The sequence below is a fragment of the Schistocerca gregaria genome, chromosome 1 (assembly GCF_023897955.1).
Source record: "Schistocerca gregaria isolate iqSchGreg1 chromosome 1, iqSchGreg1.2, whole genome shotgun sequence".
NCBI classification, from domain to species: Eukaryota; Metazoa; Arthropoda; class Insecta; order Orthoptera; family Acrididae; genus Schistocerca; species Schistocerca gregaria.
The window spans coordinates 840,142,885-840,287,063 of NC_064920.1; the positions used below are offsets into that span (position 1 = coordinate 840,142,885).

At 39.3% G+C, this 144,179-nt stretch overlaps 1 protein-coding gene across 1 annotated transcript; it reads right to left on the reverse strand.

The window, feature by feature from the left end:
* Positions 1-11,487: 11,487 nt before the first annotated feature.
* Positions 11,488-101,790, reverse strand: LOC126272370 (GATOR complex protein NPRL2-like). Its single transcript, XM_049975182.1, has 9 exons — positions 101,629-101,790; positions 73,286-73,377; positions 70,301-70,457; positions 63,628-63,757; positions 53,445-53,581; positions 37,694-37,791; positions 32,891-33,021; positions 32,601-32,770; positions 11,488-15,596 (listed from the first exon to the last, which is right to left on the reverse strand). Exons 1-9 carry the CDS (start codon positions 101,734-101,736, stop codon positions 15,360-15,362), a joined length of 1,260 nt encoding a protein of 419 aa, XP_049831139.1. The 5' UTR covers positions 101,737-101,790; the 3' UTR covers positions 11,488-15,359.
* Positions 101,791-144,179: the final 42,389 nt, after the last annotated feature.

A 144,179-nucleotide genomic window follows, 5' to 3' on the forward strand; every position in this document is an offset into this window, starting at 1 on the left:
GAGGACAAAGTTTAAATAGCTAGTGTGGTCATATTCCACACTACCAAGAGAATATAACAGAATGAATTCAGAAAAGGGATGAAGTATAAAATCTTGGGGACTTGCACTGATATTAATGCCAGGTGCCTAAGTCCTGCTAAAATTAATGCCAAGAGCATATGTCACATCCGAATGAACACCAGAAGGGAATGTACAGGAAATGAAGAATAAATAATTATTATTTGGGCAATGAAAAGATAGAAGGAAACGTGTATGAAATGTAAAAGAGATGAAATTACTTTAGGTACGACTACAAAAGTGGTCATAGCAGTAGATAATACAACTATGTGTACATAAATATATGTGCCTCCCGTACAAGGCAGCATTGCCACTCCTTCCAATCTTGTAGGTGACACATAAATAACGTAGACGTAGCTGCATTGGTCAGGAAGTTAATTAGCACAGAAGGTAGGGGAGAGCATTGCATGGTAAGCATAGTTAGTGATTAAGTTTTAACAGAGAAAAATGAACTTAGTCAAAATAGTGTTAATCCAAGTATCATAAAACTGAGGAAACTAAATATACAAATAAGTTATCTAACAGATGCAGCAACTTGGAAAAGGGTAAACTGCGACACAATAAGATTAAGAAGAAACACAAATAAAGAGAAGGTGTAGTCAAGCTATATGCAAGGAAAAGAAAAAGAAAAAAATCACTAAAATAAGGTGAACAGAAGTACAAAGAAATTAATGACATCTGAAAGAATGGGATCAGCCAATGGTAAAAATTGGACTCAGAAAGTTGGAAAACATGTGTAAGGTTCTAAACATATAAAAATGGTAATGACATCCAATACTGCTACATTTACAATGAACGCCCCATAAAGATAAATACACAGCTCCCTGTGCTTATAACATTAACTGCCTCGACTGTCAAACTGCATACATAGGACAGAACCTTTAAAATTAGATTTCATGAACAGTTGCTGACAAAAAAGAACAGGTAAAAAATGGATCTACTTCTGCTGAACATCTTAAAGTTATCATTCCCCACTCACACTTGCTAACCTTGAGGTCCTACACCACATTCCATAGGGGAAGGGCTTAACATCCCAGTAGAGATTGAAATTGCCAAACATGCCTTCTTGAAAAAAAGATAATTTACTCAATGTTCAACTGGCCACCAAAAATCAAGTACATTATGATCAGATGATGCCTGTTTTTGAAAAAAAATTTGTTCTTCCTCTTTCACTTTTTATGTTGTATCTTCATGGTTATGAAGGTCACTTTTAAATGCCTACACTTCAAGATGTAAAGATCACAGACTCATAGATGCTTTATACTCCATTTAATATTTTTAAATAGATTTTATATATTTAGAACCTTACACCTGTTATCCACTTTTCTAGCTTTAGTTCTTATCATCAGTTGATCCCATTGTTTCAGAAGCCCTTACATTCTTTGTACTTCTGTTCACCCTATTTTAGTGTTTTTTTTAACTTTTCCTTGAATGTAATTTGACTATACCTTTTCTTGTATTTTTTCTATACCCCAGTATTAATCATATTGGCCCAGCATTTACCATTCTCCAATTTACTGTATCTGTTGCACAACTTATTTGTTTTATTTAGATTTAATGCATTTATTCATTTTATATATTGAGTTTCCCCAGTTTTATGATATTTGGATTTACACTAGTTTGAGTATGTTCTTTTTTTTCTGTTCAACATTAATCACTAACTATGCTTACCATGAAATGCTGTGCAGTGCCCTCTGCTTCCTTCTGTGCTAAATAACTTCCTAAACAACACTGCTACATCTATGTTATTTACATGTTATCTACCAGATTGGAAGGAGTGGCAACACTGCCTCATATGGGGGCCACATTGTTGTATTTTCCACTGCTGTAACTGATTTTATTGTCATACATAAGGTAATTTTATTTCTCTTATTTTCCATATACACATTTCATTCTGTCTTTTTGTTGCCCAAATGACATTTATTTATTCTTCATTTCTAGTATACTCCATTCTGGTGTTCGTTTGGATGTGACATATGCTTTTGCCATGATTTTAACAGGACTTATATGCCTGTCATTAACACCAGTGCAAGTCACCTACATTTTATGCTACAGCTCTTTTCTGAATTCTTGCTGTCATTTAGTCTTGGTTGTGTGGAACATTACCATGCCAGCCGTTTATAGCTTTGTTCTCTCTGTGCACTTTCAGTTGATCTCATGATGCCATACCCTGGAAAATTTATAATAAATAAATTACAAATCCGCAACCTACAACTGTTTTTACAATCAACTGGTCATTGTTGAACAGTGAATTAATGCACTATTGATGTTGTAACACTGCAAAAAGTCTACCAGTGGTTCATGCTCATTCAAGGTCACTGCTAGTTGTAGCAGAGAAGGTAATTTTACAGTACACAGTGACCATGAGGTGTGGTTCCATATGAGTGCTGTGTGTATTAGATGTTGGAGATGCCTACAAGTCTGAGAAGGCGTTTTGGTGTCCAAATATTTGTCGTAGATATCTTGATGTAGTTGTTGTTCCAGTGTTTAGTTGTAGTGATGATTGAGTGCAGTCTTTGCTGCATCGTCTCTGCTGACAATATAACATCCCATATGAGATCGGCTTACTTACCTAGGTCGGACACTAAGGTGACAAACTTGAAGCAATCATCAAAAGAGCCATGATTTTGGAGAATACACTCATTCTGAGAGCAAACCACACGTCTGGTTGTTCTGGACAGAAGGCTGGTGGCTTGGATTGTGAATTAATGCACAGAGGACTGTTGTTAAAATTCTGGAGTTCATATAGCACTGCATTTGTCAGAAAAGCTCTTGCGTGAAGCCTTGGCGGTTTGTTGAGAGGTGTATTGTCTGCTTGTGGCAGAGTTGCATTCGTTGCTAAAAACACACAGAAGTTGCTAACTGGTACACATTGTTCAGGCACATAGGTGTCATTGTCAGCACAATGGGCAGTGCACAAGAAAATGTCACTTTCACATTTAACAAAAAGGCAAGAGTTGTATATGCTGTTGTGAAGTGCTGAACACAACTCTGTATAAATTACTGCCTTGCTTGTCTCTGGCACTAAGGTGGCTCCATTATTGTTCCAAGCAAGATGAGTCAAAGAACATAGAATAAACCATAGCTGATAATGTCGTTTGAGGTGGTGTCATCAATGTAGAGTAGACAGGTGAGGATGTTCTAGGCTAAATAATGGGGTGCACAAATACCAAGAATCGGTGCTTTATTACTAGGCATAGATACACCGGATAACATGTGTACTACAGAAGCTCAGGATGGAATAGTGCAAAGATTGTGCTGCAACAGAGCCATAGCACTGCCCAAAGAGTTTCCTTATCCTACATCATGTGACCGCTACTAGATCACAACAAATTTATACACTATGCTACAGGGGAGCTTCAAAAATAGTCATTGCTATTGTGGCTCTGATAACATAATGAACCACAGAATCTTACTTTTTGTTGGTTACTTGTAAACAAGGGCCCTCCAGGGTAAATGATTGCAGGATGTAAGAGTACCTTGCACCCTTACCTACACAACCATGTATGTGGTTTCAAAAAGTCAGCTTGTAAGGAAAACAGAACTAGGAATTCCTAATATCAGTAACAGCATTATTACACACAAACAAAATTACCATTTTAAAGTAAATCAAACAAAAGGGAAAATAGTTTCAAGCTACTGTCAAACTGAAAGATTTGAATTGAGATTCACCTCTTGTGGCGGGGCGGTTCTTTCCATCCCTTTACGATGGACCCGCACCTACCTGTGAACATTGTCTTAGCAGATCATCAGTAGGAAAGCCGAGTGAAACCTACTGTACTCTGTCATGAACCAGGCTGCAATTAAAGTCACTAATCTACATTTTGGGAGAAACACGAAAAGAAAGATTGGAAATTTTGTCCTCACTTAATACACTCCTGGAAATGGAAAAAAGAACACATTGACGCCGGTGTGTCAGACCCACCATACTTGCTCCGGACACTGCGAGAGGGCTGTACAAGCAATGATCACACGCACGGCACAGCGGACACACCAGGAACCGCGGTGTTGTCCGTCGAATGGCGCTAGCTGCGCAGCACTTGTGCACCGCCGCCGTCAGTGTCAGCCAGTTTGCCGTGGCATACGGAGCTCCATCGCAGTCTTTAACACTGGTAGCATGCCGCGACAGCGTGGACGTGAACTGTATGTGCAGTTGACGGACTTTGAGCGAGGGCGTATACTGGGCATGCGGGAGGCCGGGTGGATGTAAAGCCGAATTGCTCAACACGTGGGGCGTGAGGTCTCCACAGTAGATCGATGTTGTCGCCAGTGGTCGGCGGAAGGTGCACGTGCCCGTCGACCTGGGACTGGACCGAAGCGACGCACGGATGCACGCCAAGACTGTAGGATCCTACGCAGTGCCGTAGGGGACCGCACCGCCACTTCCCAGCAAATTAGGGACACTGTTGCTCCTGGGGTATCGGTGAGGACCATTCGCAACTGTCTCCATAAAGCTGGGCTACGGTCCCGCACACCGTTAGGCCGTCTTCCACTCATGCCCCAACACCGTGCAGCCCGCCTCCAGTGGGGTCGCGACAGGCGTGAATGGAGGGACGAATGGAGACGTGTCGTCTTCAGCGATGAGAGTCGCTTCTGCCTTGGTGCCAATGATGGTCGTATGCGTGTTTGACACCGTGCAGGTGAGCACCACAATCAGGACTGCATACGACCGAGGCACACAGGGCCAACACCCGGCATCATGGTGTGGGGAGAGATCTCCTACACTGGCCGTACACCTCTGGTGATCGTCGAGGGGATACTGAATAGTGCACGGTACATCCCAACCGTCATCGAACCCATCATTCTACCATTCCTAGACCGGCAAGGGAACTTGCTGTTCCAACAGGACAATGCACGTCCGCATGTATCCTGTGCCACCCAACGTGTTCTAGAAGGTGTAAGTCAACTACCCTGGCCAGCAAGATCTCCGTATCTGTCCCCCATTGAGCATGTTTGGGACTGGATGAAGCGTCGTCTCACGCGGTCTGCACATCCAGCACAAACACTGGTCCAACTGAGGCGCCAGGTGGAAATGGCATGGCAAGCCGTTCCACAGGACTACATCCAGCATCTCTACGATCGTCTCCATGGGAGAATAGCAGCCTGCATTGCTGCGAAAGGTGGATATACACTGTACTAGTGCCGACATTGTGCATGCTCTGTTGCCTGTGTCTATGTGCCTGTGGTTCTGTCAGTGTGATCATGTGATGTATCTGACCCCAGGAATGTGTCAATAAAGTTTCCCCTTCCTGGGACAATGAATTCACTGTGTTCTTATTTCAATTTCCAGGAGTGTATATTCTGAAACTTAAGTGAACAAGTATCACTGCCAAGCCCGTGCTAGTCTTAACTCAGTCACTCATAATCCCTTTCACTCACATTAGCAAGTTTATGGTGTTCCACTTCCTGAAAACGTAATAGCTACAAAAATACTGATTGTTTTTTTTATTGAGAATGCTCGCCAAATATTAAGTCTGTCAGTACCAAATGCAGTCACAGTTTTTAGCCACCGACCTGCTCAATACGCCACGTGGAATTTATACCATTTCTCATCACAAAATTCACTTAAAAATTCCGAAATTTCTACACACACACACACACACACACCAGAATACTTATACCGTCACTTTCCAACACCTTTGATGTATGAAAGCCTGCTAGATCCGGCAACTTATCATTTCCATCGGAACTACTACTGCACACATCCGATCTCTTTTATGGCTAGGCTTTGACTCCTCTCTAGAATATCCTCCGTCTTCTCTACCAGCAGAGAAAGGCGCGCAAAGAATATTGCTTCACCATTGGTCAATTTACCCAACAGCCAATAGCAAAACAACACTTTCCTGCATCAATCCACAATTTCCATCAATAAACAATCACAAAATAGTAAATCTAACGACTGCACCTTTTACCGACATAATTATCTAATATGCTGAAGTTTTGTTTATGCATAAAATTATTTATTATTGTTATTTATACCTGAATTGACTTTCCCTTTACCATAAACTTACTGTACAAATCTATTCTACAAAAATCCCCTTTTCTTCATATCCATACTTCTTCAAAATGTTCCCACACTAAATCCCACTACATAATTCGTTAAACAATTATCTTCATATTAACCTTAAACCACACTCACGCATCTTTCATACTGCTAAAACATATTTATAACATTTCACACACACAAAAAGAAATGATAACACTTTATGAAAATACTAGAACAGTTTATGAAAAACATTCTATTTCTTTAGTGCACTCTAGTGGGCACAATCTAAACTAAATCAGTCCCCTATCCAATATTGTCCTGTATTGGCTGATACATAAACTACATGCGCATCCAGTCTCACATCACCATCTGTCACTATCCAGCTCTGAGACACATCTCCCACTTAACAGCCTCCAAGGCAGGATTGTTATACGGCGCTATGCCTCATTCTTTTTGCAACGAGTATTTGGTGATTTTCCCAAGATTATCTGTACAAAATTTCCAAATTTATCTCACAATGCTGAAGCTTGCACCTGTGCACACGACCATTAGTCTCATTGACAGAGAGAGGGTGGAGCAACTCTCTATTTTTGTTCTCCAGCCCACAACATTCAGTGACGTTACTAATGATTTTTCCTGCTGCACTCTGTAAAGAACTACCACTTGCCCTTCTCCGAGGAGTGGAGAGCAGTAGAAAGTGTATCTAACACAGCCAGGACATTGGACAAAAACTACTTCATCACTCATCAATATAAGTATTAATATGCGACACAACATAGTACAACAATTTCTTCACAGTGGCTATATATGCAATGTTCCATATTAGATCACCGAGGTTGGCAGCAGCCACACACAAAACAATAACAGACCAAAGATAACTGACTTCTGCTGATTCAAAGTAGGAAGCCCTCGTTCTTGTTTTTGTGAAAAGACCTTTGCTGAAGCACTTCCCAACTACTTCAGTTAACATGTGAAACTTATCTAACATTATATATATCAAATGTGACTGCAAAACTGTTCCTTTTTTTACATATTGTTCAATACATTTACGCAGCTCCCAGAAGGATTATACGGCAGTGGACATATTGCAAGGACATCCCCCATCTACATATTATACAAAAGACGGTGTTGAGAAGAAGGATCTAGATGGCAAGGGTCGTGAAGCAGTGGGGGATCTACTTTGCACATCATGTATGTTGGGGCTGTCAGACACCAAGGTTCACACCAGAGCACTTACCCTCACTTTTGATGGGGATTCAGTTCCCACAAAATTCAAAATTATAGTATACTGTTGTGAAGTGAAGCGATATTCCCTACCACTGATGCAGCGCTGTAAGTAACAACTCTTTGGGCACATGTCTTTCCATTATATGAATAACACAGTTTTTGAAGACTGGTTGACCGCTTCATATAAATTCACCTTATGAGCAACCTTATTTCTATCTCAATTGTGAAAGAAACATGTTCCCATATTCCCAAAATGTGCTACCCATATTGAGGGACATAAAATACAGGGAGTTAAAGTCTCCGATCGCCTCTGACATTTTGAGGCTCAGAAAAAATATGAGGTCTGTTCAAAAAATACAGGAACTTTGTCCACAAAATTTTTCTGCACTTACCTTTTAGTTATTGTGCATGGCCTTCTTTGAAATACTCTCCTCCACAATTGATATACCAATGCCAATACCAATACCATTTCCACTTCCAGAAGCAGTCTTTGTATACCTCTTTCTGTATTACGTGAAGCACCATCTGTTAATTTTCTTTCATCTTGTCTATCATTGCAAATCTTTGCCCTTTCAACAGGATTTTCAACTTTGGAAATGAAAAAAAAAAAAAAAAGTCCATAAGAGTCAAGTCTGGAGAGTCCGCAGGGTGAGGCAGAACAGTGATTTTGTTTTTTGTGCAGTAGTCATGCACCAATAGGGATGAATGTGCAGGTACATTGTCATGAGGCAAGAGCCATGAATTGTCTAACCACATTTCAGGCAGTATCCTTCTCACATTTCCTCACAGGAATCACAACACATCCTGATAGTACCATCGATTAACAGTTTGTTCCTGTGGCATGAATTCAAGTTAAACTAATCCTTCAAACTCAAAGAAAACTGTCAACATGGTTTTGGAATTGAACCTGACATGATGAGCTTTTTCTGGTTGTGGTGAACATTTCCTGACCCTTTGTGAAGATTGAATCTTGATCGAAACATCATAACCATAGACCCACATCTCGTCACCAGTTACAATTCTCTTAAGGAACATCTCACTCTCATTTGCACAATCCAAAAGCTCTTCACATATTGTGAGGTGAAGGTCTTTCTGCTTGACTCAGCAGCTGTGGAAGGAACTTGGTGGCAAAACAATGCATTCCAAGGTGCTGTGTCAGGACTTTAGGACATGATCCAACTGAAATGTTGAATTCTTTTGCACTTTCTTGGGCAGTCAGTTTTTGATTGTCACTCACAATTTCATTGATGTTCATGACACGAGCATCTTCGATGGACAACGAAGGGCATCCTGAATGAAGGTCATCTTTAACTTCCGTTCAGCCATTTTTAAACTGTGTGAACCATTAATAACACTAAGTACTGCTTAAGCATTGTTACCGTATGCTTCCTGGATCATTTGGCACGTTTCTGTAAAGGTTTTCTTGAGTTTCGCACAAAATTTAATGCAGGTGCATAGCTCCTTTATCTTTGCCATCTTGTAATTTGCAAACTGTGTGCCAAAATGTTCTGCTCAACAGTAACTAACAGACATACAACAATGAAACTTCTGGCAACTGTAACACAGTTGTGTTCAGGGATGCCAACTGTATTTTGCTCCAACACATCGTTGTTGCAAAATTACATATGTTGCAGAATTTTTTTAACACACCTCATATAACTGCTCCTAATATCATCCCAGTAGTACTGACTTTTGCCACTATTGTGGCCAGGTCATCAGCAGTACCTCAAGTATTTACTCCCTCCATGCTCTCAACATTGACCTCCAGTAGTAATGTCAGTAAACTCATCTATGGGATGAACCCTTTTGTAGCTGCTGCAGCACCATCTATGGGACTTTCACTCCTCGCACCTAGCTGGAGAAGCAACATCATCCTATGGTATCTACTAGTGTTAGATGTCTCTTTAGGGTACCCTCTCTGTGAAAATTTGTAGATCAGTAATCTCACACCATCCAGTGGCTGAAGGAGCCATGTACTGCAGGTCCCAGGACTGCTTGCTGCTCTTCAATTTCTACACTTGTAGCAGAAAAATCCCCACAAGAGTCTTGACTCTAAAGTAGTTAAGGAGAAAAAGAATAAATCTTGGGAGAAGGCTACTTGCTGACTATGGAGTTGCCAGATCCCACCACACCCCTGGACTCTGAGCTTATGGTCATTAATGTTGTTCCACACGTACTATTGACAGTGATCCTAGGGTGTGAAGAGTCCCCTTGGCCCCTTCACAACTAACTGGGATGCCATTAATGTGGTAATTCAATGAAACTGTAATGGATGTTTCTATTACCTACAAGAACTAATAATAACTAGTGTCTTATTCTGCAGTCTGCGTTGCTCTCCACGAAACACATTTCACTACTCATCCTTCTACAATCCTTCATGGTTACAGTGCCTTCTGTTTGAACCATAATAGCCCCGAGAGCATTTCATGGGATCTATACATTGGTTCACATAGATGTCGTCAGTGAGTGGAACAATAGCATCGTTAGTGTGATCACCATTTACAACATTTATTTACCCCTGGGCAAGGCATTTCCATACGCTGAGATAGTCATCTTAATCCAACAAATGTCCTCCCCACTCTGGGACTTTTAGTGCAGACTACCCACCATCAGGGAGAGCTACATCCTCAGGCGAACCATCTTTCATTGCTTTGAGGAGCGATGATTTACAGCATTAAAAGTTTTTGAAAAATAATGGTTACACACAGCTGTATTAAGTGATTTATTACACAAAAACCATTAAGGAATAAATATATTGAGCAGTGAGTGTAAGAATTCAAAGATCCTTAAAAAGGAAGCAAATTGATTGACACAGCTGTGATTTTTCAAGTCTTTCATTGTCTTGACCAAAAGGAAAGAGTGTTGGCTATTTTAAGTGTTTTCACTCACTGTTAAGGAATTATCTTTTGTGGCAAAGCATCTACAACAAATAAAGTGTTCATTCAAAAGAAACAATCAGTAAGAATATTGTTTAACAGTACATCTTGTGGAAATCTTTTTAAGCAACTTTGAATTATTACACACACCTCCCAGTACATTTAGTTCTTAATGGTTTTTGTTGCTGATGATGAAAATCGCCTTTGGAGTAACTGTTTTTTTACACAGTCCAATAAAGAGACACAAAAATAATTTTCATGTAGACTTTGCCTCCTTGTTTAGGGTTCAGAATGGAAGTCTGGTGGGAAGATATTCAACAAGCTCCTGTCTAACATAAAAAAAAATGAGAATCCTTATCATTTCAAAAGAAAATCAAGGATACATCTCATTAACCTGCTCTTTCTGTAATTTATCTGAATATCTAAATTCACAGATTTAAAAAGTTCTGTTAGCTACAAGGCCAGTAGCAATGTTTGCTATAAAGCAACAGACAAGCTGTAGTATACTGTAAATAGGACTCAGTAAATTAAAATTTGGGAAAATATTTACTTTGAAAAATAGCATATTAAAAAACATTTATTAAGCTACTAATAGCAGCTAAACTAAATAGTAAAACTGAGCATGTAGTAGCTTTTTCAAAGTAGCAACTTACTAATTTGCTCCATTAAATTCAGGTAGTATATGTGAATAGCATTAAGCAGTTTATTGATACATTATTGTTCATATAGTATGAGGCTTAACTTTGTATGCTTTCTATACCTTCTTTAACATACAACTTGACACATCACATTCCTGAAGATGATTCTTCTTGATAGGATCTACAGAATGCAATGAATGAATAAATGACTGAATTAATATAACTCGGAAACATCCAGCAGTCTGAGTAGTCGATATATCATTTGCCCAGGAAAGGCAATGACTCTGAAGACGTGTTGATTCAACAGACAGTTTTAATCAGCCAGGAAGTTTCAGCACCATGCACATTACTAAATTGCCACATTCACAAGACAAACAAAGATCACATGAATTCACAGTATATTAACTGTCAATATATACCACCTCGACCATAGCAAGAATATATTTGTTGACTGCCGATATGTTAGCACCTAAAAATAGTAAAAAGTCAGTTGTTCTCTGCCACTAATCCAGGATGAGAATTCTATTGCATAACAGACCTAAATGTATAAGGCATGGGTACTATCTGAAAAAATGAATCTAGAAATACATAAAACGTGAATATGTAGTCAAATGGTATTCATTTAAAACAGGCAAAGCATTTAGTTGCACTTGACAAGCAAGATTAAATTTTAATTTTTGCATAGGGTTTATGATAGAACATATACAAGTGTAAGATAGTTTATTTTCTCTTATAATTCATCATTGTTCAGATTTGACATTGTTTTAAATGCAAATTTTGGAGTATGAAGCTCTAATTGCAACAGCAGCAAACAAAACACATTCACATATGGCCAACGACTGATTTAGAATACAAACCATATGGCACACAAAAATTGAGCAAACATGATAAAAATATTCCAAAATAGATGATATTGCTAACATAACTGGTAACAACACAATATTATTGTAATAACATGAAAATATTAACTATGATTAGTAAACACAAATATTATTTCAACAATAATTAAAGCTCATCCCCTGCGTAGATTAAAAAATCTCAAAACGTACTGTACATTTAAAAGCCATTCAGAAAAATTTCTTTTCAGCTATGATTGTAAATTATTTTTAACACTCTTAAGTCTTTCTCAGCTAAGACAGTTGTAAATGAAATATGAAATTTTGACATTAGAACTATATCTAGATATGTAATGAACAAGCTGCCCAGTAAAAAAGTTTTGCCAATACTGCACACACTGCATTATCCGTTATGTAATTTAATAAGGTAACTGGACACATCGATGAATTATGGAAATGGCAAAATATGCACATTTTTGAGTAAAATGTTTTGTAACTACTAGTAGATACCACGATTTTTGTTACCTACTAGTTTACAAGAAAGTGTAACTTTAAAGGTTTACAAACTTGATCTATTTTGTAAAATTTAAAGGTTGACTATTTGATATTCAAAACATATATTTCACAATACATCTTGTTGTTGTGACAATACCCACGAAAATTAAGAAGTTTTATGGCAAATTGGGATATAATCATTAACAAATGATGAAATTTCTCATGTGGGAGGTTTGTTGGTAGCTGTAGCAGTTCTTTTTTGGTCTGTGTTTTCAGTTTCTGCTAATAGTTCATTGTGCAATCTTTATGTTTCAGTTTTAAATCTTTTTCTCTCTTTATTTTAGATTTAGTCCATCTATGTTTTTAAAACACAACAACCTTGAAAAATATATGCACTGTAAGCTGTTCTGTACCAAATGTTTTCATTTACTGACAAAAATAAAATACTTTCTTGTCAGTCACCAATAGGGCAGAAATAACTGCAACTAGCTTCTAAAGCTGAAGATCTATTTTCATCTGCAGCTCCTGCTTTAGTGCCTGTAGAAGATGTACATAAATCAACACAAACTGCACTGGACTGGAAATGGAATAATGTGGAAGCAGAAACCAGGCACTATAACTGCTATGGTAGTCATGGGAGAACACTCGTGGAGATAGTTGTTAATATGAAATGTAAAAGAGAGTAACTACCTCGTTTCTGCAATCTCTTTATTGGGTGCAGACTCCATCTTGAGATGTTGATGGTTAGCCATATATTCTTATTATCCTCATTCTGCAATAAAACTGTTTAGATGAAAATACCTCTGTCCAACTTTTAAAATCTTTCAAAACAACTATGAAAAACCAGTTAAATGAGTATGAAAGTATACAAGTCAAAGCTTAATGAATAGTTATCCAGGAACAAAATTGCTGAAGGTAAGACATTCAGCAGATTCCATTTTCTTTCATAAAACATTTGATGAATTTATGGGTCTAGCAGAATTTATTTATTTACATGGTAATTGTATTTTAAAGTCACTAATATTTAAAGCCATCCTCCTCTCACAATAATTCAATGTTGTTTATTTGGTAGGTAAAGAACATATTGTTTAACATATAACATGAATACAATATGCAACAAAAATATGTATATATAGTAAAGAATTTGTATCATATAAAATATAGTTTATGAAAATATTCACTGAGATTGATTATATCTATTTGTAAAATATATATTACATTGACTCAAAATTACTTTCTTCTCATACTAACTTTCACTCAAAGATTTCTTAGCTTGTGAGGCATATGCGAACAGCCACAGCAAAGTATCTAGACAAGCATTACCAACATCAGTTTTCTTGTGATGCCTGTCTAAATACACCTTCAACAGAAATAAGAACATGACTAGCTCAATATATAATTATTTGTACTCTAATGGAATATTATTTGTACAATGCAAGATAGCATTTTTCAGTAACAGTTTTTCCAAGATGCTTCTATTTAAAGCACATAGAAGTATTTATAATTCCACCTAAATGTGAAATACAATTCATTTAACTTATAATGTTGGTTTTTTAATATCACCTACTGTATCATTAGACAGAGTAGAAACAATAAAAACAGTGCTGTGTGGCATCAGTAAGGACTAAATAAACCAGTCACAAATGATGATGAAAGCATACACATAATCTAAGCCATAAAACTATGCTCAGAGATACATCATTTATTAAATTGCTACTCAAGAAAATATTGCACATGTGTTTAAAAATCTGGAACCTCCTCCAGATAACACCCCATAAAACCATCATCATATCGTGAAAATGATCTGGTCTTCGAATATTGTAGCCAAATGTCATTATTTAGAACCTATCACACATCTAGTTATAACTTTGTCATTAACTGCATTTAAAACTTTTTTCCATCTCAAATTTATGCTCCACCATTCCATTCACATATTTACAAGTAATTAAAAATACAACTGAAAATGCCTCACACTATTAGAGAACAACAATATTCAAGGCTTTTTGATTTGATAAAATTGCTTATTACTTACACCTGTAACATCCATCCTGGGATGGCAAACAAGCAAATGTTACGATAAAGACATGTTTTGTCACAGATGGGCAATTCAAAATTACACAAGTTTGAAATATGAGCTCATTTCCAATTATGTCTACTGAATTGACTGATTATTGTTAACTTAAAATTAAATTAAAATTCTTGGTCAAGGTCTTGTCAATTATTTATGTAAATAGCTGTTGTGTTGCACTCCCAAATGTAACTTCATCAGCGAGTTATGAAATTGTCACCTTCTGTTGCAAGCTAATCATTGATCCGTAAAGTAACTGCAATGTGATACAGAGGTGACCCTCCCTTGTCAAAGGAGGCTATATGAATTCTCTGTAAACATAAACAGTTACATAATACAATGCTGCACACACAGCTGCAAGGTAACAAGTCAGATGACAGTCATAACAGCTCTGATATTACTACACGCCCCTCCACTAACAGGTAAAGCAGCTATTCCTTATCTAATATGGCTTTCAATAGTGATCAAAGACAACAGCAAAATAAGTTGTGATCCTTCACTGAATCTGATCTTGCTATTTTATTATAATATATTGTAAATCATTATTTTTTCCAGATTTCTCATCTTTTGAATAATTTGTCATTTTTAATGCTACTATGTCATATGAACAATAAGTGTCACTCATGTCTTGTAATATTCCCTCTGTCTTAATGAAAATAAAACCCTTGGTAACTGCCATAAAAATCAGTCCATTCAGTTTCTGAAATTTGCTTGCTGCCATACATAACAACTGACTCAAGACAGCTCTCATTTGTGCCACACACATTAGTAATATTAATTTCATCCAATAAACAGTTAATAATCTTCATAGAAGCATCTAACTCAACAACTGAATGTGCCAAATTTTTTGGAGTTAGTGTACTGACATGAGCTGGCCAACCAAGTTTATGCCTCAATAATTAATGTCCTCAGTTCTCCAACATTTACATTCTAATTATTGCAATCATTGTTCCCATGTACAAATTTGATGTCAGTATGATCTTTCTGTGGTAACAGTACTACCACAGAAGCAAGCAACAAAGAGGAAATAATTCTCAACAAAAACTGGATTTCACAATAGCTTGAAGAACTTAAGACTGTGGCTCAACATCTGTGTAAGCTGTTTAACAACTGTTGGCACAGACTCAAAATAAATTCTTAAACACTAAAGTTTCTTAGCTTCTTAGGATTCCAAGTTTACTTCCAAATGACTGCAATCCCTGGATCCTGATCAAGTTCTTCTTCCAGCTGTAGGGTGCTAATGCCTAGAGAACAACAGATCTCATCTTCACACGAGACACCAGTGAATACCATTGGAATGTGCTGAGGTCGCTCCTCTTGCCGCTGTTGATATGGCTGGTATTGCTGGGATCGAGTCTGTGATAAACTGGAGGCAGAACTTGAACACTCTGATGCCAAAATGTGCACTGGAAACTGTAACATGTAAAAAATGCATCAGTTAGGAATTGCAGAAATATTGCATTACAAACATATAATGATAGATCATTAGTCAATTAATCAAAGAAATGCTTGAAAAAGGTATGGAATCTTGTGGATTCAAGTAAATATTCTGAAGCTCAGTGACATTTTTAATTTCCAGTTTTCAAACTTTTTACTTATCTTCTCAGTTAATCAGTCTGCCATTGTGAAAATTTGGGAAAGGTGTTTTATTGTCAGACTGTTCTCAATTTTTTCCTCTGTTCTATCTAGCTCTTGCGTTTCCTCTGAAGTTTCTTCTTTTTTGAGTGTTGTCGGTCACTTTATTTCATACAATACTGTACTGCTGACTTGAAGTTGTGGATTTCCCAAAAGGCACAACTGTTAAACCACTCTAGACTCCATCTCTACTCCTGCTTCCTTGCGGAGAATGTTTTCTTCCAGTCATCAATAGTCATTTATGCACAGATACCAAATATCCATTGGTAAAGTTTGTCTTCTGTATAATTGTACATGCAAATAGTGAGACCCCAAATAATGGAAAAGAAATCTGCACTTACAGTTTCACACACTATGAAGTTGTAGCCCCTTCAAGTCACAAGTACGCAGCAGGGATAGCAAATTTATTTCATGTTTCTATTCTTATAGTAGAGATAATGAGAATCTTTCTAACAACAAGCATATTACAGTGTGTAATAAAACTCAAAATTGCAACCAAGTTAAAGCAGATAGTAGCGAGATTTGCCAAAGTAAATATGCAATTATTATTTGGCATATTAAAGTAACAGGGAGATTAGAAAGGAGACTGAGGGTATTTGTCACAACATACAGTGTGTTGGTGTGGAGCATGAAGAAAGGAAATAATTTTTAAAAATCCGTTATTGTAAATAAGGAAAAATGGTACATTAGTAACCAAATTAGGGAACCTACAAAAGAAAATATATGTGACAAATTTTGGGCACTGGCACATGGGGAAGCATGATAATAGAATTTACACCTTATATTGTTCGTTTTATACACTACCATGCATCATACAATATTCAATTTTGATAGCTGTCCATACCTATACAGCAAAAATGTTTTAGGCCTGTCTACCAAAATTAAACTTTGGATAGAACAAGCAGTAATGGAGAAAGTTCACACTATGTTGGGGAGGACAGTGTTGACTCAACAATGATATATCTTTCCATGCCTGCAGTACACCACCTGATTGAGAGAACCCCCGATACCCTTATGTAATGTGGAATTGACCATTAGACATCACAAGAGGCACACCTGCCAGTGTAAAAGGAGATGGGGAGCAATATGTTGTCAGCAGAGAAACAGTAACAGCAGAATGTATTGGTCATGAGAGCTCAGTGACTTTGAACATGGACTAGACATCGCCTAAATAACAAATATATAAGGGACATTTCAACCATTCTGCCCACATCAAATTTTGGAGAGATGACTGAACTGGAAATGCAAATCACAGTTCAACCAAGACCAGGCAAATCTCATGTAGTGATAAGCAGCGACTCTCAAGCACTGCATTGGATAGTTGTAAAAAATCACATGAAATTAGTAAAATAAATCACTGGTGAGGTCTGAACTGCTACCAGCAGTCAGCTAGGGAAATGAAATGGAAATGAGCGTTTGGCGTCATTGGCCGGTACGCCCTTACAGGTCTTATTACATTCGACGCCACATTGGGTTACCTGCACACCAGATGGGGATGAAATGATGATGAAGACAACACAGCACCCAGTCCCTGAGCAGAGAAAATCCCCGACCCAGCTGGGAATCAAACCCAGGCCCCTTAAGATGTCAGTCTGTCATGCGGACCATTCGACTATCGGGGCGGAGTAGCTATCACAATGACTGTGTGTTAGAGAGCTAAAAAGAAAAGGATACAACAGTCAAATAGCATTGACTACAGAAATTTGTGGCTTATTATGAGCTAAGTGACACTTGAGGTGATCTATTTTTCCACAGATCTCAGTGTTCAACATCACCACCATCTCTGATTTTGGATCTTGAGGAAGAATGGGCTGCCATTCCTCCACAAACATACAGACACTGCACTAAAAGTGTTCCCTGCAGCATTCAAGCCATCATAAGATGGATGATAGACACACCACATATCAACGTCGGCTAATATGTGACTGGATAATTTTGATCAAATAGTGTACACATACTAGCTTAGCTATAAGCAATTTTCCAGAAGGGAAAATTCTGCTGCTCGCAAGTGCTAATCCTGTTCCACTGAACAAAAATTTAGAGTCTGTGCAAAATCTGTATTTAACCAGGCTGTTGCTAGGCAATCCTAAAACATCTTGAAATTAGAAAATAGTGCATGCCGTAAGTGATAATCTCTCCCCCATCTTCACTATTTCCTATTTCATTCCAAGAGAAAATTATGGGAACATATCAAAACCATCACAATATTCACTAAAACAAAATTCTGAACCTTACTTTTAAAAAATATTTTACTAAAAGTCGTGAGAAATGTTAAAAATTTATGAAAATATGTTTTTGTTAATAATGCAAACAACTTCTATAGGAGATAATAACTTCTATAAGAGAAATAAGGTTTTTCTAACAAGTTTTTTTCTGTTAAATCATAATGGGAATCCTTTGAAAGCTCCCATGACTGGGACAGAAGTTGAACTATCAGCGAGTTGAAACAGCTCCTCAGGACTAAACTAAAATTGTGATCATGGCAAGGGAGGTCACAGTTAAACAACTTCTCTAGATTTCTACAGCCTCTGTTTAGTGAACCTTTGTTACTAGTTAGCACTCATAACCAAGTGCCTGAATTTTACAGGTTATACCCCATTTATCCAAAGTTTAGTAAGTATCTTTGGTTTGATCTTCTACTTTGTTGTTAACCACCCCAGGCATAGGATATGCTTTGTTGGAGCTCCACATTTTACTATTTTGAGTGCTTTAGTGTTATTCTTAGGTTAACATGGGGAGTTTGTCCATTACTATGCAGAGTGCAGTATCTTGCCAGTACACAACCAGCTACCAAAGAGTTACCAGTACACAGTGTGTCTACTTGAGTGATGGGCTCTGCCATCTATTTTTGCACACCAAAACAACTATCCATTGGTGATATCTATTGGGAGTTAACCTCTGCCTCTGCGGAAGGCCATTCAAATGGTTTGACACTGTTGTTGTGGTCTTCAGTCCTGAGACTGGTTTGATGCAGCTCTCCATGCTACTCTTTCCTGTGCAAGCTTCTTCATCTCCCAGTACCTACTGCAACCTACATCCTTCTGAATCTGCTTGGTGTATTCATCTCTTGGTCTCCCTCTACAATTTTTACCCTCTACGGTGCCCTCCAATACTAAATTGGTGATCCCTCGATGCCTCAGAACATGTCCTACCAACTGATCCGACTTCCAGTCAAGTTGTGCGACAAGCTCCTCTTCTCCCCAACTCTATTCAATACCTCCTCATTAGCTATGTGATCTACCCATCTAATCTTCAGCATTCTTCTGTAGCACCACATTTCAAACGCTTCTATTCTCTTCTTGTCTAAACTATTTATCATCCATGTTTCACTTCCATACATGGCTACACTCCATACAAATACTTTCAGAAATGTCTTCCAGACACTTAAATCTATACTCCATGTTAACAAATTTCTCTTCTTCAGAAACGCTTTCCTTCCCATTGCCAGTCTACATTTTATATCCTCTCTACTTCGACCATCATCAGTTATTTTGCTCCCCAAAAAGCAAAACTCCTTTACTACTTTAAGTGTCTCATTTCCTAATCTAATTCCCTTAGCATCACCCGACTTGCTTCGACTACATTCTATTTTCCTTGTTTTGCTTTTGTTGATGTTCATCTTATATCCTCCTTTCAAGACACTATCCATTCCGTTCAACTGCTCTTCCACTTCACTGCTTGCTCAATATACAGATTGAATAACATCGGAGAGAGGCTACAACCCTGTCTCACTCCCTTCCCAACCACTACTTCCCTTTCATGCCCCTCAACTCTAATAACTGCCATTTGGTTTCTATACAAATTGTAAATAGCATTTCGTCCCCTGTATTTTACCCCTGCCATCTTCAGAATTTGAAAGAGAGTATACCAGTCAACAATGTCAAAAGCATTCTCGAAGTCTACAAATGCTAGAAACGTAGGATTTCCTTTCCTTAATCTAGCTTCTAAGATAAGTCATAGGGTCAGTATTGCCTCACGTGTTCCAATATTTCTACGGAATCCAAACTGATCTTCCCCTAGGTCGGCTTCTACTAGTTTTTCCATTCGTCTGTAAAGAATTCTCATTAGTATTTTGCAGCTGTGACTTATTAAACTGACAGTTTGGCAATTTTCACATCTGTCAACACCTGCTTTCTTTGGGATTGGAATTATTATATTCTTCTGAGGGTATTTTGCCTGTCTCGTACAACTTGCTCACCAGATGGTAGAGTTTTGTCAGGACTGGCTCTCCCAAGGCCGTCAGTAGTTCTAATGGAATGTTGTCTACTCCCAGGGCCTTGTTTCGACTCAGGTCTTTCAGTGCTCTGTCAAACTCTTCACGCAGTATCATATCTCCCATTTCATCTTCATCTACATCCTCCTCCCTTTCCATAATATTGTCCTCAAGTACATCGCCCTTGTATAGACCCTCTATATACTCCTTCCACCTTTCTGCTTTCCCTTCTTTGGTTACAACTAGTTTTCCATCTGAGCTCTTGATATTTACACAAGTGGTTCTCTTTTCTCCAAAGGTCTCTTTAATTTTCCTGTAGGCAGTATCTATCTTACCCCTAGTGAGATAAGCCTCCACATCCTTACATTTATCCTCTAGCCATCCCTGCTTAGCCATTTTGCACTTCCTGTCGATCTCATTTTTGAAACGTTTGTATTCGTTTTTGCCTGCTTCATTTACTGTATTTTTATATTTTCTCCTTTCATCAATTAATTTCAATATTTCTTCTGTTACCGAAGAATTTCTACTAGCCCTCGTCTTTTTACCTACTTGATCCTCTGCTGCCTTCACTACTTCATCCCTCAAAGCTACCCATTCTTCTTCTACTGTATTTCTTTCCCACATTCCTGCCATTCGTTCCCTTACGCTCTCCCTGAAACTCTGTACAACTTCCGGTTTAGTCAGTGTGTCTAGGTCCCATCTCCTTAAATTTCCACCTCTTCGCAGTTTCTTCAGTTTTAATCTAGTGTTCATAACCAATAGATTGTGGTCAGAGTCCACATCTGCCCCTGGAAATGTCTTACAATTTAAAACCTGGTTCCTAAATCTCTGTCTTGCCATTATATAATGTATCTGAAATCTGTCAGTATCTCCAGGCTTCTTCCATGTATACAACCTTCTTTTATGATCTTGAACCAAGTGTTAGCTATGATTAAGTTGTGCTCTGTGCAAAATTCTACCAGGCGGCTTCCTCTTTCATTTCTTAGCCCCAATCCATATTCACCTACTACGTTTCCTTCTCTCCATTTTCCTACTACTGAATTCCAGTCACCCATGACTATTAAATTTTTGGCTCCCTTCACCATCTGAATAATTTCTTTTATTTCATCATACATTTCTTCAATTTCTTCGTCATCTGCAGAGCTGGTTGGCATATAAACTTGTACTACTGTAGCAGGCGTGGGCTTCGTGTCTATCTTGTCCACAATAGTGCGTTCACTATGCTGTCTGTAGTAGCTTACCCGCATTCCTATTTTCTATTCATTATTAAACCAGCTCCTGCATTTCCCCTATTTGACTTTGTATTTAGAACCCTGTATTCGCCTGACCAAAAGTCTTGTTCCTCCTGCCACCAAACTTCACTAATTCCCGCTATATCTAACTTTAGCCTATCTATTTCCCTTTTTAAATTTTCTAACCTACCTGCCCGATTAAGGGATCTGACATTCCACGCTCCGATCCGTAGAACGCCAGCTTTCTCCTGATGACGACCTCTTGACTAGTCCCCGCCCGGAGATCTGAATGGGGGACTATTTTACCTCCGGAATATTTTACCCAAGAGGACGCCATCATCATTTAATCATACAGTAAAGCTTCATGCCCTCGCGAGAAATTACAGCTGTAGTTTCCTCTTGCTTTCAGCCGTTCGCAGTACCAGCACAGCGCGGCCGTTTTGGTTAGTCTTAGGAGGCCAGATCAGTCAATCATCCAGACTGTTGCCCTTGCAACTACTGAAGAGGCTGCTGCCCCTCTTCAGGAACCACACGTTTGTCTGGCCTCTCAAGAGATGCCCCTCCGTTGTGGTTGCACCTACGGTACGGCTATTTGTATCGCTGAGGCATGCAAGCCTCCCCACCAACGGCAAGGTCCATGGTTCATGGAGGGGAGAGGGGGTGGGGGGTGACACTGGCATGTACAATTTGTGGCATGGCACGGAGATGTGCATTATGAACAGTGCACATGGAGGTCCACTACAGCAACATGTGATGATGACATTACTGCAATTGGCAATGCTGTGGGGGAAGATCATCACATTACCATTGACACCAACCTAATGTAGCTACCTCCCCAGGCTGCTACAGGATGTTCATGGATCACAAAAATCCTAACAAACCATAATCGCTATTGCAAAATCTGTGCAAGATGTGTGCCACATCTGTTGAGTGATGTCCAGAAGCAGCAATCGATAGATTCAGCCAGAATGCATCAGAGAGAGGGAGCTCTGCTCTTCAAGTGGGCTGTCACCGGGGATGAGACATAGGTCCATCACTCAACCTCTGAGACATAATGTCAGGGCATGGTGTGGAAGAAACCTGGAAAAAGCTTTAAAAAAGTCATACATTCAGTGGGAAAAATTATGACAACCATCTTTTGGAACTGTCAGGGGATTTTCATTCACTACCTGCCTCACAACACCACAATTAAAGGAGAGAGGTACTACAATGTCTTGAGAAATCTGTGAGCTGCCATCAAAAGAAAATGTTTTGGACTTTTGTCTCCTAAAGTTCTCTTCCTTTGTGAGAATACTGTGCCTCATAAAGCTCAAATTACCCGAGTAGAGCTCAAAAGATTCAACTGGGAAGTGTCCGCATGTCTCCATATTCACCAGGTCTCATCCCAAGTGATTTTCAAATGTTCCCCAATCTCAAAGGGCATCTTCAGTACAAATGATGAAGTCACAATACAGGTGAACAGCTGGTTACAAGCACAAGACTAAAGTTTTGTCATGTTACCAGTAATTCTTGAAACAACATGGCAACTATGTAGAAAAGTAACACAATCACTGTAAGCATCGATAAAATTATGAAGGTGAATCAAATAGAAATGTAATTTATGTTACTGGGCGTCAACAGTTGGTAGGACCGGACCCACACTTCTAGTATTGTTGGGTGGAGGTGCTGTGAGTGGGAAGAGCCAGCTGTCACATACTTCCCACAGCACTGTCAGTAACAATCACGATGTCAGAGCAGCAGGCGCACCCCTACACTGTGCAACTCATAATTATAACATTTCTTGATCGTGAAGGTGTTCAAGCAATGATAATTTTCCAGAGATTGACTGCATTGCTTGGTTATCAAACACAGTCAAGGACATGTGTGTTTGCCTAGCATAAAGAGTTCAAGGAAGGATGAGACTGTATGATAAATCAGCAATATCATCACCATCATTGAGCCAGCATTACAGACAAAAACATTTGTGCAGTTTGAGGCATTCATGAAGGTAATCAACAAGCAATAGCATCATAAATTACAGAATGGTCAGAATAAGTTGTGGGAGCTGTCAAGCCATCATCACAAATGACCAACAGTTCTGCAATAGCTTCCATATGTGTTGTTTGCCTAAATCACAAACTGAGAATTTTGAAAGTTTGTCAGAGTCTTACAGCAAGGTTTGCAAAAGAAGATGATGCATTTTTTAGTTGGATCATCAGCTGCAATGAAACATGGGTCCAACAGTACACTCCCAGTTTCTTTTGTCCATGCGTTACATACCTTACTTGCATTCATCTGGTGAGAACTGCCCATTTTAAAAGCCAGTAATTGAGATTTGTTGACATTCACCTTGAAGCACTGATCTTTGAAGTACTTTATTAATTCTGTTATCCCACTAATAGCATATGATTCTAGCTCCTTATGTTCTCTACAATGGAATAAGATTGAGGTATCACCTGCTCAGCTTGTAATATGGGAGTTAATGGGTTGTGCAATTTGTTGACATAACAGATGTCCCTCCTAAGGGACATCAGGCTCTTTCTCTCTGGTTTTTCGGCAGATATTTGTGATTAAATTTTTGCATTGTATAGCTGGAGTTGCGCAAACAAATTCTGCTCATACATCTTTCCTCTAATCCCAGTGTTGACACAAAGCATCAGTTTCTTTTCTGTTATAAACAGTATTATTTTTAAAGTGGAATTTTATGTGCGGATTTGATACAGCTGTCTAAAATTAGTTTATTGCAATACTTTTTTTATGAAAATGTATTAACAGGGACCCTTAAACATGAAGAATAACCAGTAATCCAGCAACAACAGCATCACCCACGCCTGCACTGACTGCTACATCTATGCAACAGCACCTCTCAATCATTCCTGGACTACTAGTTATTCTTCCTGTTTCACTATTTCTGTCATATACCTTGATAAAATGAATATTGCACTCAACTAATTTGGGATGACTCTATGGAATGACATATAAATTCTGCTTTAAAAATAATTTTGTTTGAAAAGAGAACATACCAACACTTTCTGTTGACAACTGGCATCACATGACACATGCTGAACAGTATTTGTTTGTGCTGACTCCAGCTACCTGACAACTCTTACCAGGGACACACAGAATATGAGGAAGAGGAAGGGACCACACACTTAGCCCTGATGTACACTCTGTATTACTGTTTCACTGGAGGATTGAAAGATTATAATTTTTTCATCAAATTTGTGTGTCAGTTTAATGCACTGCATATGATTCAACACGTATGCTGCTATAAGATGCCTGATGGATCCCTGACATGACACGATATGACTTGTTTTTCTATTTTTTATTTTTTATTTTTATAAGTGACGACCTGTTATTTAATGCATCTAATGTTCTTGTCATGTCTGAAAATATATCTGCAATCTGTGTTCTGTGATCCAACAGACAGTAGACTCCATGGAAGAACTGCTGTAGTTGTGCTTGGCCCTTTTCTAAATACATACTGCGGATCTACAAGGAGTTTGAGTTTTGTAAAAAAAAAAATAAAAAAAAAAAAATCCACTAAGTTGAGACAGGATTATAGTTTCCAATATGTAACTAAAGGTGGGAATTAGTGATATTGATTCTATAGCTTGAGATATCTTCCTTAGTTCACTTTTTATAAATGGTTTCACAACATTCATTTTTAGATCAGCTACTATTAATCATGTAGGTAAAAAGTTTTGAAATTCCATTATAAGCACATCTTGGTAATTGCAATGAATATATCACACAGAACAGGTACGAGGAAATCCTAGGAGTTGATTTGCAAAACTAATCCAACAAACGGTTATCTATTGCTTGCAGTTTCAGGCAAAAAGGCAAGCTCAGTACATCTGTGAAACTCCTTGGTCATCATCTGCAGACTCATGACTATTTTGAGGAAGATATGTGGAGGCTTAGTGCATTAATCAATTTGAACTTAAGTACCTCCTTTGTTTTAATTTTATCTACAGTGATAAATTTGTAACCACCATTTCTAGAAACTATTTATTTATTTATTTATTATTTTCTATATTTTTTTCTTTTTTTTTGGGGGGGGGGGGGAGGGGGGGAGGGTCGGAGGAGTTGACTGTAGGAATGTTGCCACGAGTGTTGCCCATCAATGTGTGAGTATTTTATGTCAGCATTTTAGGAATTAGGAAAATACTTTAATATTTTTTCTGTGATGTAGCAATTTACACGATTGCATCATTCATAAGGAATGTAGCTGTCTCACATATCAGTAATCCACTGATCCTTTTTATAACACTTACTTGCAACAGATCAGAACTCCCTAGTATTTCATTCTGCCGAATTTTTTGTCGTGATATTTATTAAAAACATTAAACAGTATATACAGTGACACGAGACATTACACATAAAGTGGAAAAAGAATCTCACTTTTGACCAACTTAAAATATTGTAAGTATATCTTTCAGCCCTCGCCCCCATGAACCATGGACCATGCCGTTTGTGGAGAAGCTTTTGTGCCTCAGTGATACAGATAGCCGTACTGTAGGTGCAACCACAACAGAGGGGTATTTGTTGAGAGGCCAGATAAACATGTGGTTCCTGAAGAGGGGCAGCAGAATTTTCAGTAGTTGCAAGGGCAACAGTCTGAATGATAGACTGTTGACTGATCTGGCCTTATAACACTAACCAAAACGGCCTTGCAGTTCTGGTACTGCGAACGGCTGAAATCAAGGGGAAACGACAGCTGTAATTTTTCCCGATGGCATGCAGCTTTACTGCATGGTTAAATGATGATGGCGTCCTCTTGGGTAAAATAGTCCCCCATTCGGATCTCTGGGCGGAGACTAGTCAAGAGGATGTCATCAGGAGAAAGAAAACTGGCATTCTACGGATCGGAGTGTGGAATGTCAGATTCCTTAATTGGGCAGGAAGGTTAGAAAATTTACAAAGGGGAATGAATAGGTTAAAGTTAGATATAGTTGGAATTAGTGAAGTTCGGTGGCAGAAGGAACAAGACTTCTGGTCAGGTGAAGACAGAGTTATAAATACAAAATCAAATAGGGGTAATGCAGACGTAGGTCTAATAATGAACAGGAAAACAGGAATGTGTGTAAGCTATTACAAACAGCATAGTGAACACATTATTGTCTCCAAGATAGATACGAAGTCAATGCGTACTACAGTAGTACAAGTTTATACGTCAACTAGCTCTGCAGATGACTAAGAGATTGATGAAATGTATGATGAGATAAAAAAAAAAAAAATTATTCAGATAGTGAAGGGAAACGAAAATTTATTAGTCATGGGTGACTGAAACTCGATAGTAGGAAAGAAAGAGAAGGAAACATAGTAGGTGAATATGGAATAGGAGTAAGGAATGAAAGAGGAAGCCGCCTGGTAGAATTTCGCACAGAGCATAACTTAATCACATCTAACACTTGGTTCAAGATTCATAAAAGAAGGTTGTATACATGGAAGAAGACTGGAGATACTGGAAGGTCTCAGATAGATTATATAATGGTGAGCCAGAGATTCAGGAACCAGGTTTTAAATTGTAAAACATTCCCAGGGGCAGATGTGGACTCTGACTACAATCTATTGGTTATGAACTGTAGATTAAAACTGAAGAAACTGCAGAAAGGTGGGCATTTGAGGTGATGGGACCTGGATAAACTGAAAGAATTAGAGATTGTAGACAGTTTCAGGGAGAGCATTAGGGGTCAATTGACAATAATGGGGGAAAGAAATACAGTAGAAGAAGAATTGGTAGCTTTGAGAGGTGCAATAGTGAAGGTAGCAGACTATAAAGTATGTAAAAAGACAAGGGATAATGCAAATCCTTGGGTAACAGAAGAGATATTGAATTTAATTGATGAAAGGAGAAAATATAAAAATGCAGTAAATGAAGCAGGCAAAAAGGAATACAAACATCTCAAAAATGAGAGACAGGAAGTGCAAAATGGCTAAGCAGACATGGCTAGAGGACAAATCTAAGGATGTAGAGGCTTATCTCACTAGGGGCAAGATAGATACTGCCTACAGGAAAATTAAAGAGACCTTTGGAGAAAAGAGAGCCACTTGTATGAATATCAAGAGCTCAGATGGAAACCCAGTTCTAAGGAAAGAGGGGAAAGCAGAAAGGTGGAAGGAGTATATAGAGGGTCTATATAAGGGCGATGTACTTGAGGACAATATTATGGAAATGGAAGAGAATGTAGAAGAAGATGAAATAGGAGATATGATACTGTGTAAAGAATTTGACAGAGCACTGACAGACCTAAGTTGAAACAAGACCCTGGGAGTAGACAACATTCCATTAGAACTGATGGCAGCCTTGGGAGAGCCAGGCCTAACAAAACTCTACTATCTAGTGAGCAAGACATATGAAACAAGTAAAATACCCTCAGACTTCAAGAAGAATATAATAATTCCAATCCCAAAGAAAGCAGGTGTTGACAGACGTGAAAATCACCGAGCTATCAGTGTAATAAGACACAGCTGGAAATACTAATGCAAATTCGTTACAGACGAATCAAAAAACTGGAGAAGCCGACCTCGGGGAAGATCAGTTTGGATTCTGTAGAAATGTTGGAACACGTGAGGCAATACTGACCCTACGACTTCTCTTAGAAGCTAGATTAAGGAAAGGCAAACCTATGTTTCTAGCATTTGTAGCCTTAGAGAAAGCTTTTGACAATGTTGACTGGAATACTCTCTTTCGAATTCTGAAGATGGCAGGGATAAAATACAGGGAGCGAAAGGCTATTTACAATTTGTACAGAAACCCGATGGCAGTTACAAGAGTCGAGGGGCATGAAAGGGAAGCAGTGGTTGGGAAGGGAGTGAGACAGGCTTGTAGCCTATCCCTGATGTTATTAAATCTGTATATTGAGCACGAAGTAAAGGAAACAAATAAAAATTTGGAGTAGGAATTAAAATCCATGGAGAAAAAATAAAAACTTTGAGGTTCACCGATGACATTGTAATTCTGTCAGAGACAGCAAAGAACTCTGGCTTCCGGCGGATATCTCTCTCTGGCTTCCGGCGGCTATCTGATTTGGTGAAGACTGCCAGTCTCGCTAGCGGAATGAAATCAAAGCTCACCATCTGCAGCATCGTCGACAGGACTGACTGCGGGCCTTTGGTACAGAGCCGAGTGGAGGGTCTGAATCAGAGGCTGAGACGGTTCTGCAACCGTGTGGGCTGCAGATTCCTCAACTTGCGCCATAGGGTGGTGGGGTTTCGGGTTCTGCTGGATAGGTCAGGAGTCCACTACACGCAGCAAGCGGCTACACGGGTAGCAGGGGTTCTTCGGCGTGAACTGCACCGTTTTATAGGTTAGATGGCCTCGGGCAAGTACAGAAAGGGCAACAGCCTCAAAGGGTGTGGGAAAAAGTCAGGACATGTGGGGGACCAAGCAGCAATCGGTGTTGTAATTGTAAACTGTCGAAGCTGCATTGGTAAAGTACCAGAACTTGAAGCACTGATAGAAAGCACCGAAGCTGAAAACTCAACAACTGAACTAGGTTAATAATTGGCTCCTTTTACCGACCTCCCGACTCAGCAGCATTAGTGGCAGAACAACTGAGAGAAAATTTGGAATACATTTCACATAAATTTCCTCAGCATGTTATAGTCTTAGGTGGAGGTTTCAATTCACCAGATATAGACTGGGACACTCAGATGTTTAGGACGGGTGGTAGGGACAGAGCATCGAGTGACATTATACTGAGTGCACTATCCGAAAATTACCTTGAGCAATTAAACAGAGAACCAAATCGTGGAGATAACATCTTGGACCTACTGATAACTAACAGACCCGAACTTTTCGACTCTGTAAGTGCAGAACAGGGAATCAGTGATCATAAGGCCATTGCAGCATCCCTGAATATGGAAGTTAATAGGAATATAAAAAATGGGAGGAAGGTTTATCTGTTTAGCGAGAGTTATAGAAGGCAGATTTCAGACTAGCTAACATATCAAAATGAAAATTTCTGTTCCGACACTGACAATGTTGAGTGCTTATGGAAAAAGTTGAAGGCAATCGTAAAATGTGTTTTAGAGAGGTACGTGCCGAGTAAAACTGTGAGGGAAGGGAAAAATCCACCGTGGTTCAACAACAAAGTTAGGAAACTATTGCAAAAGCAAAGAGAGCTTCACTCAAAGTTTAAATGCAGCCAAAACCTCTCAGACAAACAGAAGCTAAACAATGTCAAAGTTAGCTTAAAAAGGGCTATGCGTGAAGCGTTCAGTGATTTCAAAAGTAAAATTCTATATACCGACTTACAGAAGTTTTGGTCTTACGTTAAATCAGTAAGTGGATCGAAACAGCATATCCAGACACTCTGAAATACTAATGGCATCAATACAGAGGATGACACGCCTAAAGCTGAAATACTTCTTTCTAAAGCTGCTTCACAGAGGAAGACCACACTGCAGTGCCTTCTCTAAATCGTCGCACGAACGAAAAAATGGCTGACATCGATATAAGTGTCCAAGGAATAAAAAAGCAACTGAAATCACTCAACAGAGGATAGTCCACTGGACTTGACGTGATACCAATTCGATTCTACACAGGGTATGCGAAAGAACTTTCCCTCCTTCTTACAGCCTTGTACCGCAAGTCTCTAGGGGAATGGAAGATTTCAAATGATTGGAAAAGAGCACAGGTAGTTCCAGTTTTCAAGAAGGGTCATCGAGCAGATGCGCAAAACTATAGGCCTACATCTCTGACATCGATCTCTTATAGAATTTTAGAACATGTTTTTTGCTCTAATATCATGTCATTTGTGGAAATCCAGAATCTACTCTGTAGGAATCAACATGGATTCCGGAAACAACGTCTACAGGTGTTAAAGTAACCTCTGGCATGCCACAGGGGAGTGTTATGGGACCATTGTTCACGAGAGCCAGAAAATATTAGATACAGGCTCCCAGGTAGATGCTATTTTCTTTGACTTCCGGAAGGTGTTCGATACAGTTCTGTACTGTTACCTGATAAACAAAGTAAGAGCCTACAGAATATCAGACCAGCTGTGTGGCTGGATTGAAGGATTTTTAGCAAACAGAACGCAGCATGTTGTTATCAATGGAGAGACGTCTACAGACGTTAAAGTAACCTCTGGCATGCCACAGGGGAGTGTTATGGGGCCACTGCTTTTCACAATATATATAAATGACCTAGTAGATAGTGTCGGAAGTTCCATGCGGCTTTTTGCGGATGTTGCTGTAGTATACAGAAAAGTTGCAGCATTAGAAAATTGTAGTGAAATGCAGGGAGATCTGCAGCAGATAGGCACTTGGTGCAGGGAGTGGCAGCTGACCCTTAACACAGACAAATGTAATGTATTGTGAATAAATAGAAAGAAGGATCCTTTATTGTATGATTACAGGGTAGCGGAACAAACACTGGTAGCAGTTACTTCTGTAAAATATCTGGGAGTATGCGTGTGGATCGATTTGAAATGGAATGATCATATAAAATTAATGTTGGTAAGGCATGTACCAGGTTGAGATTCATTGGGAGAGTCCTTAGAAAATGTAGTCCATCAACAAAGGAGGTGGCTTGCAAAACACTCGTTCGACCTATACTTGAGTATTGCTCATCATTGTGGGATCCGTACCAGATCGGGTTTACGAAGGAGATAGAGAAGATCCAAAGAAGAGTGGCGCGTTTCGTCACAGGGTTATTTGGTAACCGTGATAGCATTACGGAGATGTTTAGCAAACTCAAGTGGCAGACTCTGCAAGAAAGGCACTCTGCATTGCGGTGTAGCTTGCTCGCCAGCTTTCGAGAGAGTGCGTTTCTGGATGAGGTATCGAATATATTGCTTCCCCCTACTTATACCTCCCGAGGAGATCACGAATGTAAAATCAGAGAGATTCGAGTGCGCACGGAGGCTTTCAGACAGTCTCTCTCCCGGGAACCATGCGCGACTGGAACAGAAAAGGGTGGTAATGACATTGACATATAAAGTGCCCTCGCCACACACCATTGGGTGGCTTGCGGAGTATAAATGTAGATGTAGAAGAGCAGCTGAATGGAATGGACAGTGTCTTGAAAGAAGGATATAAGCTGAACATCAACAAAAGCAAAATGAGAATAATGGAATATAGTCGAATTAAATCGGGTGATGCTGTGGGAATTAGATTAGGAAATGAGACGCTTAAAGTAGCAAATGACTTTTGCTATTTGGGGAGCAAAATAACTGATGATGGCTGAAGTAGAGAGGATATAAAATGTAGACTGGCAATTGCAAGGCAAGCGTTGGTGAAGAAGAGAAATTTGTTAACATTTGAGTACTAATTTAAGTGTCAGGAAGTCACTTCTAAAACTATTTGTATGAAGTGTAGCCATGTATGGAATTGAAATGTGGACGATAAATAGTTTAGACAAGAAGAGAATAGAAGCTTTCAAAATGTGGTGTTACAGAAGAATGCTGAAGATTAGATGGGTAGACCACGTAACTAATGAGGAGGTATTGAATAGAATAGGAGAGAAGAGAAATTTGTGGCACAACTTGACTAGAAGAAGGGATCAGTTAGTAGGGATCACCAATTGAGTATTGGAGGCCAACGTGGAGGGTAAAAATTGTAGAGAGAGACCAAAAGACAGATTCAGAAGGATGTAGGTTGCAGTATGTACTGGGAGATGAAGAAGCTTGCACAGGTTAGAGTAGCATGGAGAGCCGCATCAAACCTGTCTCTGGACTGAAGACCACAACAGCAACAACATACTTCAGTCTTTTAGATTATGTTTTCCTTCGGTCATATCCAATATTGTTGTACGGTTCTACGATGATAGTTTTTCATATTCAAGCCTCACATTTGATTCAAAAGTCCATATTTCATGTCTTATGAAGGTATTGTGTTACCCTTGCTCAAATACTGAAATCTTCATAGAGGATGTTTTTGATCTTAATATTATAATGACTCTTATCATATGCTTTTGCAAAATAAGTGAAAATAATGATTTTAACACTAGAACCACCAACAACAACCTTTACAAACATTTCAAAGGCTTAAACATTACTATTAAGCAACTTGCATGAGTATATTAAATGTCTTGTGCATAACAGAGTGGAATTTAGGTTTTACATAAAATACTCTCTTTAGAACAGTTCCTTACTCCCCATTGAAGGGTACCTTCACAGTAATCCTTAAAATTAAGGTATTGGATTATAGTCAAAACTAGCGCTATGATAATACAATATTTCATCAAGTAACGTGCTGTGTCTGTATTGCACTTAACATAAATTCAACATCTTTGACTTCTTTACAATACCCAAAGACTCCTCTCCTCAGGACACGTGGAACAGAAATCATGTAATTTAATGGAGCTTATTAACAACATAGGTACAGTGAAATGATAGTTGCATATACCTTGTGTATTCTTCTGATAAGACCTTCCAGGACTCCGAATTGGACAAGCTTCCTCTCATTTATTTGCCGAGGATGTGGGCTGAAGCGAATGCACAAATCTCTAATGGTCGTCCCCACATTCATACCTGCATACATCCTAAAGACATCTCTGAAGAGTGGCAGCTGCCTTACTGAAAAAAAAAAAAAAAAAAAAAAAAAAAAAGCTTCATGATACTGAAACGCATACTTTCAACATGCTAGTCACTAGGCTTTAAATAGCAAAAATAATGTCTAACAAGAAAGCTTGTTACCTGATCGTGATACAAACTTAAGACATCTTTCCTGAAGATCTGCATCTTCAGCCAATAACTTCAATTTTGGTGTTGCTGCATAGACATTTGAATACTGGAATATTGGTACCAATGTAACAACGCCATAATATCTGAAAAAAAAGTTTCATTCGCACCATCAATGCATATAAGCTGGACACAAACCAACACCAGTAATCACATACATAAAAGTAAAATAACTGAGTGCAGTCTGCGACAGTCCCTCTATCCCACCACCTCCCAAAATTTATGTTCTCCTATGTATCTCAAAGGAGGGAGGGATGATTAACAATTTACTAAGCAAGTTCCAACTGTAATGCAGTTAACAGGAATCTTCTGTCATGGAATCATAATCATTAGGCAAGATGTAGCTGCTACTAACAAGAAATATACTTCATTCCTTCTTCATTTAATTATTTGAATTTGCAGGAATCCTCAGATTATATTTTGTGTGTGATGGAGGCGTACTGAAGCCCTCTGCAATGTTTCCACAAGAATATAAAAATAAACTTAGAACAGAACCAAACAAAGAAAAGTGTACATGAAAATTATCTGTGTGGTTTTTACTGTTGATTTGTAAACCTCAGTACAATTGAAATTGACCAGTAAGAAAAAGCATTAATGAGGAAGTATACAGGGGCGGGGGACTCCAAGACCACTCAAGAGAAGCCTCTGCGAAGCCTGTATCTCCATAAACATTCCATTGATGAGTCTTTTCACACATAGTAAATATAGTTATGGCTTCTCAAACTTTTATTCAGTTCTATGAGTAGGGTGGGTTAAATACACTTCCTGTTCCCTAGAACCACAGTGAAGAAATCCTCAAAGATGTAGAACATGTTATCCAGCAATAAATCCTTTAGGTTGCTCTTAAACTGAATAAATTAATTTACTGATAAGAAGTAACTAGCATCTCCAGTTCCTAGAACAGGTCTCTGCAGAAAATACTTGAATTCATATACTTTTGGAGTTTTAAAACTTTGGCATGAATTGATGAGTCACCCCAAAATATGAACCTGCACGACATTACCAAATGAAAGTAACTGAAGTATGCTAGTATTTTTACTTATATGTCATCTATGTCTAAGAACATCTCAATTTTAAAAAAAGAAAAGAAAAAGAGAAAAGGAAAAAAAAATGTTTAGGTTTACAGCAAATCTGTTGCACACTCCTATCAATTTAATTTATTGTGAAATTGTAACTGAAGAATTTAACACTGTCAGTGTCTTCTACGCGTCTGTAGTCATATTTTAGACATATGTTACACTTCATAAGTTCTGAAATGCATACATTGTGTCTTTACAAAGGTTAGTTACAAATTTCATGAACTGATATTTTTACACAATACTTGATTTGTTATTTATTGAAATGAGTGTGACACCTGCAAACAAAACAAACTTGGTGTGTGGTAATATTACTGATGAAAGGTCCTTAACATACTCAAGAAAAATAAGGGCCTTGAGATGGAGCTTTCTGGGATGCCACACTGTCTCCTGTCAGAGATATATGATTTGAATAATTCCACAACATAAATTTTTTATACAGAGCATAAAGTATCTTACAGTTTTTCAAATATGTGCTAATACTAATTTCACATTAATGAACTCTCTTCCTTGAATGTTTGCATTACTGATAAAGATTTCCTCATTAGCACTACATTATGTAGTTGGTTACTATCTAGAATAAACAAATAAAGCAATAACCAAATGCAATTACCTAACTGGTCCTTATGACAAGAATGTTTCTCCACTCCGCGCAATGTAAGTCTAACATGTGCCAAGGATAACAATGAACTAGTATTTCAGAACGTGAGTGTAACAACAAGACAGATGGTTACCATAATATAGATCTACACAAAGATACCACAGTTTGAAAAACCTGTGAGGTACTCCTTACTGCAAAACCATTAAGTCCTCAGTGCCCGTTTTACATAATCACCACCATTACCACCATACCGTACTCAATTCTCAGTTTTGCGAGTAACTCTTGAACTGGAGGGCATTAAGGTGGTTGTTGTTGTTGTCTTCAGTCCTGAGACTGGTTTGATGCAGCTCTCCATGCTAATCTATCCTGTGCAAGCTCCTACATCTCCCAGTACCTACAGCAACCTACATCCTTCTGAATCTGCTTAGTGTATTCATCTCTTGGTCTACCTCTACGATTTTTACCCTCCACACTGCCCTCCAATGCTAAATTTGTGACCCCTTGATGCCTCAGGACATGTCCTACCAACCGATCCCTTCTTCTAGTCAAGATGTGCCACAAACTTCTCTTCTCGACAACCTATTCAATACCTCCTCATTACTTACGTGATCTACCCACCTAATCTCCATCATTGTTCTGTAGCACCACATTTCAAAAGCTTCTATTCTCTTCTTGTTCAAACTATTTATTGTCCATGTTTCACTTCCATACATGGCTACACTCCATACAAATACTTTCAGAAATGACTTCCTGACACTTAAATCTATACCCGATGTTAACAAATTTCTCTTCTTCAGAAACGCTTTCCTTGCCGCTGCCAGTCTACATTTTATATCTTCTCTACTTCGACCATCATCAGTTATTTTGCTCCCCAAATAGCAAAACTCCTTTACTACTTTAAGGGTCTCATTTCCTAATCTAATTCTCTCAGCATCACCCGACTTAATTCGAATACATTCCATTATCCTCGTTTTGCTTTTGTTGATGTTCATCTTATACCCACCTTTCAAGACACTGACCATTCCTTTCAACTGCTCTTCCAAGTCCTTTGCTGTCTCTGACATAATTACAATGTCATCCGCGAATCTCAAAGTTTTTATTTCTTCTCTATGGATTTTAAAAACTACTCCGAATTTTTCTTTTGTTTCCTTTACTGCTTGCTCAATATACAGTTTGAATAACATTGGGGATAGGTTACAACCCTGTCTCACTCCCTTCCCAACCACTGCTTCCCTTTCATGCTCCCTCGACTCTTATAACTGCCATCTGGTTCCTGTACAGATTGTAAATAGCATTTCGCTCCCTGTATTTTACCCCTGCCACCTTTAAAATTTGAAAGAGAGTATTCCAGTCAACATTGTCAAAAGCTTTCTCTAAGTCTACAAATGCTAGAAACATAGGTTTGCCTTTCCTTAATCTTTCTTCTAAGATAAGTCGTAAGGTCAGTATTGCCTCACGTGTTCCAACATTTCCACGTAATCCTAACTGATCTTCCCCGAGGTCGCCTTCTACCAGTTTTTCCATTCGTCTGTAAATAAACTTATTAAACTGATAGTTCAGTAATATTCACATCTGACAACACCTGCTTTCTTTGGGATTGGAATTATTATATTCTTCTTGATGTCTGAGGGTATTTCGCCTGTCTCATACATTTTGCTCACCAGATGGTAGAGTTTTGCCAGGACTGGCTCTCCCAAGGCTGTCAGTAGTTCTAATGGAATGTTGTCTACTCCCGGGACCTTGTTTTGAATCAGGTCTTTCAGTGCTCTGTCAACTCTTCACGCAGTATCGTATCTCCCATTTCATCTTCATCTACATCCTCTTCCATTTCCATAATACTGTCCTCAAGTACATCGCCCTTATATAGACCCTCTATATACTCCTTCCACCTTTCTGCTTTCCCCTCTTTCCTTAGAACTGGGTTTCCATCTGAGCTCTTGATATTCATACAAGTGGCTCTCTTTTCTCCAAAGGTCTCTTTAATTTTCCTGTAGGCAGTATCTATCTTGCCCCTAGTGAGATAAGCCTCTACATCCTTAGATTTGTCCTCTAGCCATGTCTGCTTAGCCATTTTGCACTTCCTGTCTCTCATTTTTGAGACGTTTGTATTCCTTTTTGCCTGCTTCATTTACTGCATTGTTATATTTTCTCCTTCCATCAATTAAATTCAATATTTCCTCTGTTACCCAAAGATTTCTACTAGCCCTCGTCTTTTTACCTACTTGATCCTCTGCTGCCTTCACTACTTCATTCATCAAAGCTACCCATTCTTCTTCTACTGTATTTCTTTCCCCCATTCCTGTCAATTGTTCTCTTATGCTCTCCCTGAAACTCTGTACAACCTCTGGTTTAGTCAGTTTATCCAGGTCCCATCTCCTTAAATTCCCACCTTTTTGCAATTTCTTCAGTTTTAATCTACAGTTCATAACCAATAGATTGTGGGCAGTGTCCACATCTGCCCCTGAAAATGTCCTACAATTTAAAACCTGGTTCCTAAATCTCTGTCTTACCATTATATAATATATCTGAAACCTGTCAGTATCTCCAGGATTCTTTCATGTATACAACTTTCTTTTATGATTCTCGAACCAAGTGTTAGCTATAATTAAGTTATGCTCTGTGCAAAATTCAACCAGACGGCTTCCTCTTTCATTTCTTAGCCCCAATCCATATTCACCTACTATGTTTCCTTCTCTCCCTTTTCCTACTGTCGAATTCCAGTCACCCATGACTATCAAATTTTCGTCTCCCTTCACTACCTGAATAATTTCTTTTATCTCACCATGCATTTCGTCAATTTCTTCGTCATCTGCAGAGCTAGTTGGCATATAAACATGTACTACTGTAGTAGGCCTGGGCTTTGTGTCTATCTTGGCCACAAGGTTACAGGTCCTAAATGTTGGAGCTGCAAGTTCAATGAGACAAGGAAGAAGCGGTAAATACAGTATATTTTAGTATAAGGGCCATCTGCAAAGTCTTCATAAGTGATGTGTTATTTCTAATTTCATTTCGTGTATATCATTCTCCAACAAAATGTTCCAAGTCCTGTGATGATTCAGAACTCTGAATAAAGTTACTTACACCAAATTTTGAACACATGCCTTAACAAGATTGTTCTCCACATCTGCTTCAGCTGCAATTTTAGCAACATGATTAAACCCGTCAATGTATGGAAGGACCTGAAATGAATCAGAACAAAAAATTGAAGATTTATTATTAGTGTAAATAAACAAGCCTGATTTAAGAAATTACTAAAAAAACAGCAAATATAACATAAAAAAGTAAATTCAAAATTTTCAGCTTATTCACTTACACTTGTTGCAGTCATCTGGAGATAGTGAGTCAAAAACTGAACCTACTCATGTTAGTCCTGTTAGCAGGTACATTAGACCTTAGGACCTTTCAAAACATTCAGATTTGTTTAAGTTGACTATAGTGTATAATTCAAAGCTTTTTGACCTCAGGGAATGTGTGTTAACTTACTTGTGGGAGGCGAGAGCGAGCGAGAGAGAGAGAGAGAGAGAGAGAGAGAGAGAGAGAGAGAGAGATAGAGAGAGAGAGCGTGAGAGCATAAAGTGCAAGTTTTAGCATTATAATTCTAGTTGTACAACTTGGGAAAATGCAAGAAGTGCAGGTTTTAGCACTATAATTTGAACTGTGCAACACTTCTAAGCACATGGCCATAGTGTGGTGGTGTGGTTTATTGTTCTGCCTTTCCATTCACTTAGATAGCACTCAACTTTAGTCAAATCTTAAAACAATATGGCTTACCCTCCACTGATGTACGTTGTTCTTCAGATGAGAAAAGCTATAAAAATCAGCAGCAATACAGTTTTGACAAAGTGGATAATTAGTTAAATTTACCAGGTATGGCTGTAACTACTACATGAAGAAAGTGGAAAACTTCTTTCCTATAGTGCCATTTTTTTGTATACATATTTGCTACCAAGTCCTTCACAGTATCAAGTTGCAGAAATGAAAAATAAATAAATAAATAAAGTGAACACAGCTTGTACTAAATATGTCACAAGTACAGTATAATCTCTCTAGTAGCCAGTTTAAGGTTCCTACTTGGACCTGATACTGAACAAACAGCAATTTTCATTGGTCAATAAACACTCTTTGAATACACATGATGGTTAACAGTTTCTGAATACTCACTCAAATACTATGCAAAATGTCACCTTGGGAATTACAAAGTTCACTGATTATACAGCACTCCAAGCGGAATTGCTACCCTCTGGAAAAAAGCTTCACTTCTCACAAAAAACGTAGGAAATATCCGAAATGTCACCTACATTCAATCTTTTCTGTTACATTACAATTTTCAGAAATTCACTATTACTCATATTTAACAACATTACATGGAGCTCCAGGCGACACGGCCTATTATCACATGAGCTAAGCATCGAAGCCTCCCACCTCATGTGAAATTTGTCTCCCCGTACCAGAGTGCATGAAAGACCTCTTCTCTGATTGGTCAAACACCACAACATTTTTCTATTCTGATTCGTATACCCAGTACTCTCCCTGCTTAGACCAATTCCCATTACATAGTACATTTAGATAAAATTCCATAAAAATACAATCCCAAAAAGCAAAGAAAAACAAATTTATCCCATCTTTAATAATCTGATGAATGGAAGTAAGTTTTACTTTTATAAAATACTGAAAACTGGCTGCTTTACAATTCACATTTTTCCCCACGTGTATGACTTGTATCGGGGTTGCCCAATCAGATTCTCACTCACTCGCACTCATAATTTCTATTTCACATACAGGACTCATTCGTTCCCTCATTCACTCAAACTGTGTAACAGATCAAAATAATAACACCAAACATAATGAAAATTCAATTACATTTTGAAAGCTGAGAACATTATATAGTCTATACTAGGGGCGGGCAGGAATCCTGCACGTGTGCGGTGCACTTGCACGCGTGCAGTTAACAGGTGTTCTGCGTGCACACAGGGGCAAGCTGGCCACCCACTTACCTCCCCTCCCCACTATACCTTCTATCCACTCCTTCCACTGTAATGCATTTTGTTTTTCTAGCTTGCTTTATTGAATGATGGAATAAGGTTAGCAGGAGTGCTTAAAATAAATCATGGTTTGAATGAGTACCTATTAACTACGATACGTTTTGTTTAATTATCACAAGTGGAGTTTACAATACGTTTAATATCTGGAACAAAATATCTGCATACAAACAAACGCAAACAGTTACATAAAATTTCATCACTTATGTTTACTCTTAACCGAGGCTTATTAATTCAGCAAATGGTTTTCCAGCTCTCACTATATTAAGCACAATTTTATAGCTTGCACGTACCGCTGGGCTATTATTGTTGTCATCCTGAAAAATTGAAAACGATGCTCCATAAAATGTTAAATCAGTTAGATGAGAGACATGACGAGAAAAAGTCTCAGATCTCTTGTTGACAATGACAACTAGGATAGATGCATCTAATATCGTCAGGTCGCTCTTCTTAAGCTCAGTCAATTTCCCCATCCACTCAGAATCAGACAATAAATTGCACTCATCCTTGTGAAATTTATTATAATGGCCTTCAGCACTAAACTTCCGCTGACCAGCGAGAATGCTGCCACATATTAAACACTTCGAATTTTCACATTTTTGCACAAATAAAAAATGATTCTCCCATTACTTTTTAAAAGATAGCAAATCTCCACGTCATTTCCTTGATTCACTCTGCATTTTCCGGTTCTTGAAGTACAACTTTCACTACGCAGTGGTCGCTTCGCATCAACGTCTGCGGCTTAGCCTTGTACTACACTGCCGCAACCTGCCGGCTGTCGCCACTGCCCCATTCAACGATTGCACGCGAGCAGCACATGTGCAGCGCTGTGCGCTCACGAGCCGCGTGCAACGTTTGCCCACCCCTGGTCTATACTGTTACACAAAACATTAAACAATGAAAAACCTATGATGGAATGTAACAATATTATGAAAATGAAAGTTCATGAGCCCACACGAATTGTAAATGCTTGTGAAAACGCACTTGACCTCTTAGCCACAAATAATCATGATCTAATAGAGTGTGTAATGACAGATACAAGGATTAGTGAACACAAGGTCATTGTAGCAAGGTTCAAAACCATATCAACCAAAACTACTAAAAATACATGCAAAATATAACAGCATATAAAAATTCACGTGATGCTTTCCTAAGAGAGAGTCTCCATTCCTTCGAAGCTAATTATGTAAATGTAGACCAGATATGGTTCAAATTCAAGGATACAGTGTTGACAGCAATAGATAGATTCATACCGCATAAGTTTATAAGAGACGGGACTGATCCACCATGGTACACAAAACATGTCAGAACACTGTTGCAGAAGCAATGAAAAAAACATGCCAAATTCAGAAGAACCCAAAATTCCCAAGACTGGCTAAGTTTCACCAAAGCTTGATATTTAGTGCAGACATCAATGCAAGATGCTTTTAATAGTTTCCACAATGAAACATTGTCTCAGAATGTGGTAGAAAACCCCAAAGAGATTCTGGTCATATGGAAAGCACACCAGTGGCAAAAAACAGTCAATACTGTCAGTGCACGATAGTGACGGAAATGTTAGCGATGATGGTGCCAATAAAGTGGAGTTACTAAATAGATTTCCATAATTCCTTCATGAAAGGAGATGAAGAAAATATTCCAGAATTTGAAACCAGAACAGCCTTTAGCTTGAGTGACATAAAAGTAGTAGATATCTTAGGTGTTGTGAAACAACTCAAATCACTTAAGAAAGGTAAGTCTTCCAATCGAGATGGTATACCAATCGGATTCCATTCAGAGTATGCAGACACAATAGCGCCTTTCTCAGCACTCATATGAAACCACTCACTTGACAAAAGCACAGGTCACACCAATATTCAAGAAAGGAAATAGGAGTAACCAACTGAATTACATACCCATATCACTGACCTCAATTTGCAGTAGGATTTTGGAGCATATACTGTACTCTAACATTATGAATCACCTTGAAGAAAATGACTTATTGATACATAACCAACACGGATACAGAAAATATTTTTCTTGTGCAACACAGCTAGCTCTTTCTTACCATGAAGTAATGAGTGCTATCAACAAAGGTTCTCAGATTGATTCCACATTCCTAGATTTCCAGAAGGCTTTTTTTGATTCCGTTCCTCACAAGCAACTATTAATCAAATTGCGTGCATATAGAGTATTGTCTGAGTTGTGTGACTGGATTCATGATTTCCTCTCAGAGAGGTCACAGTTCATAGTGACAGACAGTAAATCATCAAGTACAACAGAAGTGATATCTGGTGTTCCGCAAGGTAGTGTCATAGGCCATCTGCTGTTCCTGATTTACTTAAACAATCTAGGTGATAATCTGAGCAGCCCCATTAGATTGTTTACAGATGATACTGTAATTTACCATCTAGTAAAATTATCAGACGATCAATTCCAATTACAAAAAGATCTATAGACAATTTCTGTATGGTGCGAAAAGTGGCAATTGGCACAAAAGAAAGAAAAGTGTGAGGTGATCCACATGGGTACTAAAAGAAAACAGATAAATTTTGGATATACGATAAATAGCACAAATCTAAGGGCTGTCAATTCGACTAAATACCTATGAATTACAATTACGATTAACTTAAATTGGAAAGAACACACAGATAACATTGTGGGGAAGTCGAAACAAAGACTGCACTTTGTTGACAGAACACTTCGAAGATGTGACAAACCCACTAAAGAGACCCCCTACATCACATTTGTCCATCGTCTGCTGAAATATTGCTGCACAGTGTCGGATTCTTACCAGGTAGGATTGACAGAGGACATCGAAAAAGTGTAAAGAAGGGCAGCTCGTTTCGTGTTATTGGGTGGCAGTCACTGAAACAAAGGTGGTTTTCTTAGTGGCGAGATCTATCTGTAAAATTTCAATCACCAACTTTCTCTTCTGAATGCGAAAATATTTTGTTGACACCCACCTACGTAAGGAGAAATGATCATCATAATAAAGTAAGAGAAATCAGAGCTTGAACAGAAAGATTTAGGTGTTCCTTTTTCCCACACGCCATTCGAGAGTGGAATGATAAAGAAGTAGTACGAAAATGGTTCGATGAACCCTCTGCCAGGCACTTAAGTGTGAATTGCAGAGTATCCATGTAGATGCAGATGTAGATGTAGATGTAGATGCAGATGCACTCACCATATAGCAAAGAAAGTCGCAGACAGGCACAACACAAAGTGTCACAAATAAAGCTTTTGGCCAGGAAGGCCTTTGTCATGATTTTGAGTGTCAGAACATGTTCGGTATGGCAGTGGCAGCAACCACTGAAACATATCTCACCACTTCCTAAGCGTTGACGTATATGACTGTGCCACAGCAGATGCCTCTAAACATCAGTGTTTAATAACAACAACCACCCCCGTCCCTGCCCTCAATTATGTGCTCAGTTCAGCTAAAAGCCCCTGCACATGATCAAACTTGTTTATAAAAATTTTTGTCTCCTATCTGCAGGTTTGTCAAACAAGCATACCAATGTACCATTAATTTACCCTCACTTTTGAAGCAGCTGTCATGTATTTTGACCCTAGTGGGAATGGCTACCAATGCAGACAAAGCATTTCCCACATTGACTTTAGCACTGTAAAGGAAGAAAAAGGAAATAAGATTCTGGTCCAGGGAATAGTTGAAATTGAGAGGTAAATATAAACAAGAAAATCTAGTGAAAATTCATTCCACATTGCAACAGCGTGTGCATGATGCATGGAAGAAATGGAGAACTTTGATTTTTTTAAATTTTATTGCACTCCCACTTTTATGTTGTGCATGCTATATTGATCTATTGATTAAGCAACCTCTTTACCATTTTGGTAACTGCCTGTGCTCTTTTGTTTTCACCTCTAAAATCTCTTGATCATAAAAATGGGTAGCAACACATCAACACAAAGAATGTCCAACACCTTGTCAAATCAACCTTGAATCAAAATTTCTCTCAAATACACCAAAAGCCATAGTCTATATTTGACAAACAATCTACATCTTTATCTACATCAAACAGAGCCACACGCTGTCAGTTAATTTGAGAAACTAGTGATGCTTGAGAAACCATTTAATCATTTATAGGAGCCTTAAAACCATGTAAAAATGGCATAAACTTAGGTTTTGTATTGTGGTTGCTATTAATTGCTGTTATGGGAATCACTCGTCCTCTTGTTAGCATTCAGCCCCGAACAGATGGAATCTTTTCATTACTCATCCATTTCTGCACTTGTTCGTAGGTACTAAAAGAATGATACCAGGTCATATCTTGAGTTTGCCACAGCTGTAGAAAATTGTCAACAGAGAACATCGTTTATTGTATGAGGTGCATTCAAGTTCTAAAGCCTCCGATTTTTTTTCTCCGGACTGGAAAGAGATAGAAACATGCGCATTATTTTAAAATGAGGCCGCATTCATTGTCAATACGTCCCAGACATGGCAGCACCGTACGGCAGATGGAATTTTACCGCCAGAGGTGAGAATGAGAACTGTTTTAAATACTTAAAATGGCGACGTTTTCCTTAGTTGAACAGCGTGCAATCATTCGTTTTCTGAATTTGCGTTGTGTGAAACCAATTGAAATTCATCGACAGTTAATGGAGACATGTGGTGATGGAGTTATGGATGTGTTGAAAGTGTGTTCGTGGGTGCGACAGTTTAATGAAGGCAGAACATCGTGTGACAACAAACCGAAACAACCTTGGGCTCGCACAAGCCAATCTGATGACATGACCGAGAAAGTGGAGAGAATTGTTTTGGGGGATCGCCGAATGACTGTTGAACAGATCGCCTCCAGAGTTGGCATTTCTGTGGGTTCTGTGCACACAATCCTGCATGACGACCTGAAAATGCAAAAAGTGTCATCCAGGTGGATGCCACGAATGCTGACGGACGACCACATGGCTGCCTGTGTGGCATGTTGCCAAGCAATGTTGACACACAATGACAGCATGAATGGGACTTTCTTTTTGTCAGTTGTGACAATGGATGAGACGTGGATGGCACTTTTCAATCCAGAAACAAAGCGCCAGTCAGCTCAATGGAAGCACACAGATTCACCGCCACCAAAAAAATTTCGGGTAACCGCCAGTGCTGAAAAAATGATGGTGTCCATGTTCTGGGACAGCGAGGGCATAATCCTTACCCATTGCGTTCCAAAGGGCACTATGGTAACAGGTGCATCCTACGAAAATGTATTGAAGAACAAATTCCTTCCTGCACTGCAACAAAAACGTCCGGGAAGGGCTGCGCGTGTGCTGTTTCACCAAGACAATGCACCCGCACATCGTGCCAACGTTACGCACCAGTTTACTCGTGATAACAACTTTGAAGTGATTCCTCATCCTCCCTACTCACCTAATCTGGCTCCTAGTGACTTTTGGCTTTTTCCAACAATGAAAGACACTCTCCGTGGCCGCACATTCACCAGCCGTGCTGCTATTGCCTCAGCGATTTTCCAGTGGTCAAAACAGACTCCTAAAGAAGCCTTCGCCGCTGCCATGGAATCATGGCGGCAGCGTTGTGAAAATGTGTACATCTGCAGGGCGATTACGTCGAGAAGTAACGCCAGTTTCATCGATTTCGGGTGAGTAGTTAATTAGAAAAAAAATCGGAGGCCTTAGAACTTGAATGCACCTTGTATGTCTATTCATATCTCTACCACTGAAAATTATTTCGAGCAGTTAATTCATGATTCCACGTGTATAGTACACGGTTGTGAAAACACACTTGATCTTTTAGCAGCAATTAATCCTGAGTTAATAACAAGCATCAAAATGGATACAGGGATTTGAACACAGCAATGTCATAACGAGATTGAATGTTGTAGCCCCCAAATGCTCCAAAAATAAACAAAAAATATACCAGTTCAAAAATGCAGCTAAAAATTCATTTGGCACCTTCCTGAGAGACAATCTGAGATACTATCAAAGACAGTGCTGCCAAAGCAGAGTTACTAAACACAGCCTTCCGAAATTTCTTCACCACAGAAGCCAAAGTAAATATTCCAGAGTTCGAATGAAGAAGAACTGCCAACATGAGTAACGTAGAAGTAGATATCCTCAGAGTAGTGAAGCAACTTAATAAAAGTAAGTCTTATGGTCCCTACTGTATACCAGTTAGGTTCCTTTCAGAGTATTCTAATACAATAGCTCCATACTTAACAATAATATACAACCGTTCACTCGATGAAAGATCTGTACTCAAAGACTGGAAAGTTGCACAGGTCACACCAATATTCAAGAAAGGTTGTAGGAGTAATCCATTAAATTACAGACCCATATCATTAACATCACTATGCAGCACATATTTTGGAACATATACTGTGTTCAAACATTATGAATTACCTAGAAGAAAATGGCCAATGGACACACAGTCAACACGGATTTAGAAAACAACGTTCTTGGGAAACACAACTAGCTCTTGATTTGCACAAAATGTTGAGTGCTATTGATATGGGACTTCAAATTGATTCCATATTTCTGGGTTTCCAGAAGGCTACTGACCCTGTACCGCACAAGTGGCTTGCAGTGAAATTGCAGGCCTATGGAATATTGTCTCAGTTATGTGACTGGATTCATGATTTCCTGTCAGAGAGGTCACAGTTCGTAATAACTGACAGAAAGTCATCAAGTAAAATAGGAGTGATTTCTGGCATTCCCAAAGATAGTGTTATAGGTTCTTTGCTGTTCCTTATGTATATAAACGATTTGGGAGACAATATGAGCAGCCGTCTTAAGTTGTTTGCAGATGATGCTGTCATTTATTGACTAGTAAAGTCATGAGAAGATCAAAACAGATTGCAAAATGATTTAGAAAAGATCTCTGTATGGTGTGAAAATTGGCAATTGACCGTAAGTAACAAAAAGTGTGAGGTCATCCACACAAGTGTTAAAAAGAATCCATTAAACTTTGGTTACATGATAAGTCAGTCAAATCAAAAGGCCATAAATTCAACTAAATACTTACTAATTACAAATGCGAACAAATTAAATTGGAAGGAACAGACATAAAATGCTTTGGGGAAGGCTAACCAAAGACTGTGTGCTTTATTGGCAGAACACTTAGAAAATGTAACAGATGTACTAAGGAGACTGCCTACACTATGCTTGTCCACCCTCTTCTAGTACACTGCTGTGCGGTGTGGGATCCTTACCAGATAGGGCTGACAGAGAACATCGAAAAAGTTCAAAGAAGGACAGCACATTTCATATTATCAAAAAATAGGGGAGAGAGTGTCACTGAAATGATACAAGATTTGGAATGGACATCATTAAAACAAAGGTGTTTTTCATTGCAGAGGAATCTTCTCACGAAATTCCAATCACCAACCACGGGATGTAGGTGTCCATTCTTTCCGTGCACTATACCAGATTGGAATGACGGAGAATTGAGAATGTGGTTCAATGAACCCTCTACCAGGCACTTAATGTGATTTGCAGAGTGTCCGTGTAGAAGTATATGAAGTAGATGTAGAATGTGACAAGGAACCTCTCCCCTGTTTCATAAACTTGGTATGCTGTTGCATCTAACTGTTTGAGAACAGAAACTAAGTCATACAGGGAAGGGCTCTCTGATAAAATAGTGCTCACATTCATCTTCTCTTTTGTAACACTACAGAAATCAACAGCCTTTGATACAGCAGTGTTCTTCATCGTCATTACCATCATCATTATCTCCTATTGCTTGCTTAAGCATCATGTTCTCTGCTGCAGTTTAAGCCAACAGAATTGAAACAAAGTTCCTTTTGTTGGGGTTGCTGGATGAAAAATTTTATGTGACAAAGTGATGGTTTATGTTGTGAAGAAGACACATTTTGTAGATGAGTGCAATAAAGTCTAGTGAGATCATTCTACTGTTTTTGTAGCAGATATTCCACACAGATCACTCACAGTAACTGTAACATGACTGTTGTTGTCTTAGTCCATACAGCTGTAGTAGAAGTTATTCAGGGTCAAGTACTGTACATTTTTGTTTACCAAGGTCCACTACTTGCACTGGAGTGAACATTGATATATAATGACCATTAGAGCCACAAATTTTAAAATTTAATTTTTAAAAATACATAAAATTTGAGTTATAATTCTTTTATGATAATTGGAGAAATTTGCTGTTTCTTTACCTTGGCACATATGTAGTATAAAAATAAGTTTTACCACACAAACTGTAGGAAATTTAATGTCCTACAACATCGGGGAAGATCAGTTTGGATTCTGTAAAAATATTGGAACACGTGAGGCAATACTGACCCTACGACTTATCTTAGAAGAAAGATTAAGGAAAGGGAAACCTACATTTCTAGCATTTGTAGACTTAGAGAAAGCTTTTGACAATGTTGGCTGGAATACTCTCTTTCGAATTCTGAAGATGGCAGGGGTAAAATACAGGGAGTGAAAGGCTATTTACAATTTGTACAGAAACCAGATGGCAGTTATATGAGTCGAGGGGCATGAAAGGGAAGCAGTGGTTGGGAAGGGAGTGAGGCAGGGTTGTAGCCTCTCCCTGATGTTATTCAATCTGTATATTGAGCAAGCAGTAAAGGAAACAAAAGAAAAATTCGGAGTAGGTATTAAAATGAATGGAGAAGAAAGATAAACTTTGAAGTTCACTGATGACATTGTAATTCTGTCAGAGACAGCAAAGGACTTGGAAGAGCAGTTGAACGGAATGGATAGTGTCTTGAAAGGAGGATATAAGATGAACACCAACAAAAGCAAAACAAGGATAATGGAATGTAGTCGAAATAAGTCAGATGATGCTGAGGGAATTAGATTAGGTAATGAGACACTTGAAGTAGTAAAGGAGTTTTGCTATTTGGGGAGCAAAATAACTTATGATGGTCAAAGTAGAGAAGATATAAAATGTAGATTGGCAATGGCAAGGAAAGCGTTTCTGAAAAAGAGAAATTTGTTAACATTGAGTATAGATTTAAGTGTCAGAAAGTTGTTTCTGAAAGAATTTGTATGGAGTGTAGTCATGTTTGGAAGTGAAACATGGACGATAAATAGTTTAGACAAGAAGAGAATAGAAGCTTTTGAAATGTGGTGCTACAGAAGAATGCTGAAGATTAGATGGGTAGATCACATAACTAATGATGAAGTATTGAATAGAATTAAGGAGGAGTATGTGGCACAACTTGGCAAAAAGAAGGGACCGGTTAGTAGGACATGTTCTGAGGCATCAAGGGGTCACCAATTTAGTATTGGAGGGCAGTGTGGAGGGTAAAAATTGTAGAGGGAGACCAAGAGATGAATACACTAAGCAGATTCAGAAGGATGTGGGTTGCAGTAAGTACTGGGAGATGAAGCAGATTGCACAGGATAGGGTAGCATGGAGAACTGCATCAAACTAGTCTCAGGACTGAAGACCACAACAACAAGAAATGTAAAAGTGTGTTTTGCAGTAGAATGTAAGAGAAAAAAAAATATAGGCAAAAAATTTAAGAAAGTGCCAAAATTTCATTGTTTTCTCAGTTCCCTCAAAGGTTTTCGATGTCCAAAACTTGGACTATAGACCACTTACACACAACATAGTAAGAGTTCAGAAAATATCTGTCCCCTGGACTATATAGCTGAGCATGTTGCGAGAATGGAAGGTGACTGAGCCATACGCGGATAAATCTGCACAGCAGATCAATGACCATTGGTCTTGCACACCACCCAGTGGAGTACAGTTTCTAGGAGATTTTCCAGACTTAAAAGGCAAATGCTACTAGCCTGGTCTCTAATTTCCACTTCAGAAAAGATAATACGCTAACAGGTGAAAGACAGAGAACAGAGTTTACTCAATTCACAGAGACTGCACATATGATGTCCCTCCCTTAACTGATATCTGTGTAAAAGGAAGAGCAGCCAGTCACAGAGATAAATTAAATGTGTCAAAACCATGAAAAATGGGTCGTGTATGATGGAACAAATGCTGGGAAAGAGCGATTCAAGAAGCTGAATAATCATACCTCACACGTTTTGAAAGACAGTTACGAAAAATGCAGAAAATAAAGATTTTTCACCTCTGCAAAACAAATAATGCCAAAAAACCTAATTAATTCATTATTAATACTATCAGCAGTAACATTTATCTCCACCACCATCACTATTATTATAATTATACTGGCTGCTTCTACTGTTCACAACAACAACAACAACATTTTTTGTTGCTTACAGATTGTTGCAAATATTTGCTCCTGACATAATATCAATGGCATACAAAGTGGCAGCTGCTGTGTAAGAGCACAAGAGCTTTTGAAGACACTAACTTTCAACATCTTGAAGATTTATCGATTATTTTTATTTGAATGCTCTTAAATGCAAATAGGGGTCACAAAATGTAAATAGAGGTCACAATCTGAAAGATAACAGCACTTAAATCTATCACGCTACTGTTCCTCTATACTCCGTGAAACTTGGCAACAGGGTCGCAAGCACACCTTCAGTTGTGCTCATTTTAAGGGGCTTTTGTTCACGGACAACTCACATGATGTAATTGCCTTATGGGCGAAATATGTACGAATTTGATAAACAGTGTGCATGGTACACAATGTGCACAGCTACACCTTGCCACTCAACTAGATGTTTACATCAGTGCCACCAAGTGGTAGCACATTGTGGCAGGCTTTTATCTCCGTTTGCTTGGCGAAAATCCTACTATACAAATATTTACTATTAAAAAGAGTCTTGATCACAATTTATTTATTACGCTGACCGGTTTTGACCACTACTGTGGTCATCTTCAGACCAATGAGTAAGAACCACCTCCTGCTGAGTAGTGATTCTCCAGTAGTAAATGTTTGATCATTGTCACTCCCACAATGTATTCAAAACTAAGTACTATACAAATGATAAGATGCTCTTCACAAGGGAAACTTCCCATCACACCCCCCTCAGATTTAGTGGTAAGAGAGCTAAGTGGACAGCCTGTCGAAAATTGAACATAGATCAAAACATGAAGAAGGCGTACTGAACTGTGAAGAAAAATAAAATAAAATAAAATAGAAATAGTTAATGGTCCAAGGCCAAGAAGTGGAATACAGAGCAGCCTGAAAGAGCAACAGTGTCTTGGTTGAGTAGTTATGGTGTTGGACTACCAACCAGGTGACTAACGTTCAAATCTCCCTTGTGCAAAATTGTCTTTTTTCTGCTGTTCACTGTACTCCAATTTGTGTGTGTGTCACAACATAATGTCCATTTGCAACAGTGAGGTGTAAGGCAGGGAACTATAATGACAGTTGATTCTGCTCACCTACTCTATTAACAGGTGATAGGAAGTGGCTTTCGAATGGGAACTGGAAATGTTCAACAACAAGGTGACAAGTCAACCAAATCCTCCACAGGAAAACACATTTGGTGTGTCATACATTAGTGACAGAATGCGTGTCTTCTGAAATTGTCCCGGCGTATTTGTTCTTCTAATAATTTCCGGGTATGCAGCCGGATCCCATCGACGTTCTGCCACGATATTTCGGCCCAGAGATGTCCGGCCATCATCAGGTGAGTACACAACTACTGAAGAGCCCAGGTGCAGTCGCGGTATTTATGCCAAATCTCACGCATGCGAAATGTACTGACATCCTACAGCGCATGCGTCACGTGTTGACATGCGCGGCATAGCCAAGTTGTACGTGCTGCCCTCGGTGGTGAAAGTAAAAGATCATCTAGTCATTGAGTATCGAATGACGCTGTCTATTCCACTGTGATTGTATAATTTTAATAACAGGATACCAATTTTTATCCAGTTGAAAGCTGTTGTCACGATTTATAAAATTATTGGCAAGACGTATTTCCACTGATTCCTTGATTACGGAATCACAAAATCCGGAAACCGGAGTAACATCCTTTGTTGCAACATAGAGTTCACACCCATTTATTTGTTGTTTTCATTTCTCCGAGACATCTATTTGGTATCTCGCCACCTTTCACTATTCATCACATTTACTTGTGACAGTAACGTTTTCTTACCACATGACTCATATTCTGTAACCAATGTATGGTGTGACAGTGGCCAACACTACAGAATGGGAAGAAACATTAAATGACCGGATGGATAGTTCATAATGTTGTGAAAAAAATAATAAAATACAATAAAAATAAATGGCACTAGGGAGCTTTGAATAAAGCTCATGCAGTTTACAGTCCAACACTGACCACTTAACCATAACGTCATGGCTGTTTAACTTGTTTAGATATTGTACTTGTTAAGCTTGGACTGTTCACTGTTTGTATTTTGCCTTTTTTTTTCAGTTCAGTACAATGCCCTTTTTTCATACTTGATCTGTGTTCAGTTTTTGATGAGCTATCCACTGGGCCATCTTACCACTAAATCTGAGGGGGGGTGTGATGGGGAGTTCAGATATGTTACAAAGTTGCACTGACAGCAAACCTATTTTGTGGGTTTTCGAATGTGTTATATTAAGTTAAGAATTTTATCATATAATAATCCATTTGAGGCACTGAGAATTCTAAGTGCCTAAAGCACATCACTGTTGAGTGTGAGATTGTAGCATTTAGTCATGCTTCTGAAATCTATTGATCTTACGATGAGTCATGCTTATGTCTGCTGCAGGCCCACACTGCATATTTGAAAATTCACGGAAAGCTCTATCATTGGTTTCTCTGACATTTACTTAAATGTGGACTGGCATGTGTAGGCCCTTATGGATCTCAGTGCCTGATTTGTATCTAGTCAAGTGACCATGTTGATAGACATTATTGTTTGAGTTTAATCATTTCTGGCTTTTGTGTGCAGTGTGAACACAAGCTATGTTGAATCTATTTTAAATACTAACAGAAAGGAAAAGCTGTGAGGATGGGTCATGAGATGTGCTTAGGTAGCTCAGTCAGTAGAGCACTTGCCCGTGAAAGAAAAAGGTGGCAAGTTCGAGTCTCAATCCGGCACACAGCTGGGATCTGCCAGGAAGTTTTTATCAGCGCACACTCTGCTGTAGAGTGAAAGTCTCATTCTGAAAACAAAAAAGGAAATTACTAGGAAAAGTTGGCTGCAAATTAGCTAGGGCCTCCCAGAACAGATCCTTTGATTGAGAGAGTGACGAAATCAAATAAGCGCGACCACAACCCAACATTTAACAAGGAAGTGTACAGTTAACACTACTTGTTGCATAAGTGGAGCATGAGAATATCTGATTTCCAGCCCACAAGTAAATTCATGACCTAATACATCCCTTAGGGATCTAATACATTTGGACAAAAACTGCCACTTACATAAAAATGTGAAACGGAGAGTTGCAAAAGCTTACACATTATTTCATTACACCCTAAACTGTATGTACAAAATAACAAAATTACACAAAAGCAATTCTTTCTTTTGTCAGATAAGTTATTCATATTCATATTATTATTATTATTATTATTACTAATGCTGTTATTATTATTGGCAGTGGCTGCAGTTGTAAATTTGTTGATAAGCATAACTGTTATACAGCATATGATATTAATTTCATACTCTCAAACTGATCTGAATCTAAAAAGTTGTGAACACCCAGAATGAATACTCATGAGCTGCCGCTGGGTGTACACATTTAGCATCTTGAATGACACTATTCTATTGAATATGTCTTGACATATTCATGAAGAGTACAGCATCATATTTCTGTTAATAATCACAATGAGAGAAGAAGTAGAATATAGACTCAGTGCCAGCACATAACCAGATCTTCACAAATAACACCATAGGGGCTCCCTTATTTAGCATCCTTATCAAATGGGAGAATCACAAACCAATAAGAAAGATATGTAAGCAGTCCCAGTTGTGAATGGTGACATTATCTGAAAAACCTTACTTGGTTTGTAGTGAGGTCCCATTGCTCTGAACGGAATGTGTTCTGATCTTGAATAAATATTGGGACATGATGATCTTCTACAGGTTCAGGATCACGAGATATGCGAATCACTTTAAGGTGTGTTGTTGTGGTACCCTCTGCAAGAAGAAAGAAATAGTGTTGAAAATGTAAAATAGTGCTGTAAGTTTCAAAGAACAGACCAGAACAACAGGTCAAGATAAGGAAATTATAATTCACAAGTTTCATTTCTTAAATGATCATTTTTCATTTAGCAAATATTTTCCATTGTATAAGTTCACACTTATGACAAACACTTCCCAGTAACTTCAATAATGATGCTTTCCAGTGGTTAGTTAAAGTTCTGTGTTTTGTTCAGTACAAACACTGATTTGATGCAGCTCTCCAAATAAGTCTATCCTATGCAAGCCTTGAACTTAATTGATGAAAGGAGAAAATATAAAAATGCAGTAAATAAAGCAGGCAAAAAGGTATACAAACGTCTCAAAAATGAGATCGACAGGAAGTGCAAAATGGCTAAGCAGAGATGGCTAGAGGACAAATCTAAGGATGTAGAGGCTTATCTCATAAGGGGTAAGATAGATACTGCCTACAGAAAAATTAAAGAGACCTTTGGAGAAAAAAGAACCACTTGCATAAATATCAAGAGCTCAGAAGGAAACCCAGTTCTAAGCAAAGAAGGAAAAGCAGAAAGGGGGGAGGAGTATACAGAGGGTCTATATAAGGGCGACGTTCTTGAGGACAATATTATGGAAGTGGAAGAGGATGTAGATGAAGATGAAATGGGAGATATGATACTGCGTGAAGAGTTTGACAGAGCACTGAAAGACCTGAGTCGAAACAAGGCCCTGGGAGTAGACAACATTCCATTAGAACTACTGACGGCCTTGGGAGAGCCAGTCCTGACAAAACTCTACCATCTGGTGAGCAAGTTGTACGAGACAGGCAAAATAGCCTCAGAAGAATATAATAATTCCAATCCCAAAGAAAGCAGGTGTTGACAGATGTGAAAATTGCCGAACTAACAGTTTAATAAGTCACAGCTGCAAAATACTAACGAGAATTCTTTACAGACGAATGGAAAAACTAGTAGAAGCCAACCTAGGGGAAGATCAGTTTGGATTCCGTAGAAATATTGGAACACATGAGGCAATACTGACCCTACGACTTATCTTAGAAGCTAGATTAAGGAAAGGCAAACCTATGTTTTAGCATTTGTAGAATTCGAGAAAGCTTTTGACAATGTTGACTGGAATACTCTATTTCGAATTCTGAAGATGGCAGGGGTAAAATACAGGGAGCAAAACGCTATTTTCAATTTGTATAGAAACCAAATGGCAGTTATAAGAGTTGAGGGGCATGAAAGGGAAGCAGTGGTTGGGGAAGGAGTGAGACAGGGTTGTAGCCTCTCCCTGATGTTATTCAATCTGTATATTGAGCAAGCAGTAAAGGAAACAAAAGAAAAATTCGGAGTAGGTATTAAAATCCATGGAGAAGAAATAAAAACTTTGAGGTTCGCCGATGACATTGTAATTCTGTCAGAGACGGCAAAGGACTTGGAAGAGCAGTTGGACGGAATGGATAGTGTCTTGAAAGGAGGATATAAGATGAACACCAACAAAAGCAAAACGAGGATAATGGAATGTAGTCGAATTAAGTCAGGTGATGCTGAGGGAATTAGATTAGGAAATGAGACACTTAAAGTAGTAAAGGAGTTTTGCTATTTGGGGAGCAAAATACCTGATGATGGTCTAAGTAGAGAGGATATAAAATGTAGACTGGCAATGGCAAGGAAAGCGTTTCTGAAGAAGAGAAATTTGTTAACATCAAGTATAGATTTAAAGGTGAGGAAGACATTTCTCAAAGTATTTGTATGGAGTGTAGCATTGTACGGAAGTGAAACATGGATGATAAATAGTTTGGACAAGAAGAGAATACAAGGTTTTGAAATGTGGTGCTACTGAAGAATGCTGAAGATTAGATGGGTAGATCACATAACTAATGAGGAGGTATTGAATAGGATTGGGGAGAAGAGAATTTTGTGGCACAACTTAGAAGAAGGGATCGAGTGGTAGGTCATGTTCTGAGGCATCAAGGGTTCACCAATTTAGTATTGGAGGGGAGCGTGGAGGGTAAAAATCATAGAGGGAGACCAAGAGATGAATACACTAAACAGATTCAGGAGGATGTAGGTTGTGGTAGTTACTGGGAGATGAAGCAGCTTGCACAGGATAGAGTAGCACGGAGAGCTGCATCAAACCATTCTCAGGACTAAAGATCACAACAACAACATGCAAGCCTTTTCATCTCTGCCTAAGTTTTGCGAGCTACATCCACTAGAACCTGTGACAAATCCTTTCAGAAAAGGGTACCTAACAATATAATTTATAGCCTGTCTTAAAATATTTATCTTTTTTGAACAAAGCTTATCTCAGTGCCATTTTCACTTTACTGCCCACATAACACAACTACTCTACTACTTTCAGCCTATCATTCCTCACATTATCACCTGGAGTACAATTCTTAGGATTGTTAGTATTATTGACAATTTTCACTTTATAATCTATTTTCAAGAAACACTCCATTTCATTCAAGTGGTCTTACAAATCCTTTGCCTTATCTGACAAATTCCAAAGTTTTTTTTTTTTTTTTTTTTTTTTTTTTTTTTTTTTTTTTTTTTTTTTTTGTATTAGGTTAGATTTACTTTCATTCCAATTGATCCGTAGTGAGGAGGTCCTCCAGGATGTAAGACATGTCAGGGAAATAATAATACATGACAAATATTTACAACTAAAACAAATAAGTTAAGTTACCTTTCACAGGGAAAGGTTCCAAGTGGAATGAGTGTCATTTTCTTCCCTTCTTCGTCATTTTTTTTTTTTTTTTTTTTTTTTTTAATGGACAATACATGAAAGGATCATTTTACAACACTCATTTGCTAAGATCACATTAATTCACTGAATGCAAAATTTTAAAAAAAAATGTTTTTATTTATAAGGTAATTAACATATAATAGAACAACCACAATACTTATTTACAACGAACAAATTACCGCACTGAAATGGTGCAGAAATTAGATTGTACTACTTTTTACACACACACACACACACACACACACACAAATCACTTTGTTCTACTGAGAAACTCATCAATGGAGTAGAAGGCGTTGGCTGGCAATAAGTCCTTTACACTGCTCTTAAACTGAATTTCATTCGTTGTTAAACTTTTTATGGCTGCTGGCAAGTTATTGAAAATGTGTGTTCCTGAATAATGCACACCTTTTTGTACAATAGTAAGTTGACTTTAAAATCTTGTGAAGACTATTCTTATTTCTAGTACTGATTCCATGGTTCCATTGGTTTGAAAAAGTGATATATTTTTAATGACAAATTTCATCAAGGAATAAATATATAGAGAAGCAGTAGTTTGTATCCCTAGTTCCCTAAACCGACCTCTGCAGGATGTTCTTCAGTTCACAGCACATATAACATTAATCCTTCTTCCAAATTTCACTTCAGTTTCCTTTATAGCTTGCTCTGTGTGCAGCTTGAATAACACAAGGGATAGACTACAAGCATATCTCACTCCCTTCTCAACTACTGCTTGCCTTCCACATCCTTAGTCTCTGAAACTGAAGTCCAGTTTCTGTGCAAGTAGTACATATCTTTTCACTTTCCATAATTTATTCCTGCTGCCTTGAGAATTTCAAAGAGTTTATTCCAGTCAACATCATTAAAAACTTTGTCTAAATATACAAACATAGGTTTGGTTTTCTTCAGCCAAGTCTCCTAAAGTCAGTCTTAGGATTAGTATTGCCTCACATGTTCTTACATTTCTGTGAAACCCAAACTCGTCTTCTCTAAGTTTGGCTTCTGGCAGTCTTCTCCATTCTACAACTATGATTTATTAAACTAATGCTTCAGTAATATTCACACCTTCTTTCTTTAGAATTAAGATTATTACATGCTTCTTTAAGTCTTAGGGAATAGTGTATATCTTGTATACTAGGTGGAATAGTAATGTCATGGTTGGTTCTCACAAAGATCTCAATAATTCTGAGGGAATGTTGCCTACTCCATGCACATTCTTTCAACTTGTGATATTACACAAGAAGAATTTCACAGAGTACTAAAAAAAATATCTCCCTACTTCACCTGCATCCAATTCCTTTTACATTTCCATAATAACGTCTTTAAGTCTGTCTCATTTTTACAGCCCTTCTGTACTGTGCAACATAACTAAAGGGTCACTTTTTTGAAACCTCATAAGTGTCTCCCAATGTGACACACAAGTTTGAAATTTGACCCAAAGGTGCCCACAGCCTTCTCCTATAATAGTGCAAAAGCTTGGCCACCTGCAACATCACCTTCAGAGTCGTCAGAGTCGTCAATGTTTCAGACAGCAAGCTCTCAACACAAGCAAAAAAAAAAAAAAAAAAAAAAAAAAAAACCTCTAAAGCTCAGAATTTCATGTGAGTTATAAGACAGGTTAATGATGTTACATTGGAACAAATTTCACCACAATTCTGTCCAACAGCATCTTGGACGTGTCACATGACAGGAAAGTTTTCACACCCCTTCTTACACACATTTCATCCATTCATGCCTCTGCAATGCAGATCAGAATTACAATGCCTAGCGCTGAATTGCATGGCATATGACCTCCCAATCATGTGACAACCCACAATATGGCGCTGAGCAGAACTGTTGTAAAATTTGATGCTAATGTGACATTGTTAACCCACCTTACACTTCACATAAACTTCCGAGATTTTGATTTTTTTTAGTATATGCTGACACCTTGCTGTTCAAAGCACCACCAATCCTGGGGGTGATGTCGCAGGCCACCATGCTTTTAACCATTATAGAGGAATGTTTAGGTCCTTCAAGTGAAATTTCAGACTTTTGCATCCCAACAGGAGACAATTACAGGGTTTTGAAAAAGTGACCCTTTAACTGTGTTGCACAGTATATATATTTCTTCCACCATTCAGTCTTCACTTTTTTGCTTTGTCTTGACTTTCCCTCTGGGCTTTTGATATTCATAGAGGTGCTTCTGTTTTCTCCAAAAGTTTCTTCCTAGAGAAATCTGAATCAAAAACTGTATGTACTTTGAGAATTGCAGACCACAGAGAGTATAGTTTGGATATACATTAATGTAAAGATTAATCAAATAAATGTGAAGTAATGAAGAGCTATTGGAGATGGTGAGGGGAGTTAAGGTATTAAAAGAAGGGGTGGATGTGGATGTAGGACAAAGCCTAACAGAGACTGAGCCTAAGAAGGTTCTGGAGGCATGTGTTGTAGGGATGATACTCATCTGCACAATTCAAAGAAGCTGATATTGGAAAAGGATGTACAAAGTTGCTCCAAATTGAATTTGTCATGAAGCAGCCACTGAAGTCAAACATGTTACACTCAGCAGCATACTTTGCCCTTGGGCAGTTAACTTGGCACCGTGCCACAAATGTTTATGTATTCATGTGGACAGCTGACTGGTAGTCATATTTTCGCACAAATCCTGAAACAGCCCACTATTCATTTCTGCAAGTGACTATTGGTAATCCTCCAAAGGAACTCTTATTTATTTCATTTTCCTGTCAAGGTTGAGTCATGACATGTGGGATGACATAATATGCAACCAGCCAAACTCTTCTTGATGGATTCAGACTCGGGCTTTTAATAGTAAACCTCTCTGTGATCCACAACACCTCTCTTGTCTGTCACAGGAGTTTGTTGAGCACCTCCATAATAGCCTCATTCCTTGTATACAAGACCATGATAAAATGCACCAATCTTCTTTTGATCCTCTTTATTTTTCTCCATTACTCCTAACCAATAAGAGTCACAGACTGATGAGCAATACTTGTGAATCAATTGGATTAGTATTTTTTAGATAGTTCTTTCATGGATTTTCCATTTTTCACCACTGCATAATCAACAGTTACAGGTATTTCTGCTGTTTAGATGCAAAATATCACATTTATTTAAATTGAGGGTCAACTGATAATCCTTGGGTCAAGCAACAAACATCTGTAGGCTCCAACTGGATATTGTTTTAGGTTTTCTGGTGTTTCTGCTTTCCTACATATAACAGAATCATCTAAAAACAGTTTCACGGAGCTTCCTGCATTATCCACCAATCCTATAACAGTGCCGTGGGGAGTTCCAAAAGTTACTTTTATTTCTAATTATTTCTCACCCTTACAAATAATGGGTTGAATTATATCTGCTAGGTAGTTCTGAATCCAGTTACAAAGATGATGCAATACTTTGTAACATCCTTTTTTGTTAATTAAGGGCACTGCAGAAATGTATTGAATGTCTTTTGACCACTTAAAGACCACGCCATCAGCATGTTTTCTGTCTGCACCTTGTCAGTGGACAGAGTGACTGAGTTTCACAATATCTTTGTTTGTGAAATCCATGTTGATTCCCACAGAGGAGATTTTTGTTCTTCAGAATGGTGACAATACATGAGCATGAATGGCTTATAACTACATATGAGGCCTGTTTAAAAAGTATCAGACCTTTGGCCAAAAAAATATTTCAAATACCTGACGGCGTTGGGACCCTCATCCCCTTCAAAGTAGGTCCCTTGTGCTTGCACACACTTAGTCCACCGATCCTTCCACAGCCGGAAAAACTTCCGGAAGTCTTCTTTTTGAATGGTGTTCAGCTCCGTTGTCATGTTCTGAATTATCTCTTATCTACTCTCAAAATGGGATCCTTTCAGCGGAGCCTTTAATTTTGGAAACAAGTCCCAAGGAGCCATGTCTGGAGAATAGGAAGGTTGGTAAATGACTGGAATTCCATGTTTGGCCAAGAGATTTTGGATCAATTCGGATGAATGTGTGGGAGCATTGTCGTGATGCAGTTGCCAGTTTTTTGCTGTCCACATGCCTGGTTCTTTGTGCCGAACTGCATCACGAACAACACCTTGATTGTACTTCGTCACTGTTTATCCTTCCGGTGCATATTCGTGATGTACAATTCCAGGAAAATCACAGAAGACAGTCAACATCACCTTGATTTTGCTTCGTACCTGCTGCACTTTCTTTGGCCTTGGAGACACAAGATGCTTCCATTGAGACGATTGTTCTTTTTTTTTTTTCTGGGTTGTACCCGTACACCCGTGACTCATCTCCAGTTATCACAGTGTTCAGAAACCCAGGATCATTGTTGGTGGTGTCCAGAAGGTCCCGTGCAACGTCAAAACGGAGGCCTTTTTGTTCTGGTGACAATAACTTGGGCATGAATTTCGCAGGCACTCAGTGCATGTTCAAATCATCATGCAGAATTGCATGTGCAGAATCTTTAAGTCACTAAAACCTCTTGGGCAATCTCCCACATGGTCAAATGATCTGCCATCACCAAATTTTGAACCCTCTCAACAACAGCTGCATCCGAACACTTTGGGGCCTGCCAAAATGCTGGTCACTCTCCGTTGATGTGCGGCCATTTTTGAATCAGTTGAACCACTCCTTAATTTGTGTTACACTCATTGCATCTTCTCCAAACACCTGCTGAATCTCACAAATTGTTTTGCTTTGAGAATCACCAAGCTTTAGACAAAATTTGATGCAGTATCTTTGCTCAACACGTTCAGTCATCTTGAGAGAATTGGTAATCTGATGACCGCATTGTGTAGCACCTCACTCAGCAACCAACAGGCAGTGACTGATGCGCTGGAAGGTGGGGACAAAATTCGATCATGCGCCTAAAGGTCTCTTCCTTTACTGTGTACAGTGGCACCACACTATTGTCTCTATTTTTCACGGGAAAATCAAATGTCAGATACTTTTTAGACAGACCTCGTATGTGTGTCTACCTGATGATACTTCTTGAAAATGAGAATGATCTGTGCCTCTTTACTATCTTTTGAATCATTCATTGCTCCAGAAACCTGCGAGAAAATGATACTAGGAGGAGTGCAACTTCTTGTATATTACTTTATAGATTAATACAGATACGTCATCATTACAGTTGCCTTTCCTCTGTTTATGAGATAGCCTATCCAAAATCTGTTATTTCGCATTTATGCAAAGATAAAAGGAACCATATTGTGATCTTCTGCAGTTAAACAGCTTAAGAGGATTGATTTTGGTTTGCAGCCTTCTATCTGATCTTCTACAGTAAAACAATTCCAAAGATTGGATTCAGTATTTTGTCCACCACTGTTTCATCTTGTACTTTGGAGCCAGTATGATCAGTGACTGGATAGATAATTTTGATCTATTTCATGACTTTGCATAAGAACAATACATCTTAGAAATTTTCGTCAGTTTGGTAAACAAAATTTTACTTTCATGTATGTAGAATGCTTCTGACATTGCTTTCCTGGTGTCCTGGTGCTACTTTCGTCTTTATTCGGCTACAACTGTCACAGCTCTTTGCAGTTGCAGTGAATTGTACTATGGGTGCTAAGCCAAAGTGGGTCTTTCATGTACCTCACAATTTTTCTCAGCACATAAATAGGCAAACTCTATTGTATAAGACTGACTCTTATCCACTGATATTATGAAAATTGACACTCATCATACAACGGAGATGCTGAGTCACAGATACACCCACACACACACACACACACGCACACATACACACACACACACACACGCACGACTGCAGTCTCAGGCTACTGTTGCTATCTTTGGCGATGGCCTTATGGGCCAAAAGCTTTGTTTGTGACAGTCTTTTTGTTGTGTCAATCTGTGACTCAGCATCTCTGGTATATGATGAGTGGCAACTTTCCTTTCATAATACTGTTACACTCCATCCTGGATTTTCCATTGTTAGATCTTATCCACTGATATTTCACATCTCCATCCTGAAGACAAATATTTGATGTTGACTGCTCAGATAGTGGCAATCTTTTTCCTATCACACTTGCGAAGCAAAAGTATTTTTTTACCTTTCTTAACATTCCTTTTAACACTTCATAGATATTGATGCCATAACAGCTTTACGGTCATTGGTTCCCACCTCTATTTTAACTTATTTGAAAGGTCATTTAGTTACTAGCAGATCTAAGAGGTAAGCCAAAAGATTCCAGTTCTTTGACTAACTGCTTGAAGTAATGGTCAGAAAAGATGTTCAGAACAATCACATTCAAATCCCTACTTGTGGAACAAGTTGTAATTGTATGACTCATCTTCTATGACTGATAAGTTGAAATCTACCTCTGTTACAATAGCACGATCAGAAAATTTTCACATGAAATTCTGTAAGCTTTCTATGCTGCCACAGCTTCTGAGGGAAATAGTTCAAAAAGAATTTAATTACCATGCCTGGTTAAGTTTCACATTTACTTTCATCCAGATTATTTCGAATACAGAATCCGTAATTACCTCACTGCACTGACTTCAAATTCCATTTCTATCAGTCAATTTTTGTAAATTTAAGTCATTTGTTACCTATCCCAATGACAGGATAAACAATGGTCCTCTACCAAATTCATTCTCCCCTTGGTGTTATTCCCACATACCTCACATGTGAATATCCGCTTGTAACATTCAAAAATAATTAGAGGGAACATCAGTGAGACTAAAAACTTGAACTGAGTCTAAAGACATGCTCAGATAGGCATTTTTAACACAACTGTTTGTGATAAGTAAGAGACCTGGGTGTGACTCATGTTCTGGCATAAACTTCCACAGTTATGACACATTCACTAAAAAGAAAATCAATTATTGACATTGCAGAAGGTTTTCATATACCTTATGGTCTTTATTTTATACTCCCATTTTTAAATGCCTTCACTGCTCTCATAGTTTTGTTACAGCGTAATACTCCACTTCTTTTCCTTGGTGACCAACACACAAGAACTCTATCTAATGTGTGATAACCTATAGCACAAGATACATACATATGTTTATCAGTAACATAGCAGGGACGTTCTGGTAGAAAGTAAATAATAGAGTAATGGAGACTAATCATCGAAAAGCAGAAATGGTGAGTCATCAACAGGCACACACAAAAGAGACAGAAAACTTGCTAGAAATCAGAATTTTGTGTGTGTGTGTGTGTGTGTGTGTGTGTGTGTGTGTGTGTGTGTGTGTGTGTGTGTTTTGACAACTCAATGCTTGTGCTATTCGGTGAGTGGTCCTTTGCGCCAAATTACACATCACATAATATACAGAGAAGCAAATGAGAAATTTTGTACCAACCAGTCAATGTGCACATTCGATGAGTATTCAGATCATGGAGAATCTGTCTCAACATTCGCACAAGCCTTCCATGATCCCCTGCTTTCTGATTATATTTGGACAGAAAATGATTTTCTACTTCCATGGCCATCTGAAAAAGGTAAAATCCAATATTTCAGAAAACTCTGAAGTATAAGTACCCTGCTGGATATAGATCAGATTAATATGATGGGCTCAAAATAAACACTGGTAAAGAAGACAAATACTACATAACAGCAATGAACAACTTAAGTAAAATAATTTTAACAGACTTCGGAGTAGTACAGATGGCAAGATTTTAGACAGCATAACAATGTCGGAAAGCATCCCAGTATTTAACTATAGGGAATTATGAATGCCACAGGAAATCCAAGTCTGAATAGCCACCAGTAATTTAAATGCCATTCCTCCAAAATATGAGTCAAGCAGCTTAATCATTGCACTTCACAAACAATTCACAGGAAGGAAGAATTCTTTAAGAAAAACTCACAGCTACACGAGCACCCTTATGACATGCATGCCAAAAGTCATTTGTCTGATAGAGTGGAAAATGCCATTTGTTTAAAAAGGCCACCTGTCACCAGTCAGTGGATATCCAGTTGTTATACTGGCATTCAAATTTTTTAGTAAAACACCCTTTCTACACATTAGAAGGTTATCATACTTATATGAACAACAACAAATGCTTTGTGAAATTATGCAAATAGAAATCAGTAAACATCTTATTGTAATTTTGTTGTAAATTAATGCCGTATTTAGGAGACTGTGTCTCGTGTATTGAACAAATAACTGTAATCATTACTGTTTCTTTGTACATGTGCAGTGTACCATTCGATGTTGAATAAAGCTATAATAATAATAATAATAATAATAATAATAATAAACAACTACCAGAAGTAATATTTTGGGCAGACAGTTTGAACATTCAAAACTCATTTTAATTAACATACTTACAAGCAAAATAAAACTGCACTATCACAAATATGTCAATACACAACCATATTATATCACACGAGCACTAATAGGGAGATTATGCATTAAGTCAACATCAGTGGTAGTGAGATGTACTGAAGGAGCTTTCAATATATTACGCTAAAAGAAAATAAGCAGTTAAGATATTAAATAGAAAATGAATTTTTCCAGAAAGTTTATTTCAGCATTTACAATGACATTCTTCACTATATTTAGAGTGCCTGATGTTCCCCTAATTCCATAAACATGGAAGTGGGAGATTTTTCATTTGAGGGAGTTAACTATATTCTTACTTTTTTTGATGGATCATGAAGTAATTCTGAATTGGCTGCATGTGTATGGCATGGTATAACTTCTCGGATGCACTCTATTACTTTATCCTGTGAACTTACCACACCCATCTTCTGAACTATTTCCAGAAAGTGATTAATAAATATGTTTGCTACTTGACTGCTATTACTTATTTTTTGCTGATTTTTATTCAATTAAGTTCTCACAGTATTTTATACTGCTTACGTTGCTTTAATTTTATCACCTTAGCTGCTAATTCCATTTCCTTAAGAAAAACTCAGCGTTTCTTGTAATGAGTAAACAGTTCCATGTGTGTGTTATGTCCTCACCGCTTTTCTTGTAATTTCTTTTTCCTCCCACATGAAATTTTGATTCTTTCTGTAATCCACGGCTTTTTTATGTCTTTTGTACCGTTTCAATTTGTTTTAGTAAAGGACTCTGTTTCCTATGTCACATATTACTTTAAATCTGTGCAGATTTTCATCCGTATCACTAAAGTTCTGGTTGACAATGTCAAACTTTTTTCCATTAGGTCTAAGAATATTCCTGTTACTTGCATTTTATCATCTGTAGATTTTAGAACATTGTACATACAGTTGTATACAGCAGTGTCTGTTGATTTCTGGATTCTGAAGCCACATTGTAAGCAAGCTAGAATATTTTTTTATGTAAGTTTGTCAAGCTATTGTTGATAATATACTGTAATACCTATGAAAAACTGAAGGTCAAAGTAATTGGAGAACAATTACACACATTATCTTTCTCTTCCAATATTTACAAGGGTACAGTTTTGGATATTTTTAGTAACTCTGAAAAAAAAATCCTGACTGAAGTAAGCTAGTACAAAGAAGGATAGAAGATTCAATTAGCTACAGCAAACATTTATTTGTAAACAGGCTAGGTTCCTTGACAGCTTTACAATTTCTTCTCTCCTTACATCTACATACATAAAAATCAGTTGTCATGTATATGAAAGATCATCACCCGAGAATGACTTGACCAATTCAGTTGATTTTATTTTACTTTATCTTGTTTTGTGCTACATTTGTAATTGTGGACAGTAATGGTATTTTTGGAATGAAAAAGAAAATAAAAAAACTGCTTTCAGTTTGACAGTCCTGCTGTCATGTTTACAAAATAACAAAAAAAATCAGTTTGACAGTTTTTTTTTCTTATAAAACACTGTTAGCAAAAATCTTGGAAAGATATTGACAGATTTACTTTACATTTTTACATGATACTCTACTGAACATTCAGATGGAAATGGACATAGAGAGGGTGGAGGTGGAGATGAATAGAGAGAAGGGGAAAGAGGTTATGCACAGAGAGATGGGGGAGATGAGGAGATGTATGGAAGAGAGGGGGTTACCACACATGTTTAGCACTTGTAAACCATTGCTGGGTGCACTTTTTGTAAGACTGGGAGTTATTTCTGGTTGGTTGCATGTTTCCAGTGAATTTTTCCCCAAATCAGCAGCAATTCTAGTAAATTTATTGTTCAAGATGTTTACTGTTTCTACTGGATTAACAACGTTATTCTTATTGTATGTCAGGCCATTGTTATCACTTATTTTTTATAACTCTCTGGTTCCATTCTGATAAGGTCTCACATAGCTCTTACTTTATTTGTTGCATTAGAGATTTAGTTATCATTATACATTGTTTTATTGGTTTAACTTCTAGCTTCATTATCATTTATTGGACATATTTCTTTACACATTTCATGCATTTTTCCCAATTAATTCATTCTTAATTCCTTTATTTTTTCAGTTATCTCATTTTCCTTACTAATAATTTCTGGGTGTAAAGAGAAAGCTGACACATAATGCAGTACTAGAGTATTTTTTAAAAAAAGAAGTGTCAAACTTATCTTCCACACAGTCTGATAGACACCTGACCAAAGTTCATTAGTTGATAAATTAAATGAAGTCCTTTATGATACCCCCATAAAGAACCATCGTTTCACTTTTTGCCTTGTACTTTCAGATTTGGTTTGTTCAATATCCATTCTGACGATCAGGAACTTGTGATCGTTAAATCCTGGATTGCATATGTTTACTGATGCAGCATACCTAGAATTGTTAATAATTATTTGATCTAAGACTGTTGATGTTTTTCTTGTAGGGATATCTTATTAGATCTAATAATACACACTTGTGTTCATTTTCAGTGATGAAATGTTTATTATCACCACAAATTACTGCATGACACTTCATTACAAGAATCCCTCCATATTTTCCAAGAACATTTCAGAGTTTCCTGGTAAGGAACAGTACACAGCTGCAACTATTTTCTTTTTGAGACTTTTAACTACTGCAATCTCAAAGTTCTTGTGAACACTAAGTGAGGTGATGTTAGTGGAGCTCCTGACTTTTTATTACTTATATAGTAAATGGTCACTCCTTCACAGCAGTTACTGAGTGCTATAGGAGTAAACCCAAACTAAAGTTCAGGAGACTGATTCTATTTCGGTCTGGAGAGAGCCTGTGTCTGGATGGCATAAAACCTTGCCATTCACCTTCCACTTCATTTACTTTCAACATATTCAATACATTTGTTTCATTATATAGGGACTGGACATTATGGTTATAGGCCTTTAGTAGACATTTATAATTTTCTTGATTATGTCTACAGCGCTACTCATCTTCAGTTTAACTGTTCTGAGTCACTACATTTGCTGAAGTGCTTCCACTTGCAGTTCAACTATGCACCAACGTTTGCTTCATTATAGATTGCTTTGGTTGTATTTTATAACTTCATATTCTATCCTTTTCATCGCTACTGTAGTTTAATACCTGAGCTGCACTGTTTATGCCTGCTGCACATTTCTTATCACACTGAATTAGACGTAGCCCACACCTTGTAAACTAATTCCTTCCTTAACGTCAAGTGTCTGGAACTGTGACATTTCTAAATTTAACGATGGGAAATCCAGGATGGAATGTAACAATATTATGAAAAGAAAAATTGCCACTCACCGTAGAGTGGAGATGCTGAGTCAGAGACTGCAATATAGGTTTATGTATTTGCGACAGTCGTTTTGTTGTGCCTATTTGCAACTCAGCATCTGTGCTATATGGTGAGTGGCAACGTTCCTTTTTATAATAGTGTTACATTTATGAATTTCATACACCAGTTCTTCAGTTTCTGGTTGGTATGACAGATCTCTGTATTAACACAACACAAACTCGTTTCTCAGACAAAGTCATCAGTATTATGTTTGTAAACTGTAGTAGCTACTGTGTAATGAGCAAATCTTTAATAAATGAGCTCGCTTCATCAGATCGTACTTCGTTTTAGATCATACATTGTTTTGCTCCTGCTACGATAACAAGTGTGTCTGTGATAACCCATGGGGCTACCATCTCCTTCAGCAGTAAACTTGACCCAATGATACTACCATCACCGAGCAGTCACAGTTACAGCTATAGCTATGTCTGTTTTCTCCCTTGAATGCTGCAACGGTCAGACGCAGATAGAAGCACCACACCAGATTCACAATGCAGGACATCTGTGCAGGCACCCTTCTAGCACCACCTGCAACTAGCTTGATTGCCACCACCAATTTATGAGATTGCTGCCAGCTGCACCTCTTCATTCTGTATTGGCTCATCATACTGTGCTCAGACTGCTTATTGTGGATTATTCTACTGGTTTGCTCTATGGACTGTGTATATGCTCCTGATAACTGTATCAAGCTTAAATGTCAAAATGTATCAGTTCGTGAACTCATCATGCTAGTTTCATATTGTTAGTTACAACAACACCTTTTAGAGAATCAGCACTTTCTTTACATACATCTGCCTCAACATCTAAAATGTTGATCCTGGTTTAACAACATCTGGCACTTTACTGCTAATTTTATCACCACATATTTGCACTGATCGTAATCCACACCTGAGATTTATTTTCCTCTGAACCATCCTCTTCCATGTCTTTATTAATAATGTTGTCACTGGATATATATCATACATAAATCTTCATTCACTGCCACTACACTGGCACTTTTCAGCACTGCATATTGACCTTGAAGAACAGCATATCTTATTTTGAATAGTTTGATATCCTTTTGCAGCATTTTGGTCACTTCATCCTTCTTCATAGTATTTACAAATTTTCTTTCACATATTTTATTTACACACATCTGACATGTCCAAATATTACTGTTACAAGACTTAAGTTTATTATTTATTTATACAGTGTACTCTCACAGGTACATACATGGTCCTTAATGGAGACCAGTTGCGAAGAAGTCCATTCAGTGTCGAACCACTGCTTGTGTCTCTATGCAAAATAGTAGCAGAGTAACATTAAAAGTTTTGTTCTGTTCTTAAGCATTCTTTCAAACTGTGACAATAAGTCAAATTAGCAAATTTTAAGTTTTCTTGAAGCATTTTTCGTGATACAAATAATTGGAGCTTTTACTCTGGACACCATTCCTCACTTTTTTGTTATATAGAGTGCACATACTATTACCTTTAACTTCATATTTATGAGCAAATTTTTTCCAGCTTTTATAACTTTTCCAATCTTCAATTGTACTGGATATATACTTTGAAAGGTGGAACTTCTGTCTTATGTAATTTTAAGATTATATTCAGTACATACTTTGTTTACATCATGTACTGCCATTCTTCACTTTCTTGTAGTATTACCTTATCATCAGCAAATGGTAATGCAGTTAATTCAGTATTTTTATCTAATTTAATTCCTAATAAAGCCTACAGTTTTAGTTTTGGTTTATATTAGTTTATTCTACTACGCATTTAATCACTGCAATTTCCATTCAACTATTCCACTGATACATATTTGTCACCCAATACTTGAGCATTACTCACCACTTCAAATATAAAACTGACAATATTCAAGTTAATCAAATTGTTATTGTTTCTTCCCAGATATTTAAGAGTTGCTATCTTAACCATTTGATGACTTTCTATGAAGCCAAAACCAAGATATAATTTGTTTCAACTGGGACTGGAAAGACAATAAAATAATTTTGTTCACAAAATAGTTCCTGTGCTCACTTCACTAGTAAGTTCAGTCTATGTAATATTTAAGTTGTGTGCACTATAAATTCTGTTAAAGATATTTTAGATAATTATGTCCTCTACTTTGATCTTTAAAAAACATGTTCAAGAACAAAAGACTATTACTTATGTCATATCATGTGGAATAAAAGTTACAACTTGCTGCAGAATGGTGCTGGAGGGCAAATTTGTGAAAGGTGGTGTGTGTGTAATATATGACTGAGTGTAGCCCAAGTGATACGTGAAACAACAGTTGTGACCGTATGTTAAACAGCACAAGAAACTTAACAGCCATTACAGAAACACACATCTGTTAAGGAATTAGCAAGTCTATTCTACAATATAATCACAGAACATCTTACCAAGTAATCTGCTAGCTTCTTAACAACAGGTTCATATTGGACAGTGCGGGCCCATGCATCACATACAAAGCACAAGTTGTAATGGTAAGCATTTCTGGCATATTTTTTGTTATCAATTCGAACTGGAAAGCCAAGCACCTTCAAATCATACAATACACTGGAAATAAAAATGGAGCCATGAGATTTTTTCCAGTTTTCATTTTACCTTCGTTACAGCTAATTCTCTTTCTACGCTACAAACAAGAAGCTGTTTAATAAATAACAGCATGCCTTTAATTAAAATTTAAAGGAAGGTCTTATCTCATTTGTAAAAGAAACTGAGTCAGTTAAAAAAGCTAAATGCTACAAAGAGGGATCATTTGATTATAGTTACTTATGAATCTTGCACATGGTACTGCTGGTGATCCTCTGCCACATAACATAAAGAAAATATACACAATCTTACAATCACAGTTAGAATCTACAGTATCTCTGCCTCCGTGTCATCATTAGGATGTGCCAATTTCTTTGCAAAAATTAAAGTTACTCGACTTAGTCCAACAGCAAATCAATGACGACACCCTGATGACAACCTTGACAAATAATTCACATATCAGTGAAAATAATTTTTGAAAATATGATGTAAGTAGATGAATAAAAAATCTACTCACCATGTGGCTGCAGGAGAAAATATAAAAAGTTTAAGCAAATGTGCAATCTTTCAGAGCCAGTGTCTCCTTCTTTGAGCAACCGGGTTGAAGGAGAAGGAAGAGGGATGAAGGAAAAGGACTGTTGAGGTTACGGAAATTGGGGAGAGTTCGGAAATGTTGTTCAGAACCCCATATCATGAGAGACTTACCAGATGGCATGAGAAAGAAAGATTGATTGCTGTTCCTGCATCCCTCTTCCTTCCCCGTCAACCCTTCTGCTGGAAGATTTATACACAGTCTAGTCACATTAATGTGACAGCCTGCATAACCACCTATTGTAGCACAGGCTACTGCAAGATGTACAGGAAGAGAGTCAACGAGGTTCCAGAAGCTACCAATGAGGCTGTGCTAGGTTTCTCTGTTGAGATCCACGGCATGAACAGCCCAATCAAGATGGTCCCACAGATTCTAAATTGGGCTTAAATCTGGCAAGCTTGATGGCCAGGGGAGTATAGTAAACTCACCTTGGTGCTCTTCAAACCACACATATACACTGCGAGCTGTGCAACTTTTTCATTGTCCTGCTTGTAGAACCCATCATGCTGAGGAAAAATAAAATGCCTGTAGTGGTGGACATGGCCCCTCAAGGATGAAAACCATACTTGTGTTAATTCACTGTGCCATCCAGAATGACTATTTCATCCAGGGAGTGCCCTCCAGCATGGACCCTTCCGAAGACTGTCACAGATTGTTTGTTTTCAGACATTTCATGCCGTACATGCTGATGACCATATGTCTGATGGAGCATAAAACAAAATTCACCTGGAAAGGCCACCAGTTGCCACTCAGTGGATGTCCAGTTGGGGTACTGGCATGCAGATTCCAGCCTTCATTGTCAACGAACAGCAGTCAGCATGGATGCATCAACAGGTGCCCGCTGCACAGGCTCATATGCAAAAATGTTCACTGAAGGGTCAAGGAGACACTGTTGGTGGCCCCCTTGGTTCATGTGGGTGGTCAGTTGCACAACAGTTGCATGTCTATTCACCCACACACATCTTCACAGCAGTCACTCGCTTATATCATATATGGCCTGTTGTGCACAGTAGTTGCCTTATACCGGTTTTGGATAATGCCATTTTTCTATGCGTGGTATACTTTAACCATGGCAGCATATGAACAGTTGACAAACTATGTTGTTTCAGGAAGGCTTCCACTCTTGGCCCAAAAGCCAATGATCATGCCCTTTTGAATGGCAAATAAATCACTCTGCTTACACAATACAACAACTGCACTGTTTTCAGTGTCCTGTAAACATGCTTTACATAGCCTCCAATGCTAGTGCTGCCACCTCCCATCTCTTGGTGCACATAGTAATGCGATTGGACCATATATATGTTTCTCCTGTCTCCATTTGATGAGCACACTTTCTTTTAACTAGAAAATTACATTACACTAACAAATAGATGCAATTCTGTTTAAAACAGCAACAAGAAGCCACAAAAGCTCATTCACACCAAGTGGGTTGACCTTTGAATCGATCCTGTGAAATTTTGAACAAAAATCTGGCAAATGGATACACAAAAGTCAGTGTGTGTCAATGTGTTTAATAACATTCAGGAGTTTGCGAGTAAGCACATGTAAAGATGTCCACAGCACTGGAGGAAATTCATACTGGTGCACTTAAAAATACCTAGGAGAGCTGGAGCAATGTGCAGTAAGAAATGTTTGTTGTAGCCCTATATTGCATGCGTAATCAGATGACACATGATGCAAGGCCTAGAGAAGTCACCTTGTAACCTGGACAGATGGTGTAGTAAGTGCTGTGCCATGTTTACTTACTTATTGTATGCTCACCTATGAGATTTTTTACTGATGTGTTCTATAGTTATGAGACTTAGCATTGCTCTATGTGTCATTCAGTGTTACTGTGGATCTCTTCATGTGGGAGTAGAATAAAACTTGGTTGGTGTTATTTCTTACACTGTGTCTCTACAATATTACAACAGTGTTAGCACATCCGTAAGAATCAGACCACTGAATAACAGTTCGCCTTAAACATTTACAGTCTCAGTTGTCCCAGGAATCTGTTGTCTCATGAATTTTAATCATCACATCGTTTTGGGCTTGATTGACTGACTAATTCAATGAACTACATGTTAGTGATACTTTTCATTTCCCAATGTACATTAATGCAATGTTTGCACCTAGACCATGGATTTCTAATGGAAATTAGTTGTACATTGACCCTGCTATTCACTACTACACCATTTCTGTGCAATCTTTCGAATTGCTGTTTATAGAAGAAACAATTTTCCCAGTACATTGCAATCCTTTTTGTTGCATTGTAACTTACACTGTAATGGTACTCCTTTGGAGTTGTGCCTTTGGTATTATGTAGACACTCACTGCATCAAAAAAGTCCTTAGAAATATAATTTTCAGGGACCTGAAATACACAATGAAGAAAATCTATGAAGATAGTTTAATCAAAAGCATCAGCAGTGCCATGCAGAAAATACACCTGGCAAGTTAAAATAAAGCAATGATTCTCATTTTTCTGTCACAGACTGTAACAAATATGTTAATGTGACATATCACAAGTAAATTTCAAATAATTAAACATTGCTCAAGTGTACTCATTTAAATATAAGAGGCTTTCAAAAAGAAATGAGCCCGAGTCTGGAATGCACAAACCAGTGACAGGAGGGTAATATTGTGGCGTGTGCAACAAGGTGTGGTTCTGACCAGAGCATTGAAGTTTACAGCCCGTCACTAGAGGGCACGTGTGTATGTCATGTGACTATACTAGCAGCAGCATGCATCAATCGTCCAATGCTGCCAGTCACATTGCAAACAGCGACATGCAGGTGTCAACACAAGAACAAAGAGGTGTTGTTTATTTTCTGATAATGGGAGGAGGAGGAGGAGGAGGAGGAGGAGGAGGAGGAGGAGGAGATATTCACCAACGAATGTCACAAGTGTACAGTGAACTCTGCATATCCCTTCCAAGGGTCAAGGCGTGGCACAAGGGCTTCAGGGAAGGACGGGTGTTGTTAGCTGATGATGCACGGTCTGGAGCACCACACTGCATTACCGATGACATCGTTCAGCTGGTGGCTGCACTCATTATCCAGGACCACCGAGTGACAGTGAAAGCCATAGCTGCCATAGTCGGATTGAGTGTCAGAAATGTTCACATCATCATGAAGGAATGACTGCACATGTGCAAAGTGTGTGCCCAATGGGTGCCCCACACTCTTCAACCACAACAGGAAGTATTCTGAATAGCCCACTGTCTTGCTCATCTGCAGCACTATGCTCGGGAAGGGAATGCACTCTTGGCACGAGTGGTCATCACTTTGAACCAGAATTGAAATGACAGTCTCCAGTGGAAGCATCCAGGGTCATCACACCACAACAAAAAAAGCCAAGGCTACCCACACGAGTGCAGGAAAGGTAATGCTAACGTTCTTCTTTGTCAAGATGGCCCCCTTCTGATTCACTTCCAGCAGTATGGGACGACAGTGAATGCCCAGCATTACTCGCAAACCTTGACCACCCTTCAACAACCAAGCAAATCAAAACAATCAAGCAATCTCACCTGTGGGGTCATTCTGCTCCACGACAATGCAAAGCCTCATAAGGCCAACCCAGTCGCGGCATTCCTGCAGAAATTCAAATAGGAGGGTCTCGGCCACTCTCCATACAGTCTGGACCTCTCTCCTTGTGATTACTCCATTTCTGATCCCCTTAAAAAGGCTCTGAGGGGCAAATGTTGCACCCAGCTGAACGTGTGGAACTGGTTAGCATTGCAGCCCTGGGAAATTTACTAGACAGCCATTCACTGTCTTATGCCACAGTGGGACAAGTGTCTCAACAGCCAGGGTCAATACTTCTAACATACAAGTACTGGTTTCTGTAATTATGCCTCTAGGTCATTTATTTTTGAATGCCCCTTATACAAAAAAAATTTCTAAGAACTGCATGAAGGCATGTGAAGGACAGTTACCTCAATATTTTCTGTCTGCCAAAATGTTTTAAAATAATTACAAGCTGAAGTTCTCAAAAAATATTTGGGTGCAAGTCTTGATTTACTTCAGTGCCAAATTCACAAACAATATTAGTTAAATAACAATGTATAATTACAAATACTGCTAAGAACAATATAATATTAAAAGACATCACAGAAAGACGTGTGAAGAAACGATGTCCAAGTACAAAAATAGTTTTAATTGGTAGTACCACAAGCTGGACCTGACCCACAATGCAGTCATATGACACAGTGACAGTTTTGGAACGAAATAACTCGTCTTTTTTTTTTTATCTGGCCTGTTATCTTTTAATACTGGGAACAAAATAAACAAGTTTCATAGTTTGGTTCATATTAGAACAACATGGCCTTTCCATAGAAGATATTTATTTTTATCAGACCCCTGAGCAAGGTGCTATGGTGGTAAGACAACAGACTCTTATTTTGGAGGATAGTTGTTCAAATTCCCTTCAGGGTACATTAATTCTGATTTTCCATGGTCCCCTTAAATCACTTAACACAAATGATGATATGGCTCCTTTGACGAGGACATTGCCAATATGAGGGCAACTCAGAAAGTCTTTGCCCCTATTTTTTATTAGCCAAAATAAGGTACAAACAGGTAATGACAAATATACATGCTATTCTATGTGCCTTACACTATTTTACCACATAGTCCCCACACCGGTTCACACATTTGTCCCATTGCAGCACTAAATTTGAGATGCCCCTGTGGTGGAATTCGTCTGGCTGACTATGGAACGATAATTGGACTGCCCCCTTTTTTTTGGGTCACAGATGAACACTGGGTTTTCCATGCCATGCTCTGCTGCTTGGATTCTGGCATTAAATCCAGTATCCAAATTTCATTGTCAGTAACAATATGGTTCAGGAAACCAACCTCCTAGGAATATCATTCCAGACGATTCATTGAAGACATCATTTTCTGGCCTTTCATCATGTCATCCAACCGCTTAGGCACCCATCGATATGAAACCTTCTAGTAACCTAAGGACCCATGAATGAAGCCCTCCCACACAATATGCTAAGCTCTCAGAAAATGGCTGTAATGTGCACATTCCGATCTGCTTTCCCATTGCATCCACGCTGGAAATGTTGTCGTCAATCAGTGATGAACGTAGCCTCTGCAACTGCTCATTTTCATTCAAGGCTTCAGGACTTTTGTTGAACTCACACCACTACTAGCACTACTACAGCATTACTGGCAGTTATCAAAGTGAGACAGTTTTCCCCATATGTGGGCTGCATTTCCCTGTAGATCTCGGTGGGCATTTGTACCTTGCTCCAGTGAAAATAAATCACACCTCATTGTTATAATGCCGTGGACATGTGAAGCATATCTGCCAAGTTTAAAACTGACAGCAGCACTATGTATGGAGCTATGGGCAGATAAGGCCGGCACATACCAAGAAAAGTCCAGCACTCTGAATGAATATGTTGACTTCATATTTACAGCTGTAATTTGGCTTTAAAAAATGTGGCAAAGACTTTCTGATTTGCTGCTGTACAATCCAAGCTCCTGATCAACAAAATTTTAAAATCTAATGTTCTTCCTTCCTTCTTTCCTTCCTTCCTTTCATCCTTCATCAGATCTACAAGCTTGATGTCAGTGCTTTGTGAATATACTTTTTCACTGAAGAAAAAAAAAATCTTTAATTTCCTTTCCAACTACTTTATCTCATATCTTACATCTTAATGTAAACTCTCTGGCTTTATTTCTTACAGGCAGTGTCTGTAGCAAATGAGTCCTTTCTCATTATGGACCTGTGTTTGCTTATGAGACCAAAGTCCCTTTCGCATGCCACAACACTGTCTTAATTTAAGGGCATGAATGTTGCAGATACATCTGCATGACCGCTATTCTATTACTTCATATTTGACATTTAACTATTTTTGTGTTGTGTTGCTCATGTGGGGATGCAGAAGGCAGCTAGAAGATCCCTACAAAGGTTTAGGAAGCCAAGGGTATACCTCTTGTTAAAACGAGACTTCATTTCTGTTGTCTGTATAAAGTTTTATTTTTTTAATAATTACCACAATTAACTTCAATAAAGAAAAGCAACAATAATAACACATATGAAAAATTTCACCTCAGTTTTTATTTTCATTTCCTATTTTAAATTACATCTAACAGCACCATATATAGCTTTCAATTTTCTTAGTTTAATATTTTTTCAACTTTGAATGATAAATTCTTCAATTTGATCAAATCCACTGTGATATCTTTATGATCTGGCTTCAGTATTGATGCCCTACTCTCAGTCCTAAAGAATTTCTCACTTATTCTTTGTGTCAAGCATTCCTTTCCACATTATGCTCAATGCCACCTTGGGAAATTCATAGAAAGACAGTAAAATCACTGCTTTGACTGTCAAGAGGTATTGTGTGTGACTTGTCTTCACACATATCCAATAATACTTTTCAGGTGTGCGCTGGCCAGCTACAAAGTACTCACTTCATTACACTACATCACACAGAACTGGAAGAAATTAATTATGACCTCTACAAGGGCTTTGACAACCTCTCATCCCTCACTGTTTCCAAATTAGTATTCCATTGTGCACAAGAACTACATAATACCCTTCTCCATCAATACACCACTCATGTTCTCAAACTCTTACCCCATGGGTCATATTCCTGTGAAAGCCCCAGTGCAAGGCCTGTCCCTCAGATTTGTACACATTCTCCTATTCCAATCCTATCACTGCCATTTCCTACCCCATCAAAGGTAGAGCAACCTGTATACAGCTGTGCGATTCATCAAATTTGCCATAAACACTGCACAACATTGTAAATAGGTATGCCCAAGAACCAATTATATGCTGGCATGTATACACTCCCACTGACAATGGGTAAGGGGCAACTAGATCACCCACTTGTTGAGCATACTGTGTGACAAAGTGGTAGGCATCTACATTTGCTTCATAATCCACATATTCTGCAACTTGCAACTTACATTTTTCCTTTTCCCTACTACAGGTTCCACCTACTTCTTCCCTTGAAACCTATCACTAGTTCCATACGATCTCTGGTACCTTCTTATTCCACTGCAACTAACCCACTTTACCACCACTAGATCCTGCACATTTCCTCTATATTATCTCCTGCACATTTCCTCTATGTTATCTCCTTGGTGTTTCTCCTAGTAGTCCCTTATCTCCCAGCATAGATGCCAGCCAACTCCCTTTTGTGCACAGTGCACATGTACAGGGTGTTTCAAAAAGGACTTTACAACTTTAAAAATTCATATAAATTTATTGAAAGAAGATGTAGAGCTGAGTTTAGCGTTATTTTGTAGGGAAACACACCAAGTTTTTTTTTATCTTAAACTAAAGATGTTGTATGTCACTTCTGTTAGTTATCCTGCACATATCCCATTGAAAATCAATTTCTTCCCAAACACGCTGTAGCATTGCAGGTGTAACTTGCTCAGTGGTGGTGTAAATTCTTGCTGTAAGTTCAGATAGATAAGTCGGTACAGTAGGTACAAACATGACATCCTTGATGAATACCCACAAAAAAAAGAAGAGTTGTGTCAGGTCTGGGGAACGTGGGGCCACGCAATTGGCGGATCACGGCCAATCCACTAACCCGGAAAACAGTCAATGAGAAAATCCTGGACATCAGTCAAGTAGTGGGGTGGTGCACCATCTTGCATGAAGTAAACATTTCAATCTTGGTCATCCTCATCAATCTGTGGTATCAAAAATTGTTGTGATATATCCAGGTACACTATTCTATTAATGGGTCTCTCAGAAAACAAAGGAGCCGTACACTTTGTTCTTGACCAATGCACAAAAAACGTTCAGTTTAGCACTATCACAAACATGTTGCAATGTTTGATGCAGATTTTCACTGCCCCAAATTCTACGATTGTGTGTGTTAACATTGAAATGTTCATCCTCATGTAATCAATTTAATATATCCACACAGAAGTTCTTGCGAGCAATTTTATCAGTGTCTTTTATTGGTTGTGCAATTGTCAATATGTATGGTTTCAAATGTAAATGGTTTCTTAACACACGCCGAACAGTCATATGTGGGATTTACAGTTCGCGAGATGCACACTGGTTGATTTCACAGGGCTGTTGACAAAACATTGTCTCACTTGCTCAATGACATTGTCAGATGTGCTTAGAAGACCTAATGATTTACCATGTCTTACCAAATGCCCTGTTTCTACAAAACACTTATGCCACTCATAAACTGTAGGCCTACTAGGAGGATCTTTAGTGTACTTGGTACAGAAATTACACTGAACTGCTGTTGCCAACCTCAATTTTTCAAACCAAAACACACAGCTAGCAAGCTTGGGTCCGATCAAGCAGCCATCTTTAATGCGAATGCCGCCAGTGCTCCTTATGGTGCGATTTGGCACTAGCGAACTATGCAAGACAAAACTTGATGTACTTCCCTACTACAAATTGACACTACAGTCACCTCTGTAGGTACTATGAATTAATTTATATGCATTTTCAAACTTGTAAAGTCCTTTTTGAAACCCTCTTTATTTCCCATAGGCATAATATTCAGTAACTTCCTTTTATTTTATTTATTGGTCCCATAAATCTAGAACTGCACAGTGTACAGAAGATATTGGACCATTCCTTAACTACTATACACATTTATTCAACTTCTACAAACGTCATTTTCAGCAAAAAGTGACAGTACACAATGCTTAATTAATATGCATACTTTATAAATACAATCTTAATTGGTGCTACAATTTTGTTTTCTTAGATAATCCCTCACTGTATACAAGCAGTACTTGGCCAAGTAATCCCTCATACTTGGTTTGACATCGTCCCTGTCTATTATCATAATATTTGTGGATTTGGGTAGTGCAGTATAAAGTTTGATTCCGGAATAGAGTATGACTTTCTGTAATAAAGGTGTATTTGTCTTATTTGTCTTGTGTGTCAACTGCATGCAGTGAAGAAGTCACTGAGGCCTTCTCCTGGAACTGCAAAATATGCAGCAGAAACAGGTTGACAGAGGAGCAGGAAAGGAAAGATCTATACCATTTGGGCACTTTAGGAACAAACTATGAGAGAGCTAGTGAGGATAAAGGTAGGCAGCAGTAAATAGGGTGGCTGGGAACTGGTAGTTGATAGGAAGGCTAGCAGGAGGACACAGTCTGAAAGTTTTGTTATACCTACTAGCAACAGGTTCCAGCAGTCAAAGTTTAAGTTAGAGAAGTTCTAAGGTAGTGTAAGAGTAGGAAACATGCACAGCCTTTGCTCATGAGCAGGAAGGATAGGAAAAGCACAAATACCAGAAAAACACTGCAGCTAGGTAGCAGTCATGGCAGAAGTGTAGGCCCTCAATTACAGGAGAAGTTAGGAGAGGAGTCTCATGTCACCAGCATTTTCAAGTCAAGTGCTGGGCTTGATCACGTGATGGAGGGTTTAGGGCCTTGTGTAAAGATTTCACAAAATGTGATAGGTAGTGGTAGGATAGGGAACAGTTTGCATACAGACAGAGCATACAAAATAGGTGGTGACATTAGCACGATACCTTCCCTAACTGGTGGCATCAATGTGAGCATCACTGAATTGTTCAGGCAGAATGATCAGCCTCGTATTGGCAGTGCTGTATGACAAATCAACATTAAGCTGGAGATGGCGCTGATGACTGCTGACCAGGCACTCATTGTACTCGTGCCAGTGGGAACCGTGAGGAGACAGGAAGGTTGGTGGAGTTAATTAGTGCCAGTATAGCAGGTGGCTGTGAGCCCACAAGTGGGTCAAAATCTGTTGCCATGGGTATGAGAACCAGACTTTTTTAGAATAAATCATGACAAAAAGTGCCCCTCCCTTAAAAATATCTCAACCGGTTAAGACATTTCTTCAATGGGTACACAGAAGACAGAATGTACTACACTAGAGTGCACAAACACTGAAGACCTTTGTTCAGAATTATCTACAGTTCTCAAAATGTGCAGTCTGTTAAAAATAAAGTACACCAGTTTGAAACTGAATTACACTTTTTGAACAGCATACTGGCTTGCATTACATATCACAATTGCAGAGGTAATAAAATGCAGCATACAGTGCTACTGAAATATAAATGTGCAAGTTGCTATGGCAGAACTGCCTTAATGGGTGGGGTAACATGTATTTATATCAGAAGTGACATGTTTTAAAACTAGAGAAGATCTGATCACGATTAGTGTAGATAACAATTTTGAATTGACAGCCACTTAACTGACAAAGCTAAACATCTATAAGAAGTTAATCATTCCATGAGTGTGCCTCTTACCTAATGGTAATATGGACACTTTCTCCAACAAATTAAATATGTCCTGGAAAGCATATCAGCTCCCAGCCAGGCAGGGCACAAATGATAAATTCTGCTAATAGGGTATTAAAAATTTCAGCATCTGCCTTAGACCATGTACTTACAGATAATGACAGGGAAAACCATAAACTATTTATTACAGAGTTTGGCCTTTCTGATCATTATTGTCAGACAAAGTTAAAGAGAGGCTTGGTAAAGCCTGCAAAAGGATATTCTTGGAAATAAAGTACATACTTTTTCTCAGTTCTTTACAAAACCACTATACTAATCCAAATTTCTTTTTCCTTATGAAACCAAAATCATAGTCATTAATAAAGCGCATGTGTGTGTGTGTGTGTGTGTGTGTGTGTGTGTGTGTGTGTGTGTGTGTGGTGAGGGGAGAGGGGGGGGGAGGGAGGGAGGGAGGGAGGGAGAGAGAGAGAGAGAGAGAGAGAGAGAGAGAATGTGTGCATGTGCATGTACTTTAGCTCATCTAAGGTTTTCTTCTGTAAACTGGCAAGTTTTCATTCTCATTTATGTGAGTGCGCCAGCTGACAACACCGAGCGAGGTGGCGCAGTGGTTAGTACACTGGACTCGCATTCGAGAGGACGACGGTTCAATCCCGTCTCCGGCCATCCTGATTTAGGTTTTCCGTGATTTCCCTAAATCGTTCCAGGCAAATGCCAGGATGGTTCCTTTGAAAGGGCACGGCCGATTTCCTTCCCAATCCTTCCCTAACCCGAGCTTGCGCTCGGTCTCTAATGACCTCGTTGTCGACGGGACGTTAAACACTAACCACCACCACCACCAGCTGACAACTCAACGTTTCTGCTGCTTGGTAAGTGGTCTCTTTTACTCCTAAACTAATTACTAAAATAGATCAAAATATACACAATTAGTCTGCAATTCACAATTATGTGCATTGCAGAGAGTTCACTGAACCACCTTCAACCTATTTCTCTGCCATTCCACCCTCTAACAAAGTGTGGGAAAAATGAGCACTTAAATCTTTTCAGGGGAGCTCTGATTTAATTTATTTTATTTTATTATTATGATTATTTCTCTCTATGTATGTGGATGCCAACAAAATATTTTTGCTTTTGGAGAAAACACTGGTTATTGAAATTTCATGAGAAGAGCCTTTGTTTTAATGGTTGCCACCCAAATCCACATATCATACCCAAGCCACTCTCTCTGCACTATTTCACAATAATACGAAATGAGCTGCTCTTCTCTAAACTTTTCTGATGTCTTCTATCAACCCTATCTGATGCAGAGCCTACACTGCACAGCAGTATTGCAAAAGAGAATGGACTTGCATAGAGCATGCAGTCTAGCATTTTCTAAGTGTTAACTAATTAAGCACCAATAAATTACAGTGTTTGGTTCACTTTCCCCCCAACTTTATGTATGTGATCATTCCAAGTTAAGTTATTCATATTGTAATCCTGAAGTATTTAGTTGAATTCACAGCTTTTAGATTTGTGTGATTCATCATGTAATCAAAATTTAGCAGATTCATTTTAGTACTCGTGGCTGACTTCACACTTTTCATTATTTAGAGTCGATAGTCACCATACAGATATCTTGATTAAATCATTTAGCAATTTGTTATGAACATCTGATGACTTTATTAGATGGTAAATGACAACATCATCTGCAAACAATCTAAGAGGGCTGCTCAGATTGTCTACTAATCATTTATGTATACCAGGAACAGCAGAGGGCCTATAACACTCTTTTGGGGAACTATGAACTGTGACCTTTCTGAGATAAAACCATGGATCCAGTCGCACAACTGAGATGATACTCCCTCCATAGGCATGTAATTTGATTAGAAGTCTCTTGTGAGGAACAGTGTCAAAAGACTTCTAGGAATCCAGAAATATGGAAACAATCTGACATCCTCTCATTACTTCATGAGAACAAACAGCTAGTTGTGTTTCACAGTAGCCTAACAATATTTTCTGAATCTGTGTTGGATATTCCTTGGTAAATCATTTTCTTTAAGGTAATTCACTATTTTTGCAAAATCCTACATTAGTGATATGGGTCTGAAATTGAGCACATTACTGCTACTTCATTTCTTGAGTACTAGTGTGATCTGTGCAACTGTGCAGTTTTTAGGTACAGATCTTTCAACGAGTGAGTGGTCATATATGACTGCTAAGTATGGAAATACTCTATCAGCATACTGTGAAAGGAACCTAACTGGTATACAATCTGTACTGGGACTTTGCCTTTATTAAATGATTTAAGCTACTACAGTATGTCGAAGTTACTCATGTTGGCAGTTGGCTTCGATCCAAAACTGTAGAAAATTTACTTTGTCTTCTTTGGTGAAGAAACTTCAGAAAACCATGTTTAGTAACTCTGCTTTAGTGGCACTATCATCAGTAACATTACCATTACTATAGCACAGTGAAAGTATTGGTTGCACCTTGCCACTGATATACTTTAGACATGACAAGCATCTTTTTGTATTTTCTGCCAAATTTTGGAGCAGAGTTTCATTGTGCAGACTATTAAAAGCACCCTGCACTGAAGTTCATGCTGAATTTTGAGCTTGTGTAAAACACTGCCGTCTTGGGGATTTTTGGTTCTTTTCAATTTGGTATGTTTTTTCATTGCTTCTGCAAGAGTGTTGCAACCTGTTTTGTGTACAGTGGAGGATCAGTATCATCTCTTGTTATTTATTTGGTATATATCTCTCAATTGCCATTGATACTATTTCTTTGAATTTAAACACCTTTTGGTATACACTTACACAGTCATATTGGAAAATATGAAGCCTATGCCTTAGGAAGGCATCATGCAAGTTTTTACCTTCTTTTTTAAACAGATATATTTTGGTGGCTTTTGATTTTACAGTATTCAGTCTTGCTATAACAACCTTGTGCTCATTATCCCCTGTATATGTCATGATGGTCAGTATTTGCTCAAGATTATTTGTTGCTAAGAGGTAAAGTAAGTTTTTGTAGCCATTTTCACTTCAAGGGGACTACTGAACTAATTACTCAAAATAATTTTCACAGAACGCACTCAGTGTGATTTCAGAAGACTTTTTATGCCTACCACCAACTTGAAACTCATATTTTTGCCAACATATTGAGGGCAGATTGAAGTCACCACCAACTATATTTGTATGAATGATGTACCTATTTGAAATGAGACTCAAGTTTTCTTTGAAATGTTCAGCACCTGCATCATCTGAGTCAGTGGAGGGCGGTGGGTGGTAAAATGTACCAATTATTAATTTATCTCATTATCAAGCATAACATCTACTCATATTAACTCACAGAAACTATCTAGTTTCTACGTCAATTTCGCTTGGACTATTACTGACAGCAGTAAATATACCACCACCAATTGTATTTAATCTGTCCTTTCTGAACATGGTTAATTCCTTTGTAAAAATTTTAGCTGAGCTTGCTTCCGGTTTTAGCCAGCTTTCAGTACCTATAACACTTTGGGCATCAATGCTTTCTATTAGCTCTTGGAGTGCTGATTCTTTCCCAACACAGCTATGACAATTTACAACTACAACACCGATTCTGTGTTTGCCCAGCACCCTTTTAGGCCGACATCCTTTCTGTAGCTTCCCAAGACCCTCTAATCTTACAAACTGCCCAGTCCCCTCCAAACAGCTCCTGCTACTTACATTCATGGGTGTAGCGTTTTTTCGATTATTTATTTTCATTGTATTACGATGACAAATCCTGTGTGTGTGTGTGTGTGTGTGTGTGTGTGTGTAGTTTTGAGCCTGTTCCACTGTTGTCCACCCTACATCTTGTATGTATGTGCTTCGGCTGTTTACAACCATATATCAGCCAGATGCAAAAAGTACAGTTTTTGGGGAGTCCTCTGTAATCTACTAAGTAAAACATTTAGGTACATCAGGAACATGGCTGGGCCTAGAACTGGACCTCTATGGAGTATACAAATATGTTCTCTCACTTGAATTTAGTCTCAGTCATATTCCTGTGGTGTTTTGTTGTGGGTTGATGCAGCTCTCCAGGCTACTCTATCCTGTGCAGCTATTTATTTTCGTTATATTAGCTATTTATTTTCATTGTATTATGATGACAAATCCAATATAATTGAAAGATAAACCCTAGAAAAACAAATAATAAAATCTAGATAATTATAGCATGATCCATTAATAAAAGATATGTCTTTAAAAATTTTTCCACTTTGAACTCTTAATTGCCTCACCAGAACATATGTACAACAGTACCCAAAGCCAGTCCAAAAGATGAAAGACATGGCAAAATTTACACAGTTACTTGAACTACACTTCATTTGGAACTGGTTTTTGCTATAAGCTACAAACACCATAAAGAGCAGATGCAGTGGGAAGTGAGTAAGAGCTTGTGATGTCTGTAAAAGACCTCAGCAAGATGTTCAGCTATGTGCTTCAAAATTCCTGTCACTCATTTTTGTCAACTACACACCTTATAGACTTTAGCTATTTTAAACAACAAGATAATTCTTCACCACAACAGGAAGTGAAAATATGCAGGTTAAGCCAGCAACCTTGTCTCCAAGTCAATGAGCGATACCTCCATGTGCAAAACATCTAGGAAAGAACATCTTGTAAAGTTCATACGCATTGTGAATATATGTGAGATTGTTATCACAGGCAGAAGTAGGCACTGGAGGTAACTCGTGTAAAATACACTAATGTTTGCTGTTAATCTACTCGCAATAACATGAATTGCTTCTAGTTTATTTCACATACCTGTATGTATTTATTAGGTAAAAGCAGCTACTTTGAAAAAAAAAAGAAAAGAAAAGAAAAAAAGAAAGCCACTGATACTCCTCTAACACTATTCAGCTGCTATTTTCATCTAATACTCCAAACAAAGCATTTATGTAACTTTACACAGAACACTGCCAACTGTGTATGCAATGCAAAGTCAAAAATCTGTTGAATGCAAACTTTAGAACTGAGCAGAATTTACATCCTTGAGTTCAAATAAACTGATAAATCATAGAAGGAGTGGCTAATGAGGTACTTGTATTTTGTTTCTGAATATCTGGAGACTTTTACCTAGTGTGTAATATCAGTTTGTTACAGACTTTGGTGCCAGAATGTGACTTTATTCCGAATCCTACATAGGGATGCACGATCTATATGGAAATAATTTTTACTTCTAGTATTGTCGTTGTGAATTGTACAGTTCACCTTAAATTCACTCTTATTATCAACCACACTGCGATTTCCTTATAAAGGCTTCTCAAAGATGTTAAGTTGTCAACTTTACACAATATTTTTACTGCATACTTCAGTAGAATTAAAAGCTTTTTACCATATCTGCACTTCTCCAGAAAATTATGGCATAGATAAGACAATACAGGCTAAACTAAACATTAGTGAAGTTTGGTGGCAAGAGGAACAAGATTTCTGGTCAGATGAATACAGGGTTATAAATACAGAATCAAATAGGGCAATGCAGGAGTAGGTTTAATAATGAATAAAAAAACAAGAGTGCAGGTAATCTACAAACAGCACAGTAAAAGCATTATTGTAGCCAAGATAGACACAAAGCCCATGTCTACCACACTAGTACAATTTTATATGGCAACTAGCTCTGCAGATGACAAAGTGATTGAAGAAATGTATGATGAGATAAAAGAAATTATTTAGATAGTTAAGGGAGAAGAAAATTTAATAGTCATGAGAGACTGGAATTCCATAGTAGGAAAAGGAAGCGAAGGAAAAGTAGTACATGAATATGGAATGGAGATAAGGAATGAAAGAGGAAGCCGTCTGGTACAATTTTGCACTGAGCATAACTTAATCATAACTAACACTTGGTTTAAGAATCATGAAGGAAGATTGTATATGTGGAAGAGGCCTGGATACACTGGAAGGTTTCAAATAGATTATACAATGGTAAGACATAGATTTAGGAACCAAGCTTTAAATTGTAAGACATTTTCAGGGACAGATGTGGACTCTGACCACAATTTATTGATTATGAACTGTAGATTAAAACTGAAGAAACTGCAAAAAGGCATGAATTTAAGGAGATGGGACCCAGATAAACTGAAAGAACCAGAGGTTGTAGAGTGTTTCAGACAGAGCATTAGGGAACAAGTGACAAGAACAGGGGAAAGAAATACAGTAGAAGAAAAATGGGTAGTTTTGAGAGGTGAAATAGTGAAGGCAGCAGAGGACCAAGTAGGTAAAAAGATGACTGCTAGTAGAAATTCTTGGATATCAGAAGAGAGATTGAATTTAACTAATGAAAGGAGAAAATATAAAAATGCAGTTAATGAAGCACGCAAAAAGGAATAAAAATGTCTTAAAAATGAGATCAACAGGCAGTGCAACATGGCTAAGCAGGGATGGCTAGAGGACAAATGTAAGGATGTAGAGGCTTATCTCACTAGGGGTAAGATAGATACTGCCTACAGGAAAATTAAAGAGACCTTTGGAGAAAAGAGAACCACTTTTATGAATATCAAGAGCTCAGATGGAAAACCATTTCTAAGCAAAGAAGGAAAGGCAGAATGTGATACAAGGGCGATGTACTTGAGGACAATATTATGGAGATCAAAGAGGAAGTAGATGAAGATGAAATGAGAGATATGATACTGCGTGAAGAATTTGACAGAGCACTGAAAGACCTAAGTAGAAACAAAGCACCAGGAGCACACAGCATTCCATTAGAACTACTGATAGCCTTGGGAGAGCCAGCCATGACAAAACTCTACCATCTGGTGAGCTAGATGTATGAGACAGGCAAATACCCTCAGACTTCAAGAAGAATATAATAATTCCAATCCCAAAGCAAGCAGGTGTTGACAGGTTAGAACAGAACCAAACTATCAGTTTAATAAGTCACAGCTGCAAAATGCTAACATGAATTCTTTACAGATGAATAGAAAAACTTGTGGAAGCCGACCTCAGGGGAGATCAGCTTGGATTCCGTAGAAATGTTGGAACACACGAGGCAATACTAATCCTACAGCTTATTTTAGAAGATAGATTAAGGAAAGTCAGACCTACATTTCTAGCATTTGTAGACTTGGAGAAAGCATTTGACAATGTTGACTGGAATACTCTCTTTCAAATTCTGAAGGTGGCAGGGGGTTAAATACATAGAGCGAAAGGCTATTCACAAGTTGTACAGAAACCAGATAGCAGTTATAAGAGTCGAGGGGCATGAAAGGGAAGCAGTGGTTGGGAAAGGAGTGAGACAGTGTTGTAGCCTATCCCTGATGTTATTTGATCTATATATTGAGCAAGCAGTAAAGGAAACAAAAGAAAAATTTGGAGTACGAATTAAAATACATGGAGCAGAAATGAAAACTTTGAGGTTTGCCAGTGACATTGTAATTCTGTCAGAAACAGCAAAGGCCCTGGAAGAGGAGTCAAACAGAATGGACAGTGTCTTGAAAGGAGGAACATCAACAAAAGCAGAAAGAGGACAGTGGAATGTAGTTGAATTAAATCAGGTGATGCTGAGGGAATTAAGTTAGGAAATGAGACACTTAAAGTAGTAGATGAGTTTTACTATTTGGGGAGCAAAATAAATTATGGTAGTTGAAGTAGAGAGGATATAAAATGTAGACCGGCTATGGTAAGGGAAGTGTTTTTGAAGAAAAGAAATTTGTTAACATCGAGAATAAATTTAGCTGTCAGGAAGTTTCTTCTGAAAGTATTTGTATGGAGTGTAGCCACGTATGGAAGTGAAACTTAACTTGACTTAATTCCTTTGGCCCTTACGGTGGCATAGGGCATCGAGGAGAACTCTCCATCCGTCTCTGTCTTTGACCATTTGCCTCAATTCTGCCCAGGTCTTGCCAACTCTTTTTGCTTCCTCTTCCACTGTCCTCTTCCATGTACTCCTAGGTCTTCCTCTCTTCCTTGTTTCATGGGGATTCCATTCCAATGTTTGTTTCACAATGGCTCCATCTGGTTTTCTCGGCAAGTGCCCCAACCACCCCACTTCCTCTCTCGTACCTGGTCTTCTATAGGTATCTGGTTTGTTATTCCCCAGAGCTCCTTGTTACTTATTTTTTCTGGCCACCATATATTCCGAATGTGTCAGAGAAATCTATTTATGAAGCTTTGTAGCTGAGATGTTATTTTTTTAATCCATTTTCCAGCTTTCACTGACATACAGAAGGACAGCCTTCACATTTGTATTAAAAATATGGATTTTTGTTTTGTGCCTGCTAATTTTATTTTCCAATATTGGATACAATTGTATGGAGACAGCATTTGCCTTTTTAAGACAGTGCTTCATGTCATCTCCAGCTCCACCATCTTCCGACACTATATTACCCAGACACAAGAATGAGTTGACAGTCTCCACCCGCTGCACCCCTATTAACAGTGGCACCTCCATGTTCCCTGAATATACCCACATTTTCTTTGCTTTGCCTATATTTGAGGCCAGAAGTCTCTGTTTTTTCTTTCAGCAAGTTTAATTTAGCTTGCATATCAGTCAGCCTTTGAGCTAATAAAACTATGTAATCTGCAAAATCCAAATCCTCCAAACGTTCATGGATCCACCATTGGATTCCTCGTCTCCTGCCTGCTGTGACTCTTCTCATACCTGAGTATAGAACAAGTAGAAAAAGTGTTGTGATAAAATGCAACCCTGCCAGACTCCAGTTGTTACTTTTATGAGCTCTGTCACATTTTTCTTGTGGAGTACGCAACATTTGTAGCCATCATATAGATCTTTTATGATGTTTAAGATCTTCTGTGGTATGCCATACTTCTGCAACACCTGCCTGAGCACTTTGTGTTTCACGGAATCGAAGGCCTTTTGAAAATCAATAATTGCCAGCCAGGTACATGTTTGCTTAGATTTCTTTGCTTTGCTCTAAAATTATCCTAAGAGCGTTAATAAGATCAACACAATTGCATCGTGCCCTAAAACCAGCCTGTTCTTTATGCAGTCGCTTTTCAAGAGACTCTTTTAATTCAGTTTAAAATAATTCTGGTTAGAACCTTACTGGGCACTGACAACAATGTAATACTACCCCAGTTGTTACAGTCTGATAAACTGCCCTTTTTGGGGAGCTTTACCACCAAACCATTTTTCCACTCCTTTGGAGATTTCTCTTCAAGCCAAGTATGCTTCAGAAAGGGATGGAGCATTTTAACAGTACTTTCAATATCAGTTTTTAAGAGATCCGGTGCTACGTTGTCTAGGTCTGGAGCCTTTGCATTCTTTAGGGTTTCCAAAGCAGTCCTAACTTCACCCATTGTGGGGCACTGCAGATTTATATCTTGATCTTCTTTGACTTCCTTTGGAACATCTCTTACCTGTTCCTCTTGGTTGTCTTAACAATTTATTAGTTCCTTGAAGTGCTCCGCCCATCTTTGTAACTGTGCCTGTCGAGTTGTAAGCATCACCCCATCCTTGTTCTTAACTGGTCCTTCATGCCTGAAGTTCTTCATTGACAACTGTTTGGTTATATTGTAGAGCTCTTTCATATTTCCTTGCCTTGCTGCCTCTTCTGATAACTTTGCATGTTCATCTATACACTTCCTTTTATCTCAACGTAGACATATTTTCCCTTTTTTGTTCACATCCAAGTATTCTTTATGCACTTTGCTCTTCTGCATTCGTGTCTCACAAAGATTTAACTCAAGTTTTAATTTTACCTGTGGCTAATTTCATTCCATATAGCATCAGAGATCCACTCCTTCCTTTGATGTGCCTTAAATACTAAGATTTTTTCTCCCACATCTAAACAATTGTCATTGTTTTTTGCCAACCTATTTCAATTCCCTCTTCCATAAAGTTTTCTTCAGAGAGGACCTGGAATCTGTTTTGTAGTTCAAGGGCAAATGTTTCTTTGATCTGTTGGTCATTAAACCTTGCCATACATCTATTTTCTTGCTCCTGTGATTGAGCTTGGCTCTATTTGCCACTATCTTTAGTCTAAATCCTGTCAAAACTAGGAGGTGATCACTTCCAACGTCTGCCCCTTTTCTGTTTCCGACACCTATCAGAGAGTGTCAAAACTTGCGATTTATGACTTTGTGGTCTATTTGATTTTCAGTAATGTGGCCTGGAGAAACCCACATTATCTTAAGGCAGTTACAATGTGGAAACAATGTGCCTAGGTCATGTTCAGCACACATATCTATCAACAGGTCACCATTAACATTTCTGATTCCCACGCAATGCACACCCACGATATGTTCAAGCCCTTCAATTTTCTGAACCAACTTTTACTTTCAAGTCGCCCATTAAAATTTTTACATCCCTAAAATTTGTTTGTCTAAAGACTCCATTAAGCTCTGTATAAAATGCATATTTTAATTCTCCTTCAGGTATTTCAGTAGGTGCATAGCATTGACTTTCAGTGACATACCACATATTTATATTAAAGTGTGCGGTTATTATCCGTTCTGAGACTGGTTTCCACTCCAGTAAGTTCTTCTTGCTGCTTTTAGATATTAAGAGCCTGACACCATTCATATGCATCGCATGCTCACCTGTCTGACTTGCATACAGCAGCACTCCACCATTTTGTGTTTGGAATTCCTCAGATTCTGGCCACCTTATTTCACTTAGTTCCAATATATCTATTCAATAGTTCTCCATCTCTTTTTCAACATGTCTCAGCCTTCCTGCCTCCCTCAACGTCCTTACATTCCAAAAACAAATACTGGTTTTCCTTTTCATGTCAAAGGTCATTTCCTTAGAATCCAGCTGTTTCTCCTTTTAGTTTCTGTGATGTGTTTTTTGGTGGTGTGGGTTTTTCGCTTACAGCCCCTGAGTTCCCTGGTGGGGCTGCCATCTCATGGCCTGGACACCTGCCAAGGTTTTATTTCAGGGCCTTACCCCTTAGCTTGTCTTCACCGCAACTTCGGAATGCTATCCATCCCTTCACAGTAAGGCCTGTGTACATCACCGGTGTCCTGGTTTCCAAGGATCTTCCACTGTCCACATTAGGGGACTGTGGTTGCTGCCACACAGTCACAGAGAGGAAAATGAAAGGAAGGGAGAGTGTAGGATGGGATGGGATGGGATGGGATAGTATAGGAAAGAATAAAATACGACAGGACAGAACACTAGACAGGACGTTGCGAGACACACTTCATCTGGATCCTCTATGGAGACCTGTCCTACTTATGAAGCCGTGCTGGTAGTTACACTACCGCCGTTATAGCCCTCCACTTCACTGGATCACACAAACCCCCTCACCTACATGGACAGTGTTTCATTAAGGCAGTCTCTCCTGAGTAGTATGGAAGTGAAACACGGATGATAAATAGTTTAGACAAGAAGGGAACAGCAGCTTTTGAAATGTGGTGCTACAGAAGAATGCTGAAGATTAGATGGGTAGATCACGTTGGGTAGATCACGTAACTAATGAGGAGATACTGAACAGAATTGGGGGGGAAAGAGGAATTTGTGGCACAACTCGACTAATAGATGGGATCAGGTGGTAGGACATATTCTGAGGAATCAAGGGATCACCAATTAAGTACTGGAGGGCAGCATGGAGGGTAAAAATTATAGAGGAAGACCAAGAGATGAATACACTAAACAGATTCAGAAGGATGTAAGCTGCAGTAGGTACTTGGAGATGAAGAAGCATGCACACAATAGAGTAGCATGGAGAGCTGCATCAAACCAGTCTCTGGACTGAAGACCACAACCACAACAACCTCCCATTAGTTACATTATCTATTCATCTAATCTTCAACATCACATCTCCCTAGCTTCTATTCTCTTCTCGTCTAAACTGTTTATCATCCATGTTTCAAACCCATACATGGCTACACTTCAAAAAAGATTTCCTGACACTTACATCTATACTCAATGTTAACAAATTTCTCTTCTTCAGGAACACTTCCATGTTCTCCCACCGGCAAACCTCAAGGTTTTTATTTCTTCTCCGTGGATTTTAATTCATACTCCAAGTTTCTCTATGGGTTCCTTTACTGCTTGTTCAATGTTCAGATTGAATAATATTGGTGATAGGCTACAACCCTGTCACTTGCTTCTCAACCATTACTTCACTTTTGTGGCCCTCAACCCTTATAACTGCCTTCAGGTTTCTGTACAAATTGTAAATAGCCTTTCGCTCCCTGTATTTTATCCCAGCCACCTTCAGAATTTAAAAGAGACTATTTGAGTCAACAGTGTCAAAAGCTTTCTCTAAGTCTACAAATGCTGGAAATGTAGGTTTGTCTTTCCTTAACAAGCTTCTAAGGTAAGTTGAAAGGTCAGTATTGCTTCGCATGCCCCTACATTTCTACGGGATACAAACTGATCTTCCCCGAGATCGACTTCTACCAGGTTTTCCATTCATTTGTAAGGAATGTGTGTTACTATTTTGCAACTGTGACTTATTAAACTGATAGTTTGGTAATTTCAACACTTGTCAGCACCCGCTTTCTTTGGATTTGGAGTTATTATATTCTTCTTAAAGTCTGAGAGGACATTTCACCCATCTCATACATCTTTCTCACCACATGGAAGAGTTTGGTCACAGCTGGCTCTCCCAAGGCTATCAATTTTTCTAATGGTATGCTGTCTACTCCCAGGGCCTTGTTTCTACTTAGGTCTTTCAGTATTCTGTCACATTTTTCATGCATTATCATATCTCCCATTTCATCTTCATCTATGTCCCCTTCCATTTCCACAAAACTGCCCTCAAGAACATCGCCCTTATATCGACACTCTATATACTCCTTCCACATTTCGGCTTTTCTTCTTGGCTTAGGATTGGTTTACTATCTGAGCTCTTGATATTCATACAGCTATTTCTCTTTTCTCCAAAGGTCTCTTTAATTTTCCTGTAGGAAGCATCCGTCTTACCCCTAGTGATATATGCTTCCACATCCTTTCATTTGTCCTCTAGCCATTTTCGCTTAGCCATTTTGCACTTCCTGTCAGTCTCATTTTTGAGACGTTTGTATTCGTTTTCACCTGCTTCATTTACTGTATTTTATTATTGTCTCCTTTCATTGATTAAATTCAGTATCTCTTGTGTTACTCATTCTAGCCATTGCTTTTATAGTGTACTCCCTTCCCCTGTTCTTGTCAATTGTTCCCTAATCCTACCTCTAAAACTCTCTACAACCTGTTTTTCTTTTAGTTTATACATGTCTCATCTCCTTAAATTCCTACCTTTCTGTAGTTAATTCAGTTTTCGCCTGCAGTTCATAAGCAATAAATTGTGGTCAGGGTCCACATCTGCTCCAGGATATGTCTTACGATTTAAAACCTGTTTCCTAAATCTCTGTCTTACTATTATATAATCAATCTGAAACCTTCCGATGTCTCCAGGTCTCTTCCACATATACAGTCTTCTTTCGTGATTCTTAAACCAAGTGTTAGCAATGATTAAATTATGCTCTGTGCAAAATTCTATCAGGAAGCTGCCTCTTTCATTCCTTACCCCAATCCATATTCTCCTACTACTTTTCCTTCTCTTCCTTTTCCTACTATCAAAATTCCAGTTCCACACGACTATTAAATTTTCGTCTCCCTTAACTATTTGAATAATTTCTTTTATCTCATCATACATTTCTTCCGCTTTTTCCATCATCTGTGGAGCTAGTTGAAATATAAATTTTTACTACTGTGGTAGGCTTGGGCTTCATGTCTGTCTTGGCTACAATAATGTGTTCACTATGCTGTTCATAGTAGCTTATTCTCATTTCAATTTTTTTTATTCATTATTAAATCTACACCTGCATTACCCTATTTGATTTTGTATTTATAACCCTGTATTCAGCTGACCTGAAGTCATGTTCCTCCTGCAACCGAACTTCACTCATTCACACCATATTTAACTTTAACCTACCCATTTCCCTTTTTAAATTTTCTAACCTACCTGTCCGATTAAGGGATCTAACATTTGATGCTATTATCCGTAAAATGCCAGTTTTGTTTCTCCTCTAATAATGACATCCTCATGATTAGTCCCACCCCTCCCCATCCCCCTAGTTACAAATGGGGGATTAGTTTACCTCTGGAGAATGCCATCACTTAACCATAGAGTAAAGCTGCATTCCTTTGGTATCAGTTGTTAATGTAGCCCACAGTTTTCTACTGTAAAGATACACCATCTGTGCAAGGGGAATGACTTTTAACACCATGATGTTGTTGTTTCACAGCTAGAATATGATCTACACAATCAAAGGCCATAGCAAGATCACACAAAATGTTAACAGTGTAATTCTTATTGCTTAATTTTACTGGAACTGAGCTCATGAGGTCATCTACTACTTCCTCAGTAAAGAAGCCTTTACACAAGACAAACTGCGCTTTTGTCAAAAGGTTATTCTCTCAATATTTTGACAGAAGTTACTGTCTCAAAACTTTCGGAGAATATAGGAAAAAGGTAGACAGCTCTAAAAAAGTCATGTTTTAATCTCCACTGTTATAAAAGGGTGTTACTACTGCATACTTCAGTCTTTCAGAAAATACATATTCACTCAGTAGCTGATTTCAAAACCAACTCGAGAAGGGTGTTAGCAGGTCAAAACAAGATTTTCAGTATTTCAGCTGAAATACCATTACAATTAGGGAAGTTCAGCTTTTCAGCAATCTAGTGATTTTTATGGTCTCTTCAACAGTATCTGGTGCTGGTGTATGCATTGCTGACTATGTAAGTCTAATCTGCTTTTGACAATTTATCTCAGCTACTGTTGGGAAGAATTCACTGAATTCAGTGGAGAATTATTTGAATTTAATGTGATCAGTCTTGCTAATATCATCATCAAAGACACCAGTATCAATTGCTTTACAGAGTTCATTCACTTCATGCCTTATTATGATCAAAATTATCTTTGCTTTGTTCTTGAAAATTTTTGGTTACCTGAGCACATTTAACTAAAACTCTTTATGGGGTGATGGAAAATTTTGTATTACTGTCTGCAGTATGTCTTGATTGGAGCCAATCCTCTGCTTTCCATCTTGCAGAGGATAATTTGATCCCAGATGTTAGCCACCCACTCTCCCAACTTACAATATAACAATCCCTGACTCATTGTATATGAAAACTGAATTCATAGTACTGTATGAATACGTTCAGGAAATAATTAAATTTATCATCTACTGTGTGTCTCATTTTTCATTCAGTAAATTCTATCTGAACAGCGTGGACAAGGTAGCATCTGTGATACTGTGAAATTTTATTTTTTCTTTCTTAATTAAATCTGACTGATAGAGAGGCTTTGTCACTACCATATGACTATTATGGTCAGGTAAATCATTTATTGTGGGGCTGGAACTTCAGGGGTGGTCCAAGGAACTTTGAACTAAAGGACAAAGTAATCAATAGGTCTACACAGCCCCAAAACTGTTGGACTATGGCATTTTCTATTCTGCATGATGTCCAGTGCAGGAGTATGGTAGACTCTACCATTACAAACACAAAACAGTAAAACCCATAGTCAAAATGCAGTGTTAATGTACAGTGCCCACAAATCAAATGTGATATATTATCAATATCTGTAGATTATGTGAAGCCAGGATGTGCTTTGTAAATGTGAGCACTGGCTAGCAAAAGAAGAGGGCAGTTACTACATATGTATTGAATACTTTGAGATGCTGAGTCCATTGTACAAAGAATCTACCTCAAATGGAGGTGTGTGTCTATATGTCAACATAAATCTCAGTGCAGGGAAATTATGGAACTTCTGTTCAGATATTGATCTAAAACTAGCTGGTTGACCTAATGGATATCAATATGATAATTGTTTCTATGAACTATTCACCAAATGGAAATTTTGAAAACTTTATTACACCAAATAGAAAGTTGGTTACATTACCCGTCATATCTTAAGTCAACAGTTGCATTGTGTGGTGATTTTAATGGACACATAGGTGATAGCAGTGCAGAAGGGAGTGTTTTCTCAAGTTTGATAGTTATTGTCTCTCTGCAGCAAATAGACTTCCAACACAAGGTGACGCCTATCTCAATACCATTACCACAAACTTACACAGCTGAAATTACAAAATAGATGTAGCTAATCTGCTGCTAGCAGACCACACTGCACTAGTTATGGAGCTACACATGCAGATTATGAAAAATCATCAGGTAAATACAAGACAATCAAACTGTGTGTTTTACAGAAGCTGTGCCAAAGTAAAAAAAAAATATATCTAAAGGCATTCAGAGTTGCGGTCTCTAATATTGCCTGGGATCAGGAAATTACAAAACAGTGCCTAGTAAAGCCTTAAGCTGCCCTCCCCAAACAATGAAAATGAAATCTGATTAAATGTTCCCACCGATACCTACGAAGTCATATGGGGAAATCACAAGAAAAACAAAAAATAGTCTAAGAAAAGACACAGCACACACCTGAAGTAGCCAACATGAAAAGTATTACCTCAATCTCTAATGCCCATTCCAAGGCAGCTACAGACATTTAAACTAAACACATGCTTCATTGTAATTATTTAAAGGCCAAGAACAGAAAAGTGGAGGGAGCCAAGAAGAAAAACAATGACAGAATCACAGGAAAAAGTCTACCACCTTCTCAAATACTTTACCTCTGATCATTTTAATTACTACTTTATTAAACTTATTTAAAACACCGCAGCTGAAATCCCAGACTTGGACATGGATCCTGTTGTTTCCTAAAAAACTATAACCCACTGCAAAATGGAAAGTTGGAAAAAAGTACAACCAAATGACATAGTGAAACTAGTGAAAGCCTATAAACATTAAGACAGTGTAGACACTTATGGAATGTCATGTACCATCATGAAGAAAATTATCAATGAAATACCTCGGCCATTAACTACAGCAATAAGCAACTGCTTACATGCAGGAGCCTTCTCAGACTTCTTGAAGCCAGCATGAACAGTTCCAATTTTTTTAAAAAAAGAAAAGGAGATCCAGAACAAGTATCAAACTATACGCCAATTTCAATCATTCCAATGTAGGCTACAGTGACTGAAGCTATCATGAAACGTCTGATGTTGAGATTACTTTGAGGGAAATCTCTTCCACGATGCACAACATCGTTTTCAAAAGGGAAAGTCCACAAATACTGCTACATTTGACTTATTAAGAAACACAATGTTGGCAATTGAAGAAAGAGAGTTATGGGCATTTACACTGTGTGATTTGAGCAAAGCATTTGCTGTATTTCCCATATGATCCTGCGCAAAAAATTACAATTCTATAGTATGGGAGGTGCTACTCTAGCTAACCTTCAGTGATAATTAGAAAAGAGGTGGCAGATTGTTTCAGTTCAAGGAGCAACATAACAAGAACAGAAGTTAGAATATAGTGTGCACAAGTTTCCATCACAATCACTCTCCCCTTTCTCATTTTTGTAAATTATCTAAGCCAAGGTGTTTGCAGATGATACTAGCCTTATTGCAAAGGAAAATCAAACTCTAGCAGTCCTGAAATCAGGTATGCTATTGAAAAAGGCCAAGGTATGGTTCACCACAAATAAGATGAAAATAAATGCAGACAAAACTCACCATATGACATCCAGCTTCAGCAAATATATATATATATCCGAAAAACGTAGGAACTGTCAGATAACTGGGTTTCGTAACAGACTACAAACTCACATGGAATGGACACACTGAGCATGTATCTAAGAAACTGTCACACACAGTATACCTCCTGGGAGATAAAAGTGTGATTAAGAACCAAACCAATGTCTGTTAACTGTACATCATCCACTATTCCATAGCCATATTACCAATGGACACCAGCTCTCGGGTCATTCACTGTGCTGCAAGGACATATTATTACTGCAAAAGAAGGCAGTAAGAATTATTATAACAAGTACGAGACAGGAACACTGTTGACCAATGACTGTTTGCAGCCATATATATTTTTGAGCTTCCTTCATCTGAAGGAAAATTTAGATTCTTTTAGCAAGAGGCACGAAATACACAACCACATTACCCACAACAAACAGACCATAAACATAGGAACCTGATAACTATCCAAAAAAAAAAAAAAAAAAAAAAAAAAAAAAAAAAAAAGACAGCTTTCTGACACCGGCCATGAGAATTCTCAAGAGGTGCATGTCCTACCACTGGAGAGGTTAAAAAAACTTTTTTCAAGACACATAAAACTATATTTGCTACACTCCATCCAGGAAACTTTTGACTGTGAGGGAAGTGAATGGATTTACTGGACTTTCACCAAAACTTGTAAATCTGTCAGGACTAAAATATCAGTGGTAAATCAAATGTATCTATAGTAAAATGCTTAAACTATTCAAATTTTGTTGTAATATCCGTACTCTTTGTATTGTAAAATACCAGTTTTGTAATTTTTGGCACAGTCTATCCAGCTATTGCTGGTCAATGACACAGAATTGGTAATAAATGGTAATAATAAATTGTAATAAGAGTAATTATACCTTGATTGTTCATGTTCTTTATTAATGATTTGGCAAACAACATACAGTAACTCACACTTTTTTCCTGAAGATGCAATTGTAGCTAATGAAGTTCTGCCTGAAAAAAGCTGCACACATTTCAGCCAAATCTTTATAGGATATCAAAGAACTGCAAAGCATTAGCAGTTTACTTTATACATACAGAAATGAACAGTTTTGCATTTCACAAAATTTAGTACCATATCCTAAGGCTCAACATCAATGAGTCATAATTGAAATCCATCAATTCTTCCCAATATCTGGATGTAACAGTTTCCATGGATATGAAATAGAATTATTAGGTGGCTCACTTTGATGCTACTGAAATTTCTTGCAAACACTCGTACAACCCATACCAGAATGTTGTTCAAGTGTGAGACACTCATGCCAAATAACACTAACAAGGAATATTGATGTTAGGCATATACAAAGAATTGAACCATGAACAGCCACAGGATTGTTTGACACACAGAAATGAAACACCAGAACTGAGAGACGGTTGAAGATGTATGCCAACTATCTCACAAAAGCCTACTTATAGAATTTAAAGAACCAGTTTTTCATTAGGAATCTAGGAATATACTAAAATCCTCTATGTATTGCTTCAGCAATAGCCATGAAGACAAGTTTAGAGCACACAAAGGCATTTAAGCAATCATTTATCCTATATTCCATATGTGACAAATGGGAAAAAAACACTGATAAATAGTATAATGAGAAGTATTTGTACCTTATACCTTGCTTTTCACAGTGGTTTGCTGACAATACAAGTAGATGTAAAGACTCAGGCAAAAATTAATTTTTACGTTATTTGACAGCTGAGTACAATGCTTTTCAGAACAGTTCCTGGAAAACTTTCAAAAGAAGGTTTCACATGCGTCGTCATTATGCTATGGGATGTAGTCAACACCTGGTATCGGTAGGTTCAGTTGAACATTTTCTTCTGTCCATGTAGTTATATTTTTAGAGGTAAGATACAAATGTTGCAGTTCCCTTAACTGCACACATACAACAATGGATATTTACACAACAAAACTGAATAGGAAGTTACTGTAGTGATAAATAAAACAAATCTTGAAATTTTTTTGGCCGTAAATTATATGCCAGATAATACTCAGACTAGGACAACTCTTTTTTGTAATTAGGAACTAATGACTTTTTGACACAGGCATTTTTCCATAGGGCTGAATCGGTCACTAATTAGTCTGATAGCTCAGAATACTGCAGGACAACTGCATCTACGAGAAAGAACAGAGTGAAAAATATTTGTATACAGTCTATTGTGAACTGCTTCACATACAAAATGGCCTATACTGGGATGAACCCTTAGTTTTTGTTTTAACAAAATGAAGTGCAAGTGTGTGTAACACATGTGTATGTGTTTTTCTCAGTACCATAAATGTTAAAACAATTCCTTTCATCTGGTATTTTTAGTTAATTGAAATTTAAAGAAGAATTACAACATCTTTTGTTGTAGCCTACCCATTGCAAAGGAGATGAAAAGACTAATCTTAAACTACTACATAAGAAACTTCCAGGTATTCCACAGAGAGATTAATCTCCTATAGCTCCATTTTAAATGTATCTAAATGAAAGTCACAGGACACTATGGCAAGTAAAAAGCTTCCTCTCCATTATCAACATTCATAATTTCTTTCTCTGAAGCCATGAGTTTTACTTCTGGCACCTCAGCTGTTTCAGTAAGTAAAATAAACAATTTAGCATTAACCCACACTTTTCACAGAGCTGTTTACAGCATTTTGAACAGACTGACAAAACATATGAGGCTGTCATTCTGAAAAATGGGTCCCCCCACTCATTCAAGATTCAATGGCAGATTAACGCCCAGCAAAAAAAAAAAAAAGCAACATATATAAAAAACAATGTGATTTGACAAGATTACTTCATCACAATGTTGGGGTTGACATCATTAGAGGGCATGTTTCTACACTACATAACATTGATTTTAACATATTTTGCCTTCTGTCAAACTTGCACCATTACTTACTTGGCACGCTATTTTAGGTCCTGCCACGTGATGGAATTCACACAGAAATATACATCGTAAGGGCCCTTCGCGGTTGCATCCCTCATAAAATCTTTCATGGTCTTCCATCACCCACAACAATCATCTCACCGCTTCGCGCAACATACTCTCACACGTGAGAGGCGTGTGGCCTCGCATTTATATAGAGCAAACCGATCCTGTTTATAAACAATAGCCAACATAATACGCAACCTTGTGAACTTGTTTGACAGTGAATACGCTAAGGTGGAGTAATTGATACAAACAATGAATGTGGCCTCCAAACTAATTTTGCTTTACATTTAATGAATATTTATTCACCATCGTCCCTCAAATGTGCTGTTTTAGTGAAATTGTATCCACCTCCGCGCTCGAATGTTGGCATCACTGTACCATATGAGGCAACAGTTCGTCCGAAAATAGCTGCAGGAGCGTCGCTTAATCAGTGTCGGATGCTAATTGGTGCGCTACGAGATCTGCTTAACGACCTCATCTTGTTAACAAACAGTAATTTCGTTACAGGGCAGTGTTGTCTCACTGACAACATAATACAGGATACCAAATCTATTGATATTTACTGCAACTACTACAAATGTTCGTACGGCCAAGACAGTCGACTATGTTAACGTATTCTTCTTCACGGTTTCATATGACACATTGAAAAAACGTAGTCGTCAGTGACTGATTCTTAAAAGCATTTAATAAATATTACTCGGACATCAACCAGCGTTATTTAAAAGAATGTAAAGCGGTGCGCTCTAATTATTTATCTCTAACGCTGCTGAACACCCTTATCCCTGTCCCACCATTTCACTCTCTCCATCTCCTCTATTTTCTTTTCTTTTTTATTTTATTTTTTAAATGTAGAAACATAAAGAAGAAAGGATGCCTGCCACCTGTTTAAAAACTAGTCTCGGTAACGAATAATGTTTAGCTTTCGAGAGGTTAAGGTAACAAAAATACAAAGAGCAAGTGCACGATTTAGTAGGACGAAGTGTGTCCCGAAACGTCTGTTAGCAACATATTTCCACAAGAACCAAATAGTCTTGCGATATCCGAGTTTGCTTTTCTAGTTTCTGCTGTTACGGCTTGTAATTTTCAGACGAGAAACGGTGTTTCCTTTCTTGAAGTATTTTCAGTTCAAAATTACTCTTTTAACGAATAATTATGATACTGATGAGCACTTCTTGACTACATTACTGTCGCCTGCAAAACTAGTTTTTCTTGTTAGCGTGGTTCAGACAAGCATCTTGCCTAACAGAGAAATTATACTAGTCTGAAGAACCGAAAGACTGAGTTTACAACTATACTGTTAAAGCTAAATACGTAGCTTGCCACTCATGGATATGCGAACACGTGATATCAGAAGGCGTAACTGAATGGCTAGCTAAATGCACAGACCTTTGTCTTCAAAATACTTATCTCCCTGTGCACGATAAAAGACTGCGCGAGCGTAAGGGTTGTAACTACGCGACATGCGGAGGTTTGGATCAGTCCTGGAGGAAAGGGTTAAGTCATTGGTTTTCTTCTGAAGACCTCACCATTACAATGCCTACTTGTTTATTGTAAGAATGGAATTTTATAACATTACATATAGTCCTTAAAAACATAACGGACCGCGGTTTACGGCGAGGAGATAACCCTACAATGGTTTCGAAAAAATTTTCTCATGAGCGAGGGTGGTTTGGTAAGTCTGGTAAATTTTCACGAACGGTTGCGCCTTCATGTTTGGTGAGCTTGGTTATTCCGAGGATCATATAAAGAATTTCAGCAATGTACAGTGTATGGTTCATTGTTAACAGCGGTCTGAACAGGTCAGGATGTCGACTGCGAGTGGAAATGAAGAAAACCGAGTTTCGTCCTGTTACTAAACATTTTCATTTGAAGACTGGACTGCCGCACAAGTCAAAACAGAACTGGATGACGTCCACGCGGACTCTGTACCATAAATAAATACCGTTTACTTTGGTATTAATGAATTTAAAAGTGGTCTGACAAGCACCAGCCGGCTGAAGTGGCCGAGAGGCTCTAGACGCTTCAATCTGGAACCGTGCGACCACTACGATCGCAGCTTCGAATCCTGCCTCGGGCATGGATGTGTGTGATGTCCTTAGGTTAGTTAGATTTAATTAGTTCTAAGTTCTAGGGGACTGATGACCTCAGAAGTTAAGTCACATAGTGCTCAGAGCCATTTGAACCATTTTGGACAAGCACCGAAGTCGAAGCGCGCTTCGGCCGTCCAGTTGAGGTCACCACAAAGGAAACCGTAAATTCGTGACCTTGTTGATAGTGTAGGCATCTCAGCTGAGCGAGCGCATCATATCCTAAGTGGAGAATTGGCTATGAAGAAGCTGGGTGCGAGGTGGATGCCACAATTTGCTCAGAGTAAACCAAAAGCGCATCCGGCACAGCATTTGAACACAATGTATGGAGATGTTAGTTGCAACCGCAAGAAAACCTGCTCCGATTTGTGGCTACTGATGAAGCCTGGATCCATCATTGCACACCAGAGGCGAAACACTAGACAATTGTTGGCGAAAGTGCACCAAAGAAGGCCAAGACAATTTTTTCACCTGGTAAGGTGATGACCACTGTTTTTCTTTTTTTTGGGAGGGAGGGGGGGGGGGTGTTCCCAAGGAATAATTCTCATAGATTATTTAGCAAAAGGGAGAACCATAACTAGACCCTATTATGCTTCATTGTTGGTCCGTCTGAAACTTGTGTTGGCTGAAAAAAGACCAAGGTTGGCACACAAAAAAGTGTTGTTTCCCCACGATAATGCACTGTCACATACATCAACGATAACAGTGGCGAAAAAGCAACTTTGGCTTCCTGGGAAGAAATTTTCATTAAATGAGGACGTGACATTTGCAGTCGAGTATTTCCGAGAGTTTGAGAGAACCTATTTTTCAGGTGGAGAATAACTGGACCAAGTAAATATCCCTCGAAGGAGACTATGTCGAAAAGTTATGAGTTGTTTACGAAACAAAAATTTTTCCTCGTTCGTATATACGGCTATGCCTGTAAACAGATGAAAGCATCACAAAGCTCTAACGAAGAGCAGTGCCTTTCATCATACAATCGTTCGGTCGGTGCGAGGGCATCACAGACATGCTCAACTAACTCCAGTGGTGAACGCTACAAGAGAGGATGTGCGTCACAGAGTAGTTTTCTGTGGAAATTCCGAGAGAAAGAGCCGGACAAACATTACATTCTCCTATATACGTCTCGCGACATGATTATAACGAGAAAAATTGAGAAATTAGAGCTTGTACAGAGGTTTACCGACAATCACCCTTCCGAAGCGCCATTCGTAAAAAGGAGCATGTAAGAGAGGATCAAATTACTGTTAGCAGAAGTACGTACCGCCATATACCATCATGCGGCTAACGGATTATTGATGTGAATGTAAAGAGAGTCGATTACGAACTTCGGTAGTAATGTTTCTTGAAGAACAAACCTTAACTTCGTGACACATAGATCTCGTTGCCTTGTATTTTGCAACCGAGAAATGACTTCTTTCAAGGTCAAATCAGTATAAAATTGACACAGTTTTCTGCTTTCATAGTACAGCTGTGGAGTGTCCCAGGCATTCATAGCCTTCTTCTATGTGGGATGAATCCCTCTAAGATATACGTCGTTAGCCGAGTTTCTCTAATTACAAGCCAATATAAATCACCTTGTATTCTATAGGAAATGAGACAAAACTTAGCCACAGCGTCGCCCTTGCGCAGAGAAGTGTTAGACCCCAGTGGCAGACTCGGACCATGAAACGTTCTCTTCAGGACTCTTGAGTACTCATTGTCTTGAATCTCTTTATTTAAACAAAAGTTTTAACTGTCACAGTTATCGAAATCTACTTAATGCGACAAGTCACGGATAAGAGCCAGACTAAAAATCCATGGGTTTGGGGTTCATTCTTGATTGTCCATAGGAATTTATCGAAGAGGAAAAAGATTCTAAGACTGCTACTTTTGATGTAACTGAGTCATTGAATTTGAGGATGTGTCGTTCCAAGAGAGCTAAAATTTAATACTAAGTACGCGAAAATAACTGCATCTCAAAGAACTGATAGTTAACAACACAAAAAATTTGATGGTAGATTTCTTTGGTGCTTAAACGATAGTGTAAAGTTCACCTTATATGTAAGGTGTATCTTTTTAAATTTTTAATATAAATACGAATGTCTGTACTTTGAATTAATGATCACAGACAACATCATCGTATGATTAAATCCAATGAGTTAGACAATAAATTTTGAAAATACGCACAAAAAACGTTATTTTTCACATATCAGTGATATTAATTTGACACTAAAAATTAAAAATCTGGGAAAGATTGAGAATGTGTTGTTGGAAATCAAGCAAATTAACCATCAAAATGTCCTACTGAGTAATAGTCACCATAAGGAACAAACACGACGGAACAAAATTTAACAGTCGGTTATTCGGTTATAATGTCATTTATAACACTTACTTAGAAAGCGTCACATTTGATCATGCTAATGGCTGTACTACATTATTTTCATGTGTTCGCTTTTTTATGTTGAGTGGCAATATTGAATTTGAGCAAACGTGTTTCGAAAGCTATATTTTTTAAATGTTTGTCTAAAGTGCAATACAAGCCCAGCAATCGACTGTATGGACATCCTATAATCATCCTCAAATTAGCCGTTGGAAGCTACTCTTAGAAGCCTAGGACTCAGCTAAGGTGGTCTTTGTCTCCTAGTTTGACATATTAGCCTAAGTGGACAGCAGAATTCAAAAGTATATGACTGTGAACATTGCGTTGTGTTGCACTCTACAGGTGTCCCAGGAGGAATGTCAATATTCAGAGATGTGAAGGAATGATGATCTGAAGCAAAGAATTACATACGAACCTATGCCCAACTCCGAAAGGTTTCCAAGAAAAAATACATTTAATGTACGTTAGTTTTTGGGATAGTGGTGGGTACGTATGTGTCTCATCTACCCAAGCTCTCGAACTATTTGGAATATTCGTTTGTTGAACACCTTGAGGACGTTTCTTTGGCCACGCGGACTGCAATGTAGACTTCCTGTATGATGGAGCTCCTCCAAATTTTACCAGGCTTGTGAGGGAACATCTCGAAACCACTTACACTAATCGCTGGATTGGTGGGGGTAGAACAACGAGATCGTCAGACCTTATGCCATTAGTATGATGTTGGATGAAGTATGAGTTGTACAAAGGAAAGGTGAATACGCGAGATGAATTGCTTGGTCGCATCATGGACGCCTGCCCTCATTAGGAAGCGTGCAGAGGCACCCAGACGTCAACACAACGTGTTAGGCCAAGAGTGCACAAATATATCGAAGTTGAGGGTGAGATATTCGAACATAGGAATTCGAACAGCTGTAATGTGACATGTGCGATGAAGCTGAGAAGTGAAAGTGTCAAAAATACAGCTGATACATTCGTTTCTAGCATTTGTAGACTTAGAGGAAGCTTTTAACAATGTTGACTGGAATATTATCTTTCAAATTCTGAAGGTGGCAGGGGTAAAATACAGGGAGCGAAGGGCCACTTACAATTTGTACAGAAACCAGATGGCAGTTATAAGAGTCAAGGGGCATGAAAGGGAAGCAGTGGTTGGGAAGGGAGTGAGAGAGGGTTGTAGCCTATCCACAATGTTATTCAATCTGTATATTGAGCAAGCAGTAAAGGAAACAAAAGAAAAATTTGGAGTAGGAATTAAAATGCATGGAGAAGAAATAAAAACTGTGAGGTTCGCCGATGACACTGTAATTCTGTCAGAGACAGCAAAGGACCTGGAAGAGCAGCTGAACGGAATGGACAGTGTTTTGAAAGGAGGATATAAGATGAACATCAACAAAAGCAAAACGAGGATAATGGAATGTAGTCGAAGTAAGTCGTTTGATGTTGAGGGAATTAGATTAGGAAATGAGACACTTAAAGTAGTAAAGGAGTTTTGCTATTTGGGGAGCAAAATAACTAATGATGGTCGAAGTAGAGAGAATATAAAATGTAGACTGGCAATGGCAAGGCAAGCGTTTCTGAAGAAGAGAAATTTGTTAACATCGAGTATAGATTTAAATGTCAGGAAGTCTTTTGTGAAAGTATTTGTATGGAGTGTAGCCATGTATGGAAGTGAAACGTGGACGATAAATAGACAAAAAGAGAATCGAAGCTTTCGAAATGTGGTGCTACAGAAGGATGCTGAAGATTAGATGGGTAGATCACATAACTAATGAGGAAGTACTGAATAGAATTGGGGAGAAGCAAAATTTGTGGCACAACTTGACTAGAAGATGGGATCGATTGGTAGGACATATTCTGAGGCATCAAGGGATCACCAATTTAGTATTGGAGGGCAGCGCGGAGGGTAAAAATCGTAGAGGGAGACCAAGAGATGAATACACTGAACAGATTCAGAAGGATGTAGGTTGCAGTAGGTACTGGGAGATGAAGAAGCTTGCATAGGATAGAGTAGCACGGAGAGCTGCATCAAACCAGTCTCTGGACTCAAGACCACATCAACAAACAACAACAACTTTGTAAAGTGCATGTTGTAGCGTTAACTAACTGTTGTACATGTGTAAACCTGGTGGTGTATTGAATAACAAAGAAAATAAATAACAATGTATATTAAATTTGTTCTGTACCGGTAACTATTCTGAATAGGGCATATGTCCATACGAAGTTTTTGCTTCAAATGATCATTCCTGCCATGTGCCTAATTATTGACCTTTCCTCCTGGAACACCCTGTAAGAGATCGAGAAGGTGCCGACTCCTTAAGAGGACATGTTTTCTACATTGAAATTTCACAGTTTACTTCCTGTCCTCCTTTCTTCCTCTTTTCCGGAGATACGAGTGGAACCACTGATGAAACGTAGATGAACACATCTACTGTGCATCGTCAGACTTTAATGACCCAATCAATGAGTTTAATTTGCCCGAAGCAAGGAAGTGCTAAGTAATATTTAAATGCAAACTTAAAAGGAACTTCTTTTTTCTAAATAATTATTTATACGCAACTAATAATTTACGAAGAGTAAATAAAATCCGATATCTATTGTACACAGTGGCGTACCATAAGCGGGGTCTAGTGGGTCGGATGCGTCTGTCGCAACATTTTTAGGGGCGCAAAAAATTGTAAGATACACTGTTCCATAACTTGCATATAGTCTGCTTCATAGCTGATGTCTTATGGTGATGTTTTGTTCAGCAATTATTATTTTACATGTTCGGTCGCGGAAGCGGATATATCTTCCCCACCCTCGAAAAGGCGGGTCGTGAGACCTCCGATCGGTAAGAGTGGACGGCTTTCGCTCGTGGCGCATGCGCAAAAGAAGTGCTCACGCTTACTTGACGACCCCGTTATTCTGTTCGGATATAAAGGCTCTCCACAGAGATCAACACCAGGACTGAAAAGACATTAGAATAAAGTAGCCTTTAGATACAACGCATAGGTAAATAATATTTTGTTAAACAGAATGGTGCATACAAAGTTTCTGTATTAATATGTTGGTTTTTGAATTGTGGGAAGAGCAATGAAAAAGCTGTTCTCCCGAAAATAATTTTAGCGCGATTCCCATAGGAAACAGTACCTATTCTGTTCGGTCTTAACGGTTGCGTACCTGAGAGGGGTATCTGATTTACCCAAATATGTTTTCTGTTTACAGTTTATTAGGTTTTTTTGTTGCAAAAAATGGACTACATTTTTAGTATTTGTCCGTTGAAACATGTGTTAATCGACAAAACAATTTTTTTTGTAATTTAATGAAGACCGGCAAAATAATAATCTAAAAAGATATGCTGCAGTAGCGTGAATACCCCAGCCAGTGCTAATCGTAACAGTGATTTCTGGCTACCTACATAACGTATTGTTCTATTTGACTTTCCTGTCCTGACTTGTACATATGCACCGCCACCTACTGAAGCCTTGGTTACCTTCTTGGATTCAGTACCGCCACTACGTCGATTAAAAGTTTCTCCACAAGTCACCTATCAGTTGTGTTTATTTATTAGCTGTTTATATGCATTTCTATAATTAATATTTTTTCAGAGTTTATCTGATCCATAATGTCTTTAAGAAAGGAATCTGTCGCCCAGTTCAGAAAAAGATGAAAGAAATAGGAACAGAGTGCTAAACTAACTGGAAGTCTTGACAGGTTTATTTTGAAAACTGTTCTGCAAATACAACAAAATTTACATGTTCATACAAACCAGTGTTCGTAAGCTATTCACTTCCTACAGCAGGGGCAGAGAGAACTACTTCTATAATTGCTTCAACGTCTGCACAGAAAATCATCCTCTCAGAGCAGATTGACTTGAAAGTTTCCTCCGATTTATAGTTAATGGCCAGACTGTGTAAGCGAGGCATCGAAAAATGAACTTGTCAAGAGAGTAAAGTGTGAACTGCGCAATAAAGATTCATACACTCCTGGAAATTGAAATAAGAACACCGCGAATTCATTGTCCCAGGAAGGGGAAACTTTATTGACACATTCCTGGGGTCAGATACATTACATGATCACACTGACAGAACCACAGGCACATAGACACAGGCAACAGAGCATGCACAATGTCGGCACTAGTACAGTGTATATCCACCTTTCGCAGCAATGCAGGCTGCTATTCTCCCATGGAGACGATCGTAGAGATGCTGGATGTAGTCCTGTGGAACGGCTTGCCATGCCATTTCCACCTGGCGCCTCAGTTGGACCAGCGTTCGTGCTGGACGTACAGACCGCGTGAGACGACGCTTCATCCAGTCCAAAACATGCTCAATGGGGGACAGATCCGGAGATCTTGCTGGCCAGGGTAGTTGACTTACACCTTCTAGAGCTCATTGGGTGGCACGGGATACATGCGGACGTGCATTGTCCTGTTGGAACAGCAAGTTCCCTTGCCGGTCTAGGAATGGTAGAACGATGGGTTCGATGACGGTTTGGATGTACCGTGCACTATTCAGTGTCCCCTCGACGATCACCAGAGGTGTACGGCCAGTGTAGGAGATCGCTCCCCACACCATGATGCCGGGTGTTGGCCCTGTGTGCCTCAGTCGTATGCAGTCCTTATTGTGGCGCTCACCTGCACGGCGCCAAACACGCATACGACCATCATTGGCACCAAGGCAGAGGCGACTCTCATTGCTGAAGACGACACGTCTCCATTCGTCCCTCCATTCACGCCTGTCGCGACACCACTGGAGGCGGGCTGCACGATGTTGGGGCGTGAGCGGAAGACGGCCTAACGGTGTGCGGGACCGTAGCCCAGCTTCATGGAGACGGTTGCGAATGGTCCTCGCCGATACCCCATGAGCAACAGTGTCCCTAATTTGCTGGGAAGTGGCGGTGCGGTCCCCTACGACACTGCGTAGGATCCTACGGTCTTGGCGTGCATCCGTGCGTCGCTGCGGTCCGGTCCCAGGTCGACGGGCACGTGCACCTTCCGCCGACCACTGGCGACAACATCGATGTACTGTGGAGACCTCATGCCCCACGTGTTGAGCAATTCGGCGGTACGTCCACCCGGCCTCCCGCATGCCCACTATACGCCCTCGCTCAAAGTCCGCCAACTGCACATACGGTTCACGTCCACGCTGTCGCGGCATGCTACCAGTGTTAAAGACTGCGATGGAGCTCCGTATGCCACGGCAAACTGGCTGACACTGTCGGCGGCGGTGCACAAATGCTGCGGAGCTAACGCCATTCGACGGCCAACACCGCGGTTCCTGGTGTGTCCGCTGTGCCGTGCGTGTGATCATTGCTTGTACAGCCCTCTCGCAGTGTCCGGAGCAAGTATGGTGGGTCTGACACACTGGTGTTAATGTGTTCTTTTTTCCATTTCCAGGAGTGTATTTTCAACAGAAAATATCGGCAGATCAGTTTCTAAGGATTGGTTTTACATGAAGTTAAAAAATGGCGAGAAGGTTATATGGATGTAGTTATTGTGTTCTCCTGTGAAATAATCTGTATACTGCTTTCCTTGAATGCTTTAAAGAAATAACGGGAGAAGTTCTTCTGTACAGTTACATGATTTTAAAACATGGGAAACGCTGAACCCCAGAGTATTAGAGAGTGAAAAAAGTTATCTTCATGTTGAAGCATTTGAAAACTGGAAAGAGCTTGAAATGCGACTACAGAAATGTGAAAAATCGACGATTCTGTTCAGCTACAACAACGTTAGTTATTTGAGAGATGGAAATTTCTGTTAACAAGAATTCTTGACTGTGTGTTGTATTTAGTCAATCACTCTCGTGTGATCGTTGAAAATATCTTTGTGAAAGGGTTAACTGTGGAAATTTTCTTGAAATTCACTTGCCAATTATCATCTTCACAAAGTTCAGTAAACGAACGGCTACGCTATGTCTAATCTTTCTCCACGAAGCCAAAAGTAATTTATCAAACTACTTGGTAATCATGACAGAACAGACTTATTTAAGAAAATTTCTAAGCTAAGTATTTACGTTTATTTCTTCATCACATTTGATTGTACGCCAGATATATCGCATACCGAAGAAATGACTCAAGTAATTCGTTACGTTTATGTTGAAGAATCAGATGTCACAGTAGATGAATCGATCACTGTCTCCTTCTGTTACACGGGAAATCAGCCAATGTAATTACAGAACAAATTTGTGACTAGTTTCACAGAGATGGTTTGAAACTGGAATACTGCTGCGGGCAAGGATATGATAATGCTGCGACAATGCTGTTAAGAGATGTATTTTGGATATAAGCCCCAAAGCAGTGTTTTGCAGGAGTACATGCAACGACTGCCGAAACAAAATCTGTGACTTCCTTTTGACACTGTGCAAAATGTGTACACATTTTTCTCAAGCTCTATACATAGGTGGAATTTTCTTAATCAACGTGTTCCAATTAATGTGAAGCGATCCTGTGACATAAGATGGTCGTCAAAGCTGTACATGTGCTTGCTGAGCACATTGAAAGCGTAACAGGAGCTTTGGAACTCTTGAGGGATGGGTCAGAAGAAGACACAGAAAACATAGGAGGTGCAGGTAGTTTGTTGGTTTGCGTTATGACCTCTCCTTTCTTTGCGTTCCTTTATTTTTGGAGCCTAGTGTTTCCAGGCGTAATTGATGCTCAGATATACCTTCAACAAAGAGAACTTGGACTTGACCAATGTGTTCGAAAGCTGGAAGCACTAACTCTATTCTGCACTTGCCCGAGGCCATCTAACCTAAAAAAAATCCGCCCAGTCCACGCCACACAACCCCTGCTACCCGTGTCGCCGCCTGCTGTGTGTAGTGGACTCCTGACCTATCCAGCGGAACCCGAAACCCCACCACTCTATGGCGCAAGTCGAGGAATCTGCAGCCCACCCGTTTGCAGAACCGTCTCGGCCTCTGATTCAGACCCTCCACTCGGCTCTGTACCAAAGGTCCGCAGTCAGTCCTGTCGACGATGCTGCAGATGGTGAGCTCTGCTTTCATCCCGTTGGCGAGACTGGCAGCCTTTACCAAATCAGATAGCCGCCGGAAGCCGGAGTGGATTTCCTCCGATCCACAGCGACACACATCATTGGTGCCGACATGAGCGACCACCTGCAGATGGGTGGACCCTGTACCCTTCATGGCATCCGGAAGGACCCTTTCCACATCAGGAATGACTCCCCGCGGTATGCACACGGTGTGCACATTGGTTTTCTTCCCCTCTCTTGCTGACATATCCTCCAAGACCCTCGTCACAGCTTTTTGGACATCTTGTGTTTGAAAATTGTGTCCGTTGACCGCCGTTTTGACTCTTGGAAATAGAAAAAAGTCACACGGAGTGATATCTGGTCAATAAGGTGGCTACGGTAGTACTGAAATTTGTTTTGAGGTTAAAAATTGCCGTACTGAAAGAGCAGTATGGTATGGCGCATTCTCATACAAAGATCTTCAATTATTATTAGATGAGCCACTTCTCGATTGATATTCAGTTCTTCTGCAATCATTTTCACGGATAATCTTCGATCAGATCATACGAGTTCACGCACTCTGGCCAAGTTGACATCCGACTCTGAGGTTGTCTTCATCTTCAACATTCGTTCTGCCTTCATTAAACATTTTATGCCAACAAAAAACTTGAGCTCTTGACATAACCTCCTCTCCAAATGCCTTCTGAAGCTTACCGTAAGTTGTCGTCGCGTTTTCACCCAATTTAATGCAAAAAGAAATAGCATACCGTTGCGCAATATTATGAGGGTCCATTTCCGTGATGAGAGACACAAACACGTGTTAACTTATTACAGCACAACTCACGACTGAGCAATTGCATGGATGTGCCACTTGGACTAGAAGCAGCTTATAGACCGAAGTCAAAGATATTGTGCATACACAAGCCTGCAGGATTGCCACATCTCGCAAAGAAAATCAGTCTCATTACTTTATTGTCGCACCTCGTATAAACGCATTTACAACCCACACAGATATTTTCATGAAAGATTTTCTGTAGTGGAAGAAAGACCGAATAGTAAACTAGAATAAACATGAACTTGAAGCACACTTTTCAAAAGAGGCAGTAAAGTTCCTAATACTTTTGAACTTAAATGCTAGTTCAAAATGGTTCAAATGGCTCTGAGCACTATGGGACTTAACAGCTGTGGTCATGAGTCCCCTAGAACTTAGAACTACTTAAACCTAACTAACCTAAGGACATCACACACATCCATGCCCGGGGCACGATTCGAACCTGCGACCGTAGCAGTCGCGCGGTTCCGGACTGCGCGCCTAGAACCGCGAGACCACCGCGGCCGGCTTAAATGCTAGTTTTGCACGTTATACACTGAGCTGACATAAGTTACGGGACAGCGATATGTACATATAGATATAGTATCACGTAGACAAGCTATAAAAGGCATGCAATGGTGAAGCTGTTATTTGTACTCAGGTGATTCATGTGAAAAGGTTTCCGACCTGATTATGGCCACACGACGGGAGTTAACAGGCTTTGAACGTGAAGTTCGAGCTGGACACATTGACATATGATCTCGGAAATCGTTAAGGAATTCAGTATCCCGAGACCTACAATGGCAAGAGCGTGCCGCGGATACCACCACGGACAACGCGATGGTCCACGGCCTTCACTTAATAACCAAGAGCAGCGGCGATTGCGTAGAGTTGTCAGTTATAACAGAGAAGCAACACTGGGTGAAATAACCGTAGAAGTCAATGTGGGACGTACGACGAGCGTATCTGTTAGCACAGTGCGGCGAAATTTGGCGTTAATGGGCTGTGGCAGCAGATGAACGACGCGAGCGCCTTTGCTAACAGCACGACTTGGCCTGCAGCGACTCTCCTGACCTCGTGGCTCTATATGACTCGAAAACTGTGGCCTGGGGAGATGAATCCCGATTTCAGTTGATCAGACCTGACGGTAGGGTGAGTGTGTGGCGCAGACCCCACGAAGCCATAGACCCAAGTTGTCAGCAAGGAATTGTACAAGTTGGTTATGGTTCCATAATGGTGTGGGCTGTGTTTATATAGAATGGACTGGGTGCTCTACAAGTTCGGCTACTTGGAGACCATTTGCAGCCATTCATGGACGTCACGTTCTCAAACAACGATGGAATGTTAATGGTTGGCAATGCGCCATGTCACAGGGCCACAATTATGCGCGATTTGTTTGAATTACATTCTGGGCAATTAGAGCAAATGGTTTGGCCACCCATATCGCCCGACATGTAGCCTATCGAACATTTCTGGGACATCATCGAGAGGTTAGTTCGTGTACAAAATTCAGCACCGGCAACATCTTCGCGATTATGGGTGGCTAAAGAGACAGCATGGCTCAGTGTTTCTGCAGGGGACTCCCAACGACTTGTTGAGTCCCGGCCATGTCGAGCTGCCGCAGTAGGCCGGTAAAAATGAGTTCCAACACGGTTTTAAAAGGTATCACTTGACCTTTGTCATTTCGGCGTTTACTGTACGTACTCGTCCTCATAGGTCCGCACTATCAGGCCTACTTGTGCTGTTACCGACGAATAAGTGAAGGAGACTTAACCATTGTGTGGGAGTAGAGGATTAGAACATGAGTTCTAACTTAGAACATGAGTTTAGCTAAGTTTCTGGTAGGTGACAATTTTCCTCGTACAATTGGTAATGAGTAGACTGTTCTACCTGCTGCCGTTGTTTAGTTTTGTACAATGACGGGAGTTTCATTGCATTTCTGTTTCACCTTAATTTAGAATGCTCTGTGACAATGATCATCAGGTCATTCCGCATACGCAACAGTGCCTTTCATTTCTCAGCACCCTGAGACAGGTCTGTGATCACGTCGCAGACAGGCTCACTGTTAGAGAACTGTGGGTAGGCTTTCGCAAATCCTCTCCTGATTGTATTTTCACCTAATTGTAACTTTCAAGACACAGTTTAACGTATGAGGGAAAGTTATGTAGTGAGAGAAAAGTGTTGGTTGACGTTAGTATAGCTGATGCCACGGTACGAGTGCAACAAAAGCATACGCAGCAATGAATCCCGGTAGCCAGCACCATAATACTCAACATCATTCTAGCTTGGGACGGCGTCAGTCCTATGTCTGCCATCGCCCGTACCAGACGAACTATGCAGTGATCTCAGTTTACACCTGAAGCGTTTGAACTGGTAGTTTCTTCTGTTTACCGCCAGCCTTTCAGATCAAACAGTACTACAGTACATTCATTACCTTCTTGCGTAACCCAATCTATAGGCCGATCACAGTTTCTTCTATTTCATGAAATATTTATGCACTCGTCATCATTGTATACCGCTTTTACTTTAGCAGATGCTCTCTACTGAGCATAATCAAAATTCGTCTGTTGGCCGCACCACGTAAGCAGAGCTTTTGCGTACTCCTCCTCATCTCACGTTAGATTGTTAGAAAAATGCACAGATAACAAGGCCCTCTAATACAATTAATACAATTAATGTAAATTAGAACCGGATGGATGTTCTGAGCGATCGATGTGTGTAATGAAATGTTTTTAAATGCGCATCAACCATATTGCTTAATTGTGTGTGTTCACCAAGAACTCTTTTCCCCGTACATAGTTTCGTTAATGAATCTGTTTTGAATACGAAATATTATTTTCATGTTTTTTCGCTGCGATTTAGCGTCTGGTTAAGCTTCATGCCTTTCGAAGCAGCTTTACTAACTATTCTTAAATATCAGGTTGTACTGCACTTACAAAATTAGAACGTATAGTGCGCCAAACCTTTTTCAGCCCGAACAAAGTGCATCACTTGTTTGTATCGTCTCACCTTATTATCGAATAACGAAGAGATTGGGTTGTTTATGTAGTTTTCTTAAATTTTTGTGTTAAAATATTGTAGATATGTGACACCTGATGGTCGAGAAAAGCTGTGTCCTGTCAGGTCAGTGAGTTTGCAACGCACAGCCGATTGCTGAATCGCGGTGTGCGGCAAAGATAACGATTACGATGCAGCTGGCCACTACAAACGTTTGCCGGCGACTGCAAAGAAGAAACACTTATTGTTAAAGAGAGAATTAGCTTGATATGTTTGTACGCAGAGAATGATTGTTGGCTTGTCCACCGGCCGCTTTGGCTGAACGGTTTTAGGCGCTTCCGTCCGGAACCGCGCTGCTGGTACGGTCGCAGGTTCGAATCCTGCCTCGGGCGTGGAGGTGTGTGCTGTCCTTAGGTTAAAGTAGGTCTAAGTCTAGGGGACTGTTGACCTCAGATATTAAGTCCCATAGTATCGTTTGAATAGTGAGCCTCGAGAAAGATTATCTCAAGACTGTAATGAGATCGGCTCATACGTACGATACATGAACTAGTCTGCAATCTGAATAGATCTCAGACGTGTTCAAAGCAGTTCTAAGTCGTTTAGAAAGGTTGTTTGAGAAGATTGTCGGGTTGTGTAGGAAATGATTATTTCGTCGATTTTTGGTAGTGTGTTGACTCACCAGGAATAGGAATATCTCCGATTCATTGAAGTGTGAGATTAGTTTCTCCTACTTGTGGTTAATGATGCGTTGCGCTGTTTAATAGCCACGCAACGGTAGGCTAACCGTATTTCAATATTTTTGTGAGATTTCCTTTGGACGGTGTATGTGACGAGATGTGTTCACGTGAAGTCGTTTAGTTGTTTTGTGTTGAGGACTGAAGCTCGCACTGGCAGCGTTGCATCTTATTATTGTGACTTAACCATATTTGGGTTAGAATTCATTGTGTAACTTCGGTGAGAGCGTCACAATATAGTAAATTCCGGAACTCTTGTTGGTTGCACTGAATGTGTAGTCTGTATTAAAGAGAACGCTCGTCCTACAGAATAAGTATTTATTGAGAAACAATCGGAAGTTTATGAGAAAGTGAGAGCTTTTCCCTTTGCCCTAAATGCTAAATCATGAACCATTTAAAAGAGAACACCCCTATTCTCTCTGAAAGAGATACCGAGTTCTGTGTTTTGAATTTTAAATATTAATGGGTCGCGGAAGTCAACGCCTGAAGTAGTTGAGCTTTGTGTAATTATTTGAGTTCATATAGCTGAAAAGTGGCTGTGACACTCACGTTTTCTGTTTTATTTTTTAAGTGCATTTCAGCTTAATGGGATTCTGAATAGTGAACCAGAACTACTAAGTAAACCACTGACTTGTAGTTGTTGTTCGTGCGGTTCTAGGCGCTAGTCTGGAGCCGAGCGACCGCTACTGTAGCAGGTTCGAAATCCTGCCTCGGGCATGGCTGTGTGTGATGTCCTTAGGTTAGTTAGGTTTAATTAGTTCTGAGTTCTAGGCGACTAATGACCTCAGAAGTTAAGTCGCATAGTGTTCAGAGCCATTTGAACCATTTTTTGTCGTTGTAGTTGTTTAATAGCAGGAAATGAAGAAAATGGTTTTAAACAGAAAAAGTCAGTACCCGACTTCCCCTTTGCCCCCAAAACTAGTACAAGAAAAAATAATCAAAGGCTTATTTGAAATCAGACAAATATTTGGAATATATTTCTTTTCGGAATAAAGTAAATCCAAAGGCCAATAAAGTAAAACTAGGTTATTGGTTAAATCAAAGTTCAAAGAAATTCAAGAAAAGGAATGGTATTTTTCAGTGAACGACTTGTAACGAAAAGAAAGGTAATTAATCCTCAGACAGGGAAAGAAAGTTCGCTTGTTATGTAAAAGTGATTAATTATAAATGAAAAAGTTGTCCATTTAATTCTGAAAGATTCAGATTAACGAAATAGTTTATTATGACAAAATTTCAATAGAGTCGAGGATATTGTTGTAGCGAGGCGCTACTTATAGAGATTATTGTTGATTGACAACGAGACATAAACAGTATAAAATAATATCTTTGCCTTGTGAACGTATTCGCCAATATAGGTTGCTGTTATTGGTAAAGTAAATACGTAATTCCTTCTCCCAGTAGACTCTTGGATTTGGTGTTTTTCTGATGACTGATTCTAACTTTGGTGGTAGTTTATCTTTGGAACCTAGCGAAGCCTGATAGATGCATTGTTGGAATTAACACTCAGATAGCTATTACTGGCTACATTATACCACGAAAAGTTTTATTGTGTCCATCTTTTCGCACATAGTGAAGTCGAAGCGAGTGGTATTGTAATTTATAGCATGAGGCGCTGAATATAAAATCTTACTTGACGTCGTCGTGTTAGTACAGACGATTATTTCAAGTCTCACAGATTACGTTGTTGAGAGCAGGCAAGGTCTTCTCAGGACAACTTATTGTAGTATTACGAGAATGAGCTACATCGTCTCACGTTGCTTTCCACCTACGTATTGCAGTGCTGATAGAGCTTGTTCATATGATATATCCCCTACGATTGAAACGTAGTACAAAGTTGGCGTTAGTGGTATCTAAACGCATTTGGATCAACGAAACTTATTATTTGCGCATGTGCGTTCCAAAACTTAATTCCATTCTTTTTTCAGTTTAGGTAAATTTAAGACATATCGTGTTCAGTGACTTAGTGAACAGCGACGTGGCATTACGGAAAATTGTATTTAGCCATTCGACTTCTTTCATATTTGTATTTGTCACTCCAAAAAATTTTACTCAGAAAATAAAAACCCATTGTCACTTGCTTAAGCTCTGTGCTCGTTGTTTATGGGTTGACTGTATGACTTTCTACAAACAAACGATGAGTTCAACTGCAGCCTGTCTGTCTCAATCACTATGCGTCCACATCCGTTCAGCCTGCTACTTTTTTTGTACATTGGACGTTTATGCAGTTCTTAGATGTGGAGACTTTCATATTTGATCATTACATAGGACTGTTTTCAAACTACAACAAGAAGTTTCCGAAACTACTGAATTTTTTGAAGCATCAGCGTCGCTTCTATTTCAGGTTGAAAGTAAACAGAGTGAACTGTTACTGCGAAATATTGAAAGTCAATAGCCTTCCCATGTGCGTTAACAGATATTGCAAATTTAATGAACCGACTGTTGAATTTATTTATATCACTCGAGTTCTTTCAGCTTCTGATGGACATTTACTTTCCGCCTCATGAGCTAACGGGATATTTACGTATTCAGTTTCGTTATTCTAGTTAGCTTCTGAATTTGTGTTTCGATGTACTGAAATGGAGAATTTCTATAGAGATGGTTGGTAGTTAAGTCCACTGTTGTAAGCACAGTATATTTTTGCCCAGCGGAGGGAACATCGTAGCCACAGTTAGATCTTTTTTTTCTTTTTTTTGGGTGGGGGGGGGGGGGGGGGCAGCTACGAACCTCCACAACGTCAGTTACTTGAAATTTGTATGATTTTCGTTTTTTCCTTAAGATCTCCTCGGTGACGTACTGCAAAGCCAGCCTACTATTAAGACCAATCTACCAGATTTTTTAAATATTTTAAGGACGCCCTTCACAGTTACCGTTATAATCTGTAACTCTCAGAACAGAATAAGCCCAAAGACACGGAAACATATCTGGTTATAAAGACACACAAATCTAAAAGTGCTCTTCATTGTCTGCAGTCAAGTCAAACACACTAGGCCGAAATTGCCCTTTGGACATCCGTGAGATAACGGAACTGTGGGCGTCCAGAGAGCAGGAGCTGACACCGCTAGCCGTCAAACGCTTGTCCCGTTTAATTCAGATAAGTCTGTAGCGTGGTGGTAGCGAAAACCTCGCCTGTTTCGAAAACCTTTGAATGAAAGGCTTACCGTTTTTAACACGTAGATGCGTGACTAGGGAAGAAACAGACAGACGCCTTCGCGTGTGCATTAATTAATACTGACAGGGGAAAAAATGTCAATAGACGGGTGGCTAAAACCGTTAGTGTTACGAAACAGTCGCTCATGTACATCAAATATACAAAAGATCATATTTTGTTTTGTTTAACATTTAGAGCAGGTACCTTTTACATCTGGAATTCAACGACAGGAAACGGAAAAGAAGGAAAAATAGCAGGAGATGGACTGGGTGAAAGGAATGAAAGGGGAGCACAAAGTACGGTTTAATATTTGCTAAGTCTTTGTTTAGTAACCATGAAAGACGGTTCTGTACGAGGAAGAGACCTGGCAACACCAGGAGGTTTCAGATAAACTATGTATTCGTAAAACAGAGGTTTCGAAACCAGACATTAAACTGGAAATCATGGTTAGGGTCAGATGTGGACTTAGACTATATTTTATTGTTGATGGCGTGCAGCTTAAAACGGAAGAACTTTCAGAAAGGAAAGAAATTAAGGAGACGATATATGGAGTAGTTGAAAGAAGGCGACTTAGCTGAGAGCTTCGAAGGGAGTGTTAAGCAACTATTGACACACAATGGAAAGGAACATGACAGAAGACGACCGTTTATCTATGAGAGAAGGTATAGTGAAGACAACATAGGCACAGGTAGGCAAAGAGACAAGGCCTAATAGAAATCTTCGGATGCCACACGAGATATTGAATTGAATTAACGAAAGGAGAAAGTGTTAAACAAACACAGCACGTGAAGCAGGCAAAAGAGGATACCGAAGTCTAAAAAACGGGTCTGACATGAAGTCCACACTGGAAAAGTATGTAGAAGCATATATGACTGTGGAGAAGATATATGCAACCAATAGGGAAATTAACGAAACCTCTGGAGGAAAGAGAAGCATTTGTATGAATATCAAGATCTCAGACGGCAGACGAAGAAGGAAAATCTGAGAGGTCAAAGGGTTTTGTAGAAGCACTTGACAAACGAAACGAACTTAAAGCCAATGTTATGGAAGGGGAAGTGGAACTACATGAAGAGGAACTGGGAGATACAATACTGCGAGAAGATTTGACATAACACTGAAGGATGTAAGTCGAAAAAAACGCACCTGGAGTAGATGATATTCTTTCTGAATTGTCGATACCCTTGGGAGAAGACGGATGTCAAAACTATACCAAATGATATTTAAGACATATGAGCTTCAGTGAATTAGAAATAACAGCCAAACAGCTGCAAAATGCAGGTTTATTGAACCTTGATCATGGTTTCGACGATTTTAAAACTGCCTTCTTCAGAAGATATCGTACGTAAAATTACATTATCTTTAGCCAATCTGGGAGTCGTTGACTATGTTTAGTACAAGTCATCCACTTGATCACCGTCAGATGACATGTACTAGACAGAGACAACGACTCCCACCTCGGGGAAGATTAATCTGGGTTCCGGAGAAATGTTGGAATAAGCAAACTATAATGACACTAAGACTTATCTCAGAAGATAAAGTGAAGAAAGGTAAATCTATCTCTAAAGTATTTGTGGTATTGGAAAAAGCTTTTGACAACGTTCACGGTAACGCACTCTTCAATGTACTGAGGGTAGCAAGGATAATATACATGGAGCGAAAGGTTATCTACAAACTGTACAGAGACCAGACTGCAGCTATAAAAAGAATCGAAGGACACGAAAGGGAAGAAGCAGTTGAGAATTTGTACATTGAGCAAACAAAAAAGGAAATCAAGAAGAAACATGAAAATGGAATTAAAGTTAAGAGAGGAGAACTAAAAACTTTGCTGTTTGCCGATGGCATTGTAATTCTGCCTGAGGTGGCAAAGTATCGGAAGGAGCAATAAAACGGAACGGATATTTCTTGAAAAAGGGTTATAAGCTGATTACAACAAGTGTAAAACAACGATAATGGAAGATATTCGAATTAAATAAGATGATGCTGATAGAATTACATTAGGAAACGAGACATTGAAAGTCGTAGCTGAGTGTTGCTATATGGACAGCAAAATAACTAATGATGGACGAAGTAGAGAAGACATAAAACACACTCTGAGAATAGCAAGAAAAGTGTTTCTGAAAGAGACAAATGTTGACAACGAATTTAAGTTGAAGAGCTAGAGAATATTTTCGCAGGGTATTTGTATCGAATGTGTCCTTGTACGCCGGCCGTTGTGGCCTAGCGGTTCTAGGCGCTTCAGTATGGAACCGCGCTGCTGCTACGGTCGCAGGTTCGAATCCTGCCTCGGGCATGCATGTGTGTGCTGTCCTTAGGTTAGTTAGGTTTAAGTAATTCTAAGTCTAGGGGCTGATGACCTCAGATGTTAAGTCCCATAGTGCTCAGAGCCATTTTTTGTCCATGTAGGGAAGTGAAAAGCGGACTATAAACATTTCAGACAATAAGAGAATAGAAGCGCTTAAAAGTGTGGTGGCGCAAAGCACGCTGAAAATAAGATTGAATAAGTAATACGGATGCACAGAACCGATTTGTGGGGAATATGACACAATTTAGCTGTTGGTTATTGTCAGAATACTTCATGAGCCATCGAAGAATGGTCGGTTTAGTAATGAAGTGTCGGAGCTAAATATTATAGAGAGAGGCAATAGATTGAGTACAATAAGCGTTTTCAAAAGGATGTAGGTTCCAATAGTTGTGCAGAGATGAAGACGCTTGCTCATGTTAGACCAATTTCGACAGCTGCATCAAACCAATGTTTGGAGTGAAGATCACAACAGTAACAACTGAACAAACTAACATATATGAAGACACTTCGGGTCGTAAAACCAGCAAGCTGCGGCAGCTGTGGTACGATCAGCAGAATAGCAACTAAGGATGATCACGTCACGACCTCGGCACACCGTATGCACGTACATAGTGTTCAACCTACGACACGTTCGTCGCCGCCAACTTTAGCATATATTTATATATTTCTCAAGTCAACATCCCTTTTGTGAACACGTACTAATCGTACAGGTATCATTAGAAAGGTTTTTTAACGGGTTCTGACACTGTATTCCGATTTTACGCTGAAACTTATTAAATGTGGAAAATTTTATCATATGAACGGCTTTTAACTATCTTAGGTAAAAGGGCATCATGGCTACCCAATTTCAAACCTATATTTTATGAAGCTACCTAATTAATCATGAGTAACAGGCTATCTCTTCGTATTATCTTATTACAAATACGATTTTATGTGTTTTAAAGTACTTATTAGCTGGATAATTTGTGCACAGCATAGTCATAGATAATAACGGTGACCACTGCGATAGTCCGTTATCTTTGCCCGTTGCACAAGTTGACTTTTCTAAACGAATATACTTTTCGAAACGACAAACATTATTGTCATTGTGGCTTTGATTTGTGATTTACCTGTTGCTACTACGGCCTAGTGTGCTTACTGTAATTAAAAATGTTAGTCGAGTTAGAGTTATAGATTAAGTGGCCTTGCTGACAGTCCCTGACCTTTGCCTGTCGTACAAGTCGGGACAGATATACCGAATGTAAAATACAATTTTGGACGCATGAAATGTATATACAAGGATGTACCATAAATTCATGATTACTTCTTCATATCGTTCCGTTAATTTTTAATGTTTTCGCTTCATTTCCACAACTACCAACGACTACACTCATTCCATATACTGTCAGTGTTTAAGACCATAAAAATGAGGGAGTTTCACACGGGTCGCCTTCAAAAAAAGAGGTAGTAACAGACTTTCAGGAAGGATGTGGAGGGCAAATTTGTCACTGCGGCAGTCTAAGATGGGAACCAAGCTACGGCAGTTGCTGAGTCAAAAGCTGTAAACTAAGATGAGATAAACAATCCTGTTGGGAGAACATCCGCAACTGAGCATTATAGCAGAGGTTGAAAATACCGCTTCAGTTGTAAATTACTTTATTTTTACACAACCGGTTTCGGTCTGTTGTTAAGCCCAGCGTTCTGCGCTCCTAAGCAGCACGCCGAGCCTGGTACACGCGGCGCTCGGGGACCACAGCACAGTACGACACCTGAGGATGGGCTTATAACAGTCCGAAATCGGTCCTGTGAAAATAAAGTAATTTACAACTGAAGCGGTATTTCAACCTCTGCTAAAATGAGATACTCTTGAACTTACCGTTTTATCTATTGACAATAATAAAAATCCAAGCAAACATATAATAATTTTAGCGATCTGTACTTCTTGAACAAGGGTGCTGCACAGAGTATAAATATTCGTACTGACGTCCTTCAGCTCGTATACTGGCGTGACAACGTCACACGAAGTTGTGCTGCACCCGTTCTAAGACCCTTGGCGTTATTTGAACACTTTCACAGATAGCGACAATTTTGGGTACAAGATCCTATTCAGTCTCGACAGATATCTCGTACGCAAGACATTTCACATAAATTCTCAAGGAGAAATATGGTTAAAGAGGTTGCCACGAAACATCTTCCTGAGTCCGGATTCCATCGTGTTGAAACCACTTACGTATACGAAGATCGAGTGAAATATTTTTAAAAAAAAGTCTAGATATGTCTTTCAGAAGCACATAATTAAATGGGAACTAAATAGATACAGATTTGTATGCCGCTAGTTCATTGCAAGTCTACGAGTATGTTGATGATCCTTCGCAAACTGCAGCAGTGAAATTCTTAACGGTCCATATATAACTGCTGCGACTATTGAGATTTTCGTTTCTGGGAAAACAAGCCTCATCCAAGAAAAGCACAAGTGCGTGAGGATTAACCATTCAGCACTGCAGTGCCCATGATCTTAACGCGACGTGAGGTCCGAAGTTAGCATGAGTTAAACTTGCACTTTAAATGAATGGGAGACTGTAGTTGCACCAATTCGATTCAATATCTCTCCATTAGCTACTCGATCTATCTTATAAACCTTCGAAATTCATCTGTCACTCCACATTTAAAATGTAATGCTCCACAGGGCAATGTAGCATATCGGCCACATTTCACTTCCATTCGTAGACTACACTTCAAACAAATATTTTCAGAAAATACTTTAGAATACCTATATTTAAATTCAATGTCAACAAATTTCCATTTATGAAAAATGCACTACCAAAGTCCGTTTGGCCAGCATTAGAAGAGTTGGAATGTCCGTGATGGATTTGATACTCAGGTGACTAGTCTACATTCGAAGCCAATGAGCTCCCTGACCGATCAGTTTTGCTGTTAGTGCTTCCCTAATAACATCCCATAGTTCGAATAACATGGTGGTTATACTGGAACCCTGCGTCACTCTCATCTCAAATACACCCTCCTTTTCATATGGTCGTACGGGAAAATCACGCTTCATCGCTACCTCGGAAATGCTGTGTCCCACCCCTCTTGCGCAGACTATAACGCAGCGTTAGAACTCTCTTAGATCTTGATGACCTGCCATTGTAGCAGCTGTAACCGATCTAACAACTGCGTCAGACACTTGTTGTCTTATATAAGCGTTGCTGACCACAATGCCGTATTCTGCCTGTTTACATATCTCTGTATTTTAATACGCAAGTCTATACCACTTTCTTTGGCGCTTCAGTGTATATTCTTCTGGAAATATGAGAGTATTTCATCTGTCTCATAAATCCTGGATATCTGATGGGAATGTTTTGTCACTGATAGTTCTCTCAAGATGTTTGACCTATCTATAGTTACGGTGCTGTTATCAAGCGTTGTGAAAGTGATATTCGGTGCTTAGTTTGGGACTCACCTTACTCCAGCAGGTGTATAGAAACCGCTTTTGTTTTTTTTTCTGATATCGATTAGTAACAGCAATGTCCTAGTTTATTCATCAGTTCTTCAACTTTGGTCTCTCTAGTTTTATTTGGCTTTTGTTAGACCTAGTGCTACGTAATGTGCAAATAACGAGTGATAAACTACTATATTTGTTACATTGCAACATCAGACTGGACAAATATAATCATTATACGTAACTAGACAATATAATGGAAATCCAAAAATAAAAAAGGTACATTGTAAACGCCACTGTACGTTAGTGCTGTACGGACATTTGTTGATGGAACACGGCACTTTTTCACCAAACCACAATTCCTGCAAAATACCCATTGTTTGTCTCCGACCTCTATTGTATTACCATATTCTGATGTATATTTGAAAAAATCGTTTAAATGGCTCTGAGCACTTTGGGGTGAGCACTTATGAGGTCATCAGTCCCCTAGAACTTAGTACTACTTAAACCTAACTAACCTAAGGACATCGCACACATCCACGCCCGTGGCAGGATTCGAACCTGCGACCGTAGCGGTCGCGCGGTTCCAGACTGAAGCGCCTAGAACCGCTCGGTCACAGCGGCCGGCTTGTATGTTTCATAGCATCGCGTTAATATTCTGCAATTATCTAGTAGACATCCTATATGCAACTTTGACATAACTATGGAGAAACTGTTTTCTTCATACCTAGAAAAGTCAGCAGTACTACTAATCGTATCACTTACAATTGACAGCTTCTGTCTATACAAGATCTAAATCCTTCCGCTTGAGCAGGGAACAAACAGTGTAAAAATAAAATTGTTCCGTATGTATGGTGAAGCCGCAACCCAAATAGGGGCGACCATAGTCGTCTATTGACTTCATTAAATGACCAGTGATATAACAGGCTTTCTAACGGGGATCATTTTGGTAACTGACAATGGAAAGCGTACTTCTGGGTAATCGGGTAGGGATCTGAATCCTGTCTCTTCTCTGGTTAGACTGTTTTTAGCAACTGCACTGCCTTACTGGATTACGAGACTAAATGGTGCTTACAACTGTTTTACTTTTTTCATTGTACTAACGACTACATGTTTGAGGAAAAACCGCACAGGATTTAATTTTCTGAAAGGTGAACAATATGCTCAGACTGCATAGGTTAATTGCTGATGAAGAATTCTACTACATGAATATCAGTGACACAATAAGTCGTTATCCGAAAACATGCTATGTTGCTTTCTAAAACACTTAATTTATTTCCTGTGAATTTCTTTTCCGAGTAGCTGTTCCGTTATGATGACGCCCATGGTCGCTATATTCATATTAGAAATCTATTGGCCTTGTCTTGTTAGCTGATAAGTTTGGGAAATAGACTGAAGAGCCAAAGAAACTGGTACACATGCCTAACGTCCTGTAGTGCCGCAACATGACGTGGCATGGACTCGGCTAATGTCTGAAGTAGTGTTGGACGGAATTGACACCATGAAACCTGTAGGGCTGGCAAAAAAAAAAAAAAAGGTTCAAATGGCTCTGAGCACTATGGGACTTAACATCTATGGTCATCAGTCCCCTAGAACTTAGAACTACTTAAACCTAACTAACCTAAGGACATCACACACATCCATGCCCAAAGCAGGATTCGAACCTGCGACCGTAGCAGTCACGCGGTTGCGGACTGAGCGCCTAGAACCGCGAGACCACCGCAGCCGGTCTGTAGGGCTGTCCATAAATCCATAAGAGTAGGAGGGGATGGAGATCTCTTCTGAACAGAAACTTGCAAGGTATCTCAGAATTACTTAATAATGTTCATGTCTTGAGAGTTTGGTGGGCAGCGGAAGTGTTTAAACTTAGAAGAGTGTTCCTGGAGCAACTCTGTAGCAATTCTGGACGTGTGGGGTGTCGCATTGTCGTTCTGGAATAGCCCAAGTCCGTCGGAATGCACAATGGACATGAATGGAAGCAGGTGATCAGACAGGATACTTACGTACGTGTCACTTGTCAGAGTCGTATGTAGACGTATCAGGGGTCCCATACCACTCCACTGCACACGTTCCACACCATTACAGAGTCTCCACCATCTCGAACAATCATCCCCTGCTGACATGCTGGGTCCATGGATTCATAAGGTTGTCTTCATACCCGCACAGGTCCATCCGCTCGATACAATTTGAAACGAAACTCGTCCGACCAGGCAACACGTTTCCAGTCATCAACAGCCCAATATCGGTTCAAATGGTTCAAATGGTTCTGAGCACTATGCGACTTTACTTCTCAGGTCATCAGTCGCCTAGAACTTAGAACTAATCTAAAGACATCACACACATCCATGCCCGAGGCAGGATTCGAACCTCCGACCTTAGCGGTCGCTCGGTTCCAGACTGTAGCGCCTAGAACAGCACGGCCACTCCGGCAATATCGGTGTTGACGGGCACAGGCAAGGCGCAAAGCTTTGTATCTTGAAGTCATCAAGGGTACACGAATGGGCCTTCGGCTCCGAAAGCCCATATCGATGATGTTCCGTTGAATGGTTTGTATGCTGACAATTGTTTATGGCCCAGCATTGAAATCTGCAGCAATTTGCAGAAGGGTTGCAATTCTGTCCCGTCGAACGATTCTCTTCAGTCGTCGTTGGTCCCGTTCTTGCAGGATCTATTTCCGGTCGCAGCGATGTCAGAGTTTTGATGTTTTACCGGATTCCTGATATACACGGTACACTCGTGAAATGGTCGTAGGGAAAATCCCCACTTCATCGCTACCTCGAAGATGCTGCGTCCCACCGCTCGTGCCCCGACTATAGCACCATGTTCAAACTCATTTAAATCTTGATAACCTACCATTGTAGCAGCAACAACTTGTCTAACAACTGCGCCAGACACTTGTTGTCTTGTATAGGCATTGCCAACGCAGCGCCGTATTGTGCCTATTTACATATCTCTGTATTTGAATACGCATGCCTATACATGTTTCTTAGGAGCTTCAGTGTAATTACCATTGAGATAATAAAGCAAGGAGTCTCGGATGAACTATTTGTTTATCCTGCGCTAATATTTGTTTTACTGTTAGTCGCTAAGCGCTACAGTTAGAGCAAGGCTTTGTTCTTCTTTATTTAGATATTCTGTGCCCTTGATGTCCTACTGCGTCTTATCATTTTCAGAGTTAAAAGCCTCCGAAAGATCACAGAGAAACCCAGAGAGATAAATTTTCCGTTTGATTCCTTTAGAACTCCGTTAACGACACTAAACTGTACGTTATCTGTAGTACGGCCTTTGCTGTATACACAGGGCTTTATGAAACTGAGAGCAGTAAGTCCTATCGCATTACATCTCGTACTTTTTTGATAAAAATGAGTGAAGATAATTACCTTTAATGTTGAATGGTACTCTCACTCTAGTTATCGTAGTCTCTTATCATTACATTATTCTCAGTTTGTTAGTGAAACCTGCCTCACAAGTGCTTTGTCATGAAGTCAGCACAATAGCATGCGATTTACCAAGTGGGGATGCTAAAGCTCTGAGATTGATCGCTGACGAAGCTACCATTGTGTATAGGAGCGTACTGGCACCGCATGATTTTCAGTAACTGCAGAACGACTTAAAAAGTACATCCAGATCAATCGAGCTTCACCACACTTCTTTGATTACTGTTTCGTTTCTAGTGTTGAAGTCACAGACTCAAGTTTCATTCACAGAATCGAACAGGTGGACAAAATTGAAATGCTTTCTTTTAAAACACTCAAGACATTGCTGAGAAACATGTTTCCGCGTTTGATTTTGGTCCCCGCAAAGCAAATGCGGCATCCAGCTTGCACAAAACTTCCTCATTACCAGTACCATATAAAGTGTTATTGTCTCGGTGTTTTATTCCTTGGTTACTGTGGTACGTCCTCCATGTCCATCGTCTTATCAATTTTACATTGAGAAACTATTCAAATATATATATATATATATATATATATATATATATATATATATATATATATATATATGTTGTTGTTGTTGTCTTCAGTCCTGAGACTGGTTTGATGCAGCTCTCCATGCTACTCTATCCTGTGCAAGCTGCTTCATCTCCCAGTACCTACTGCAACCTACATCCTTCTGAATCTGCTTAGTGTACTCATCTCTCGGTCTCCCTCTACGATTTTTACCCTCCACGCTGCCCTCCAATGCTAAATTTGTGATCCCTTGATGCCTCAAAACATGTCCTACCAACCGATCCCTTCTTCTAGTCAAGTTGTGCCACAAACTTCTCTTCTCCCCAATCCTATTCAATACCTCCTCATTAGTTACGTGATCTATCCACCTTATCTTCAGTATTCTTCTGTAGCACCACATTTCGAAAGCTTCTATTCTCTTCTTGTCCAAACTAGTTATCGTCCATGTTTCACTTCCATACATGGCTACGCTCCAAACAAATACTTTCAGAAACGACTTCCTGATACACAAATCTATATTCGATGTTAACAAATTTCTCTTCTTCAGAAATGCTTTCCTTGCCATTGCCAGTCTACATTTTATATCCTCTCTACTTCGACCATCATCAGTTATTTTACTTCCTAAATAGCAAAACTCCTTTACTACTTTAAGTGTCTCATTTCCTAATCTAATTCCCTCAGCATCACCCGATTTAATTTGACTACATTCCATTATCCTCGTTTTGCTTTTGTTAATGTTCATCTTATATCCTCCTTTCAAGACACTGTCCATTCCGTTCAACTGCTCTTCCAAGTCCTTTGCCGTCTCTGACAGAATTACAATGTCATCGGCGAACCTCAAAGTTTTTACTTCGTCTCCATGAATTTTAATACCTACTCCAAATTTTTCTTTTGTTTCCTTTACTGCTTGCTCAATATACAGATTGAATAACATCGGGGAGAGGCTACAACCCTGTCTCACTCCTTTCCCAACCACTGCTTCCCTTTCATGCCCCTCGACTCTTATTACTGCCATCTGGTTTCTGTACAAATTGTAAATAGCCTTTCGCTCCCTGTATTTTACCCCTGCTACCTTTAGAATTTGAAAAAAGAGTATTCCAGTCAACATTGTCAAAAGCTTTCTCTAAGTCTACAAATGCTAGAAACGTAGGTTTGCCTTTTCTTAATCTTTCTTCTAAGATAAGTCGTAAGGTCAGTATTGCCTCACGTGTTCCAACATTTCGACGGAATCCAAACTGATCCTCCCCGAGGTCTGCATCTACCAGTTTTTCCATTCGTCTGTAAAGAATTCGCGTTAGTATTTTGCAGCCGTGGCTTATTAAACTGATAGTTCGGTAATTTTCACATCTGTCAGCACCTGCTTTCTTTGGGATTGGAATTATTATATTCTTCTTGAAGTCTGAGGGTATTTCGCCTGTCTCATACATCTTGCTCACCAGCTGGTAGAGTTTTGTCATGACTGGCTCTCCCAAGGCTGTCAGTAGTTCTAATGGAATGTTGTCTACTCCGGGGGCCTTGTTTCGACTCAGGTCTTTCAGTGCTCTGTCAAACTCTTCACGCAGTATCGTATCTCCCATTTCGTCTTCATCTACATCCTCTTCTATTTCCATAATATTGTCCTCAAGTACATCGCCCTTGTATAAACCTTCTATATACTCCTTCCACCTTTTTGCCTTCCCTTCTTTGCTTAGAACTGGGCTGCCATCTGAGCTCTTGATATTCATACACGTGGTTCTCTTCTCTCCAAAGGTCTCTTTAATTTTCCTGTAGGCAGTATCTATCTTACCCCTAGTGAGATAAGCTTCTACATCCTTACATTTGTCCTCTAGCCATCCCTGTTTAGCCATTTTGCACTTCCTTTCGATCTCATTTTTGAGACGTCTGTATTCCTTTTTGCCTGCTTCTTTTACTGCATTTTTATATTTTCTCCTTTCATCAATTAAATTCAATATTTCTTCTGTTACCCAAGGATTTCTAGCAGCCCTCGTCTTTGTACCTACTTTATCCTCTGCTGCCTTCACTACTACATCCCTCAGAGCTACCCATTCTTCTTCTACTGTATTTCTTTCCCCTATTCCTGTCAATTGTTCCCTTATGCTCTCTCTGAAACTCTCTACAACCTCTGGTTCTTTCAGTTTATCCAGGTCCCATCTCCTTAATTTCCCACATTTTTGCAGTTTCTTCAGTTTTAATCTGCAGGTCATAACCAATAGATTGTGGTCAGAGTCCACATCTGCCCCTGGAAATGTCTTACAACTTAAAACCTGGTTCCTAAATCTCTGTCTTACCATTATATAATCTATCTGATACCTTTTAGTATCTCCAGGGGTCTTCCACGTATACAACCTTCTTTCATGATTCTTAAACCAAGTGTTAGCTATGATTAAGTTGTGCTCTGTGCAAAATTCTACTAGGCGGCTTCCTCTTTCATTTCTTAGCCCCAATCCATATTCACCTACTATGTTTCCTTCTCTCCCTTTTCCTACACTCGAATTCCAGTCACCCATTACTATTAAATTTTCGTCTCCCTTCACTATCTGAATAATTTCTTTTATTTCATCGTACATTTCTTCAATTTCTTCATCATCTGCAGAGCTAGTTGGCATATAAACTTGTACTACTGTAGTAGGTGTGGGCTTCGTATCTATCTTGGCCACAATAATGCGTTCACTATGCTGTTTGTAGTAGCTTACCCGCATTCCTATTTTCCTATTCATTATTAAACCTACTCCTGCATTACCCCTATTTGATTTTGTGTTTATAACCCTGTAGTCACCTGACCAGAAGTCTTGTTCCTCCTGCCACCGAACTTCACTAATTCCCACTATATCTAACTTTAACCTATCCATTTCCCTTTTTAAATTTTCTAACCTACCTGCCCGATTAAGGGATCTGACATTCCACGCTCCGATCCGTAGAACGCCAGTTTTCTTTCTCCTGATAACGACATCCTCCTGAGTAGTCCCCGCCCGGAGATCCGAATGGGGGACTATTTTACCTCCGGAATATTTTACCCAAGAGGATGCCATCATCATTTAATCATACAGTAAAGCTGCATGTCCTCGGGAAAAATTACGGCTGTAGTTTCCCCTTGCTTTCAGCCGTTCGCAGTACCAGCACAGCAAGGCCGTTTTGGTTAATGTTGCAAGGCCAGATCAGTCAATCATCCAGACTGTTGCCCCTGCAACTACTGAAAAGGCTGCTGCCCCTCTTCAGGAACCACACGTTTGTCTGGCCTCTCAACAGATACCCCTCCGTTGTGGTTGCACCTACGGTACGGCCATCTGTATCGCTGAGGCACGCAAGCCTCCCCACCAACGGCAAGGTCCATGGTTCATGGGGGGAGGATATATATATATATATATATATATATATATATATATATATATATATATATATATATTATTAATCGAATTAAATACAGTATTATCAAACTTGATTTTTATAAATTTTGAAGTGAATGAATTGTCTTTCAGTCTTAATTCACAAGTATTGTAAATTGTACGTCAGTAGCGTGAACTTACATCGATTTTTGCGTTCTCTACGCCGTTGAGATTTACGAAATTTAGTTAATGCTTCTTCTTCCACCATAAGTACTTCTCATTTTTGACCATGAATGCAATACTGATTTTTATCGGACTTCCTCTTCAGATGAAGACAGCTACAGTGACATGACGTTAGCATAATGCACGAAGAAAATAAAAACTTTCTTGGTTTTGCACTAATAAGAATCCTCACACTTCATGTTTTCATAAAAATTATTATTCAGATATCACAAATTCTACTGCACACTTCTCGCAAGAAATACGTCTTCTCCCTATGAGGACTAAAGACAGAGTCTATTAAATAATTGACAGAAAAACTGAACGAAGTTTCCATCATTTGTCATTCGCCTTCCGGCGTAGCAAAATACATCTTTTCCGACGCTTACAGAGGTTGCGCTAGTGTTTATTATCAATGATTTTTAATTTTTGTCGTAGCGTGTTGGGGCTTTTCTTAATGTATCTATACAACACCCATTTTTGGAATTTTGCAAATGAAAGAGCAGGTTTTTACAAATTTTCAAGAGCATTATCTGAGGCGCCTTGTCACGGTCCGCGGGGCTCCCCCGGTCGGAGGTTCGAGTCCTCCCTCGGACATGGGTGTGTGTGTTGTCCTTAGCGTAAGCTATTTTAAGTTAGATTAAGTAGTGTGTAAGCTTAGTGACCGATGACCTCGGTAGGTTGGTCCCATAAGATCTTACCACAAATTTCCAAATTTTCAAAGAACTTTAGATGAACTTGCATTGGCGATAAATCATTCTAACCAAAGGGTTTTTTGAAGCCACAGTATTCCTGTTTAGTTACCTGAACGACATCCACTCTATATGATTAATTGTAAAAGACTTATAAAGTTACTGCTTTGTTCACACTAGACTTATGTTATTACTCAACGTGCAACCGAATAACAAAAGCAAAATGTTATTGGTATCAACGTCATCTCTGCTCCAGGACTATATACTTCAAAGAAGTAATACATTTTGTACATTAATACACAAACCAATAAGTTCTCAATCCTCAGATCGCCTTACTGCTCACGTTGTGTTTTATAATTCTTTTTCACGCATATTGTTCTCCTTGTCTCTTCCTACAGGCAGAAGGCGAGGAATAGTTGCTTGACATATTCTCACAACTTGTCAGAATCTATGTATCACGGCCCACGGCCTGTAATGCAAGTTTTAAGCAAAATGATAACGAATTATTGCACCACTTCATAAAGCTATAATTTCAGCTGAGCAGACATGCATGATCTCAACATAACATAAAAAAGGAACGACCGAGATTTATATACCAAAAATAAATCCACTCGACGATGTACCCAGTGTATAACACGGCAGTCGCTCAGGACATTGTCTTCTTTTCTCCAAATCTTATCGCACAGTTCTAGTATGTTGGTTCTAACGGCTGTGGTAATAGCCTTGTAAATCGTAGCTACGTCACTTGAAGCGTCCCTTAAAAGAGTAAGTAAAGCAACCACTAACCCGACGGTTGGTTTAAACACCACAGTTCTTTACTAGGCATGGCTTTGCTGGAGGTGGTGCGCCCTAGGCTTCCTCCAGCGTTTGATCTGATTTCCCTCCGACCCACGGAGTGTCTCTGTACTTCGCACTTTAACAAACATAGCCAGACGTGAATGAAATGATAAGCGATGGATGAAAATCCCATGACTGACTGGGAATCGAATCCAAGAGTTTTGGATCCTTAACGAATCCGACTCGCATGAGAAGAAATCGGACACAGCGATTACGCAAGTAGGGTGGCCTTGTGCAGCGTGTATTTTCTACAGACGGTACGCGACCATCTCTTCAACCCAGGAAGATTCGCTTTAGGCACTCGTATTCACTAGCGTTCATATGTCTTTACGGTAGGGACGTAACAAGACCTGTCATAGATCTCTCGGAGAAGAAAAGTTGTCATTTAATACTGAACAGTATGTGTTCACTTTTGGGGTCACGTGTTCCAGCATAATGGCAACTCTGTAATTATTGGATTCGCTATCGGGCTAGTGTGCTTACTATCTTTTCCAAATAAACGAGGCATGCTCTGTCTGTCATCATGACTGATTTAAGTAAATCCATGTTCCGTCTGGTAATGATTACACAAGTCTGACAAGATGCCAGAATATTTGTGGGATGATTACGTTGGAACTTGTTTACCAGTTGCTTTTTGCACGAGGTCCGCTACGATCGCCTCTGCAAATTGTTTATCACAATGTGTATGGTGAGGAAAGTGCCAATTGACAGTAAATAGGGGAAAGCCTGAGGTCATCCACATGAGTACTAAAAGGAATCTGTTAAAATTCGATTGCACGATAAAGTACACAAATCGTAACTGCTGCATAGATAATGATGTGAGGAGACAAACCAAAGACTGCGTTTTACTGGTGAAACATTTAGAAGATGCAGCGCGTCTACTAAAGAGAATGCCTACACTAAGCTTGTCTGCCCACACCGTATGACAATACTCTCGCTCAGGCGAGAGTATTGCTGTGCGATATGGAATCCTCACCGGATGGGATTGGAAGTGCACATTTAAAAAGTCCAAAGAAGGGCAGCTTATTAAAGCGAAATAGGGGAGAGAGTGTCACGGATAGATATGACAAGTAAGTTTCTATGACAATTATTCAAACAAAGGCGTTTTTCGTTGCGGTCAGATCTTTTCACGAAATTTCAATCTCCAACTAGGTTCTCTGAATGCGAAAATATTTTATTGACGTCAACATACGTAGGGAGAAATGATCATCGTAACAAAATAAGAGAAATTTGAGGTTGTGCGGGAAGACTTAAACGTTCATTTTTCCCACGCTCTGTTTGAGAGTGGAACGGTAGAGAAATAGTCGAAGGCACTTTTTTTAGTACAAATTGCAGATTAGTTATGTAAATGTAGATGTACATAATATTGGGTCCATGAACCCTCTGTCAGACACTTTGAAAGTGTGAATAGCAGAGTAGTCATGTAGATGTAAATATAGATGGATATTGATGACCGCCACTATCGCCTGGCTCTCGGAGCGCTGACGGAAAGTTTCAGGCATCAAGTACACAGTACAAGATATTAGTCACTCCCACCCCACTGAAGACATGATGGTAATACCATGTAGCACCGTCTCTAGCCTCGATAACGATCAAACCTCGGCGAGGAGGAGAGTCCATAAGTTTCTTCATGTATAACGATCCACATGAAGTCGTTCATTATGGTTAAACCCTTTAGGGGGTACCAAACTGCAGAGATGTTGATTGCCACTTATCACCCACTGTTTCAGACAGTCCAGACATTTTCTGTAGTTTTAAGAGTGAAGGGGTGGCCAGTCGTCGTGTATTAGGATTCCTGAGTGTTCATGAATCCAGGAACGTATGGGTGCAGCCCTGTGAACATGACTTGTGTCATCTTGGAAGACTGGAGTGTCCATAGTACATTCATTTGATCACCAAGAATGTTGAAATAAACTCCCTCGTCCATGTTCGCTGTCATCTGAATGAGTGGGCTCAACTCTTGATACGATAAGCGTCTCAAAAACGACATATAATAGTCTCTGGTCTGAACTACACAGTGTGTTAAACGCCTCATTGGGCCACTGCTGCGCTTGGCGTTTCCATCAAATGAAAAGAGCCAAATTGTAATTTGTCAGATCGCTTCACACATTTCCAATCATGACATACCAGATCACATTAGGTGAGTGGCTCGCAACATTTCTGAGACCATTACCCCTGCCTGCAGTCGTGTGTTAGGTAGTACCCCTCCTCCCGCCAACATCATCAACATTAGCGCCTAACTATACAATGAAAAAGAATTTTCTTTGAACACTTTAATTTTTAAAACGAGAAAGCTAAATGAACGTAGTTTTTCTAGGCGCTTTATTAAACCACGAACTAATGACTCAGTAAGACAATTGGTACCGCTTATTTCTAACGACCTTTCATATAGTGCGATGAAGCAGCTCTCAGTGCATCTCGAGTGCTCCCTACAGCTCCTTCTCAGAAAAGGAAGCTAACTATCTATATTGAGGATATGCGCTTGTTGCAAAAGACACTCCCTCTGCATCACTTCTCTCCCTAGCGACACTTGCTTCACCCACACCTTGTCCCCCCTTTCATATCAACCAAGTTAAAATGTGTGCACTACACATTCTGTTTGTAAATCACTACATTTCTGAGCTCCTTACTTAGCAAATGTCAGAAACTTGAAGATGTTAGGTCCGCACTGCTTTGTATCTGACCACTGTCAATAGTAATAATAAATGTAATAACAATCATACAATGTATGCCGAACAGCAATACGCAGAGATGACAAAAATCGTGGGATATCTCATAGCAGCGTGTCGGAACTTCTTTTACACGGCGTAGTCCAACAGCTCGTGGCATCGATCCAACAAATCCTTGGAAGTCCCCTGCAAAATATTGAGCCGTGGTGCCTTTATAGTCGTCCATTATGGCGAAACTATAGCCGATGCAGGATTTTGTGCGCGAACTGACCTCTCGATTATGGCCCATAAATGTTCGATGAACCTCATGCTGCGCGACATAGGTGGCCAAATCATTCGCTCGAGGTGTCCAGAAAGTTCTTCAAACTAGTCGCGTACAATTGTGGCCCGACGACATGACATCGCTATTTTTGAACACGAAGTCCATGAATGGCTGCAGATGGTCTCCAAATACCCGAACACATCCATTTCCGGTCAATGATTGCTTCAGTTGGACCTGAGGACACAACCCACGCCATGTGAACACAGCCCACAACATTACGGAGGCACTGCCAGCTTCTACAGACAAGAGGGATAGTGGGTGCTGTGCCACACTCGAATCCTAGCATCAGCTTTTACCAACTAAAATCGGGATTCTTCTAAGCAGGCCACGGTTTTCCAGTCGCCTAGGGTGCAACTGTTGCGGTCACATGCCCAGGAGAGAGGTGATTCGTTCTGTTAAGAAAGGCATTTGCGTCGGTCGCTTGCCACACAGCTCAGTAACGCCAGATTTTACCCCACTGTCCTAACGGATACGTTCGTTGTATGTCCCACCATGATTTCTGCGGGTATTGCACGCAGTGTTGCTTGTCTGTTAGCACGAACAACACTAAGCGAATTCCACTGAATCCCTAACGATTTCGGAAATGGAATGTCCTGTGCATCTAGATCCAACTACCATTCCGCGTTCAATGTCCGTTAATCCCGTAGTGCGGTCATAATCATATCGGAAACATTTTCGGATGAATCACCCGAGTACAAATGACAGCTCCGTCAATGCACTGCCCTTTTATACCTTGTTTATGCGATACTACCGCCATCTGTATATGTGCTTATCGCAATCCCATGACCTACGTCACCTCTGTGTATAGTAGCTGTTAGCATGAGCGACATAAAAGTAGATATCTTAGCTGTTGAGAAACAACTCAAATCACTTAAGACAAGTCTTCCGGTCCATATGGTATACCAATCACGTTCCTCTCAGAGTATGCAGACACAATAGCGCCTTTCTTAGCAATCATATACAACCGCTCACTTGACGAAAGGTCTGTTCCTAAAGACTGGAGAGTAGCACAGGTCACACCAATATTCAAGAAAGGAAACAGGAGTAACCCATACATAAATTACAGACCCACATCACAGACCTCAATTTGCAGTAGTATTTTGGAGCATATACTGAACTCGAACATTATGAATCACCTTGAAGAAAATAACTTATTGATACATAACCAACACCGATTCAGAAAATATCGTCTTGTGCAACACAGCTAGCTCTTTATTCCCATGAGGTAATGAGTGCTGTCGACAAGCGATCTCAGATCGATTCCATATTCTAGATTTCCAGAAGGCTTTCGATACCGTTCCTCACAAGCGACTATTGATCAAATTGCATGCATATGGAGTATCGTCTCAGTTGTGTGACTGGATTCGTGAAATAGAAATAGACGGTAAATCATCGAGTAGAACAGAAGTGATATCTGGCGTTCCGGAAGGTAGTGTCATAGGCCCTCTGCTGTTCCTGATTTACATAAATGAGCTAGGTGATAATCTGAGCAGCCTTGTAAGATTGTTTGAGGATGACACTGTAACCGTCTGGTAAACTCATCAGACGATCAATTCCAATTACAAATTGATCTAGAGAGAATTTCTGTATGGTGCGAAAAGTGGCAATTGGCACTAAACAAAGAAAACTGCGAGATCATCTACATGGGTACTAAAAGAAATCCGGTAAATTTTGGGTATACGATAAATCGCACATATCTAAGGGCTGTCAATTCGACTAAATACCTAGGAATTAGAATGACGAGCAACATAAATTGGAAAGCCCACATGGATAATATTGTGGGGAAGGCGAAACAAAGACTGCGCTTTGTTGGCTGAACACTTGTTGTTGTTGTTGTGGTCTTCAGTCCTGAGATAGGTTTGACGCAGCTCTCCATGCTACCCTATCCTGTGCAAGCTTCTTCATCTCCCAGTACTTACTGCTACCCACATCCTTCTGAATCTGCTTAGTGTATTCATCTCTTGGTCTCCCTCTACGATTTTTACCCTCCACGCTGCCCTCCAATGCTAAATTTGAGATCCCTTGATGCCTCAGAACATGTCCTACTAACCGGCCCCTTCTTTTTGTCAAGTTGTGCCACATACTCCTCCTAAACTCAGATTGGAATGTATACCGCAGAGTCAGGCTGGACAGTGAAGGGGGGGGGGGGGGGCGTGTTTATAGCGATAAGAAGTGCAATAATATCGAAGGAAATTGACGGAGATCCGAAAAGTGAAATAATTTGGGTGAAGGTCACGGTTAAAGCAGGCTCAGACATGGCAATTGGATGTCTCTATAGGGCCCCTGGCTCAGCAGCTGTTGTGGCTGAGCACCTGAAGGATAATTTGGAAAATATTTCGAGTAGATTTCCCCACCATGTTATAGTCCTAGGTGGAGATTTTAATTTGCCGGATATAGACTGGGAGACTCAAACGTTCATAACGGGTGGCAGGGACAAAGAATCCAGTGAAATTTTTTTAAGTGCTTTATCTGAAAACTTCCTTGAGCAGTTAAACAGAGAACCGACTCGTGGCGATAACATATTAGACCTTCTGGTGACAAACAGACCCGAACTATTTGAAACAGTTAACGCAGAACGGGGAATCAGTGATCATAAAGCGGTTACGGCATCGAAGATTTAAGCCGTAAATAGAAATATTAAAACAGGTAGGAAGATTTTTCTGTTTAGCAAAAGTGACAAAAAGCAGATTACAGAGTACCTGACGGCTCAACACAAAACTTTTGTCTCAAGTACAGATAGTGTTGAGGATCAGTGGACAAAGTTCAAAACCATCGTATAATATGCGTTAGATGAGTATGTGCCAAGCAAGATCGTAAGAGATGGAAAAGAGCCACCGTGGTACAACAACCGAGTTAGAAAACTACTGCGGAAGCAAACGGAACTTCACAGCAAACATAAACATAGCCAAAGCCTTGCAGACAAACAGAAATGACGCGAAGCGAAATGTAGTGTGAGGAGGGCTATGCGAGAGGCGTTCAGTGAATTCGAAAGTAAAGTTCTATGCACTGACTTGGCAGAAAATCCTAAGAAATTTTGGTCTTATGTCAAAGCGGTAGGTGGATCAAAACAAAATGTCCAGACACTCTGTGACCAAAATGGTACTGAAACAGAGGATGACAGACTAAAGGCCGAAATACTAAATGTCTTCTTCCAAAGCTGTTTCACAGAGGAAGATTGCACTGTAGTTCCTTCTCTAGATTGTCGTACAGTTGACAAAATGGTAGATATCGAAATAGACGACAGAGGGATAGAGAAACAATTAAAATCGCTCAAAAAAGGAAAGCCTGCCGGATCTGATGGGATACCACTTCGATTTTACACAGAGTACGCGAAGGAACTTGCCCCCCTTCTTGCAGCGGTGTACCGTAGGTCTCTAGAAGAGCGTAGCGTTCCAAAGGATTGGAAAAGGGCACAGGTCATCCCCGTTTTCAAGAAGGGGCGTCGAACAGATGTGCAGAACTATAGACCTATATCTCTAACGTCGATCAGTTGCAGAATTTTGGAACACGTATTATGTTCGAGTATAATGACTTTTCTGGAGACCAGAAATCTACTCTGTAGGAATCAGCATGGGTTTCGAAAAAGACGGTCGTGTGAAACCCAGCTCGCGTTATTCGTCCACGAGACTCAGAGGGCCATAGACACGGGTTCACAGGTAGATGCCGTGTTTCTTGACTTCTCAAGGCGTTCGATACAGTTCCCCAGAGTTGTTTAATGAACAAAGTAAGAGCATATTTACTATCAGACCAATTGTGTGATTGGATTGAAGAGTTCCTAGATAACAGAATGCAGCATGTCATTCTCAATGGAGAGAAGTCTTCCGAAGTAAGAGTGAGTTCGGGTGTGCCGCAGGGGAGTGTCATAGGACCGTTGCTATTCACAATACACATAAATGACCTTGTGGATGACATCGGAAGTTCACTGAGGCTTTCTGCAGATGATGCTGTGGTGTATCGAGAGGTTGTACTGAAATGCAGGAGGATCTGCTGCGAATTGATGCATGGTGCAGGGAATGGCAATTGAATCTCAATGTAGACAAGTGTAATGTCTGCGAATACATAGAAAGATAGATCCCTTATCATTTAGCTACAAAATAGCAGGTCAGCAACAGGAAGCAGTTAATTCCATAAAGTATCTGGGAGTACGCATTAGGAGTGATTTATAATGGAATGATCATATAAAGTTGATCGTCGGTAAAGCAGATGCCAGACTGAGATTCATTGGAAGAATCCTAAGGAAATGCAATCCGACAACAAAGGAAGTAGGTCACAGTACGCTTGTTCGCCCACTGCTTGAATACTGCTCAGCAGTGTGGGATCCGCACCAGATAGGGTTGACAGAAGAGATAGAGAAGATCCAACGGAGAGCAGCGCGCTTCGTTACAGGATCATTTAGTAATCGCGAAAGCGTTACGGAGATGATAGATAAACTCCAGTGGAAGACTCTGCAGGAGAGACGCTCAGTAGCTCGGTACGGGCTTTTGTTAAAGTTTCGAGAACATACCTTCACCGAAGAGTCAAGCAGTATATTGCTCCCTCCTACGTATATTTCGCGAAGAGACCATGAGGATAAAATCAGAGAGATTAGAGCTCACACAGAAGCATACCGACAATCCTTCTTCCCACGTACAATACGAGACTGGAATAGAAGGGAGAACCGATAGAGGTACTCAGGGTACCCTCCGCCACACACCGTCAGGTGGCTTGCGGAGTATGGATGTAGATGTAGATGTAGATGTAGATGTAGTTATGTGATCTACCCATCTAATCTTCGGCATTCTTCTGTAGCACCACATCTCGAAAGCTTCTTTTCTCTTCTTGTCCAAACTATTTATCGTCCATGTTTCACTTCCATACATGGCTACACTCCATACAAATACTTTCAGAAACTTGGAAGATGCGAAAAACCGACTAAAGAGACAGCCTAAATTACACTTGTCCGTCCTCTGCTGGAATATCGCTGCGCAGTGTGGGATCCTTACCAGGTAGGATTGACGGAGGACATCGAAAAAGTGCAAAGAAGGGCAGCTCGTTTCGTATTATCGCGCAATAAGGGCGAGAGTGTCACTGATACGATATGCGAGTTGGGGTGGCAGTCACTGTAACGAAGGCGATTTTCTTTGCTGCGAGATCTATTTACGAAATTTCTATCATCAACTTTCTCTTCCGAATGCTAAAATATTCTGTTGACACCCGCCTACGTAGGAAGAAATGATCATCACAATAAAATAAGGGAAATCAGACCTTGGAAGGAAAGATTTAGGTGTTCCATTTTCCCACGCGCCATTCGAGAGTGGAATGGTAGAGAAGTAGTATGAAAATTGTTCGATGAACCCTCTGCCAGGCACTTTAGAGTGAATTGCAGAGTAACCATGTAGATGTAGATGTAACCAGTACATCATTACCAATGTGTTGTGCTGTCCATTAATTCGTTTACTATTACGAAATTAATAGTGAAGCAATTTCTGGTATATTGCGGGAACTACCTACAACTCGGAGAAGACATTTTCATGAGGCGTTTAAGAATAATATGTGACGTTTGTATCTCAATTTTACAGTAGTAGATCCATGATACAGGTTATGTGCGCAGTGGGACTAGACGTGAAAGATGCTGCTCATACATTCATTTCACTTGCTGTAACGTCCGCTAGATAGTGTATGCCACTATTTGGAAATAAATGTGATCATCGCTAACTTATGT

Coding starts and splice junctions, on each gene's coding strand:
- LOC126272370 (XM_049975182.1), bottom strand. CDS start 101,736: ATGGAAGACCATGAAAGATTTTATGAGGGATGCAACCGCGAAGGGCCC. Junction 70,458..73,285: donor CAAAGGAGTACCATTACAGT/GTAAGTTACAAT, acceptor TTTTATTTCCAG/TGTATTGTATGATTTGAAGG. Junction 32,771..32,890: donor TAAGTTTGTATCACGATCAG/GTAACAAGCTTT, acceptor TTTTTTTTTCAG/TAAGGCAGCTGCCACTCTTC.